Source organism: Vombatus ursinus, unplaced genomic scaffold, assembly GCF_900497805.2.
Source record: "Vombatus ursinus unplaced genomic scaffold, bare-nosed wombat genome assembly UNPS02001419.1, whole genome shotgun sequence".
Taxonomy (NCBI): Eukaryota; Metazoa; Chordata; class Mammalia; order Diprotodontia; family Vombatidae; genus Vombatus; species Vombatus ursinus.
In genome coordinates this window covers 24,255,496-24,393,978 of record NW_020941197.1, presented here as the reverse complement: position 1 = coordinate 24,393,978, position 138,483 = coordinate 24,255,496, and the positions used below count along the sequence as shown (strand labels likewise).

At 38.4% G+C, this 138,483-nt stretch overlaps 1 protein-coding gene across 1 annotated transcript; it reads left to right on the top strand.

Moving 5' to 3' along the window:
- Positions 1–48,658: 48,658 nt before the first annotated feature.
- On the top strand, positions 48,659–102,258 carry ZBTB20 (zinc finger and BTB domain containing 20). Its single transcript, XM_027865990.1, has 3 exons — positions 48,659–48,842; positions 86,209–87,828; positions 101,773–102,258. The coding sequence occupies exons 2-3, from the start codon at positions 86,229–86,231 to the stop codon at positions 102,192–102,194; spliced, it is 2,022 nt and encodes a 673-aa protein (XP_027721791.1). The 5' UTR covers positions 48,659–48,842; positions 86,209–86,228; the 3' UTR covers positions 102,195–102,258.
- Positions 102,259–138,483: the final 36,225 nt, after the last annotated feature.

Below are 138,483 nucleotides of genomic sequence, written 5' to 3'. Positions count from 1 at the left end.
CCCCCCCACCTCCCACACCCACACATAGTGCTGGAAGGTTTACAACATTATTGCTTTGCAACAACCTTATGAAACAGGTAGCACAAGTATTGCTGTCCCCATTTTACAGCTAAAGAATCTGAGGTTCATAGAGGTTAAATGACTTGGCAAGGTCTAACTAATAGTGTCAGAACTCGGATTTAAACCCAGATCTCCTGGTTCCAAGTCTTTATCCTACACCATATTGTCCCCCTAACAAGAAAACCTAATCCTCTAATATTAACTTCCAGGATTGGTTCTCTGGTTTTAGTGGAGGTAATACAAGAAACAAGGAAGCACACCCTCAACTGGTTTGGCAGTATAACTTCTTTCCTATACAGAATGGCCGCTGCTGATAAACCATTACTGGGATATGTGCTTTAGATTGTTTTCCCCACCCCGAACCCCAGTGGTATTCATAGTCTGAGACCTCCACTGTCTCTGACCCAGACTGTTTCATAACCTTGATTAGACAGAAAGTGGAGATAAAGCATCACAGTTCCTATGGCTAAGAAACCATTTTTCACTAGGCAATATGGGATCTCAACACTTGAAAACGTTATTCATTTAAGAGAATTATGTGTGCTGAGCATGGTAGCACATGCCTGTAGTCCTTGCTACCAGGGAAGCAGAGGTTGGTGGATTGCTTGAGTTTAGGAGTTCTGAGCTGCAGTAGGACTGAAGCTGATTGATGGTCCCCACTAAGTCTGACACCAATATAATGAGCCACCTAAAGCTCCAATCAGAGAAGGAGAGAGGAAAGAGGGGGGTGGGGGGGGAGTGGGGAAGGGAAGGAAAATGAAGGGAGAGGAGAGAAGAGAAAGATGTGTGCAGTGTGGCCAACATATCTAAAAACCAGCACAAAATGACACACCTTGACCATGTCAGAACTATTATTAAGCTGTCACCTTGCTCCCTTGCCCTCCATTTCCTTAATCCCTTATCTAATCTTGAGATTTTTCAGTTTGGTTCCTTCTTCTATGTGCTTAGCCACTTTGTTCTCTCCGTGCGCCAGCTCCTACTCCTTCCATTGGCACAAATGCTTCAGGTCCTGACCTTCTAATTTGTAAATGTTCTACGCCATACCCTGACCATGACCTTGCCTTTTTTGATTATTTCCTTCAGCTTCACTGTCATCATCCCCTACATACACACCTTCCTCCAAGCCCATACCTCAGGAACCTCTGTGCTGAATTTGGAGCTAGGAGAAACCTGGGTTTCCAGTGATAATACTTTTGTGGATACTTTTATCCAGGGTACTTTAATCATTCAACATATATTCCTTGAGCACCTACTATGTGTACACTGTGCTAGTGATACATTGATATGGTGATACTTTGGTCATCTGTGATTATGTAGACATGAGAACTCATTCTCCCAGCTTAGATCACAACCCCTTTTTATAAATTAATAAGACTTAGGGAGTTGCCTGAGATTCAGAGTTTAAGTGACTTACCCATACTCACACGTTTAGGTGAGATTTGAATCCATGTCAGTCATTCTATGCATTTTATCATTCTGCCTTTCCATAGTAGGCACACATACACACACACACACACACACACACACACACACACACACAACTAAACTAAATAATCATAGGACATAGAATAAAACAGGAAAGAAGCTTAGTGGTCATCTAATTTAATCCCTTCTTTTTACAGATGAAGCAACTCAGGCTACACTCAAGGAAATAATATTCTGTCATTGGTATAGATACAGATACAGATAGGAAAATATAAGATAAGTAATGATGGTGGCAAGAATAAGATCAGACAAAATGCTCTAGGAAAAAATGAGGAAGGAAAGAACTCTTTCAACTGGAAGGAATCAAGGAACACTTTCCTCATGTTTGAAACCGCAGTTGGCAAGTGTTACTGAGTCTACCTTCACAGTATCTCTCACCTATATCCCCTTCTCTCCATCTATCACCTTACCCCTAAGCTTCAACCCTGCATCACCAGTTGCCCATTGGGCATTTCAAACATCTCAGACTCACCATGTACAAAACTGAATTCATTATCTTTGTCCCACCAAAAAACCCTCCCCTTTTCCAAACTTTACGATTTTGTTGAAGGCATCACCATCCTTCTAGGCTTCCAGGTTTATAACTTCACCCCACAAATATAACCAATTGCCAAATCTTACCATCTCTACCTTCACAGTGTCTCTCACATCTAACACCTCTCTACTCACACAGCTGTCATAGTGGTTCAGGCCCTGATTGATCTCCTCTCACCTAGGCTTCTGTAACAGCCTCCTAATTGGTGTCCTTGTCTCAAGGCCTTTCCATCCCTCTCCAATGCCCCACCCATGTTACTAATGCCCTCTGTCCCAAATTTTATATTTATTCATCTGTGGACATGTTGCCACCTCCCCACACACATACACATACATATAGACACATACACACACATAATAGAATGTATGCTCCTTCAGGACAGAATTTTTCTCACTTTTGTTTCTTATTCCTAAAACATACCCTCAGTCCATCCCCAAAATAGTACGTAGCTTGTAATGGGTGCCTAATTAAATGTTTGTTCAATGAACAAATGAGGAATGAATGAAGTAATTAATTACAGGCTTGAGTTGTAATTTAAAGGGGGCAGCTAGGCCTGGACTCGGGAAGACCTGAAATCAAATTCAGCCTCAGTTACCTACTATTCAGCTACTTACTAGCTGCATAACTGTGGCTAAGTCATTCAACCTCTGTCTGCCTCAGTTTACTCAACTATAATAATAGCACTTACATCCAGAGGTTGTTGTAAGGCATCAAATGAGATAACATTTGTAAAGCACTTAGCACAGTGCCTAGCATATAGCAGGAGCTTATTCAGTGTTTGTTCCTTTCATTCCATTCCTAAAGGCAGAGATGAGGAAATAATACATTACAGACATGAGATATATCTTGTGTGAATTAATGGATAAGGGAGACAGAATGTCAAGTTTAGGGCAAATTTAACTGGAATTTAGAGTATGTAAAGGGTAGTAGCATGACAAAAGGCTAGAGAGGTACCTTACATGCTCAGCTAAGGAATTTGTATTTTATCCTACAAATGCTGAAGACTTTGTCAAAGGAGAATGGCAAGTGAGAGCTGTGCCCTTTTAGGTTATTTTGGCAGCAGTGTTAAGGATTAATTTTGAAGGAGAAGAAAGTGAAAGCAGGGAGGCCAATTACTATCCTGTATGGAAAAAGAGCCTACAATCCTGATCTCATTAACATTAACATATGTGATGCTACCCACCCCAATATGATTTTAAAATTAAGAAACTACCCAGCCCAACTCCTTTGTATTATAGCTATGGAAGCTGAGGTCCCCAAAGAGTCAGTGACTTACCCAGAGTCACGTACCTCGTGAGAGAAATAGCCATGACTAAAAGTTGGGTCTCCTCATTTACACTCTAGAACTCTTTCTCCCATAATGCATTGCTTTCTGCTATACTCTCCTACCCCTTGGACTCCAAAATGTCATGACATGAACAGAGATAACCCCAACATTATTGGCATTACTAGGGCAAAATTCTAACCAACTGAACTAACTGGAGTTCTTCAGCAGAAAAGTGCTATGACAAAACAAACTGATTTGAACATAAGTAGTCGCCACACATCTGTCCATAAGGTTTAGAATTTAGATAATGCCCAGGCACACTCCTTATGATATTGTTTTCCTAGGTGCATCATCTATACTTAGGAGGAGTTTTTCTGTGAATGTGGTGAGTCAAAGGAAATTTTTTCATTTTTTTTATTTTACCCTTTTGTTAGTTGTCAGATAAATAAGGAAATGCTTGTCACTGTTTTTAGAGGGCCAATATATACACATCTTTATGTCACGGTCTTCACTGAGACTGTTGTCTTATTGATGGGAGAGGTGCTACATTAGATAGAGGCAGGGAAAATAATAGATAGGTTAGATGTGGAGTCTGGAAAAACCTGGCTTCAAACAGAAACTGTGATCATCATTAACTGCAAAATCTTAGACAGGCTAGGCCTCATTTTCTTTATCTGTAAAATGGAGATAATAATACTTGTACTGCCTACCTCACAGAGTTGTTGTGAGGAGGAAAAAAGCCTTCTTAAAAATCACAAAACACTGTGTAAACATGAGCTAATATTTAGATATAACATGAGCAATTTGAATTTATGATTTTGGGGAGCCATTTCAAATTTTTTTTGAATACCACAAAGACCCCTCCTTCTTTTATGTGCCAATGATAGTCATTAGTAAGCTAGGAATCTCCAGAGGGATATTTAGGAAGCTGTTAACTATCAATCATAGCAGTAACCCATAAGGTTATACTCTGATTATAATCCCAGAGAAGGGAATGGAACCCTGGGGAAATGAACACAAATTTTCATCTCATTTATACCTAGGGTATTGTAGTTTGGACTCTAATAATAATCATAACCAGTTCCTAATCATTTTGTAAATGCAAACAGTAGCCTTCAAATTTAGTGAAACCAGACCCATTTTACAAGAGAAATAATTGAGGCACCAGAATTTAATGACCTATCCAAGCTTAAAAATAATTGATTACCTCCCTTTTGAAAGGAACCTAAGTCCAGTTCTAGAGAGCTGAATCTTGTTTAAGATTACTACCACAGCCTATGACACAGTGTTTTCATACCACAAAAACCTCACACATCTTAATTCAAATGCCTTTCAACGTATGGAGAAAAACTCATTAGGACTGGTAATTTGAGTTTTTCTCCAAGGCTGTATGGCTGTCCCTGCGATGTTTCTCCTTTTCTTTTTTTCCCCTTTTTTTCTTTACTTGGTTGTTGTTGAGTCTGGTTCCACTTTAGTGTGTGCATATATGTGTATGTGTATACACACACACACACATTATGCATGTACTGTATGTGTAAACATGTGTGTGTATATATATATACGTACATGCGTCTACATGTGTGTGTGTGTGTGTGTATGTGTGTACACACACATCATCAGCAAAGAAATGAGAATTTACTTCTGTAGATAAGATTCCTGTTGAAGCATCTAATGCTCAGGATCTGGACGCTGCCTAGGCAAGTCATTTGTCTAGCAAGAACAGAGGCAGACAGCAGCAGCTTAGAGTCGGTGATTGCTGGCATAATTCATAGCTTCATACAGTCAAAGTCACTTGACAGAAGTTGTCTAGTGTCTTTGAAGGATTAAAATGCCTTGTTTGAATCCTTATTGTTGTTTGGTTGTTTCAGTTGTGTCCAACTCTTCATGACCCCATTTGGGGTTTTCTTGGCAAAGATACAGGAATGATTTGTCGTTTTCTTCTCCAGCTCATTTTACAGAAGAGGAAACTGAGGCAAACAGGATTAAGTGACTTGCCCAGGTCACACAGCTGCTAAGTGTCTGAGGCCAGATTTGAACTTGGGTCTTCCTGACTGCAGGCCTGGTGCTCTATCCACTGAGCCACCTACCTGCCCTTTCATCCTTATTAATGAAAGATAAAAAGGTCTTTAAAATATAGCTAGACACATGCAAATGGTTGGTTAACTAGGAATTCTGAAATTCATAGCTAAGGGTGGAGTTGGACTGTCCAGGAAACATCAGAGAGTTCTAATGGTCCAGAACTTCAGAGTTCTGAAGACCTGAGTTCAAATTCATCCTCAGACACGTAACCGTGTGACCCCGGGCAAGTCGTTTAACCTTTCTTTGTCTCGGTTTCCTTATCTGTAAAATGGGAATAATAATAGCATCTACTTCATCGGATTATTGTAAGGATCAACTGAGATGATACTTGTAAAGTGCTTAGCACTGTATGTGGTACACAGTAAGTTTTACATAAATGTTAGTTGTTATTATTTTTTAAAATTATTTCTGGTAACAACAATTCGCTGTACTCTTTTGCTGATTTACCAGACAGGTCTAAGGCCCAGCCTTAATGATATATATCGATGACTGCTATGTCATGCCTCCCTCAGAAAATGTAGCAAAACAGTCTATGTCTTTGCTCTGTGCCTAAAGAAGAAGAGGTCACTATCTGCTGATCATCTGCCTGTTCCTGGGCAGTCCTACCCCCCTTCCCTATGTATGTTTCACAAAATGATCCATGGCTTGATTGCAGCAGGCCATATCCTGACCTGCAGGGGCAGCTGCAAAGCAGAATTAAGATGTGCTGCCTGAGCTTTTGATGGGACAAGAGGAGTACTGTTGTAGGAGGCGCAAAATCTAGGACCGTAAGTCTCTTGTGGCCACATCATGACAGACATCAGCTGCTGTGTCAGTCCTTGGCTTTTTTGAACATAAGACAGATCAGTGCCTCACTGAGTCAGACCACATTGTCCATTTAGCCTTCCATGGTTTTTGATGGTACTGAAAGACATATTGTAGAATGCTGTGGCTGTCTTTCTTAATGTCAGTCTAAAAGGTTAAAACTCATACTCTCAAATCCAATTCAAATCTATTCAGTAAGAAGTTATTTACTGCCTAAAATGTGCAACCTCTGGCCATATACAGACCAAAAAAAAGTCCTTGATATACCCAGACATGTACACAAACATGTAAATACAAGATAATTTGACAATTGAGGTATGAGGAAAAACTTCTTATAGGAAAAAGGTGGCACCTGAGCTGAGCCTTGAAGGAAACTAAAGATTCTATGAGATAGACATGAAGGAATGCTCCAGATCACTAATAATAAGAGAAATGCAAATCAAAATCACCTCACACCCTTCAGATTGGCAAAAATGACAAAAATTATCAGCAGTCAATGTTGGAGGGTTTGTGGGAAGATAAGCACACCAATATCTTGTTCATGGAGCTATGAAGTGGTACAACCATTTTGGAAAACAATTTGGAATTATGTAAATAAAGTGACTAAAATTCCCATAGCCTTTTAACCAGAGATTCCATTACTGGGTCTATACCAAAAGGAAGCTATCAATAGGAAAAAAAAAAGTCCCAATATTTAGAGTAGTACTTTTTGTTATAGCTAAGAATTGGAAACAAAGTAGATGCCCATCAACTGGGAAATGGCCTATCAAACTGTGGTATATGAATGTTATGGAATGTTGCTGTGCTGTAAGAAATGATGTGTATGTTGAATACAGAGAAATCTGGAAAGATCTATATAAATTGTTGCAGAGTGAAGTAAACAGAGCCAAGAATAGAATATACACAGTAACTACAACACTGTGAATAGAAAGAACAGTTGCACACCAAAAAATCAAAAGTTAGTGTAACAAAATTACCAAGACCAAGCAGGACTTGAATGAAGAGATAAGAGAAGATACACCTACCCTTTCGTGGAGGTGGGAGATCCACAGGTGTTACACACTGCATAGGTTTTCAAACTTTTTCAATGTATTGATTGATTTTTTATTTCCTCTCTTAAAAAATACTGTTATATGGGATGGATTTCTGGGAGGAGAAGGGAGAGGGTACATGAGGATGTTATAGTGATGTAAGAAATAAAAAATATCAGCAAAACTTATTTTAAAAAAGAAAAACATTTCTATGAGAAAGAGGTGAAGAGAAAGTACATAATGTATTTTGGGAATGGCCTGAGAAGGCATGGAAATGAGAGAAGAAATGCTTAATTCTGGGAAGGCCAGTTTGGGTGGAATATTTCTGGAAAGATAGGCAGGATCCAGACTGTGGAAAGCTTGGTATTCCAGACTGAGGAGTCTGCATTTTATTCTAGAGGGAATGGGCAGCTACTGAACATTTTTGGAACAAACAAGTGATATAGATGGACCTTTGTCTTTGGAACATGAGGTTGACAGCTATAAGTGAGACAGAATGCAGAGGAAAAACACAGGAAGCAGGGAGACCCTCAGCAAGCTCTTGGAAGAGGTGGTGAGGGCCTGCACTAGGCCCATTGCCGCATGGAGCGGAGACACATGTTAGAGTTGTAGAGATAGAATTAATAACAATTGGCAACCATTTTGATGTGAGGGTAAAGGAGAAGAAAGAGTCATAAATGACAGTGAAGGCAAGCCTGAGTGACTGGGAAAAATGGTGATGCCTTTAACAGTAATAGATTAGTTTGGAGAGGAGGATTTAAGGGAAAGCAAATGAGTGAGGGAAAAAAAACTTAAATGCCTACTCTGTTCTGCTTTAGACATGTTGAGTTTGAGAAACTGATGGCATATTTAGGTGGAGATGTCTGGCAGGCAGGTGGGGTATGGGACTGGAGAGAAGTGAGGGGTGATGCACAAGCTTGGTAATTCTGAGAGTAGAACAGATGAGATCACCAAGACAAACAGGATAGAGAGAGAAGAGTACTCAGGGCAGAACCCTGTGGGACTCAAACCATTGGGCACAGGAGGTGATACTTCAACTGAGGGCATGTAGAAGGAGAAGTCAGGCAAGTAAGATGAGAACCAATAAAAATTCGAGTAACGAAAGTCAGATGAAGAAGACAGTATTCAGGAGGTGGAGATTGGTGAGTGTCAAAAGCTAAAGAAAGATAATTTGGATGGGGAGTGAGAAAAGAATGCCAGATTTATCTGTTGAGATATTATCAGTAACTTTGGAAAGAGAAATTTCACTCAAGTGGTAAGGTAAAAATATGCTTCAAGTATTTATGCATCATTCACGTACAGACAGGATGTATTTGAGGGCTGGACTAAGTAGTTGCACGTGGACCCTGGGCAAATCACTTAGTTGCTGTTTACCTCAGTTTCTTCATCTGTAAAATGCAAATAATAATAGTATGTACTTCCCAGGGTTGTTGTGACTATCGAATGAGATAATATTTGTAAAGTGCTTTATGAAATGCCTGACACACAGTAGGCCTTATATCAATTTTGGTCATTATTAACAGAACAGGGCCCTGCTCCATGTGTTCCATGCAAGTGTTTGAGTGGGGTATGGCGTGTGTATCATAGGCCTCAACATGTTTCATTTCTCAGACTCAAGTCAGGGGCAGGGGGAAGAGTGTACCTTTTATCATCAAGTGTAAGGCAGGTACAGGGCTTTATGATTTGCAAGGGTCCGTTGGAGGAACTAAGTTTGAACATGCATCATAGATGAAAGGAGGACTTCCTTCTACTTCCCTTGGAAAGTCATTTGCAAAAGTTAGTACAAGTTCATGGACTTAAAGCCTGATGCCTTTAAGTGAAGCTGGAAAGATTTTTCTCTCACTCCTTCCACAATCAGTTCTTGATAAAAGATGGAGTAACAATCTAAAGATTACTTGTGATTGTGTTAGGTTGAAGAAGAGAGGGTAAAAGAAAGGAGGAAAAGTTAATAGTAGATCTAGAGAGGGGCAGAAAGGGTCAGGAAGTGTAAGCAAGGAGTACCATTTGGACACGCCAAGGGTTTTTAGTATTACTTCTTAGGGAAGTTTAATTTGTTGTGTAAAGTTGTACTCATCATTTGACCATAAAAATACTCTTTCAAGCCCCCAGACTTGAAAGTTTAGATTTACTGGGCTTTGGTGATTAAGTTTATCTGAACTTTGGTGAGCAAGATTCACCATGTCTGTGTAGACTTCAGCCTCGTGCTTCTCAGCCTTTGATTTTACCACCTAAAGTCTCATAATCTTATTAGTTTCTCTTCATGCAAAACTCCAGCCCTCATCTCATTCCCTGAGATAATTTGAATTATTATTGGGTCTTCTGCTGATCTCCTGTATCTTTTTTGGGACTTGATGACTGTACACAGTGTTACAAATGCAGTTATATTATTGCTTCGGACTGGGGAAGTTATACAAGTTATATAGTTGTTATATTAAGGGTATGTAAAGCCTAAAGTTCCATATAAACGTCAATTGTTATTGTTGTTGCCATAACACTGATTGATGAAATCAGACCAGTTGCTTTGTAATTGTAAATTTTTATTTGGATCAAGTGTCATCCTCATAAATGAGTGTGGGAACAACTAAACTATAGGGACCAGGAGGAGGGGACTTTAGGAGCTGTGTGATCTTGACAAAGAACCAGATGTGGAGAAAGAATTTAAAGGAAAGTCAAGATGTTGAGAAGCTGGAGAACTAATGGAGCTTGATCTAAGTAGTGGAACATAAATTTCAAAGTCCAAGAAAACGAATAACTAACAAGGGTGTTAAATGGCTGCCAAGGGATGGGATTTTGACTTAGAACTTGGGGGTTGTGCCTGGATCTCAATCGGAAAGAACCCAGTGCCCCCTAGGACTGGAAATGGGAGAGTAAGCAAGCCTGGGAGGAAAATAAGGCGAAGTGAAAAGTTAAGTTTAGGTGTCCGTGGCCAACTGTACTTCAGGTCTTGGCCAAATATCTGTAAATTTGACTTCTATATATACATAGTTGCCAAGACTATTCCTAGAATAGCAAAGTAAATTTTGAACTTTAAATGACTAGCAGAGTGTTGTGTTTGGGGCAAATTCATCTGGAAGGATGCAGTAGGGGACAAAGGGAACAGGTTACATTTTAAAAGAGAAGGAATTCCTTAATTCCTTATGTAGTGATGGCAGAAGTAATGAGCATCAAATACAGGGGAGCCTTCAGTTTGAGGGTGCTCTTTGAAGTTTTATCACAAGGTTTTCCATTTTGTTTCTAGTACCCTTTCTAGTATCCTTTCCAGCCTTTTTTGTCTGCCTCAGCATTTATTAGTCAATAACCTCAGGGAAGACACTATAGTAATGCCTATGTCCCTTTCCTGGGTCATAACTGATAATGCAGAGTCATATTGCTATAGATTGTATTATTTTTCCCAAGATGAATCACATTAGAGTGGCCCATTTTCAAACCAATCTGCTATTTTTTCCAAGTGCTCCCACCCTCAAGAGATCTTCCTGCCCTTTATCCCTATCAGCTTGGTATTTTATTACTACCTTGAAAAGCTGGATGTTATTGGCTTACTTAGAGATTTTACTGTGTTCTCTTTTTTCCATGTAATTTATAAAAATGTAAAAAAAAAAAAAATACCAGGTCAACCATTGCTCTTTGAGGAACTCTGTCCCAAGAAGTGTTTGTTTATCCCTACCTTCTGTTTCTTGTCTTTAGGCCAGCTCTCTATGTAGAATAAAATAATACCCCACTCCCTTCAAAAGGTGACTGTTAGGCCAGTCTTTTTTAATAAACCAAGTGCCATTTATACCTTACTTTTCCTTTTCTTACTGTTCCCTATTAGAAAAAAATAAACAAAGGACTAAACTGAACCCGGAAAACACCTTAACTGAGTAATAATCATTCATTTCCAGCTCCCTGATCCATTACACCCCTGTCTTTCAATGTCGTTTGCAGAGCCTTTTTTTTCTAACTGAATAAATTAAATATGAAAGAGAAGGACTAATGTAATTCAAATAAACATGTTAATGACCCCATTTTTCCATTTGGTAACTAGACCGGATATGGTGGAATGCCAGTTTTTTTGTTGGTGTTTTTTTCCCTGAGCCTGTAATTTAAAACTTTCAACAAGGACATGTTTTTTCCCTTTTATTTCTACCCTCTACCCCCACTCTTTTTTTTTTCTTTAATCTACTTCTTACAGTCCAATTAGCTTTTGGAGCATATAAACTGTCCTGATTGTAGACTAGCAGGGAAGGGGGGTGCAGGAGGGGCAGTTTGCTTTATCTGTGTAGGTTATGTCTTAGGTTTAGCTGGTCCTTATTCTTTCTGGGCTCTTTGAGAGCTTATGGATGGGAGTTGACAGTAGCATTTTATATTCTCATTTCTAGGCATCTGCTGTTCCTTCTTTGCTCCTCCACACCCCACTCCAATCCCTTGTTAGGCAGTACTTCAATGTTTCTGACTAGCCAAAGAAGAGCTGTGGGAGGGGGCTTTATTTTATTTTTAACCGTGAAAGTAGCCCTCATAACTACAGTAAAGGGAAAAACAGTGAAAGTATATCATCTTGTAGAAGTCACTCAACTCTCCCTTGCAATTTGAGTTAGTAATTTACTTTCCCCATTATTACCCTTCTATCTTAGCCCTCCCATTTAAACACACACACACACACACACACACACACACACAGAGGCATGCACACACAAATGCACACACATGCAGACATGCACATGCATTTGCACTGTGCAAAATGAGTGTTCCTCAGAGTGATCATTTACTATCTCCTCCACTAAATTAGTTATCTCTTTGCCATATTGCCTGCCTTTTCTCCAATGTACACTTGTTTATTCCTCTTTCCTCCATTCCCCACCCCCATCCCCTAAAAAATTAATGTCCATGTGACATGTTGCCTGATAGAAGATGTTTTCTTTTCTGTCTTCACTTCTGGATATATTCCCAGTGTTTAAAGAAGACCTTTTTGGTCTGAAAACACTTGGTTTCCTCCCATTTACCTCCAGGACAAGCCGGAGGGAAGAAGGGGCTCTTGCCCTTTTGACTTCCTTTTTGTTTTTATTCTGAAGAATATGGATCATCTCTGTGTCCAATTAATGATTCTTTAAGAGCCACTATGCTCAATCTGGTACTTAATTTTATAACTGCTCCCCTCATTCTATTGAGAATTTTTTAACCCTCTTTAATCAAGTTCACACCTATTTATTTATTTGAGAGTCAGTTGTGATTAAACTTCCTCCACCACACACAGCTAGTAAGTGTCTGAGATCAGATTTGAACTCAGGTCCTCCTGATTCCAGGGCCAGTGCTGTATCCACTGAACCACCTAGCTGCACCTAAGTCCACTCCTATTTGGTCTTTTTTTCTTGGAATTTCTAAATTTCAGTTCTATTTCTAAATACCAGTGGATACTTATTCATCTCTGTTGTGACAAGGATTCAAATAAAGGGGAAGATATATATATTTTTTTTAATTGATGGCACAATATCATTAAAGAAAGAGGAATTCTCTTTAAGAATGAATTCGACTTTTCCTGGATTGAGATCTCAAACTCCCTATGTCTGTAGCAGAATTACAGTCACAGTAACAATCCCACTGATATGCCTTGCCTTGTACAAAAGAATCTCATAGTTGGAAGAGAACTTGTTTAGGGCATTCCAACAGATCTGTAGTTTCATTGAAGTGTGTACTTATTGGAGAGCCCAGTGGTTGAAATCACAATTTATCCATGGCTATTCATCTTGTACTGTTCTTTTCCATAAGTCCTCCACAGGGATCCTCCCTACATGCTGAGAACCCTTCTTTACACCTTTTGACAGTGAATGGATAGCAGTGAAGCACATGGGCTCCATCACTTGAGTCTTTACTACATGAATGTTCCATGTCTTTTTTCAGTCATTCATCTCTGATGTTATGCTGCTTTTCCTTCTCAAATTTTGGGTAGTGATATAATGTTGCCTTTTCATGCCCATCTTACACTTCTTTAACAACCTTCTGATGTCACTCCAACTTAAATTCTTCAGAGATTGTGGTGCTCTGTAACTTAAAAGCTATACAGAATCCCTAGGAGAATATTGTTGTTATAAAGACGGGTCTTTTATTTTAGAGAGAATCTTTGAGTCATTAAAAGAACTTTGCAGTTTTCCAAAGTCAATCCAGACTGTTCTAGTTCTTTTCAACTGTTGGTCCAATTCATTGTCCCTTTGCAGAGTCTGTGCAAGGTAGATATGCTGATGGACAATTGTTTGTCCATCAGACAGAGGTTGCCAGGGGTGGGGTACCTGCAGCCTTGAGGTCACATGTGACCTTCTAGGTCCTTGGGTGCAGCCTTTTGACTGAGTACAAGTTTTATAGAACAAATTCTTTTATTAAGGGGATTTGTTCTGTGAAGTTTGGATTCAGTTAAAGGGACACACTTGAGGACCTAGAGGTCCACATATGGCCTCGAGGCTGCAGGTTCCGCTCTCCTGGTGGACAATACAGAATCTTCATCCACTTGGTTTTTTCTGAGTGAATAGTTAGACCAAACACTTTTGAGTGATTATGAATCTTATCTATAGACTACAGTTGTCCAGGGCTTATTATAATCAACACAACACATGTTTCTGCCTACAGAAACATCTGGTGGATCTTACTAAATATAGAGAAATCTGCTCTGATCTGTACTCTATACTAAACATGCTCCATGGGAGTGGCAAGAACCTTTGTTGAGCAAATGTCTCTTTATTTTTTACTGGCTTGAAAAGAATAATCAGAGGGCTATAATGTAATACAATCAGAGTATCTCTGTTGCTACATCTATTGAGCAATCTTATATGATTTTAATAAATGCATGAGGGGCACCATATTGGAGGAGACCTTTAAAGTGGCATTGATCTTGTCCATCTTCTTTTTCCATCCTTTCTTTTTTTCCTTCAGTCTCATTTACACTTACTCATGTAGCATTAGACATATTGATGTTAGAGTCAGAATGTCGTGGCTCCACTGAATTTGATGGAGGCATTTGTTAGAGAAAGCTATACACAGATCTATTTTTTAAGTTACATTTGTCCATTGTGCTCCTTTCTGGTTAATCCTCAGAAGCCTTCAGATGATTCTGATTTGGATGATTCTCTCACCAAACTTTCTATAAACTTGGTTTTTCCTTCTCTTTTTTATTAAATGATACTGCATATAATCTTCTACCATCTTCTACCCTAAAACTTTACAAATAAATTTATGTTCTAAACTGATGTTACCCTTGGCTACCATATCTCTCCATTTGGTAAGCAGATCTAGTCATGCAATCTCTAGGTTCATCATGGCTACTGATTTCCATCTGGCAACTTCCTTAGGAAATTGTGACAGTCTACATCTGTGACTGTTAGCCATCTTTCAGCATCATGAACTTGCTTAAAGAGGTTGCATTGGATTTGTCCCACTTATACACCATATCTTCTCCTTTTCATTCTTCTAATTTGAGATTGATTTTGACCTTTGATTTAGCAAATTGATGGTTCCAACTGTTCACAGATTGTATATTTTAAAATTACTCCCATGTTAGTAATTAAGTCACTTCTTGTCTGTTAGAATATAATCAGTTTCAATATTTGTTGTATTCAGTGCTCTCTGTGTCCAGTGTTTCCCACTTCTCTTCTTGAAGAAAATAGTCATGATATGTAAGTGTAATGCTTTTGTATAGTCTATAAGGCTTTAGATTCTGTCCCTTTTATTTTTGAACCATGTTTTCCATTCATTTTTTGCTGTCCCTTCTTTCTGTTGAAGTCACTGATTAAATTTTGATTTACTTTGATGTACTTCCTTATAGAATTTTTCTACCCTCTCATTTTTTTTTTTTACAATGGAAATTGGTACAAAACCTGCATTTACCTTCCTGGTGGTCTTTTTAAAAAGGCTAATCATAAGTAATGAAATGCTAACTATGCAGATGTCTCATGAAATGATCTTTCTTATTGTCCTTGCATTCTCCAGTAAACCAACTCTCTGAATATCTTTATTTTCTTTTATAGGGAAAATCTGCAAATCACCTTCTTAACTGAAACTTCCTTTTTTCCCTTCTGGTTTCATTTCTATTGAGAGTGTTGAGATTCATTTCCCCAGTAATATGTCCATTTTTTGTTTTCTGGACAAGGATCTCTCACATTTAGAATGCCAATTGCAAAGTTAATATTGATAGACTAATTGCCCCCTTTGTTACCCCTGTCATTGAGGAAGCAGATGGGGACCACATAGGAGTAAGAACTATTTTGTAATTTTGTTTCGTAGGTTGACATGGCCAATACCTCATCACCAGGTGGCCAGACTACTAGTGGCAAACCCATCCACGCTTAACTAGACTGACAGTTTTCAGAAAAGGGACATATTCTGTTGCCAGACAGAGGCCTTAGATTTCATCTACCAGAAACTCAGATTCTCTCTGCAGTATCCCTTGCATTGTAAGGGGTAATCTAGCTTCTGTTTGTTGACCTCCAGTGATGAGACACTCACTGTGTTAGGAGATAGCCTCTTCTATTTTGGGACCATTCTAAATGCTGGCAAGTATCATTTTATATTGAGCCAAAAACCTACCTCTATATTCCTTTTACTCACTGACCCTGGTTATATCCTCAAAGAGCTGAAAAACATGTGTCATCCCTCTTCCACAGGATAGCCCTTCAAATATTTGAAGATGGCAATTGTGTCCCTGCTCTGTCTTTTCTTCTTTGGATTAAACATCTCTCATTCCTTCACTTGATTCTTTTAAAGTATTCTTTCAAATCAACTTTGTATATCATAGACTATCAGTATCTCATGAACTTGCCTTTTCTAAGGAAACAGTTCCTGTATTGTATGATTGAGTCTACGTTATAGAAACCTGGAAAAGTTGCTACCAAGTTTGTTTTCCCTAGTCAAGCAAGATCCATTTGAGTTTTTTTGTTTTTTGTTTTTTTCTTTTTCCTCTCTTGCACATCAGTTTCTACAGGAAAGTCACTTGACTGAGAGTGAGGAAATGTGGTTTTAGTCCTTGCTGTGCCACCCTTTTGCTGTGGGACCTCAAGTCATTCAACCTCTCTAGAACTCAGTTTCCTACTTTGCAAAAATGAATTGATTACACTAATTCATCTACACAGATTCCTTTCCAACTCTGATATTTTTTGATTCTGTGAGAGACTTTTCTGTGCCCAGTTCAACTCCCTTAACTTCTTGGAGAGCTATTTGAAGAATCCCAGTACTATATCATCCTGTGTGTAATTACCCTAGATACAGGTTGTTGTTCAGTTGTCCGTTGGTGTCCAACTCTTTGTGACCCCATGATTTATAGCATATCAATACTGTCCATGGCATTTTCTGGGCAAGGATACTGAAGCAGTTTGCCATTTCCTTCTCCAGTGGATTAAGGCAAGCAGAGGTTAAATGACTTGCTCAGGGTTACACAGACAGTAAATGAAGCTAGATTTGAACTCAGGTCTTCCTGCCTCCAGGGCTAACATTCTCTCCATTGAGCCACCTAGCTCCCTCTAATTACCTTATATACATACCCTTCTCTAATTTATTTTCCAGTCCAGTGCAGCCTGATACAATATCTAGGTACTTACCCTTTTGTTCTCAAGCATACACAGTTTAGGAAACATTAGGGTCCTCATCAAATGCATAAATGGGACTCTCACTATCAAGGTAACTTCCCTTCTTTACTTTAGAAGTTGTAGAGAATTAGCAGCTCAGCATTTCTACCTTTTCTTATTTGTGTGATCTGTTAGAATCCTTTTTGTAACTAAGGGTCAAAAATAATTTCCAGGCTTTAGTCCTCCCAGGATTAGGTTTTTAGACAATTGTATGAGGGAAGTTTATAGTATGCAAGCCCCTAGGTTGTGCTGTGATGATTAGAAATTCTGGTGTGGCTGTGGCCATAATGTCCAGACAAAACTTAATGTTAATTTTCAAAATTAATGAGCTTTGTCATGCTATCTGTGACCTTTGGTGCTCCTCTCTTTCTTTCATGGTTAGTCTCCAGCTCTTCCTGCAGTGTTGCCTTCAGCCAGGAATATACCATTTAAATCAGTGGGGTATTAGAATGAGCCTAGTACAGTCAGCAACAGTTAAGCCAAAATTGATTGGCTATTTCTGAAAAAAGGGATGGAAAATTGCTCTTTTAATCTAGGTAAATCAAATCGTGCCTGCTTGCTTTCCACCTGTAGCTCAGTGCATGCAAACGCATTCTGATTGATGGTAGAATTTCTTTGTCCTTTTTTTCATGCTCAGTCTCTTGTGGTAAAAGCACTGGGATATCTTCAGAGCTAAGTTTTTTGCACTCAAGTTAGAAAGCTCTTGCTCCCTTTTTCTCTTTCTTTCTGTCTCCAAAAAAAAAAAAGCTAGTTCTTCTTTCTCTTTTCCCCTTCATCCTCCTGACTAGTAGGTTTGATTAAAAGTGGAATGTATTCAACTTTTTTTCATCTTTTTGTTTTTTCCTGCCGTGAAGTCATGTCTGACTGTGACATCACAGTGTGTTGCATTGGGCAGTCTTGTGATGTATAAAAGAGTGGATCATAATTGGGTTAACAAAGGAGTACCAGGCCCTGAATGGTAGAAGTGTACATCATTATCACATTAGGCATCTCTCTGTGATTAGCTGTATAAGAAAAGCCAGGTCAGGATTGGAAGGAGTTCTTGTTTTGAAAGGAGATTTATTGCTTTTTCCTTTCTTAAAATGTTGTTAACCAATGAAATTTTTAAAAATTTAGAGAAAACAATTAAATGGGGTCCTGACTTGATATATATTTTTTTTGTTTTTCTCTGTTTTTCTTTTGCAAAGCAAGAAAGGGGGGAAAAGTAGAGGCAGCTTTGGTCTATAACATTGATTTGTGGCCAACAAAGGAAATGTCTACTTATAAGACACAAATCAATGCATCCAGACTGTGAAAGTGCAAACAGAGATGTGAGAAAATTATTCAATCGTTAGTCTTCTTTGGAATTAAAAAAAAATGGAATTATTCTGGATTTTGTAATAACCAGAGGTAAATAACTAAAGATGAAGATGGAGGTAGTAGAAACTAGCTCTATGTTCATCAAGGTCCACATTTAAGGGGAGAGGAAAGGTCAAAGTGTATTCTAAAATTCTTGAAAGAAAAGAATTATTGTGAATGAATTTCAGAACTCACTGGACATACTCACACTGTTGATAGCTAAATTGTCAGACTCATATAAGACCTTGGTCCTTTATGCCTGAGCACCTAAGTCTGTAGTAGCCTCAGTGGCTTTGTAAGAGTAAGTTTCCTGGGGCAGCTCGGTGGCACAGTGGATAGAGCACCAGCCCTGGAGTCAGGAGGACCTGAGTTCAAATGCGGTCTCAGACACACAACTCTTTCTATCTGTGTGACTCTGGGCAGGTCACTTAACCCCAATTGCCTCATTAAAAAAAAAAGAAGACTGAGTTTCCTGTTAAATTCTCTAGATTTATCAAACATAACCTGATATCTGTTAATAAAAAGTAGGTTTAGCACATACATCTTTCCATTTTTAAAGCACTTTAAAGAACATTAATTAATCTAATAAACCATCTTATCTTGTAGGAAAACTTAAGTTTCTAATTTTAGGAACCCAGAAATATACAATAGAACTTCATTCATTCATGAGAATGGGGATAAGAGGAAAAAGAAGCCCATCTGAATTAGTAAAAAGTATGAATTATAGGATATTTTTAAAGAAAGGCAGTTTGGGTATTTTTCAGTAGATGCAGTCGCCTGAATTCAGATAACAAAAATAGTAAGCACTTAATAAATGCTTGTTGACTGACTATTGTTGACTAACTATCAAGCAGAAGCGTTTGAAGACAGCCCTGCTATAATGACCAAATGAGAATTATTTGTACTTAGCATGTAAATTGCATGCAAAAGGAGATTGCTAAAGCAAATTAAATACAGTCAACTGAAATCTTAACACTATTTTGTTTGCCAAAGATAGTTGTTTTTTTTTTAATGTAGTGAAGAAAGCAAACTAGCTCACCCCCATCTCACTTACCACAAATTCTGAAATAGTGCAGTCTGGATAAATGAGGGTTTTTCCTGTTGACATTTTTTCTTGATTGTGAGGAAGATAAGCAGGTTACTTGTTGCCACTTTCTGAACACAGATAGATGTAGAATCAGTCCCTTTTTCATGATCTCTAAAAGGTGTTTTCATAAGGCCCATATGGACAAAAATATTTGAAACGTCATTTTTTGCTTTCATGAAGAACTGCAAACAGTGGGTACCCATCAATTAGTGAGTGGCTGAATAAATTGTGGCATATGAATGTGATGGAATGTTATTGTACCCTAAGAAATGAGAAAAGGGATAGGTTTAGAAAAACTTGGGAAGACTTAGAAGAACTGTAGCAAAGTGAAATGAGCAGGATTAGGAGAACAATTTATGCAATGACTAAAACATCATGAAGGAAAGCAACTTCAGAAGACTTAACTGTGATCAATGCAATTAACAACTACAGAACACTGATGATAATGCATGCTTCTCCCCTACTTGGCAGAGAAGTGATGGAAGTGAAGAGGTGAAGAATGAAACATTTTCAGACAAGATTAATGTATGAATTTGTTTTGCTTTGCTATATTTATTTGTTACAACGGATGACTTCCATTTTTGTTTTTGTTTTTTTGGTAGGGAGAATTATGGGGAGGGGAGTAGGGGAGAGTGATAGTGATGCAAAAATAGAGAAGTAAAGAAAGAAAGGAGTGTCAATGAAGCATTATTTTTTAAATACACAGAGAAGGAAGTTCAGGAGAGGACACAGACAAGCAGGATAGTGATAGTACTACCATGTTTCATTCAACATATACTTTTAAAAATACAAGATGTATGTTTATTGAGATTCATATTTTTATACCTAATTCTTTTTTCTTGTTCTTTGGCCATGAAAATGTTGGTGTGTGTCAGGTTCATCATTAAAAAAAAAGGATAAAATTTAAAACTTTTTAAAAGAGTGCTTTCCTAAAAAACCCAGGTCCAATTCAGTGGATAGGGAAAGTAAGGCTAAGAGAATTTTACTACCGTGGCCAATGCATTTGCTTTTGTTTCTTTGGTGAAGAAATTCACTCAGGTTCATTCTATCTCACCTTAAAAATGTGTTAGATCCTTACTTCTCAATTTAACCTCATTAGTTATGTTGCTTAAGGAAATTAAGAGAATGGAAAATAAATGGATCACACTGACACATCATTCCGAAGCAAAGTGATAGAGAATTTTCTTTGAGCAACATCGCTTAAAATAATAGCATTTGCCAACTTATACCAAGAAAAAAATATCAAGTTTGATTTCAGTTATTCAGAGGTTAGTGTTCTAGCAAATTTAGCCCTCTGGAACAGTTTCCAACAAGAAAATAAGTTGGAAAAGACCTTTTAGTACACAGAATAGATGTTTCACTTCATTTGTACACAAGCCTGGCATTGTCTTTTTTGAGCCTTGATTGTCTAATTGAGTCACCTGTTTTGCTATCTGGTTACATGGTCCACAGTGAACCAGAGAGACAACATAACATAGTCAGTGGATATTAAGGTATAGTGAAAAACACATCGTACTGGAAATCAGAAGATAACAGGTTCTAGGCTGAGTTCTGACACTATCTGAATGTGTGATTCTGAGTAAATCCCTTTATATTTCTGGGCCTCAGTTTCCTCACCTATAAAATGAGAGAAGTGGATTAAATTATTTCTAAAGTCCCTTATTGTTCTAATGTATGATGAATCTAACTAGATGAAGCATGCTAGCTTAGAGTTTTAGAGCTGCAAGTTACCTTAGAGATTATCTAAACTGACCCCATTATTTTATAGGTAAGAAAACTGAGATTCAGAATAGATGAGACTGTTAGAGATAGGCACAGTGAATACAATGAGAAGTGATTGTTAATGTTCTGACAGCCAAGAAGAGACAGAAACTAAAGAAGACACCAACCTGTATTGCCACGTAGTCAAATAATGAATATTCATTACAATGACCCTAAGCTACTGAGAGACAGTTAAATTATTCTTTTACTACCCAATGTTCAAAAATGCAGAGAAGTGTGAAGTACATTTTACAAATTTTCCATCCAAAATGGTCAAAATAAAAAAAAAATTAGGGTGCTTAAAGAGATAAATTGCAGTTATCTAGAAAACTCACTTGTGTGGAACATCTCAATCTCTGGTGAAATGAGATAAATGTGATGTTACTATAATTTAGCTTTTAGTGTTGGCTGAGATAAGTTACATTTTTTCTTATAAGGAAAAAAAGCCTTTCATTTTGGAATTTGGGATTTCTTGATAGTTTAGAATAGAAACTAAAACTTTGGTGGGGAGAACCTTTGCCATGGAGCATTTTTTGTTTCAAGTCTTTAGAATAAAGATGTCCTGTCAACAGTCCTAGTTATATGATGTATGTTGTCATCTGGGGTAAGGAACAGTTGCATATACTTAGTTGTTTTACTTTGTAATGCATCATTATAAGTGACCAAAAACATCGTACAGGAAGTTGTTTGTATGCTTTTTCATTGCTTATGCAACTTCCAAGCAAAAGATGTTCTTGAGACCAGATGGTTAACAAAATAGTCAGTTGCAGGTTCCATTCTCCAGAAGCATAGATGTTTCTTGTCCCCTTGAAGTCAGTTTAAATACATTTGTATATCCAACCCTGGTTTTGGCTGACCCTTTCTTTTCAGCCAGACCCAGTTTTAGTAGCCAGAGGTTTAGGGGGAAATGTTTAATCACTGTACCCTCCCAGGTCTAGTAAAAGACAGCAACTGCCACATAATTCATCATTGGGGAGGTTAGTTCTATTTGCTTTTGTAGTGTAGACAAAGTGATATATGGCTAGTCACGAGGCTATGGTATGGACAGTGTGTTGGGGGCGACCAAGCTTTTTATTCAGGAATAGATTTATATCTTACAAGCCTTCCCTTTGCATAAGATGACATAGGGCAGCGTACTTTATACTTCTGCTCAGCAGTTTTAAAGTTTGGTTGTTTTTTTGTTTGCTTTTTTACATGGGAATCACATGAACTGAAGATAAGTACCTTCTTCAAAAATGACTTTATTAAGTAAAAATGAAGATACTATATCTACATGAAATGTGAAGAACATCTCCTTGTATGTTTTTAAAGCTTCCAAAGCCATCTCCAAGTCTTAGCCAATGTGGGCCTAGACAGAATTTTCTTGAAAAGTAATAATTCACAGGGGTTTAGAGTTGTTTTTAAAACCAACTGCTTTTTCCCTCTAATCCCTGCTAACCCTAGCACCTTTTAGGATATGATGAATTTTGCCAAAACACCACCATCTGTTTAATGGGGTAAATATATTGACCACATAACTAGAATATGATTCCCCAATCTTCTATAAATACATGTGCAAAACAACCGCAAAGTCTTAGTGCAATTAAAGCCTATATTTCAATGCATTGACCATCTTCTTACTCTTGGAGCAAATTGTCCTGTGTTTGAGCCTGTTGGCCAAAGGCGCATATAGTATCTCTGTGTTCCCAGAAGATGTGCTGTCTTCCATTATCTTGACTCCCAGAACTAAAATCTGGACAATCATGAAGATTAACTATTAAATTTCTTTATGGCATCATATATTACTATTCAGTCTAAGCATCCTTCTTTTGGAAGACTCATTTGCCCTTTGGCATTAACCAAAATTCTTCGGAAACCTTAGAATTCCTGCCATGCCAAAATGTTCTTATTTGTATATAACTGATCTTTTAGCCATGATGTGGCATACCATTTCATGCAATTATAACTCTCATGCAGAATTACTGAAATAAGAATGCCCTGGGTCAGTTGTAAAGGATCATTAGAATTTAGGAGTGTCAGATCTTAGGGAACATTTAGTCTAATCTAATTTTACAGATTAGGAAACTGAGGCCCAGAGAACCCATTTTAAAGGGTTTTTTTCTTATCCTGATCTAGCTACCAGTTTACTTCTACAGACATTGACTTTAATTTCTACCTTCCACATTTGTTTGGAGATAATAACCTTTCAGCCATTTTGTGAATGAACACTGGCTTCCAGTAAAGACAAGTCAACCTTACGGCAGCAAAATGTTACTATAGATGATTTCTTTATTTTGTCGTTTTGTCACTTTATTTTTTCCCTTTTCAACCTGACCTCTATACAATGTTCTATTCATCTAGACCTCATAATATTCTCCCCAACTCATTTTAAACACTTATCACTATGGAAGTTAACAATGGCCTCAAACCACATTAGTAGGCATCTGGTAATGGCAAAGAGCTCTAACTCCCATCTCCCACCACTGGATCTAATAATGCCCCAGAAACAGGCCAACCCCACTCTAAAACTTGATGCCTGAAAGAAATGAAGTCAAATATAAATGAAACCATGGTATATAAAAGTAAAAATGGTAATAAAAATGGAAATTGCTATTCACAGCATTATTCTGTGCATCCTTAACCTACTTGGGCTACTCATTTAAATCAGATTAATTTACAGGACATTGATAAGTAGGAAGGATGATGCCATTTATATGGGGTCACAAAAATGTAGCAAGGTCCAATGAAAAAAAAGAACTTTTTTACAAAGCTGCTCTACAAATTATCTTGCTTCCTCTGTGACCATCTTCATGGCAGTTAAGATTCCTCCTGAGAAGTCCCATGATTTAAATTTCAGAGTCTGGATATAATGGCACTTTAGACCTTCAGTGAATCTCAGAATCATGATGCCAGGAGAAGGTAGTGGCTTTCCCAGGATCCAGTTGTAGTTTAAGGAGTATATTAGTCAGAAGGAAATGCAAAGGCAGAAGATGGAGGGATATTATCATGGTGCTCTTCCTGTTATTGTAGAAGGGTACTGCTGCTTCAAAAGATGTAAAGCCAACTCACTTTCTGGTCACCCCAATTTTAACTGAAGCAAGAATTTGTAGTAGCCAACTATTTTCTTTCTCTCTGTCCTCCTTTCTTTTCCTCTTTCTTTCCTTTCCTTTCTTTTCTTATTTCTTCCTTCCTTTCTCTCTCTCCTTTCTCTCTGTCTCTTTTCCCCCTTCTCTCCCTTCTTCTCTTTCCTGGGTGAGCATGCTAATATAGCAATCACTCAGTCAACAAGTATTTAGTCAGCATTTGCTGAAAACCATGCTAGGATTGAAACTCATCTAAGACATGAATCTTAGAAGCCCACTATATATTGATGGTGATATAAAACTAATACATGAAAACAAGTGGACAATAAAAGACATTATATAAGAGTTGAATTACATGGTATGGTCTTTTTTTATTAATTTATTTTTAGTTTTCAACAATCACTTCCATACGCTTTTGAGTTGGTGTCGTCTTTTAAAAGGCATTCAAAAAAGATTAAGGGCCAGCATAGTCAGAGAAGGCTTCACAGAGCTGAGACTTGATCTGGGGGCCTAGGAGGGTAGGATTTGTATAGGTACAGAGAAAAGGGGAGGGCATTGCAGATGAAGAAAACAATGTGAGCAAAATCACAGGGCAGGGTGGTGATGATCAAGGCACAGGTGAAAGGAGTTGTCTGTGTGTATGTCCTTTATCTATATAATTCATTCTGTTATCCAGCCTGCCAGGCTCTGTGACTTCTGGGCTTTTAGGAAACAATGAACTGAGAAACAACTTTAGAACCATCTGCATTGTGAAATAGATTATAAATACCGAACTGTTAGCCTGGTTTTGAAAAGGACAACAGCAATACAAAATATTTCCCTGGTCATAAAAATTGTTTACAAAGGGTTAAAAAAAAACCCTCTATCTTTCCAGAGATGAAAATGTTTTCTCATGCTAATTGTATTCAAGTAAATGACTCAAACAGAGCCACATATTTGCAGTTTCATACTTACCAGGGCTTTATTTCTTTATGAAGACAAGAGCTTGGAGGAAAAATATACAGGGCCTAGGTGTAGAAGTAACCCAGTCTAATAACACTGACACACATGAGCCTGATTTGAGAAAGAGTTGGGGAGAAGGAGGAGAGGAAGGATTTTCTCTTTTCTACATCACCTCTGAAGTGAAAAATAGAAGTGAGTTGAATATTTATTATGGGGCTGTTTGAACAAAGTGTTCTATATGCTGTATAAAAGCTAATTAATATTAATTAATACTTGATACTAAAGGAGAGGCAGATGTAGTCGATGTGTTGGTTGGTTTTGCTGAACTGCCTTTTTTCTCCTTTTTAAATCTTTGTTACAAGGGAGGGCTCACTGGGTGGAGAAGAGGTAGAGATATGTTTTGAAAACAAATATCATATAAAAATGAAGCACACTGGTAAAAAGAACAAATCCTAAAAGACCAGGTACCCTACCCCCTAGAAGTTTAAATCTAAGGCAGACCATATAGACTAGGAATAAGGAAGATGTTTTAGGTAAACCTTAGAGAGAAGGAGAAAAAAAATTTAAACATCATTTGCTTTGCTCTTTGGTGATGTTATATTTGTATACAATTGAACTACAGAATTCTTAAAGGTAGTGAAAATGTATGTAGATAAAAATGAGGATGAGAAAGACAGGAGTAGAGAAGGCATATTCAAATAAGTTTTCACAATTAGTGAAAAATGAGTGCCCTACATGCTCAGGAAAGCCCATCAAATGAATATATCTAGTAGTTTTAATCACACACTACCTATAAAAATGGCCAATTATCTTGTTATTTTGTTATTCCATTTTCTTTTTTCCATTCATTTTTTGGAACTAAATAAAATATAGGACAGAAACCATTCTACTCATTCATCCTTATGTAGTAGTTTCAGAGATATTTCAGAACTACTATACTGTCATAAAGAAATCAACCCCATAGTCACCCCTATCATTAATTAATGTTTATTTTTTGCCAGTAGGGTGCATGCAATTGTACTCGGTGCCTCAGTAATGTTTAGTTCATTGCCAAAGGATGGAGATCATGATGAGAGCTGTGCATAGCAAGCATCATTCAGGGACATGAAAACATGAGTTCCAAGCTTGGAGGTGATGGGTGTAGTTTGCCAACCCATATGTGTTTATCATTATCAAGTTGTCAGCTACGATCTACAAGCAATGGTATTTCTATAATGCAGAACAAAACAATGATCCACTTCTGGGCTGTAAAAGTACCCCAGTGAATCCCAGTTGATCTGCCAAGGCTCACTGCTGTTCTTGAGTTGGTTGACAGGTGTGCCCTGAAATTTTAGGTAAATATAGCTGCTTCACAGAAGCACACGCCTTTCATTGCCTGGTGGTTGAGGCTGAAAGGGGAGAGAATAAACCTCACCTTCCACAAATAATTGCTTTCTTCAGAACAGTCACAGTAGTTCAAGCAGAAGGGCATATGAGAAAGGAATTGTGCAAACTGTAGTTAATTGCTCTCTTTGAGTCAACCAGTACCATTGGGTGAGAGAAATTAGTCACCATACTTTGCACACAAAATAAACCAAAAATGCTAGCAGAAGGTGTTACTTCCAAGGTGCTAATTTACTTACATCCTTATTTGGGCTCATTTAATGATTGGTACCTTCACTGGTAAACATTTGGTTACTTTTACAGGGAAAGATGATTGAGTTTAGACCCGTGATTTTGACCATTTATAGAACTGCAGGTATGTAAATCCCTCCACTGATACAGATTGGCAACTCCTCTGTCCTTTATATATCCTTGAATTTATAGTCTTAAAAATTTGCCTGACGGCAGCTAGGTGGCGCAGTGGATAGAGCACTGGCCTTGGATTCAGGAGGACCTGAGTTCAAATGCGGCCTCAGACACATGATACTCATTAGCTGTATGACCCTGGGCAAGTCACTTAACCCCATTGCCTAGTCAAAAAAAAAAATTTACCTGAGGTACTAATAGGTAAAGGGACTTGCCCATGATCACACAACTAGCAAGTATTCAATATAAAACGTGAACCCACCCACATCTTCCTGATTCCAAGGACAGCCTCTATCCATTATAGCACGCTGCCTCTTATTTACATGGCTACATATGAGAAAGATTTTTCTATATTTATTTCAATCTAAGACTATTCCATATTATGTGAATCAAAGATAGGCAAAATGGTGTTTTGAAAAATATTTTAGCCATGTCTTGCTACGTGCTTTCAATAGTGAGGTCTCCCTTATTTAGAATGGCCAACTATGTAATCATTAGTTATACACTGTGGACTATGCAAAGAGAAGATTTGTTGTCCTTTGAAAGAGAAGGAATGATTGTAATTTATTTCCAGTCCTCTTTTTCCTTTCTTTTCTCCCCCCCTTCTTTTATCATCTTTTTATAACCCTTTTGGTCATGGATTTGAGAAACCAATTACCTTTCCCACTTCAAAAGGAAGCATTAAGTTCTGAGGGGACTTAGTAACTCTCCTGACCAAGAGTTCTCTCCATTTACCATTATCTATCCCAAGACAACTGAATTTGACTAAAACTACCTCAGTTACTTAATGTCACCAAATCAGATATGGAAAAAGTGAGTGTGGACTAGTTATGTAGCCTTTCAACCAGCTTGGCTAGCAAAATAACTATGTAGTTTTGTGTTTGGATCTACAGTCCATCTCATGACATACCACGTAGATAAAACAGTAGGGTGTTAAATCTTAATCACATGTGACTACATGGTAGACTCACACTGTACTTTTTCATAAGCTACTCAATTCTATTCATTATTTTTCCCTTTGGTTTTCTGAGAGTGAACACTAAAATAGTACTGCCTACAGAAATTTTATTTAGGATGAAGGAGATGAGGTAATATAGAGATGTTTGTGTGAAAAACCTGCATGATTTCTTTCCTTCAATCTCTTTGATTTGTTGGTCAGCTCCCTTTCACCCAAATGGGTATTTCCAATGGAAATAGTACCTCTATAATTTTTTAAGGTACTTTTCTCTACTTGTTCTTTTGCTACATTTGGTTTTAGTCACCTTGATGGGTGGCTGAGTGGACATCATGTCTGGAAAGACTTTATAGTGTACTACATGCCAAAGAATATATTGCTCAAGGGAAAGAAAGAAATCTTAACAATAGAGAGTTTTCTCTCCAAAAACAAAGAGCTCAGGTGAATGAGCACAGTGTAGAATCATGTAAAATAGCGCTTAACAATACTGTTTTCGATTGCATCCTGGACACAGGAAATTTCTGTAATTACTATAGCCAAGGAGCTTTGAAACAGTATCTCTGGACAAGTTAAGGGGAGGAGGTTAGGGAGTACCTGCAGAAATTAGGTGACACTTGTGAAAACTGTGGTATATCCAATGAAACTCGGATGTCTTTCTGGTGTGGGGTTTTGCTAGAGTAATGGAGTATTACGGAAGCTGTCTGTTCGTGCGTATTGAGTCCTCTGTCATTTCACATTGCTGAAAAAGACACGTGCTTATTCTTCGTGTTGCCATTCAGTTAGCTAGCTCAGTTGGAAATATCAGTGATCATCCTACTGATGATTTATCTGATATATTCAAAAATATAAGCAAACTCAAGCTCTCTTGCCCTCTTTGCATTTTGAGTCTCCTCCTTGTCTGGCTGACTGTACACTAAGGCTTTGGGAGTAGTGTGAATCTGTGTGTGTGTGTGTGTGTGTGTGTGTGTGTGTGTGTGTGTGTGTGTGTCTGGGAGGTAGACAGATTCCCTACCTGGAAATGGCTTGCTATTATTAGACATTCAGTTACCAGGGGTTATGTAAGACAATTGAAGCTCTGTTTTTTAACAGAGACATGATTCATACTGCTTGTAGTAACAGTAACCACCTCCAAACGAGACAGAAACCAGACACAGACAAAGGCTGGAGAAATCGATGCCGGCTTAGTACAGCCATTCTCTTGATACCTTCTCCTTCTCAATCAGAGCACTTAGGTTATCAGAAGAAGAGGTTACTGCTAATTCTAAATCTCTTGTGTCTTTTGGAGTTGCCAGGTGGTTTCATGTGCATTTGTGGTTTTCGTAGGAGAAAACTAGGCCTTGAGAAACTGGGATGTCTTATCACAGACAGCTTTCCCTGCACTAATCCTCTGACTCTGACACATTGGCCACACACGGGCTAGCCTGTGACCATCACTAGCATTTTTCCTCTGAATTCTCAGTAGCTCCTTCTGGGAAAAATTGGAACTGAAATAAAATATTTAACTCAGCTACACAATTAACTTTCCTCCAGTGATGCTATATATCAGTATAGTAGGAAGAGGTGAAGTTGGAATGTGATTTGAGCTTGTGCCAATACTTTTTTTTTAACAGCATCTCTGGAAACCTGAATGAAACTAGCTTGGTTGTGAGTTCCCCCAAAGCCTAAGTTATTTCATAATTCCCTCCAATGACTCCTAGTGGAAGAAATAAATACTAAGAAGTTTTAGTCTGTCTCTAGCAATACTCATATAATAAATCTTCGGATCTAGATTTGATCATCTAGGACAGGGTTTGGCAAACTATGGCTTGCAGGCCAAAGTTGATCTACACAGTCAGTTTTTATATGACTTGCAAATGAAGAAAGGTTTTTATATTTTTAAATAAAAGTTTTATCATATTTAAAAATGTAAAAAAAAAAAAAACATTCTTAGCTCCCAGGTAGGATAAAAACAGACAACAGGCCAGATTTGGCCCTTGGGTTGTGCTTTGTTGACCCCTGATCTAGAATCATGATATTCTAGAGGTGATGGGTACCTTAGAAACTATCTAGTACAGACTGCACAAATGAAGAAACTAAGAGATTAATTAATTAATTGAATAAGACTACACAGGTGAGAAATGAGGACAGAAGGAGGAAAGGACCAACCTACTATCTGCTAGACACTATACTAACTGCTTTACAGATATCTCATTTGATCTTCACAACAGTCCTGGGAGGTAGGTACTATTATGATCTCTACAGTTGAGGAAACTGAGGCAGACAGAGGTTAAATGACTTTCCCAGCTAATAGGTCTTCCAGCCTCCAGATTTCGCACTATCTCCTGTGACACCTAGCTGCTGGTAAGCAGCAGAATTTAGACTCTCGTTTTCTGACTTTTGACGTCCAGTGAGCTTTATGCATGACTTGGTACGTGGTTTGCTTCATAACTGTTATGACTGGGTCTTGACAATGACTAAGGGTATCAGTGTTCCAGTGACATTCATTTACCTTTGCTGCTGAAGGAGGAAAAAAAAACAAACCAGACTCAGGAATACAAAAAGATTTTGAAGAAAGGTACTTAGAAATATGAGGTGGAGCATGTTGTAGGAGTTCTGAACTTGGAATAAAAAAGAACTGGGCGTAATTTCTGGTAAACTCTACCTGTGGAGTATATAACGACAAGCAAGTTAGTTGACCTTTCTGAGCCACAGTTTCCTTGTCTGTAAAATCAGAGGGCTGGATTATGTGGATCCAGAAGTCCATTTCATCTCTAAATCTATGATCTTGGAAGAAATCAGAAGATAGCTGATAATCTTGTCTCATTATCCTTTTACTCATCAAACAGGCAATCACCCTTCAGTTTCACTCCCCCAAGATGGAAAAAGTACCAAAAGTCATCTCTAAGGCATGCAGGTGGGCAACAAAAATTAACAATCTAATAATGCTCTAAAATCCCAAGTTGAAAAAGGAACGGTTCTTTCTTTCTAATAATAACTATCACCATAATAAGCTGTTATGAATAGTATTAAGCAGTCACAGAAAATTTTATATTTGTAGCATACTTTGCTGTTCTCTTGCTATTTTATGTCATAGTTATACAAGTTGTATAACTGTATTAACATAGTTATATAAAAACATTTTCATTTATGAAATAATGCTGTTTTATATTTCTATAGTACTTTGTATACAAGAAGGTATCAAAGTATTTTCTAGACCAGATTCAATGTGGCTATTTCCTATTCTCTTGAAACATGAAAGGCATTTATTGCTGTAGTTTTAGGGAGTGGAATATAGACTTGCTTCACTCATATATTGTTATTTCAGGAGAAAAATTCTCTTGACTGGGCTTAAAAGAGATTCAATTTTTGGTCCCAGCTCTACTACCACCTCTCACTATTACCAAGCTTAATGAGCCCAGGCTTATTAGTGAACATTTCACTCAGCAGACTTAGTTCCCTTTAATATCTGCTTGTAGCACACTAACATGACATATAACTTATTATATCTCCTCATGTGATGTTGTGATGGAGAAGGTTAGTGGAAAGAAGAGAAATGTAGTTTTAGGGTTGCATATCACATCCATTTATATCAATGGCAAGTCACAGTTAATTTTATCTCTATCAGCAGATAACCATTGAATACCTGCTATGTACCATACATTGTGCCAGACAGTGAGAAGAAAAGAAGCATCTGCCCTGAAGAAGCTGATAATTTGGTAGGGGAGATAATAACCACTTATGAAAGATAAATAACAATAAATAGTGTATGCTCAGTGAAGGAAGTTCAGACAATAAGTGAAATAAGAGTTCCATGGAGGGGGATGATCATTGAGAACTTGGGCTGGACTTGAAGGGAAGGACTTAGATAAGTAAGGGGTAAGGGACATTGTATGAGAGAGTGTAATAGGAAAGATACAGCACTTATTGCTTCCACTTAACCTCTTCTCACTCACTTCCCAGCCCTTTGCAACCTGTCTTCCAAGTTTAGCGCTCAAGTGGAATAGGTCTCTTCAGCGTTACTAACGATATCTTATTTGGCAAATCTGTTAACCTTTCCTCAGTCTTCATCCTTCTCTACTTCTCTGACACATTTGACACTTGTCCACTCTTTCCTCATGGACACTCATGGATATGGTCAAGGAGGGCTCCGGGTTTTTTGTGGGGTTTTTTGTCATTGCTTTCCTTTTTTGGGGGGTTCTTCTCCAATCTGTCATACCACTCCTCAGGCTCCTGCACTCTATTACCCATGTCACTACTTTTGAGTCTGTGTACCCCAAGGTACTGGCCCAGTCTCTGTCTCTGTCTCTTTCTGTTTCTCTCTTTCTGTCTCTGTCTGTCTCTCTCTCTCTCTGTCTCTCTCTCCTTCTTCTCCTTCTCTTCCTCCTCTTCTGCCAATATACCCATTTCCATCACAAGTAATACCACCCTTTTAGTCACCTGGGTTTCCTACAAGGAGTCATCCTCAGGTCTTTACTCTGTTTCAACTCACATATCAATTAAATTGTCAAACCTTTTCATTTTCTACCTCTACATCTCCCTTCTATTCAGTTATCACCTCTACATGGACTGTTGCCTTCATTAGGAGTAATTGGTTTTCCTGACTGGAATGGGAAGAGACTTGGGTTCATCTATGATTCTTGAACCTCATTCTCTTTCCACTCTAGTCCATTGTCCATTGAGCCATCAAGGTGACTTTCCTAAAGTATAGATCTGACCATGTCACTTTACCCTCTAGGATGAAATACAAACTTCTCTGACATTTAAAATCTTTCACATCCTGGCCCCAACCTTTCCTCTTCATACACATTAGTACTTCATCACCTCATGCTTGAGACAGTGACAGTAGCCTGCTAATTGGTCTCCCTATCTAGAGTCTCTCCCCATTTACATGAATCCTCCACTAAACTTTCAATTGATCTTCTTAAAGCATAACTCTGACTGTGTCACCCTCCTATTCAGTCAACTCCAGTGACTCCTGTTGCCTTAAGAATCAGATATAAAAGACCTTTGTTTGGCTTTTAAAGCCTTCCATAACTACTATGATACATCCTTGCTTTTCCTCTCACCAGACTCTCCATTTCCCAGCTCCAGGCACTTTCACTTTCTGTCCCATATGCCCAGAACTCTCTCCCTCCTCATTCCTGGCTCCTGGTTTTCCTGGCTTCCTGAAAGTCTCAACTAAAGTCCTATTTTCTGCCAGAAGCTTTTCTCACTCTCCCTTAACACTAGTGCCTTCCCCCCGATATTATCTCCAATTTATTCTGTCTGCAACTTGATTGTAAATAGTTATTCGCGTATTGTCTCCTTCATTGGACTATAAGCTTCTTGAGATCCAGAACTTTTGCCTTTCTTCATATCCCTAGTGCCTAGCAATTACCTGACACATATCAGGTTTTTAATAAATAATTTTTGAATGATTTTTTGAATGATTTATTAATGAGGAAAATGAACAGGTTAGGTAAGAGTGAAAGTATGTGGGAAATTAAGGGCATGACCTTAAAGATCTCGAAGCAATTAAGCCCAATAATAAGGTAGAGGTGTGACAATGGCAATTGGATATCTGAAGTATAGTGGATATAAAAGCCATTGGAAGAGAGGAAGACAATGAATTGTGAGGTGAGGTGGTTAAATAGATCATTGCTATAGATGCTGAATGCAGGGAGTGTGTCTTATACAATGTCATAGACTCCATAGCACCTAGCACAGTTCATTTTTTGTTTGATTTGTTGAAGTCTCTTAGGTAGTAAGTAACAGGCAAGATTCAAACCCAGATCTCCTGACCTCAGATTCCATGGTTTTTCACGATGCACCATAACGAGTCATTCTGTATACATTATTCAATTGTTAATTGTCATTAAGAGAAAAGCTCCATCCAACAGAAACTACACCTGTATTAGAACTGGCATGGCAGAGTTATGGAACAACAGTACTTAGGGAAAAATTCTTAGACAAAAACAACTGGTACAAATAAAATGTTGTGGGAGAGATGTTCAACTCCCTAAAGCACCACAGAATAAATGGAACCCAAAAGCTTGCTTGATATAAAAAAATGGCCTTGTTTCCAAAAGCCACAAATTAATTTTATTAATACCTGATACAATTAAGAATTCTAAGATATGTACTGATACCAACAGAGGTTTGTCCATTATCAAAGTGGAATGAAATTAACAGATTTAACTTAACAGACAGTGGGAATATCATTCAACCTTCTTTTCATAGGACCTTCCTGGTGGTGCGCTAGACACAAGATGCTTCTTCTAGATGTGAGTGTGAACTAGTTAACTAAGTAGCTAAAAACCTAAAACATAAAAAAAAAAATTCCTGGTAGAGATAGAGAGTTGAAGAAAGGACTCCTACATAGTGCGGCAGAAATGTGAGAGCCGTGATGGTGTTTGTGGATGTATCATTGATGGAATGAAGGTATTGATATAATGGACCAGAAAGTTGGAATTCTTCAAATAGATGTATGAATTAACTGAAGGTAGCCAGTTAACATGTTAAAAGTTAAAAAGTCAAAAGATTCTTTCCATCTTTAGGGAAAGTTAACTAGGTAACTTAAGATTGATTCCCAGGTATGGACTTTGTTTACCTTCATTCACTAAGGAATGGTTATCTTCAAACAATATTCCCTTTTTCTTTTTTTCCCTGTCACCAAACTACTTTAGGTTCTATTGCACATAGAGAATTTCAGAGCTAGAAGGGATGTTAAAAATTATCTAATTCCCCCCTTTCATTTTAAAAATGGAGAAACTGAGGCCCAGAGAGTGAGGTATCTTCTTTTACTTTGAGTTTTCTTTACAAAGTCTTCCCTTTTACTCCCCCCACACACACATCTCCCTAAACATACCACCACCATACCATCTTTTCTATTAGATCTTTGAACCTCCCTCTTTATCCTAAAATTTCTAGCTGCCAAAAGAAGAATCAGTGAGCTTTATGATGTAGTATACCTTCACCACTGACTCCCTAGGTGCAGTTAGGTGGCACAGAGGATAGAATGCTGGACCTGTCATCAGGAAGACCTGAGTTCAAATCCAGCCTCAGATACTTACTAGCTGTGTGATTCTGGGCAAGTCATTTAACTTCTGTTTGTCTGAGTTTTCCTCACTGTAAAATGGGGATTATGATAATAATAGCAGCTGCCTTCCAAGGCAGTTGTGAGGATCAACTATAATAATTATAAAATATGTAACATAATGCCTGGCACATAATAGGTACTTAATTACTTCCTACCTTCCTATCTAACCACTACCACCAAAATTACCACATTTTGGATAAGGGAAGTAGAGAACTGGGGCAAATTTAAATTTGTTGGGAGTACTGCCTACTAGTTGTTACTGTTCTGAGGCAATTAAGGTTAGTAAAGCTCATTTGGACTCCACAGGGAAAGAGGCTGTTTGAATTTTTACCAGATAATTATTGTTAAAAATAACAATAATATAAAAAAAATTGGAACTTTACATGTTAGAGCCGTTGTCATTCTAAATTTCCAGAGGGGGGAAAACCTCTAAGGATCTGGATTTTTCTATTTTCCTACAATGTGATGTGTGCCAGAAACCCCTTTAATTTTCTTCTGTGACTGGGAGGGACCTTGATAAAGTTGCCCTGTTTGGACTTCTGAACAAGTTATTATGTTTAAATCATCCTCCCTGAAAACATCAATCCATAGAGCATCATGATTCAAGACTTTGTCATTTATAGGAATATGTGTTATTTCTGTTTAGAAAGGAGAAAGAATGTTTCCCCTAAGAATCTGCCTCCCTTAATAATTTCCACATTTCTGAACATGGCAAAAACCATTATCCTAGCTTCCTGGGGTCAAAACAAGTCAAAAAGCAAAACTCAGGTTCAAGAATTTGGAATCAACTAGTTTTGATTTTTTTTTCTCTCTCCATCATTCAATCATTTACCAAGTACTGTTGTTTCTACTGCTACTGTATTGCCCCTCCTTTGCACTCCCACAGCTATTATCCTAGTTCACACCCTCATTACTTATTCTCCAGATTCTTATGAAAAACCTCCTAAGTAGTCTCACTTCAGTCTCTCCAATTTAACCTTTTCTTACTGCTATCAAAATAAACTCTTTAAGGACCAGAAAGGTATTGTTTTTTATCTCTGTATCTTCAGAATTTTCCATAGTCTTTTGTGCATTTGCAGATATTCCAGTGGACCTTTAACTTCATTGTGGTGGTTGCTTCCTCTGATGATGTAAATCATAACCCATTCATTCCTCTTCATCCTGTGTAACTTTATCCTTGCCTTCACATGCTAGCCAAGAGCATCCATCCAACATTTGGAGGTCCTTCCTCCATTTCTCTAGTAACTATACAGATACCAGCGGAAAGTACGGCTTATCCACGAGTTATCCATTGCTGTCATCATGTGATCAGCCCATTCCTTTTTTCCCCCCTCATACATTTGATAATCTCCTTTATAGCACTTCCAAAATTCTTGTTTGTGATATGTTTTAGACTGCTCATATCCACTTTTCCATTGCCCTTTGGGTGATCCTCAATTTCAGTTTTTTTGAGACCATAGTGCTCCATGACTGATAACCATACAGCACTACCAGAAAAATATTAGCATTAAAAAAGAGGATTCTTTTTTTCAATGAGAAGCTTGACATGTTAACAAAAAACTTTATACTTTCCCAAAGGCGATCAAGCACATTTGTGCTGTCTATACAAGGGGTGTGTGTGTGTGTGTGTGTCTATACGTACACTTTTGGACAAACTTTATAAGTTGTCCATTCAATTGCATAGCATAGTCTGAACAAGGGATATTCCTTATCTACTTTTTTTTTCTCCTGGCCAGATAGTTAGACAAGATCAAATACCCTACAATATTTCAGGGTTTGGTGTAGTCAGCACAATGTCATTTGCAAACAGGAGCATCTGGCAGACCTCACCATCTATAGGGCATCCCTCCTTGGCATAACTCTGCACTGGATCACCCCCATCACAGTGGTGAACACTTTTGGCAAACATACATCTCCCTGTTTTATGCCTCATTGATATTAATCATCAGAGGGTTATTATACAAGATGAACTCTGCATTACAAAGAACCTTGTGTAATTTTGACTATGCACGGGAGACATCTTGTTGGAAGATGGCCTTTAAGGTATCATTTTACTCTACCAAACCAAATTTCCTTTTTTTATATAGTCAATAAACAGTGAGCCCAGTAGGATTTTCTGTCTTCTACATCCTTCAGTGAATTGTTTGATAGGAAAAGTATGATCTGCTGTGGAACATTGTCTATGAAAGCCTCCCAACTCCTTTCTGATACCCTCATCAAGGATACCCTTGATGTGTGGGCAGGTCATAAACATTTTATATAGATAGGAAAGTAGGCATTTGGGTCAGTAGATATTGATGGTCTCTCAATCGCTTTCTTTAGCTGATAAGAAAGTCTGAGAATCTTCCGATGCCTTTGGTATCTCTCTTTCCTTCAGATACTTTGTGAATTGATCACTAAAGGAATTTGAAATTGTGTTGCCTACAGTATAGTTATCCTCTGCATATATGTAGTCTAATCTACTTTTCCCATCATTATTTTATTCAGTGCCATTTCTACTTCCTCTATAAGCCTATCTAAGGCTGTAAGGTCAGAGTCTAATTGTAGTAGTTTCACTGTCCTTGATGGGGGAAAAAAGAGCTTAATGAAAAATGTATATCTTTTATTTGGTTTTGTCTTCCTTTCAGTTTAATTCTTAAATGCCCTCAGAATGACTTAGCTTAGTTAGTCTTTAAGCTTTCTTTAAACTGGTTTTTCCCTCTACTGTTTGTTCCTGTCTTATAAGGAGATATTGTTTATAATTAATTGTCCTCCCTCCTTTTCCATAAGATTTTACAAATGTTTATATTCTATATCTGTGCAACTTTTGATTCCCCAGTCTCTCCTTTTGGCAAGTAAGTCAAATGTTTATTGACTAAGAAGTTGATAGGCTTAATTTTTGTTATCCTCATGGCATTTGATCCACAGTGGTTAAACTTCTATATGAAGTTATTGTAATTGGCAGGAGCATCCTTTCTTCCATCCAGTTCCCATTTTTCTGCAGCAATAATTTGCTTAAATAGATCCAGTTAGAGTGTTTTTATTTGTATATCATATCTTTTTTTCTCATTTTTATTCTTCTAGATTTGCATTAATTTTAATCTTTGTTCTAACAAGTCATAAAGTATCAGTAGTGAGTCATTTCCTGTTTATTAAAATATAATGTTTGTTTTTATTTTTTTTTGGTGATGTCAGTCAACTTATTAGGCACTTATTATATGCAAGGTACTACTCTAATCGCTGAAAAGACAAAGAAAAGTTAAAACAGTTCCTGCCTTCCTCTCTGTGTCTAGTGCCTTCCAATTCTTTCCTCAAAGTATCCATAATGTATAGGAGTGAGGCACTTTGTTGTCTAGAAGTATTTTGACCTCTATTTTTCACTCCTAAATCACATTTTCCAACATCTTTTTCATTGGCCTTGCCTCTTCCCACTTTTGCATTGAAGTCAGTGAGTATCAAAGCATATGTTGACTTAATTTGGGAGGTTTTATGGGGTTCTTCTTGAAATTTCCCTACCTTTTCATCCTCTGCAAGAGAAGCATTTTTTTCATGGTGGTCTTTTTGTAATCACTTATCATGACCAATGCAATGAAAAACAAAAGTCACGTGAAATTCTGTTCCCGATTGCCTTTGGATACAAAATAAAACTCTAATAACTACTTTATTTGCCTCTCCAAAGAGAACCTGTGAGCCATCCTTCCATTTACCTACAACTTCCTTCTGTCCATAACCCAGGAGGTTTTTTTATGATGAGAATGTCAAGATTGATAAAATTCAGCTCTTCCAGTAATGTGCCCTTTCATTGGTAACTAGACAAAAGCTATCATTAGAATACTAGTAACTACATCATATGTTGGTGCTTAGTGCACTCTGCCCCCCTTTTCTGCCAGTCTGCCCCTTTCACTGCAGGTGTGGAAGGGGACTACTCAGCACTTGAGATCTAGTCTCAGGCTCTCCTAGGCAACCATGTGTTTACAGCTAGTATAGCTAGTTAGATTGATTAAAGCAGGCAGGAAGAAAAACTCCTTCCATCTCTTGCTAGAATTACAAGGGAGAGATGCATCCCAAACCATGCGGAACCCCAAAAAGTAGTAGTCTTTCTGCAGCTGTTATAGTCTTTTGAAGAGGCATCTCTTCCTGTCTCATTTGCCAATTATACTTTTCATCCCACTCTCACAAGGACCCAAGGGAGTAATCAGGAGCCACTTTGTTGCACATGGGGCCAGAGCTTGTGGCCCACAAGAAGGGAACGTGGTGCACACTCAGCCCCTTGGGAAGTGCAACAGACCAGGAGATTGTAACAGGGCTCCCCCTGATTACCCCAGTTATACATGGTTGACGGGTTACTTAACTTTCCTGCTTTTTGTAGGCCTCACAGACAGATTTTCATAGATTTGCACAGTGAAACAAGCTTTAGGAGAAATGACCTACAATCTGTTCTGCCTCCGACATCATCAAGAGTCTTGCCAGCTGTGTTCCAATAGCAGATACCTTATTTGCTGATGATGTAAGAGACAGAGGAAAAAACAGCTGGATTTCCAGATTCCAGGGAGAATTTGTGATGCTGGCAGCCAGAAAAAATTATCTTTTTGACTTACAAACTGAGCACATTGGATATGGAAGTCATTGAAAGAGAATAAATAAGAAACCCCATGAAGTCATTACAACAGAGTCACTTTTCAGAGTGTAACTGTACTTTAAGCAATAAAACATGACAGACCATGCAGTAGTTCTGATTAATATACACCTCAGGTGTGTACTAAGGCTGAGGCAGGAAGGGAAATATGGGACTGAGAAGAGGTAGGTCACCATTTGCACAAGGGGAAAAGAAGATCATAACAGCAGGAAGCAGGGTTGAGAGAGAGAATGACTTGATTAAAAGATGGGAAGGTCATCATTCAGTGTAATTATAAAATGTACGATTTAAATTGAATTTTAGATATTTTAAAATCTACATTTATTTAATTATGCAGTGGATTTATATGCTTCCTTTTGGTTTTCATCTGAATATATTGGACATATCAATCGATAATTTTCTTTATTAATGTAGTTGCCAGGAGAAAAAAGAAAGAAGTTCTGACTTTATGATGTACCGTTGATAGCCTGTCAAAGCCATGTGACAGGATTATCAAGAACAATGAAGGACTTTTGAATCTAGTTTGCTTGTTTATGTGGTTGCAGGAATATAACTATTTTTTAAAAATTCTTCATGTGAGTAGCAAAGTTCTACCCATAAAGCCTTGAGTCTTCTATTAATAGTTCTAGGTCTTCTTTTCTGGTGACTCACAGTGTTCACCTGGGAATGGTAAATGAACTCTTTTAGTACAGAACTCTTGTTCCTCTGGAAAGATTGATTTTTCTTGTTGGTGAATGCTTTATTTTAAGTGAGTGTTTTACTGTCTTTAATGGAAGGTAAGGAGGGGGCACAATTTCACTGGACATCCCTTCTTTAGTGTGGTTAGGGGAAGATTGGTCTGGGGGGAAAGAGAAAGCTGGAATTCATTGTGAGTAGTTACCTGAAGTTTTTTCAAGGCAATTGGTAACATGTAAATCTATGAGAATTCAGAGAAGGAAGAAGAGTTGAGTGGTGAGAGAAGTAATGATGGTGTGAGTTAACCAGATTGCAAACAACCTTCATAAGTATAAGATGGAGAATCTGTATATGGAATAATTTTCATTTTTAAAGAGTCTTGCTACAGGTCTATGTAATAGAAGTTTCTCAGGGCCTCTGTTCTTCTTTAAGAGAGAAAGAATTTTATTGAGAACTTCAGGCCTAGGCCAGCAGCTTCTCAGAGGCTTGAGAAATTCCTTGATTCTTATTAGAATCATTATCTTCCCAAATGTATTGAGGTCCTGATACAATCTTTATTTTTATTTTAAAATCACCATTTGTTGGTGCTAGAAACTTGTAGAGTTTACTTTTCCATGCCCAAAACTTTCCTTTTCATTTATTTTTCATTATCAATCAATCAATCAACATTTATTAAGTGCCTACTTTGATTAATTCATTTTGCTTAAGATTATGGCTGAGTTATATTTGTTGTTGGGGAGAGAGGCATGAAAAAAGGCCCTGTTTTTTCTTGGATAACCTGTCTTCCTTTTTTGGTTACTGAACCACACCCTCTCTGGTCTGATTTGGTCACTATAGAGAGGTACCTGCAAGAGAATGTGTTTATGACTATTTGGAGATCACTGATGTCTCTCAGATAAGTAGTAGATTTTCTACTATTTTCACTCTTCACTTATCTAAGATGTTGGTCTGGAGGCCAGTTGTTATAGTGCCAAGATATTGTTAATGACCTCTCATGCCATATGGATGGTTTGAAAAGAAAATTTGAAAATGAAATCTGGAAGACGTGATTCTCCATTTTACCTTCTTTTTTCACTCCTGACTACTTGATGATACAGAATTGAACAACAAGCCTCCTAACCATATCCTCTTTATCTTTTTCCTAGTACAGATGCAGCCGCTTTCTATTCCCTGCCCCAATGAACATCTGCACTAGGCCCCAGCCTTGGAGTGATTTACCTGAAGAGTAACGCCATTTATCTGAAAACTACTGTGAGTACCTTCTACCTTATATGAAAGGCTTTTTGATGTATATGTATGTATGTATGTATGTGTGTATGTGTGTGTATGTATATGCATGTGTGCATATATTTGTATATGTATATATTTTTAAAAGGAAAGAAACAGCCACTGCAATTGTAAATGCAGGTAAAATCTCAGATTGCTATTTACCTGGGGTATAATTTTTGTTTAAAGGCAACTGAAATTGGGCCCCCAGCCTCTCAGTTTTGTTGTTACTGTTGTTGCTAGGCCCTGTGAGGTGTGTCTCGTGTGGTTGCACACCCTTCTATTCTGATATCTGGGCCTTATGGGGCAATGGAGTACTGCTAAGGTTGAAGCTCTGAACACCTCCAAGGCTTGGGGGCTCTTCTGCTTCGTAACGTGTGCTCACCCTGTGACTGTGACTATTCTTGTCAGATGTTTGCCTCTTGACCCAGCTCTGTGACACTTTGCTCAGATCTCAAAGCATCTTGTCATTTCACACCATCCTAGTCAAATACGTGTGCCCTGCTTTGTGTTTTAACATGATTATCTGAGTGGGATCTTCATGCCCTATGCTCAGCCTATAAAACTCTTCTATTTGGAGACTCTTTGGGGTTCTGTGCTACTGAAGCCAGATCTCTGTGCATTCAAAGCCAGGGATCAATCAAACAATGAGCATTTATTGAGCACCTGTTGTGTGCTAGGCACAATGCTAAGTGCTGGAGATATAAAGAAAAAAATCAAATAATCCCTACCCTCAGGGAGCTTACATTCTATTAGAGAAGACAATATGCAAGTATATGAATATAATATATTTATATGTGCGTGTAATAAATACAAGGTGGTTAACTACATGGTATTTGGGAGGGAAGGCACTAGTAGTTGAGGGAATCAGGAAAGGCTTTATTTAGAAGCTGGTCCTTGAGTAGCACCTTGAAGGAAATTAGAGATTCCACAAGGTAGAGGTAAGGAGGGAGTGCTTTTCAGGCATGGAATGGGGAATGGCCAGTGGAAAGACAGGGAGATGGGAGAAGTATCATCTGTAAGAAAGAGAGAAGGCCAGTTTGATTGGACTGCAGATCGTGGAAAGGGGAATTTGTATGATGAGTCTGTAAAGATAGGTTGGTACCAGGATGTGAGGAGCTTTAAAAGCCAAAGGATTTTATATTTATTTGATCATAGACACAATAGGGAGCCACTGGAGTTTATTGAGTAGGAGAGTAACATGGTCATCTCTGTGCTTGAGGAAAATCACTTGGGCAGCTGAGTAGAGAATGGATTGGAAAGAGATAAGCTACCTTTGCCAGATAAATAGATACACTCATACATATATACATATATGTTTTGAAATACCTCAGTTTGATTATTTTAGATCTCTCCCCTCTCTGTTGCTTACATAGGAGGGATGATGAAATTAGAGTGGATATGAATGCTATACCCACAGGAAAAAAAATGCCTCTGAAAGATTGATATAAAGTATTCATTAAATATTGCTAAAAATAGCAGATGAATCTCTGATTTTTTTTTAACTAGAAAAGTCAGAAGCTTAAATTATTTAAAAGCTATGCATGCAGGCTAACATAATGAGCAATTTCAGAAAAAACCCAGTTGTTGTCATTTTTTAAAATTTACTATATGGTATGAGGCAGGTAGCATTCTGCATAATTTTCTCTTCCCACAACTGAAGACTCTTTGGAATACAAATGCGAAGGGGATAAGCAAGCCATTTTATATCATTAACATTTCACATCACCTGAGAAATAATCTTTGCTAACTGAGGAACGTATGGATTTCTGATATTCAATTTAGGCAAATCATAAGCTCCTGAAGGAGAATAGAAATTCCCCAACTCTTCTCTGGCTCGAACTCCTCAAAGAGCTGATGAGTTTAGAGGATTGAGAAATAAAAAGATATCAGAAGATCAGAGACGGGGTTTCTGCATGCCATTCCCAGGTAGCTTTTTAGTAAAATACTTTATTTAATTCTTAAGGGTATAAAGGGCTAAGAGTACTTGATTAGTTACCAGAAAAGGGATGCTTTTTTTTCTGGGTTTCCTTCATGGCATGACTAAGTCTCCACAAGCAGCAGTTGCATTAGGACACAGGCTGATTTGGGGGCCACATGGGAGGTATAGGGAGAAACAGGGGCACTTTGTGAATTCCAACTCCATCTGCTGATTAGAAACCCTGCCTATACTATCAATCAGTCATTCAATCCACATTTGTTAAGAGCCTACTATGTGTCAGGCACTATGCTAAGCCCTGGGGATACAAAAAGAGGCAAAAGACAGTCCCTGTACCCAAAGAGCTTTCAATCTAATGGGGAAGACAACACATAAACAAATATACACAAAGCAAGCTACATACAAGATAAATAGGAAATAATTAACAGGGAGAAGACAATAGAGTCACTTCAGAAGATAGGATTGTAGCATAGTGTCTCTGTTCCTTCTGCCCAGAGAGCATTCTCAGCCACCAGAGGGATATGCAGGTAAAACCCTACTATATTTAAGTAAATAGCTCTTGCATGTTGTAATACATACCTTGAGTTGAGTGTTCTGTGGTTTTACCACCCCTGGACAGCAAAGTAGGTAGATGGAGATAAAGAGCTCTGATTCTATTCTGTTTTATTGTGACCTTCCAGAAAGATAGGATAAAATTAATTCATCTTTCAAAACTAATTTTTAATTTTTTAAAGGACTGAGAGCATAAAATGCATATATAGTCCAATACAATAAACATTTATTAAACACCAACTGTATGTAGAATGCTGTGTGGGGTTTCAGGGAAGATGATGAATAAGATATGGTTCCTACCCTCAGTGAGCTTACAGTGAAATAAGAAACCAATCCATGTAACTCTAATACATAGTGTTAACACATACTGTGAAAGTTAACAGTACAAAGTGCTATGTGAGATCTAGGGGTTAGGTCTTTTCCAATGGGCAAAAAAATGTCATAAATGGATATAAAAACACTGGATTTCATCTTTAAAGACAGATACTAAGAAAACAAAACCAAGACTTGATTTTGATGGTCGGTCCTTTGCATTTGGGCTTGATAGGGTTTCTATATTGCAAGCTATTTATAAAGTTCCTGACCCTCGTATTCAGGAGGTACCTTTGCTGTGTCAGTAGGCATGGCAAATACAGAAAGCAGAAATATTGAGAGTTATAAAGAAAGATGGTAAAGAACAGAAGACAAAAATGCTTATTGCATAGCAGTTTCTATTACAATACTACATAATAGTTTCTATTATAATAATAACCCTTTCATATCTTCTTCAGGTTATAATGCTGAGTACAGTTTACCAATTATATTTTGGAATGATGCAAGACAGTAAATACCACAAAGGGAGGAGACCATGTCTTTTGTAACCTATATATCTCCCCTAGCACCTGGCAGAGTGTTTTGCTTATTGGAAACAGTTAATAAATGTTTATTGAATTAAAAATTAACTTGAAATCTTAAGTGTTGAGGATAGGGATTCTCAAGTTTGGTTTTATATATCTCCCTTACCACCAACCCCAGGATGTCTCCAGTTATCTTAAGGGTGGTCCAGAAATTCTCAAAAACAAATGAGCTTAAAAAAGATAAATAGATAGGACAATCTAGGGGTTGGGAGGAGAAGGGGAGGTTGTCATCCCCTTGGATATGAATTTGTCTAATTGGATCTAATTTGTTGGTGACCCAATAATTACTCTTTGGTGGCTGATCAGAAGAATTAGACTGAGTAGTTGGGTTAATGTGTATGAGAGAGAGTTGGAACCCACAGGACAAGGGAAAAAGAACACTTCTCTTCACAGACCCTAGAGAGCGAGAAGAGCTCACAGAGATAAAATATTTATTTCCCATATGTTGGCAAAAATGCATTGCCATTATTGTATATGCACAGTATGTGCAAAAGCTTGTGAAATGTATGTGTAAAATGTCACAAATGTGGCTGATTTCCATGTATTTTATGTTCTAAATAGCCAGTATGTCTTCAGAAGTCTTAGGGCATATTTTCTAATGTGCATACAATAGGGAGTGATTTAGAAAAAGTCACTAGCATGCACTACCTTAAACCACTACCAAGTTTGAGCAAGAAACTTAACAGCTCCTGTTAGGAGAGAGTTAAAATCCATTTGGGGCCTGCAAGCTAACTCAGCTGCCGGTCACCTAAAAACAAATCCTAGAAGTAGCCTCTTTTTCAGAACAGAAATGTATGCAGTGGGAAGACGAAAAATGTTTTGTTCTGTTTGGGCACTTGGGGGACATTTGGTCCAGGCTGACCGTTGAAAGGCAGGTGCCTGAAGCCACATTTTTTTTTTTAACTTTAAAATGTGATGCTTAGCCAGTGTGGTTGGAGGAAACGCACAATGATTGGCCTGTAGTCTGTGGATGTGTGCAGGGTACACCCAGTTTTGCTTTGCATATATTTACGAAACATCTGCCCTCTTCTTGTTCTTAAACCACTCCCTCCGCCTTTTCCCCTTTTTCCCCTGGTTGGTTTTTGTTGTTGTTGGCTTGTTTAACTTTTTCATTTGGGTTTTCCTTTTCCAGTTGAACAGCGACTTCGTCAGGGTGTGTAATTTTTACACACTTAGAAGGAGAAAGGAAAAGAGCAGAGAGAGAGAGAGACAGAGAGAGAGAGAGACAGAGAGAGAGAGACAGAGAAACAAAGAAAACCAAGGAAAGGAGAGAGAAAGGAAACCAAGGAAAGAGGAGAAAGGATAAAGAGGTGAGAAGAAGAAAGGAAAAAGAAAGAAAATGATGAGATAGAGGAAGGAAACGAGGAAGGAAGGGAGGGAGGAAGGGAGAAAGACGACGAGGGGAGGGGGAAGAGAGAGGAAGGAGATCAGAGAGCTTGGCAAACTAACTAACCTTTGGCATGGTGACCAGGAGGAAGATTCTAGTGGGGATTTTGTCTCCCTGAAATGCTTCTTGGAGTCAGCTTGTATGCTGCTGCCCTCTAAAGGCTCCAAAGAAGAATTAACAGCTGCAAGAGTTTGATGAGACTTTGGCTGACGTGCCCTCCAATTTGCCAGATTTTTGCAATTTTAAAAATATATATTAGTAAGGTTGACATTTTTGCTTGATAAGTTAGTTGGGCATCATGTCATTTGGCAGACTTCATAGGGTCTAATTGACCCACCTGTGCCCTTCTGCCCTTTGAATTGTACTATTTCAAATATGTCTTTGATACTCCCATGTGTCTCAAATATAGAATATTGAGGTCAAAAGAAAAAATTGGAAGAGGTCAGATGGAAGCTGTTCTTGGGGAAAGCCTTTTTTGCAGTAGAGTGAAGAAAATAGAAGGGTAGGTATAGAGCAATGTGAAAAAAAATGGTAACTAAAAGAAACAGATACTAAGTGTTTATATTTTATCTTCCAGACATAACCCCAATATTCCTGTGATATGAATGCTCCCCCACAGTAGACCACATCTCTTAAGAGACAACGAAAGGAAGTCAGTGGTGCAAGATATCTGACAGGAAGCATTATCAATGTGGGGGTGGGGGAGGAAAGTAAGGGCATTTATTCAGAGGGGAAAATAATTTTTACTTTAAAAAATGGGTAACGTTTTATCTTGCTTATCATGGCTTTGTTTCAGGAAAGGTTTTATTCTCTCTCCACAAATCACATAAACTTAGAGTTTCAAAGCCTGAGTTTGAATCCCAGCTCCGCCATTCACTACTTTCATGACATTGGACAGTCACTTTGCCCTTTTGGCCTCTGTTTCCCCAATTGTAAAATGAAAGGTTTGGATTAGGTGGACTCTGAGGTCCCTTTCAGATCTTGAACTAGGATCTGAAATCGGAATGGCTTTGGTCTGTGTACGTATTTCTAATAAAATAGTTTCCTTAGTCTTCAGATACTAAATGTAAGTGAAAAATATAACGTGTACATTGCTTATCTTGTTGTAGTTAGCTCTTTGGTACCTCTCTGACAAAATGCCCTTCCCAGCTTCGGCCAGAGCAGCCCGTCAGAGGAGGGGCACTGCTTTTGAATAGGAATGAGACTTAATTAGAATTCAGTCTGTGACTTCTTTTACAATTGATTCTCGTTACAGCCTCTCTCTTAAAGTCTGTGTACTCAAATCATATAACAATACAACTTGTTTCACCTGTACTGGTTTCCTCTATGTTGAAAAACCTATCTGCCCACCTCCCTTTTATTCTGGTATGTACCCTTCTGTTTCTGCCTGCTTCTCTCTGAAGATGCTCAATTTTGCCACCTGTTGAACTAGAAACATATCATGCCAGGTCTTGATATCGCTACACTGTAAATGCTTTAGAATATGAATTTTAAATTCTCATTACAATAAATCATTCCAGAACATTCCATATAACAAGTCTATTCCCATACCCATAGAAACAATATGCTTAGTTGATCTGGTTACAAATTTGAAACCATAAATAATCCTTCTAGTCACCATCCATGGAAGACTGTAACAAAGGACTTTTGTTGGTGTTGTTTTGATTATAAGTTGGGCAGGAGAGCCGAGCTGACCTATAACTGAGCTCTTTAGGTTTCTTTCTCCTAACATCAAATAACAATTATCCTATAACTTCCCTTACCCTCCAAATATATTCCAGTCATCTAAATAAACAAAGCCCACCTAAACTCCCCAACTACCCATGAAAATAGAACATCACCCAAAGAAATCCTTAAGGGGATGGGAGTTAAGCTGTTCCTTCACCTACTTCATTTACCTACTTTTTCACCAATTCATCTCCTAATTCACCACAGAGTGGCTGCTACTTCATTTGAGGCCTGAGAACTGGGGATTTGCTTTCAAGTTATGTATTTAGTTTTAAAAATCAATACCACAAATAATTTGAGTATCCATAGGCTATGTTTCACAAGGGGAGTTTGCATGTTTTTAATCACACTGACTATTGCTGTGTAGATGGCTATAACTGTAAAAAACCTTCACTGGTATTTTTCCAGACCATGTTAGAACTATTATGAAAAAGGATGTGTTCTTGGATAATGTCAGCCATACGTAGCTCAAGTTGTCTAAAGTACTGGGACAGGGTCTTTTTTATGCAGTCAGCAGAGACCAAATGTGGAGCTGCTTGCTTGGCCCATATGCTTTAATGTGTTCCCAGTTAGGCCATTACTGGAGGGGAAAAAACAAGGATCAGCTTGTTTCAAAACAAGGGACATACAGGACCTCCTGTCTCTCTCCCCCACCCCCCACCCCCTTCAGAAAAAAAAAATCAAGTTATCTTTAACAGATTCTAAAAATGCCTTTTCCCAAATATGCAGTCAGTTCCTTCAAAGAGCCCTTTGTTTATTTTCAGGAAGAAACCCAAGACAGCTGAAAACCAGAAGGCATCTGAGGAGAATGAGATTACTCAGCCGAGTGGACGCAGCGCCAAGCCAGGCCTTCCCTGCCTGAACTTTGAAGCTGTTCCGTCTCCAGACTCAGCCCTCATCCACTCAACACATTCACTGACAAACTCACACGCTCACACCGGGTCATCTGATTGTGAGTACACCAATTCAGTGACAGTATCTTATGTGGTACTTAGAACAGTCTATTTCTTCTGACTTACTGGATTGCAGCAAACTATTTCCATTTGTGACCAAGGTTTTCCCTGCCACCATTTTTACTTGAAGTCTCCACTGATATTTAAAATATCATCATATATGTAGGATGATCACACCATTATATCACAGAGGGTTGTTTAAGTGAAAAAAAACTACATTTTCTTTCAGTCTGTTGACTTAGAAAGTAAGTTGTAGTATTACTTTTTAGTTATTCCTTTCTAGTGTCCCAGTACACTAAAACCCTACTTCCCCATTGACAAATTGAACGATACATTGTGAACCTCAGAAGTCTAGTAAGACCCCAGGATACATCCATTTTGAAAGTGTATGAAACATCTCAGATGCCCATTAGTTATTGGAATCCCATATTGCTTGTCTAAATTTTTCCCTTTAAAGTTTTTAATTGATTTTGAAGTGGTTAAAGGATAGCATAAATTTAACAGAAGAAAAGGAAATGGTTTCCAAGAATTCAGAAGCCACCCAGACTTCACTTAAGCCAATAAGATTTCAGGTTAAAAATATTTTTTAATTAAAAAAAATGCCTGAGGGCTAAATTTGGAAGTGGGCAGCCTAATGAGCTCTTCCCTATTGAAATCACTTCATTGCTGTTTATTTTTGCTGTCTTCCCACTGATCTGGGAGCCACTTCTCCAAATTCTATTTTAAGAAAGTTGATAAATCACGTTTAGGAGATTTTTTTTATTTTATTTTCTGGAACCTTACCCAGTGCCTGAAAGCAGAAACAAGTATGTAAGACAATGGAAAGGAGGCAGTGTAGAATGTCTTTGGGGTTTGGTTCCAAAGAAAATTCTTTTCAGTTTCAAGATATAGCTCTTGGATCTGTGTGTTTAAAGAATATTAATAACAGGCAAAGAACTGGCAGATATGCCTCCCAGTGAATGAAATAAAAAAAGCCTTATTTTCAAACAAGGGTGGCATTAATCCCATTCACAAAGATCAAAGTATTAGTGAGAAGATGAGATTCCAAATCTCTCATCGATATTTTCCCAACAGTACAGATGTAAAACTATGCAGGAGACCTCCAAAAAGAAGCCAAAAGTTAGATGAGCTTAACATCTTCCTTACCTATTCATCCGTTCTCCGTGGATAGAGGGTAAAACTTAACAGGCAAAGATTTGGTGAAAAAAACTTGTAATCTTGCCTCAGCTGAACTGAGGACGCTTACCAACTTTTTTTTAACTTTATTTTTTTTCAACTAATGAAAATCCACCTTATTTCTCTCCCTCCCATTAAAAAAGAAAGAAAAACAAAACTCTTGTAACAAATATGCATAATCAAGAAAAACAGATTATTCCACTGGCCAGGTCCGAAAGTATATGTCTCAATATGCGCCCTGAGTTCATCACCTCTCTATCAGGAGTATACTTACCAACTGATACGGGAAACTAGTGGGAAAGGGAGAAGTAACCTGATATTCAAATTTGTACTTCTTTAAACTCTGAGGTCAGCTGACTTTTCTGTACAGATGCCTATGGGAAGAGAGGAAGAGAAAGGGATAAGCATTTATTAAGCGCCTGCTATGTGCGAGGCTCTGTTAAGTGCTTTACAAATATCTCATTTGATCCTCATCAGTAACTCTAGGTTATTGTTGTTCAGTTATTTCAGTCGTGTCTGACCCTTTGTGACCCCATGTTGGTTTTTCTTAGCAGGTATTGGAGTGGTTTGCTATTTCCTTCTCTAGTTCATTTTACAAATGAGGAAACTGAGGCAAACAGGGTTAAGTTGCTTGCCCAGGGTTACATAGCTAATAAGTGTCTGAGTCCATGATTGAATTCAGGAAGATGAGTCTTCTTGATTTCAGGCCTGGCACTCTATCCACTGCACTACCTGGCTGCCTCAGTAACCCCTAGGAAGTAGATGCTATTATGATCCTCCATTTTACAGTAAAGTGAGGCAGTTCAGTGATGTGCTCAGGATCACATAGCTAGTAAGTGTCTGAGGCCACATTTGAACTCAAGTCTTCCTGACTCCATGTTCAGATGCTGTATCTACTGTGCCACCTAGCTGCCTTTAGGAGACTAGAGGCAGGGATATTTTTCTGTGGTCCACCATGCTTGAAAGGATAACCCTTTTGCCTGACAGTTTCCATTCTTGTAGTAATCACAGTAAAGATTGGAAAACAACACGGCATTGTGCCCACATATATGTGTACATTCTCTTCTTATCTCCCAGGAAGGTGGCACGCTGCTGAGTGTGGAGCCCATGTCTTTCCCATATTGAGCTTCATGATGTGGCTCTGTTCCATAGGAACAATAACATATAGTAGCTTTGATCCAGACCTGCCACAGGAAAAATTAATTGTTCTGATAAATAGAAATACACTTACCTTATTCAACATTGTACTTTACCACATATCTCTTTATTAACCCCAAAGCTTGCCATTATCCTAAAATATGCACAGAGGCTTCTCTTTATCAGCTGGAATGATGTGACCATGGTATTCCCAATACAGTAATACCCCACTAATTCAAAAGAAGCTAATAGATTTCTGCCCAATAGGATGACTGACAAAAGTAGAGGGTGAAGAAGAGGGAGGAAAGAAGAATCACCATCTCTTTGTAGGGTTCTTTTTTTGTTGTTTGTTTATTTTCAAGATAGAGTCTGTCCCTCTGTTCCAACCTGCTATTTTGTTTGGTTTTAGTTTTCTCTAGGAAAAAAATATATTTAGGTTCTAGTTTGTCCTGCTTTGAGACTCAAAATCAAATTGTAAAATAGTTTTGGGAAAGATTCACAGAAATCTGTCTATTTGAAGATTTTCTGAGGCAGGAGGCAAGAGAGGCTTATTTTAAAATAGTTAAAGTTTTTGGATGATCTACTTACATTCAAGAGTTTTATCTTTCTTCCCAAGTCTTATTCTTGCCATAGATCAATTTAAAATCTTAATTTCTGTAAGGTAAAGGCTTCAGTTCCCATTTATAACTAACAAATTTGGGGCATTTAAAAATAGTGCCCTTGACATGTTAGTCTCCTTAACTTCAGAAACATTCACTAGGGTGTGGTGTTCTGAGCATTCACAGGTTACTGAATTTTTATAGCACCTTTCTGTTTGCCATGTGCTTGACAATATTATTCTTAGTCGTTCCTTATAATATCCTTTTTCTGTCAGTCACTATCATTCTTCCCAATTTACCGATGAAAAAACTGAGAAAATTGACACCCAGCTTGATGAAATGACTTAGGGTCAGGTTAATGAAGCAAATTTATTGGTTGTAGCTGGGAGCATATGGTTTCTTCTCTCTCTGCTGTGCTGCAGATTGCACCCCTCTCCTGTATGTCTTGCACCCCTCTCCTGTAGTTCTTTGCTATTGATCACCAAGAGAGTCAGGCATGAAAATGTGAGTAGATTTCTCCAAACCCTTCACCCCAAATGGAAAATAACTCCAGGCACAAGACCTATTGATTAAAAGCATAATTTTTCTATATAGTGGTCAAAACATTATTATTACAGCAAAAAGATGACAAATCTGAGCTCCCAAGTTCTCAGCCAGTCATTTAGCCCACTAAACCATTCTAAATTCTGCAGTAATCCCAATAATATACAGAAGGAAAAAACAAAAATCAAAAGAAATGTCGTTGAGGAGTCCTTTTCCTAAATGATAAAGTTAATATATCTTCTGAAATTTTTACCAATTTTAAATGTACTTACTAACATATTTGTCCTGCAGTGAGCAGTTTAGACTGCATCTAAACTTGCCTCCTGCTCACACATTTCAAAAACTTAACTGTATAAACAAATTCAAATAATAATAACGCACAGCGCAATGGTGTGCTTTTGGAACACCCGGAATAGGAAAGCCACAGATGTTTAGGACTGAGCAGTTTTAAACTCTAAATGGAGAACCTGAGCTGGGTTGGTGCTGTCATTAAATGTTTCAACAGAGCTATTAAACGCAGAACATTATTAAGCAGATGACACCCAGTGTTTGAGAAGGCTTCCTCGTTTCTTTGTCAAGTTCAGACAAACTATAGAAATATGCATCTGTGACAGAAATAGCCCCAGATTTTTCTCACAACTTTCAAATAGGAATACGGACAAGAAGAGCAGATTCTTCTTTACTTTGCTTCTCTGAGATACCCTGCTTGGTAGAGTCCCTGCTCTCAGACAAATTATATCCTCTGTTCACTGCTGTATCTGCACAGTTAGTTAACTTTCTGGTATTTTACTCTGTCCACATCAGACTTTCTCGTTTCTGTGTCCTTGCCAAAATATACTTACACATTAGCAGTTTTTTGTTTTTTATTTTTAATTTAACCTTTACACGTTAACAAACTGTTGTGTAGGTGGGTTTAACTTTAGCTCTGGAGATAGTATGATTTCACTGTAGCTTTATACTGTAGAGAAGATTATGGTAAGCTTTTGATTTTCTCTCTCTTCATTGGTGTCCACCCGCCTTCCCCCCCCCCCCCCCACCCCAGCCTGTCCTTCTGCCTCGCTAATCCATTCCCTGTGTTTAAAATTTTTAGTACTTTGTTCGTTTTGAACTTTTTAAGGCATTTTTTTTTTTGAGAAGAAAACAAAGATTTTTTTTTAATGTCAAACTCCATTAATGCCACATTAAGGCTGACATTTTAATTACACAAAAGTCAGGAAATGCAAAGTTTGGGTTCCCACAGCAACAGTAACTGTCCCCTCGAGTGTCCGCATCACAGCAGAGTCTTTCATGCTTGGATTACACAACACTGGGCATAGGGACATTGTTTCTTACAATGTATATGGAGAATAACTTTTTTTTTCTCTCTCTCTCTGTCTCTCTCTTTCTCTCTCTCCTTCTCTCTCTATCGCTATCTGTCTGCTCTCTGTCTCCCTTTCTCTTTCTGTCTTTGTCGCTCTCTGTCCCTAGCTTTCTCTTTGTCTCTTTCTCTCTCTGTGTCTGTGTTTTTCACTCTCTCTCCCCCTCTCTGTGTTTCCTTTCTGTTTCTGTGTCTCCATCTTTCTTTGTCTCTGTGTGTGTCTCTCTCCCTCCTCCTTTCTGTCTTTCTCTCTGTTTCTGTCTCTGTCTCTCAACTAATTGAGGGTCTGAGCCTTTTGCTTACCCCCCAGAACAACACAGATATATATACTATCACAAAGTGAAAGACTACTGCACTGTGTGTGCCCACGGACAGAATTAAAGTTGCTGCGGGAACATTAACTCTGATTTCTGGACTTCCGTGCCAGTCACATTTAAACCATAATGCTTTAATTTTTGGCATGCACTAAATGTGCATTTCATGTACACAGACAGAAAGAAGCATAAAATGTATTTTAAAGAGCAATTAATTACTAACTTTGTGATTAAAAAACATTTGGTGCATGTTCCTTACCATTTAGCATCAGCTGCTGGTCTTAGCCAGGCCTAATAGATGACATACTGTGTCTCATCCTGTATCTCAGATGTACTTACTGTATGTTCCTGTTCCTCTAGATAATTAATTCCCTTGGTAAAGCAGTAGGGGAAAAACGAAATGGAAGGAATATGCAAGCATGTAAATAGGGTAAAGGATATTTTGAAGGAAATTATTCACTTCTGTAAATAAGCCCCCTTATTTTCTGAATTAAAGAGCCAGGCAGTCTGATGAGTGGGTGTATACACAGGTTTCTGGACCTTCCCTCCATAACATATGGTCTAGAGTCAGAAGACCTACCCTAAAGCAGATTTCCACATGAGTGTTGGGTATGTCCACTGCAGAAGTGATTTGGTTGTTGTTGTATAGTGCATCCTCAGGTTCAAGGAATACTATGGCTATATTCCAGTATAACTTAAAAAAAAAGTTGTTGAGACTCAGGTGAGTGGAAGACTCCTCCAATAAACTTTAGAAAAGGAATAGACTTTAGAAAACCAGTCTTTTCTCCTGTAGTTTTGCCTCTTGGTGGGATGACTGTAAATAAATCTCATTCATGTTAGAAAAGAATATGATTTGGAATAACTACATGAAAAAGTGTTTACGACTAAAAGGAATTGGTAAAAGTACACAATAGAATTGCATCGTGACTGAGAATATATATGCCAGAGCATATAGAATGATTTCACTAAAAGGAATAAGCCTTCACTGAAAGGCTTAAGTAAGAGCCTTGGGGGGAAAGGGAGAGGGTTAGAAACAAATCAAGAATTTGAAACTGTATTGTACCTATATCTTTAAAATATCCGTTGGCACATAGCACTTTTTGTTAGGTTTTATTACATATGGTATTTAATATTTAAGAAAGAGACTTCACTCTCACAGGGCATACAGATTCTGATTTGCTTTTACTTGGCTGTCTGCATGTGCAAATATATTTCTTTATGAGTGAAAACTGCTCAAGCAAGTTTGAAGGCCTTTTTGGCAAGTTTGACTGTATGTGTTGAGAAAGTCAAACTAAAAGGCTGATTCAGTAGAAAATCTTCCATAACCTTTCCTAAGTACCTGCTCACATGAATAGGTTGAATTTTGTGCTGGAGGTGTTCAAAGACAGTATTTACAACTATAGATCTATGTTTGGAAGATGCCAAAAAAATAAGAAGGTTTTTGGCAAAAAAAAAAAAACAACTTATAAATGTTCAAATGTATAATCAAACAAAAGCTTCATTTGGATTCAAATGCATGTATCTCAGCAGATGTGTCTAAACTAACTGGAATCCCAAAGGAACAGCTGAACTGGATTTTGGTATGTCTTGATAGCTGAAAGAGTTATTCTTAGACTTTGGAAGGACAAAAATGGTCCATCTGTGAAGTACTGTAATAGAGACATGGCAAAAAACAGCGTCTTCTAAAAGAGTTTATTTATGGAATTCAGGACAAGTTGGACAATTCTGAAAAACACTTGGGGTTCACACTAATTTATTGTAACCAAACTAGAATGGCGTAAGCTACTTGATGGCAGGTATTTCCTTTTCCTCTCCATATTATAGCCATTGCAAAGAAATCAATTATAGAAGCTTCCATAGCATAGCTATGTGATCAAATTGTTCCCCACCCTCAAGAATCTCATATATCTATTATTCTGCTATACATAAAGAACCAGGTATTTGTCTTTTTGCTTCTAGTAGTTAACTAAAGTTTTCTTTACCTTATAATTAAACATTTTGGCTTTATGCCCCCTTCTTGTGGTTTCATTTCTTTAAAATAGATTTTCTCCCTATTTGTAATTTTTTTGTTATGGTTCCTTATTTACTAGTTTTTACACATTGCCTAGTACTTTGCATATAGTAGGTGTTTAATAAATAATTATGATGTCATTTCAGAAGCACCAACAAAGTATCTTTCTTTTGAGCATTCTCCATTTTTTTAATATCATTCATTCTCATCCATTTGTGGGGAAGGAGATAGGTGGTGAAGAAGAAGGAAGAGGGAGATAAGCATTTATATAGTACCTACTGTGTGCCAGGCACTGTGCTAAGCCCTTTACAAATATTATCTCCTTTGATCCTCACAACAAACTGAGAAGTCATTGTTGTTATTATTCCTGTTTAACAGTTGAGGAAACTGAGGCAGATAGAAAGTAAGTGATTGTCCCAGGGTCACATAGCTAGTAAGTGTCTGAGGTTGGATTTGAACTCGGGCCTCCCTGACTCCAAGCCCAGCACTCTATCCACTGTGTCACATAGCCACCCCTGAGAGCATAATTATTTTAAAACTACATTTCTTTTAAGTTTGTCACAATCTCCCTCTTGACATGAAACTTGACCTCTTCTTATGGTACTCTGTTTAAACTGATTGCTGTTAATGTCTTCTTCCCAGTTACTTCCTTCACTAATACCTGGTTGTCTGTCACATATCAAGCTACAGTGACCTTCTTCTTAGTACTTTCAAGCCTTGGCTCAACTAAGCATTGAAACAGTTTATATTTGATTATACTTACTCATTGTGATTATTCTACCAGCTATGGCCAATACAAATCTTCTTAAGAGACACTTTGCTTATCCCACTTTAAAAAAAATTACCAAATAAACAGTAATGGGAATTTTAACATTTTTAACATTTTATAGGTGCTCTCTCCCATCACATATTTAGTAAAAACTAGAAAAGACAGGGGCAGCTCTGATGATGACAGACTACAAATCTCACCAACAGAAATGTCAAAATGAAAACAATCTGGGCCTGGAAAAAAACAGTTACCTGTAGATATCCCAATAGAATCTCAGGTTTGGAAGAGACTTCTAACCCAAACCAAAACTGAACTCTTCCATCAACATGCTCCTGGCATTTAGCTAGTCCATTTTTTTTCTTATTAAACCCCCCCCCCCCCAAAAAAAAACCACCTCTTATTTTCAAGTTGATTTATTATTGCCTGGTACTCTATCTGCAGCCACCCTAAGTTATTCCCCTTAACATTTATAATCATGTAGTGATGATTATTTCCTCCATATATTGGTTGATAACTCTATTTTTAGGGTTCTATTCCTCATCTTGCCATTTTATCTCTTACTATAGTGTATCTTTAATTCTTATCTGCAGCTGCTAGTGACAATTTCATATGTGCTTCCTCTGCCCATGGCAAATTTCATTATACAAAATTAGCGCTCTTCCATATCTGTCAGCGATTTCCACAACCAAATTTAAATAATCCTCCACACATACACATACATCTACTAGTGCCCTCAGGGCTATATTTTCTAGGTAGAATAAAGAACATGCTTGTAGATTTTTTAATGTGGCCCTTCTTTCTACCAGTTTTCAAGAAGGCACCATCCACGTCTTTCGTTGCCATTATTAATATACTGCAACTTCACCAACAAGTTGTTTCTTTTTTGCTTTTCTACTGATTCCTTAATCATCATTTTCCCTAATGGTCGCATACTGTTTTCTTACTGTTTCTCAGCTTGTGATGGAAATGACATTTCTAAGGTAAAGGTGCAGACCTGAAACCATCCACTCAGGAAACATGTATTAAACGTTCCCTAACAGTATGAAAGAGACTGAAGAAGTAGGAAAGACTGTCCCAACAACAAGGAGCTTGCTGACCAGATGAGAAGACAACCTAGAGAATAAAAGCAAGTGTAAGATTACAAAGTCCAATCAATGGGTCAGAGAACAGCAAAGTAAGCAAGTGATCCCTATGGGAAGGAGTTAGCAAAGAAAAGCTTCCTGGAGAAGCCTTGGATCTAGGATTGAAGAACATATGTGATCTGCATTGATGGAGAGTAGGAGAGAGAAGGTGAAGAGAGGAGCAAGAGGAAAAACAATCATAAGTGAGATGGTTTGGGGTGGAAGCCAAGTAGTCTGACGTGGCTCGAATAAAAGAATCACAATGGGGAATAACAAACAATGATCAGTAGGCATTAGGATTTAATAAGACAAGTGATTTCATCAGTCTAGACCTGGGCACTCAGACCCTATTATTACTCAAAAAAAAGCAATCCAGAGAATGTCAATAACCACCAGCCCTTATATCTACTTTCTCCACTCTAAAATTTTATGAGAATAATCTACATATGGTTGAGGATATCCTTGATGTAGGTTTGAGAATAGAACAGGGAGTATTTTACAAATGGTGTCCCTCAGCAGAACAGTCCTTGTATAGCTGACCAAAAGGTGTAGCAAGATCTTACTTTGCTGGTTGTTTGTTGACTTTAAAAAAAGCGTTTGTTTTGAGAGAGGAAAACTGCTTTCAAAGCTCTGCTCCAACTGGATATCTCCCACATATATCAAAATCATATGAGATTCCTTGAGAAAAACAACAACAAATATAGCTTTGTTCAACAATCTGCTAATACCAATCACAGCATAAAATAGGAAGATGTATATTAACCAAAGATTTTTGCCACTTTCAGGGGGATGCCTATCACATAATCCAAATAGAAGAGGGATTCCCTATAGATACAGTAGGATGCCATTTTGCTAGATCATATTCATGGATAATAGTGTGCCTGTGGCATCAAGACAGCATGACAGAGTCTGCTTTTTAGCATTTAAAAACCTTCACAATATGACCCATGCCTATTTTTTCAGATATTAACTCACTTTCAAGGTCTCTATGGTGCTCACATTCTTGCTGTTCTTCACGTGACATTTCATCTCCAGGCCGTCAACCTGTACATAGATTGCCCTCTTTCCTCTTCTCCATCTCTTAGAATCTCCCTAGCTTCCAACGAAAAACTCAGCTCAAAAGGCCTTTCCTGATCCCCCTAGATTCTAATGCCTTCTCTCAAAATTACAGTATGTTTATTTTGTATATATTTTAATTTACTTCAATCAGCACATGTACATCTGTCCCTGATAGAATATAAGCACCTTGAGGGCAAAGACTGTTTTGTTTCTATCTTTGTATTCCCAATTCCTAGTACTGTGCTAGCACACAGTAGATGCTTAATAAATGTTTGTTAATTGATTAAAATGGATTAAAGCTCCCACCATCTCTGAAGAATTAAAAGTTGATGGTCATCTAAAGGGCAGTGGTGGGTGTGAGTAAACACATTACCAAAAAATATTTATTCATAAAGAATGTTTCAGAGAACTATGTAACCAGGAAAAAAAAAAGATGAGCTAGTCACGTATCAAGAATAAAGTATAACTTGTGCAGTTTGTGTGCTCCATTCTTATACACACAATGTCAAGAAAACTGGAATGCATATTGTGTGTCCTTTCTGTGGAGGATTTATAACAAAGAAGAACAGACATGGATGGTGTTCAGTATGTGTCCTTGTAGGAAGTACACATCAGTGAGATCAGAGGACCTTCCAAGTTTCATAGTATCAAAGTAAAGACCAAGGCAGATGGGAAGTCTCCATAATAAAGCTAAATCTATCCCACCTCCAGAAGCTAGAAACCTTTTTGGTTGAACCCATAAATGTCTGAGATACATTGGCTGATTGGATACAAATGGTCTGAGATACCATTTAAGTAATTATATTTGTGTAATGATTCAGGGGTGTTGAACTTGTGGCCTCAAGGCCATATGTAGCCTTCTAGGTCCTAGGGCCTTTTGACTGAGTCCAAGTGTTACCCAACAAATCCTTTTATTAAGGGAATTTGTTCTGTGAAGTGTGGATTCAGTCAAAGAATCTAAATTTTTTATTGTTTTTCAGAGGGTACCGAAAACCCTCTGACAGATGGCAGCTGAAATCACAATTATTGGGAGTGGGGGGATGGAGAGAACCACTGACTTCTGGGCACTATTACTAATGGGAGTTGTATCTAACAGTAAACTTCAGTGCTATTCAACTTAACAACATGGTTGTCTCTTCCAAACCAAAGGGATATAAATTTTTTCTCCAGGGAAGTCTGTTATTCTCTGTTTTTAAAACATCACAAATTTTAATCATATATAACATACCTGTGCAATTTGTCTTACTACTTCAGTGGACCTGTCATCTTGTTTGATACTCCCTCCAATAGGACAGATTTTAACTCATCCATGCCTTCTCAACCTGTTCAGGTCTTATCCATATCTTTGCATACATCCTCCACAGAGCTTTTACCTAGTTTGCTAGGGACCTTTCTTCTAGGTTTCTTCATATCATATGTGTACTATAGTAGCATGTGGCCTGACCAACTGTTATTCCTCATTCTCACTATATGACCAGCCTACCTTCTTTCTCAGTTATATATCTCTTTGATAATAATTTGTATGCAATTTCCTTTGGCAAACACATCTACCATATGTCTCTCTGCCTTTTGGAAGCCGTGTAATTTTTATTATTTACAGATAATGATGTTCCATGATTCATGGCCATATAGCATTACTGGACAAATACTAGTGTTAGAAAAATGGAATTTTGTTTCAGGGAGAAGCATGAGATGAAACTGTTGAGCAGTTTTCCAATGACAGTATGGTCATCTCTTTTCCCTCAGTTCAGTTCGGACCTCAGCTTATTTTCTCTGCAATGTTTGTCCAAGATATGTATCTTGATGGACCAGTTCAATAGTCTGTCCACCCAGTTGCTTATCATACCCTTGAAAATAGGAATTCTTCATCCACTTGGTTTTTACTGTTTGGATTATTAAACCAAAAGCTTTTGATTGTTTGTGAATCTCATTTACAGGGCTCTGTAATTTTCCATGATTTGATGCAATCGATGCAATCAGCATCTGCAAACATAATTTCCTATCTTTGTTTTCTCTAGTGCCATTTCTGCTTCCTCATGTAGCACATGCTAGAATCCAAATGCAGAGCCTTTGCTGTTGCTGATGTAGAAATTAGTTTGTTATAGAAATGTTGACAGACCTCTTCCATGTCTCATCTGTTTGTTGTCCTTCCAGTTTCATCTTTAAATGCTTTTGGGGTGGTCTGGCATAATTAGGTCTCATGCCAAGGTTTCTATATTGTTGTTTTCTTCCCTTTTGCTTCTTTCTGTTTCATGAGGTGACATTGTTCTTAATCTTCTATCATCTTCCTACGTGATATTTTGAAAATACTTTTATATTCTAAGCAGCTATTGCCTTGGGTTGTCATATCTCTCTGTTTCGCAAAGAGATCAAGTGTTTTTTGTTTTGTTTTTTTTTTAAACTTGCTGAGGTGGTTTTTCAAGGCTCTTTTGACCTTCTTTGCAACAGTTAAGTTGCTTTTTACATCAGTTTAACTTCCATAGGAAAAATGATTCCTATCTCAAGTCAACAAAAGTTTCTTTATTCATTTGAACACATATTTCCATTTTTTTATATCAATAGCTTTTTAAAAACAGATCAGGTTCAGGAACTGGAGCTGTTTTAATTGTATGTTATGTCTTATTTTTCATCTTTACCTTTTCTAATAATTTTGTACTGATTTTTACCTTTGCTTTAACAAATCAATAGTTTGACTATATACAGACCTGCCTATATAATGGTATATTTATGTGTGTATGTATGTATGTGTATGTATATGTATACACATAATATACACATATATAAAGATACATATGTGTTTATGTATTTGTATGTAGTATGTATCTTTTCTAAACTTTGTATCTTTCTGTGCACTTGAGGGCCAGAATACACCTTATAAATGATTGGTGTGGTGTAGTTTAGGTGTTCATATGTATATCATGATCAGAACCAGTAACTGTGGTTTATGGTCCCTTTATGCCAAATTGTCAAGGTAACACTGAGGAAACTTTCATGTGGCTGACTATCATAGCACTCAGCATTTTGTAGGTGCCCAATATATTGGAAACAGCAACTTATTCGTGTTTAATAGTAGATATCATAGCATTGATTCATTCATTCTACATTTATTGAATGCCTGCTACATGCAAGACAGGATGCTAGATGCTTTCCTAAATACAAAGTTGTACAAAACATTGCCCCTAACCTGAAGGGAGCTTATACTCTAATAGGGCAGGAGAGGTCTCTATATCAATCAGTCAGTAAACATTTATTAAACAGGTACTATATGCCAGGCACTATGTTAAATACTGGGGAAACAAAAGGAGTCAAAAGATAGTCCCTGCCCTCAAGGAACTTGCAGTCTAATAGAGGAGATAACCTGTAAACAAATAAATACAAAGCAAGCTATATAAAGGATAAACAGGAAATAATTAACCAAGGCAAGGCACAGAAATTAAGAGGAGTCCAGGAAGGCTTCCTGTACAAGGTGGGATTATGTGTAGGTGACAGTTACATATATGTCACAGGACAGCTTATCCAGTCAGAGATATGCAGTCCTCTCTTCATAGACAAATTGAATCTGTGAATGATCAAACTGCATTGAAATCTGATTTGGCCTGAATGCAGAGGCATGGTTTACTTGTTATTTGTAAGATGATTAGGCACTTTGGCAACAATGTCAATATTTTCTAGTACCACTCTTACCAGGGGCATCAAATATTTCAAATTTTTTCACCTAATTTCAGAATTCCAATGGGGCTGCAATAATCATGGCCCCTTGAAGTAACTGGAATTGGTTAAGCATTGAGAAAGATTCTTTAGTAAACTGTCAATTCCACATTAATGACACCTGCATGAAGACATTGAAGAGAGGGCAGAATATGGGATGAGTTGTTTATAGGGAAGGGTATTTCCTGATAGCCGGATATTTGTGTCCTAAAGTGTGGAATAAGATGTGACTTTAGTTTTCATAAGAATTCATAGCTAGTTTGATTTTCAGTGTTTACTTGCCAGTTTCCCTAAGGAATGCTAAAAGTTTATTTCATCTTAAGTAAATCCAGTATATTAAAGTGTATATTTACAAAACATTTTAGAAGATAATTCATTTACCAAAGATTCTTCATTCAATAGCAACAAAAACAAAATTCAAATGACAAGCTCCTCTAGTATATTTAAATTGTGATTCAATTTACAATAATTTAATTTACGAAGGAATATAGAATAATAAATTTAGAGCTGGAAGCAACCTTAGTCCAAATCTTCATTTTACAGTTAGGGAAACTGAGGCCTAGAGTTGTCTTTTTTCTGGAATGCTTATTTCAGAAAGGGAGGTGTGTGTATATTACTTTATCTCATGGATTTTACTCTTGAAATGTTTAGTGTTATAGAAAAGGAGTTGGGATTTTTTCCTGTATTCATAGTTTTACTAAAAGGGTTATGAAGAAATTCCTAAGGCCTGATATAAATTGAGCTTACAGAGATCCAAGAAGCTGATGAATTGTGAAGCACAAAATTTAAGACTTTATAAATGCATTAAGGCAGCTATCTGTACTTTTTAGAGTCTAGCCCATTTTTCTGATCTCATTGCCATTACAACCAATTACAATGCCAAGTAATATAGTGTTGTTTTTATTTGTAGATGGGTTATGTAGGGCATGTCAGCTCTTAGGAGAAAAAATTTAAGAATCACTAGTTAATTGAAAGAATATTGGGCTGGGAATCAAGTTCTAGGATACAGTGTTGTAATGTACCAGTGACTATATGACATTAAAAAAGTCATTTAAATGCATTATACCTTGTTTTCTTTATCTGTAAAAAGGGCATAATAATGCCTGACCCTAGTTTGACTGTTATTCTGAAATTAAAATGAAATAATAATGTGAAAGTACTTTGAAGAAAAGTGAATGATTAGTATATATTTCTTATTTCCCTGTTTCTCTATTTGTAGCATAAATTTAGCTTCCTTTTAGCTAGTTAGAACTATTGATAATAGTGCCATACTTTGATGTGACACTCATTATTTGAAGGATCTTCTTGTCTTCTTAAGAGAATTTCACATTCACTCACTTATTCTCACAGTCTATCCTATGTAACAGGTAGATAATAAGTTTTAATATAGTCTTCAAGGAATTGGATTAAATGCTTTGCATTCTTGCTTTCCAAAGTAATCATGCTGTCCTATGTTCTGCTTATAGAAACTTTGGCCTTTTTTTCACATTCATGGCTTTTGTAATCTCACTCCAATTTAACATACCCATTAGACTTTTTTAACCTCCCCAAATGTTCCTTTTCAGAGACTAATCTTTTTTTTAAGTACCGTGGTCTTTCAACCCCTTTCTGAAATGCCTAATTCAAGTAGATTGGTAGCCATTCACTGCTGAGCCCATGGGTTGTTCTGCCATCTTCTTTCAGTTCCTTTTTGTCAGTAGGTATCTGCAAGTTCAACATATTTTTCCTCAAATTTGTAGTTAATGTGTTTCTTGGGGATTTATTACTCTCCTTAATGGCTAAAAGCATTCCTAAGCATGCTACAGACCCATAGACTGTGGTGTGTAGACACAAACTGTCTGTGGCTTAGTATTGCCTCAGTATTGTGGAGCCAACTAAATTAAATGCTATTTTGATATCCCATTAAATTATTTGTAAAGCCACATAGAAGAAAAAAAAAAGACCTCACTGCTACTGGAAGGTGTATAAAGCTCCATATAGAAAGAACTTTTGAATATGAATGTTTGTAATCTTTTAAATTCACAGTATTTCACAGTAGATGTCAAAATGTACTTTGAAGAGTTTCTCCATTTTCTCATCTTCCAAAATAATTTCTTTCTTTGTTCCCATTCACTTGTCCTGTGTATTTTAGCCAGGTTTATGCTAATCGGTTTTATGCTAGGAACTAACACAATGTTAAATCAATGTATACAGAATTGGCAAAAAACAAAATTAGGCATAGGCTTGGTCCCACATGAAGAGTCAAAAAGATCTGAGTAATCAGCCTAATTGTTCAACTCATTCCTTGCAGTATACCCTTGGGTGATTACCACCTCTTTCTATCTATGCCTTAGTTTACTCATGTAAGATGAGGAAGTTGTTTAGTCCACACTTGAAGGATCTGTAATTGAGTCAAGCATTGGGAACCCTTGGTGTGGGAACTCTTTCTATCCACCGCAGACTGCAGCCAGTCTTTGACTTGGTAGAAGACATAAAGAGTTGCTTGAGTCACCCGGCAGAGGCATGATTTGAATCCAGGTCTTCTTGGCCCAGCCCAGTCTGTGTCCCCCATACAATGCTGCTAAATCTTTGCTCTAAATCTCAATGTTTGCCCTAAATCTCAAAATAGTTTTTGCTGCCTGCACATTAAATGGGCTGCCTTATGAATTCAGAAGTTATAAGGTCTCTTCTAATTCTGATACGCTGTTATTCTTTGATTCTGTGATTTGAAAGAATGTTATGAGTCTTAGCCACCAGATGGCAGTGATGAGCAAGAAAGGCCAAGTTGGCAATCATCCTCTGACCCAGAAGACCTATCTCTGCTTTCCCAGACAACCTACTCTGTCCTCATTCCATGGATGGAGATTCCCAAGCATCTCTCTCTCCCCTTCAGGGCTGTGGCTTTCACCCTCCAAGCAGTTTACTCTCTCTTCCCTTCATAAGGGTATGGCTTTCTTTCACTTCCTACATGCCAGCCATGTAGCCTTTCAGATATTGAAAGGTAGAAAGGAAGGAAGGAAGAAAAGAAATTGGTTTTGCCCACTTGCAGTTTTAACAACCGTAAGTATCTGGGTTTTTTTCTGATATTTTTATAGGTTTGCTGGTCTAGTACCAACCCTTCCTAAATAGCTCTGAACCCTGGCCTAATTAGGTCAGAATATCTCTTGAATACTCCCCTTTGTGGTTTTTTTCCTATCATCTGCTTACTTCAGTACCGAGTAAAGTTGAGTAGCAGCTTGGATTTTGTTAGCCAACATTTAATGTCAGATTAGAAATATTATAAATCAAAGAGAACATTTAAGGGAAAGATGAGGACCATACATGAAGAAATTAATTAGTACTAGGGAGACTTACTTCTTCTAGAGTAGAGAAACAGGAAGGGGAAGGAGAAAGAAGAAAAAATTAGCACTCTTCTCCCCCACTCACTCTGTGTCATTATGTTGTTGTTCATTCATTCATGTGTCCAATTCTTTATGTCCCATGGACCACAGCACACCAGGTCCTTCCATCTGTGTCATTAATGCACAGAAATTTTCATAATGCAGTTTCTGTTTGTAATCTTCTGTGGTCTCTCCTCCAGTCTGGCACAGAATTTCCTTCAACTCCCATCATAACATCTTCATGTTGTTTCCATTTTATTGGCTTCCTGATTCCTCCTGCTTTCTCTGCTTCCGTGTTCTTTTTTACCCATAAGTCCTTATACCAAAGGTTGAAAGGAGAGGGAAGCTAAACTTGGGATTCTAGATCAGTTCATTCAGACCAGCACCAAGGGTCTCTTGAATCATGGTCCCCTGTGGGCATGACCAAAGACCAGCTATATATGTGTTGGTAAGAAAATAGGGGGAAATATGGAAAATGAAAAAAAAAAAAGACAATCTCTCATCATCCTTGTAGACAAGATAGAGATGGGATACTTGATAATACTGTCAAGTGGATTTAGATATGGTTGAATAACCAGACCCAAAGAGTAGTAATTAATGGACCAATGTTATCTTAGAAGATAGGGTTTAGTAGAGTCCCAGGGAACGTGTCTTAGATCCTATACTGTTCACTCTTTTTACTAGTCAATTGGATAAAATTGCGTATGACATGCTTATAACATTTTTAGATGATACAGAGCCAGGCAGTATAACTAAACACATTGGATGAAAGGATCAAGATCCAAAAAGACTTAAAGAGAATAGAACACCAGGCTGATTCTAATATGGTAGGACTTAACAGTGATCAATGAATAGTCCTACACACACACACACACACACACACACACACACACACACACACACACAAGAAACTTTATAGGTTCAAGATTGGTGAGGTATGGCTAGATAGCAGTTTATCTGAAAAAGAACTGGGGTTTTTACTGGAATTTGAACACTCTATATAGAGTCAGGAGTATGACTTGGTAGTCAAAAAGTTAATGGAATCTTAAGTCACATTAATAGAATGTCCAGAATCATCTAGATGATAGTCTGTATCCTCCCTGGTCAGGAGTTGTATGTTCCATTTTCGAGTGCCACATTCTAGTAAAGACATTGATAAGCCAGACAATTTTAAAAAGAGTGGCCAAGATAGTAAAGGGTCTCATGATCATGACATTGAAAGAACTGAGACCTAAACAAAAAAAAAAAAAAAAAGATTTAGGAGAGAAATTATAACTATCTTCTAGAATTAGAAGAGAATTTATTGTGGGAAAGGAATAAATTTGTTCTGCTTAACCCCAGGAAAAATGAGTGGAAGCCATACAAAAGCAGTTAACAATTAGAGCTCTTCATAAGTGCAGTGAGCTACCTAGGGTAACAATAGACTCCCCTTAACTTGTCATCTACAGAGAAAGAATGGATGGCCACTTGTTAAGGATGCTGAGGATGGGATGCACAATAACTTATGAGTTGGACCTGAAATCAGGGACCTCTGAGGTCCCCGAACACTGAGATTCAATAACACCATCTTTCTTTAAAAAAACAAAATTGCTAATTTAATTGGAATTGGAAAGTGCTATAAAAATAGAAAGTGAGGATCTGTGATTATGAAAGACTCAGCATATTTAAAGTTCCAAGGGGCTTTCCCCTAGAAGTTTATATACTGGGGGCTAGGGTAGATATACATCTCCCTAAGAAAATGCAGTGGATCTCTGTGTGCCCATTCAGCTAGAAAAACAGAAACCATTTGTTGTACTAAACATTCATTCTATTTTCTAGAGAGGAGTTACAAGTAAATTACAAATAGCTTTCAGGAAAGCATCATATAAATATACTATTTTGTACTGGCATCTGTTAGTTACCAGCTTTGTTCCATTATAAATTACATTTCAGTAGTTGTGTATCTCAGTGAGGCAGCTAGGTGATGCAATGGATAGAGCATTGGACCTGGAGTCAGAAAGACCTGAATTCAAATCCAACCTCGGACATTTACTAGCTGTGTGACCCTAGACAAGACACTTTAATGTCTTTTGGCTTCAGTTTCATCAGCTATGAAATGGGGAGTAATAATAGCATCTACCTCCCACAGTTGTCATGAGGCTCAATTGAGGTAATATTTATGATGTACATAGTAGGCACTTAATAAATGCTTGTTTCCTCTCTTTAATAACATAATATAAACAACTCAAATAATAACAAAACTAGGAAACTGGAAACTATTGACCTTTTATAGAGGCCTTTTATGGACCTTTTATAGAGGCCTCCCTCAGTCCTTTTGAGTCTTATTCCCATTGAGGTCATCTGACACTTTCAGGATATTCTAAATATTTGAAATCAAAACTGGAGTTGGCTTCCCCTGATTCTGCAGCAACTGATTGTCAGTTTTCATTGGTTTTGCTTCTGAGTATAAGGTGCAGGAAAGGAGTACTAAACCTGGTGTCGTCAGATACAAGTAAATGTTGGCTCTGCCATTTACAAACTGTGTGACTGTGCACAGGTCACTTAGCCTTTCTTGGTGGCAGTTTTCTCATGTGTAAAATGATCAGATGACCTATAAAAGTTCTTTCCTGCCATGATCTGCTGGATATAGAAATTAAGCTTGATATTTAGGACTTTAATGATGATTGGAGATGGAGAAATAAACTAGAAAATGTGTAGCCAAAAAAGTCCAAACCACACATCTTGAGCGTAACTCCCAAGTCAGAGCTTTAAATAAGGAATTAATGAGTCAGATTTTCTACATTTCATATACAGTGTTCTTTGAATTACATATTGATAGTTATTCAATGGAATCCAAAGAAACAGATTAGTTGTACATCGTTTATGGAGAAAATATATGTAGGGATAAAAAAACTGAAATACTGTCCTACCATGAGTGGGTATAAGCAACAGAATTCTGAACTCCAGACATTTTAGCTGAAACATTCCACAACTAAGAGACCTTTAAAATGAAAAAGGAATCCTTTAGTGCAGTTCACCTCAGAACTATACCTTGACTAAAGCAGGAACACTTCAAGAAATCTTTTGAACAAAGATTCCAAAGAAGCAGCATTGAAGGAAATATAGGGTAAGGACAAATTCTTTACTGTTCCTCATATGCTATGCTAAATTTCGATATGCATTTTGCCCCAGAAGGATGGGCAGGAGAGGAGGGAACAGGGTAAGAAGGTGGTGTATTCATGAGCATTTCCCTTTTGCAATTGTACATACAGAGCTAGGAGATCCAAAGTTGTTTGGCAGATTTCTTCCTTCAGCAATCCTTCATTCAACAATCCTATAAAGCGGAGTATATTACAGATACCCCCTGGTTGTTATGCTTACAAAACAAAATAGCTTTCTGTTGGATGTAGACTGCTACATATTTTGATTCTAGTAGCAATATGGCAGGGTGAAGGTCAACTTGTGTAGTGTAATCTGGTGCCTGTTTTCAATAGCTATCACAGAAATAGATACTTATTTCAAGATGCTTAAACAGATGATTAGGTGAAAACTCTGACAAACCTTGAAGCATCTGAAAGTAAAGGTTTTCCCACTCCTGCCCCCTAACTCTGTAACATCCCACACCATTCTCAGGATCCCCATAAGCTTATCCATGTTTCAACCCTTCCATGGGGGCAATTTATGGCTGGGAAATAAATAATAAATGTGATAATTCATCTAACCAAGACACAGTGCTTGCGAAATTTGCCACCTCTGCTATACTATTCCAGAAAATTGACAAAAAATAGTGTAAGTGCTCATTACTACACCTGGGCCAAGGAATCAAAAGTTTGACAAAGAGTTTTTGAATTTTTATGCTAAAAGGAGATTGAGTCTCTCATCTATTGTGTTTCTAAAAGCACGAGGAAGAAAGATACATAGAAAAACTGTTTTCTGCTTGAAAGAATAAACAACTAAACATGAAGGGATGAGCTTACTGCTCCAGGATACTTAGCACATTGAATAAGAAAGCTAATTTTTTAAACTGGTTTGCCTTCCATTGCATGATTTCATATTCACTCAGCACCAGTTGCCATGTGCTACTAGCTGGTTTATATGCTTGGGCAAAGTACTGGAGCAGGGTGAGCAGTCAGGAAGAAGTCAGTGAAGGAAGAGTCAGGAAGGGAAGAAAGGAGACACTTGCACAGCTAATGATCTCTTTTGTGTTGGAGACTAGGTTTCAGGACATCAGTACTTTAAGAACACTATACCAGTGTCTCTTAAACTAGACTAGGCGCCCAGCATATCAGATAAGAATAGCACAATGGTATTTGGCCTACTCTACTTAAAGAAGGCATAGAGGAGAAAAACTGAGTAAAATTGAAAGGCATGTATATATGTAGCAGTAGGGTGGGGGGGTTGATTGCAAACTGCATTCAGTAGGGTTCTACAGATTAGGACTATACAATGTTACAGTCCTCCCAAGAAGAACCCACTAATTAAAATATTGTATAATGCTAGAGATGGACCTATAAATCCCAGAGATATGAGGATATATAACAAAATGTATCTCTCGCTGTATTGTTTCTGAAAATTAGCATAGAATTGCAGTATATAACAATAAGTACACTCATGAGGTTAGGTAAGAAAAACTATAAATAACTAGTGGAGGATGTGGAAGAAATGGGCTTATAATTGTGATTTTTTTTAAAGAAACAAACAGCTATTGGGCTATAATGATGACTTCATGTAACAAAGGTTTTCTGAGAAACTAGTGGGTCTGTGGAGCCTCTTTGAAATCTAATTATATTGCTCAGAGTTTTTTGTTCGTTTGTTGTTTTTTTTTACCATTGTTGTCTGAACATGTGTGGGGCTAAACTATTGCCTTTCATGCACTATATGTATACTGAAGTTACCTACCAAACAGTAATAGTTGTACTATATGTGTCCTCCATCACTGAGTCGATGAAACCTTTGAAAAAAAAAATCAGCAGGTTGGTTCTCTGTGACATTTGGAAATGAGTACTGTCACACATTGAGCAGCATCACACCTCAGATATGAGAAATTAGTATCGAAATGGGGAAATATCCTTGCTATACAAGGCAATAATCTTATGAAAGGTATATTCAGATACAAAATTAGCAAGGTGTGCAGAAGTGGGCTGTGACCTGGAACCAAGAGTCGGGGGCTGAGACTGCCAGATTTGAAGCCCAAGGGTAGTTGTATGACTTTATATCCTGAAGAGAGCCAGCCACAGTGCTCAGTGTATTTCTATTAAATGGATCGAAAGCCTTCGTCTTAATTCAGGTGTTTCACCCTGCTTGCCTACCATCTGGGACTAGTCTCATAATTGTGACTCAACAATAATTATACAATTAGTAATGCCTTGAGACTCTCTCCTTTGTCTTCCTAGGATCTTAGAGTGCTTCCACATCCTGTCTTATTCATTGCCATAACATCTCTCTGAAGCAAGAGATCTCCATTTTTACAGATGGGTTACAGAGCAGTGACTCAAATCTCTGTTTCTAAAGCTTGGGTGATTAATAGTTATTATACTGACCCAACTCAAAACAGAGTTTTTCAAGCTGTATAGGGTTTCTGAGGCATGAGAATATCTTATCCTCATTGTGAACATCATTATTTTAATTTGGTCTCCAGGATTAGGATCGAAATCTTTTTTCTTTTTTTGATCCAGATCTGTGATTTTATAGGTGTGGGGAACTCCCAGGCTGGAAATTCCCCTCACTGATACAGATCAGCCAGTCTGTAACTTATACTTGTAGAAAGTTTTCTGAAGCACTGAGAGTTTATTTGATCATGTTCACTCAGCTAGCTTGTGTCTAAGACAGGACTTGAACTCACTTTTTCCAGACTGTACAGTTGACCTTCAAGCCACTACAACTGTCTGCCTCTCATAGAAAGACTGATAAATAACTTTTGGAAATACTTAGCATTCTCTTTTCCTTCAAGAATAAATTAAAATCCTCTCTCTTATTCTGTGTTCATCTCTGCTGACTGTATGAGCAGAGTCTCAAAATTACATGCCATTTTTTTAAAAATGAGATCTTATTCTAATATCTTAGTCACCAGTACTTCTCTTGGGGAAAGGGAATTTAAAATTCATGTCTGACTCTTGCAGATGTTGCTTTTCAACAAAAAAAGTGTTAAATGTGGTGTGTGCAAGTTCTCTATAGGGCTAGTATCTAACACATTGCCTGATTATGGATTTAGCAATACATTTATGAAAGGCAAAAAGTCAACCCATTTCTTCTCTCTCCCTCAGTGGACATTAGGGAAAACATTGCTTATTTACTTTGTAAATGAGGACACCCAGTGGCCATAGAGTGAAAACAGAATGAGAATTCCTGCTTGTGATAATACAAATCTGTGACAATTTCTATAGCACCTGTAAACATAGCTTGTTTCATATTTATATGGAGATAAGTAAAGAAATAGTAAGAAAGCACCTACTTGTCCTTGATGAATATTCATTTTATTTGCTCCAAATGAACATCGTCACTAGATACTGAAACAACTAGCAAATGTAATTGCTGAGCTATGGTCACTGATGTTTGAAAGGCTACAGAAAGCAGAAGTGGTACCACAGGACTGCGGAAGGGCAAGTGTCCCAATGATCAAAACAGGAAAAGAGAATCGATTCTACAGACTTTAAGCCAGGAAGTCCAACTTTGATATCTGTGAAAACTATAGAATTAAAGAGATGGCTAGTGAACATCTAGAAAAGGAGGGGATTCAGAGAGCCAGATTGGCTTCATTAACAACAGATTTTCTTTGTTCATTAGTAAATCAAGAGATTACTGTAGATGAAAGAATTAGATTTTAGTAAAACATTTGATTTTTTTAAAAATTATACTAATTCTTATGGAAAAGAGTGGAAAGTTATGGTCTCTAGATGACAATACAATTAGAGAGACTTTAATACAGCTGGATGGTCAGACTCAGATATAGCCAGTAAGGGTTCGAGGTCATCTTGGCAAAAGATCTCCTCTGGAGCGCCCCCACGGTCTAGGCTTGACCCTGTACCATTTAACATGTTTATCAGTGAGTTGGGTAAAGGCATAAATGTCATGGTTATCCAGATGTACATACAACACAAAGCTGGATGGCATAGTTAACATACTTCGTGACAAAGTCAGGATCAAAAAGATCTTGACATAGTAGAACTTTGGGCTAAATCCAATTGATTGAAATGCACCAGGAATAAATGTAAAATCTTACATGGGTTCAAAAGCTCCCATTCACAAGTACATGATGGAGTAGGTGGCTATGGTTAGACAACACTTATCTGAAAAGGATCTGCAAGATTTTATGTACTACTTATTCAATATAAGTTACCAATATGTTACAGCAGCCAAAAAAGCTGATGCAATGAGGTAATGAGCTGCATTAAAAATTACAACCCGTTAATAATAATATGAATATAAATAAACATTTACAGAGAGCCTACTGTGTGCCAGGCATTATGCTAAATAAGGTGATGGTACCTTTTTACCCTGCCCTTGTCAGAACTGAGTTCAGTTCTAGATGCCACATTTTAGGAAAGATTTTGATAAGCTGAAAAGCATATACAAGAGGACAATGAAGACAGTAAAGAGTTTTGAGTCCATGTCATGAAAATCACTTGAAGGAAATGGGAATATTTAGCCTGGAGAAGACAAGACTCAGAGAGAACGTAGTATCTGTCTTCAAATGTTTGAAGGGCTGTCATGTGGAAGAGGAAATCAGGATTATCCTGTTTGCCCTTAGAAGACAGAACTAGGAGCAATGGATGGAAATTACGAAGAGGCTGATTCAGGCTGGATTTCAGGAAAAACTTTGTTGACAGTTTTAAAATTTTTCAAAGGGGAAACAGACTGCCTTGGAAAGCAGTGAGTTCTCCATCACTAGAAATACTCAAACAAAGGCTGGATGTTCACTTATTAGCTGTATTATAGTGGGAGTGTTTTAGCAAGTATGTGGATTAAAGTAGATGACTGCTGAAGTCCCTTCCCACTCTCAAATCCTGTGGTTCTATGTGATGAGGGGTCTACATCAACCACTTTCACATCACTTTATAGGTTGGTCACCTCTCCCCTCACTTTGTGTAACAAGGGCCAGCTCAGCTTCAAGCTCCAGTGAATTACCAGCTGGCAACACATTAAACTTTCTATCAAAAGGTATGGATTTGGGAAAATGAGGATAATGATGATATATGAACCTTTTACTCCAATACCTATGCATTGATGCAAGCAGTTTATAAGGATACAACATTGAACAGATTGAAGAAAAATAGCTTTAAAACTAAAATTCGTACTGAATACATAATTGAAAGATGCTCTTGGGTAGTGGGAGAGTAAGGGAGGGTGGGGGGAGAGAGAAGAGGGGGAGAGGATTAAAAAAATCATATTGTCCACCAAACAGCCTAGGGCTGTTGCATGGACCTAGTCTCTCTGAAGACATAGAGAAGGGACTATGACTCAGAGAAAACATAGTCTGAATCTCAATCAACTTTGAGTATGATGGAAAATTCATTTCATATTTGCTGAGCATCTTCTACATAGAATCATATTAAATTCTATGGTAGATATGTTTGTGTAAATACATACATAGCATAATTCCTACATTAAAGAAGTTGATGCTTTCACTTTACATAACAGAATTTACACAGATGAAACAATTAAAGGCCACAACATGGAATATAGACAGTAAGTGCATTGGGAAATCACTATAGGGTGGAGTCATCAGAGGAAGCTTCATAGAGAAGATTTGACTTGATTTGGGCCTTGAAGAATGCATTTGGTTTGGATAAGTGGAGGGAAATGGGGAGAACAACCAAGGAAAGGAAAATAAAGTGAAAAGAAGGGAGTAAAGAAAGATGATTAAGAAGATATGTAGAAGACAGTAAACTGACTTATTGGAGTACATCAAAAAGTTTATCTAATTCAATCCAACAAATATTTATTAAATGCCTACTGAGCACCAAGCACCGTACTAGGTGTTAGAGATTTAAATACAGAGCAAACATTCCCTGTCCCTTACATTCTACTGGGGGACGTGTGTGCAGATAGCTAAATCAAAAGTAAGATTGTATTGTATGGCCAGATTATTAGACTACTAACAACAACAGTACTTATAAAAAACATGTTATGTCTGACCTCTATATGCCATTTCATTTTATGTGTGTCTACAGAAAGATAGTAAACAATATTTTCCTCCATATTAGTGGGATTTTTGATGGAAGCCACTACATGTGATTTTACCCATTTGCCGTGCTTACCAATTATTATTCACAATACTTTTCTAGGATTTTTCCTCATCGCTAATGAAAGAAGCCCTTCCCAAAAGAAGCCTTGTCTCCGTTTATATAACAGCTAACTGCCTTTCAAGCATCTCAAACTGGATGTCCAGTAGACATCTTATATTCAAAACATCCAAAACTAAACTCATTGTCTTTCCTCCAAACTGTCCTGCATCTTCTGCCTTCTCTATTACTGTGGAGGGTAACACCATCCTGCTAGGCCCTCAGACCCCAAACCTAGGTGTTGTCCTTGACTTCTCACTATCTCTCATCCCCCATGTCCAGTCTGTTGGCAAGGCGTCACAGTTTCATCTTTGCAATATCTCTCACAAATGCCCCCTTCTCTTCTCTGACACTGCCATCACTCTGGTATAGGCACTCATCACCTCACACTTGGACTATTGCAATAACCTGCTGGTGGGTCTGCCTGTCTCAGGTCTCTCCACTCCCCTCACTGATCTATCCTCCATTCAGCCACCAAAGTGATTTTCCTAAAGCTCAGGTCCAACCATGTCGCCCTGCTCTCCCTTCTCCTCCTCCTACCCCCCCCCCAGAATGAACTCCAGGGGCTGCCTATCACCTCCAGCATCAAATACAAAATCTTCTGTTTGGCATTCAAAGCCTTTATAAACCACCCCCACCTTTCCAATCTTATACCTTACTTTAGAACACATGCTTTTTGACATAGTGACACTGGCCTCCTGGCTGCTCCATGAACAAAACACTTCACCTCTCAGCTCTAGGCATTTTTCTGACAGTCCCCTATGCCTGGAACTCTCTCCCTCCTGATCTCTGCCTCCTGGCTTGCTAACTAAACTCCTATCTTCTTCAGGAAGCCTTCCCCAATCTTTTTAAGTCCATTGTCTGCCCTCCATTAATTATTCCTATTTATCGTGTACCTAATTTGTTTGTACATGCTTGTCTGTTGTTGCCCTCCCATTAGACTGTGAGCCCCTTGAGGGCAGAGACTGCACTTAGCACGCTGTCTAATACATAATGAATGTTTCTTGACAAACTTCCGAGATTGACTAATATGGTTTAAAAAAATACTTAATTTGGATCCCAGGGTGTCTTACCTCTGTGCTACAGAGCCTGGCCAGTTTAGAAAATCAGGCCTCCAAGCTTTTTTGGAGAAATTCATTATCCGGTGACTCTGTAAGCCCTCAGCTGTTCTTTTTCTTGATATGTGGAACTTCTTCACACTTGAAGCCAGTTATCTATTATGTACCAACACTATGTCTCCCTTAGAACAATGGAATGCCCTCTTGTTGATAAATAGAAATCTTCTTCCAGAACCTGGACAATTATACGTTGGAGGGATTTTTAAAAGCCATAAATAGGATGGAACAAGGAAGAAAAAGAATGTATTCATTATGAATCTGAAAACACTCTTCAGAACCTATTTATGACAACAATAAAAAGAAATGTAAAGGAAATTCTGCCTATCAGGATATTCCATAATTAATTTAACTGGAAGGCTTATTTTATTAAAAAAAAAACCACGGGGTTCTGTTTTATCATTATTTCAAGGCCAGCTAAAAATTTTTTTCCATTTGTAAGTCAAATAATAAATTTTATGCATGCCTATAGACTCCATCATTAGCTTTTAAGATTTAACCCAAAGAACCTTCATTCCCAATACCTTTATTGCCTCTTTGGGCTAATATAAGATTTTTGTTAAAAGTTCATTTTCCATTCAAATAAGACTGTGATGATTTAAAGCTATTTAGAGAGAACAGATGTACCCAGGATTCTTGAAGTGATTGTGTAAAAGACATCATTCTCTTAATTTCCTTTAAAGCAAAATAAAAGGGCCACCACTGACTTTGTACTTGATGACACAAATCATTCTTGAAAGCCTTATTTGAGCCTAAGTTCAAATTGCATAACTTGTAGTGTGAATTTGAGTTGATCTTTTTTGTTCATTTCTGTAGTCCCACCCACGGATGCAGCATCTCGGGTTTTTTTGTTCCCCAGATTTAGTGAACAAAGGAAAAGGTTACAATAGGGCATCAGCTAAATTTGTAAGGAAAGAGCTTTAGAAAAATCAAAATCCCCCAAAAAAGTGTCTCAAAAGGTTTACAAGATAAGAGGGTTTAAAGACATCAACCTCACATTTCATTGACTTCTCTCCTTCATCCCAGCATGTCCTGCTTCCTCAAGAAGAAGCCATTTCATTTAAACACTAGGAGGAGGGCATCTGTAGCCGTCCTTCAGTATGTTGTCTGGTGCCATAGCTATCAGATACTTTTGTGCACAGTTAAAACAGAGCTCTCAAATTCTAGTGGAAGAGGGCAAAGAAAGCTTTTGAACTCACAGTGTTTTATTCCTCTGCATAAAGGCATTCCATGAGAATCTGTGCTTCTAAGGATAAAATTCACATCTCTATGCAGTGTATACAACAACAAATCCCAACTTATAGAATCATAGAATCTCAGGGCTAGGAGATACTTTAGAGCTCCTCTTTGTGGCCAACCCCCTCATTACGCACAGCATTGAACACATAATAGTCAAATACTTGTCGACAGATTAATGTACGTTTCAAACAAGAAAGGTTGTAAGGGTGTCATTTGTATTTGTTAATAGCAGGCTCAAATTGGAATCAGACAAGGCTACTTCACATACATAAGGAAAAGTGTGGCTGTTTAAAGAGACAGGGCCAGCCTTTACAGCTAAAAAGTTTTCCTTCAGTATAAAATGTTCCCCCACTATGTTAGTACCTTGAAATCTGAACACTAGGGTTTGTGAAATATGTCCATTATGACCCATTGTCCTAGCACGAGCAGAGCCCTGAAGGAAAGAAGTCTCACACTTCTGATTTTTCAAGGGATGAGTAGAAGAGGGAAGGAGATGAAGAGCACAGGCTCAGATCAAAGCTGCACAGTGTGGGGCCCTGGGCATGCAAGGAACAGACAAAGGTTAGAGTCTGCCAAAATAGGATAAGGAAATTCAGAAAAGAGGGAGACCAGTTTGTTCATTTGACATTTTTGCCCAAGTCCAATCCTGTTTGCTTTATCCCTCAAATATAATGAAGTTTATGGTATAAGAAATGCCAGAAATGGAGGAAAGGTAGTCTTGGGCTCCCTGCTGGAAATATTTCAGGGTGTTCAAGTAATTCCTGGTAACTTAAAATGTTTTGTCACCTAGATTACAGAGATCATATTTATATGTTTTCTAAATTTTCATAGAAGTATCTAATGTTTTGATGGTGGAAGGGAAGGGGAGGAAGGAAGAAAATAAGCATCTATATGGCACCTGCAATGTGCCAAGCACTGGGTTAAGCACTTTACAGATATTATTCTCATTTGGTCTTCACAACAGCCCTATGAGGTAGATGCTGTTACTATCCTCATTTACAGTTGGGAAACTAAGGTAGAGAGAAGTTAAGTGACTTTTCCAGAGCTACATACAACTAGTAAGTGTCTGAGCTACGATTTCAATGAAAGTCTTCTGATTCCAGGCGCAATGGTCTATCCACTGTGCCAACTAGCTGCCTCAACAGTAAGCAAAAAGATATCCGCCCTCTTTCCTGTGCATCTTATAGAGACAGGTAGGTAACAATGGATAGATCACTAGACTTGGAGCCAGGAACACATAAGTTCAAATCCTAACTCTGACACTAACTATGTGCGACCCTGGGGCAAGTTGACCTGCTGTCAACCTCAGTTTCCTTCTGTAACATGAAGATGTTAATAGTACCTATTTCCCAAGGTTATTGTGAGAATACGATGAGATAATGTGTGAAGAGCTTTGCAAACTTTAAAGTACTATATAAATTTATCTAAACTTATTAGTTTTTATTATCTACATTAACTGACAAAATTGCATCTGCTTAGAGTGCATCTGATACAAAGAAAACCTTGACAAGTGGTGGTATGTTTCATCTGTATAAAACTGGATCATATTTTATGCCAGGAATACAAGTGGAAACCTTTCCAGGTTTCAGCTAATGATATTATTTTGGGGGGTTGTAAGTTTTTCTTCCTCTCATTAAACCTTCTGTCTCCTGCTTTCTCTCTCTGCCTTTCTTCTCTTCTACCCTCCACCTGTCTGTTTACTCCCTCTTCTCCATAGTTCTCATGAAAAGTGTTTTACCTCTTCAGCTAAGGTAATGACCTCTCATATTAAAAAGTGCCATGTTGTACAAAAAGACCATATCTAGGATGTACCCCAAAATGAGAATGGAAAAAATATCATGCATATATATATATGTATATGTATATGTACATACACTGAAAGATAGAGACAGAATAAAGAACTAATACAAACAACAGATTTGGAATAAATAAAGCCTAGCCTAGATTCAAACAGATACAGTATTATCAGCTTAATTTAAATAAGTGTGAAGTAAGTTTACTTGCTTTTTCAACAACAGTAATCTTAGTCATGAGGCAAAAAAAACCCACTATCTGCTATGTTTACAAAGGATAGCAAAATGTAGTTTACAAGGCAAATTTGCTTATTTCTCAGCACATGTAATCAACTTACTCCACATGAAAAGTGAAGACAAGTATCATGTTACAGTGTGGCTCTACCACTGACAGCACATCTAGTTAGAACCAATTGTTTCACATATTGTTAAACAGAGTAGCCAGTAGTCAGAGTAGTAACAAGTTTTACCCAGCTAAACCAGTCACTGTAGTTACAGTGTGTGTACTTGATTTGGTACCTGAATGACAGGCTGGGTATATCTTCCACCAATGCTTTAGTGAAATGGTCTTGCTGTACCTAAATATCCATTGCCTCTTGGCCTACTTTGGTTATGTGCCCTCCGCACGTAGCTCTTCTGGTTTTCATAAAATTAATACACAGTGCTTCACTGGAATCACACTTGAAGGCTTGATCCATCAATCAACAAGCATTAATACCATGTTCCAGGCATGATGCTCAGCGCTAGAAATCAAAAGAAAAAAACAAAAAGGTCCTGTCCTCAAAGAGCTACTATTCTAATGGGGGAGAGAACAGGTACATAAATAGTTATTTTTGTTGTTATTCAGTTGTGTCTGACTCTTTGTGACTCCATTTGGGATTTTCTTTGCAAACATACTGGAGTGGTTTGCCATTTCCTCCTCTAGCTCATTTTACAGATGAAGAAATGGAGGCAAGCAGGGTTAAGTGATTTGCCCAAGGTCACACAGCTAGTATACCAGATTTGAACTCAGGAAGATGAGTCTCTGAGCCTGACACTCTATCCACTGTGCCTCCTAGCACCTGACGAAATTGATGGTGCACTGACATGGCCACCTTCACACCATTGGCATTGGGTTAGGATTTTCTGGAAGATGATCATAATCGTTCAACAAAAGCAGGTGCTGATTCTGTTTCCCACACTTACAGGTTTACAAGCAGTGGGCCAAGCATGCCATGTTGAATTTTACTTGCTATTCATGTAGGTCATTTGACCTAGCCCTGTTCATTTGACCATATTCATCTTGGTTATTATTTTGGTAATTTCTGTTTCCTGCCAAATCACCAGGTCTCCAAATTCCCATCTTCCTTCCCACTACATCAGGCTTGTACTAGTCTCATTTTATACAGCCATTTGGTCTCCTGGCTGGGAATAGACCGGATTTCACACCTAATTAAAAGAGATTGTTATTGCCTGCTGTTTCCTTTCTTCATCCTTTTTCCTTACACCCATCAGCATTTTATTCTCATGCTAAGTCCTGTCCTTGTTGGACACCCACAGCTTAAGGACCAGCAGGGAGCAAGGTTCCTATAAAACAGTAAACCAAGACCTCCATCACCTATTTCACAACAACAAAACTTTCTCTTCAATTTCTACCCCCTGCTTCAATTCCCTTCTATATTCTGTCTGCTCTTCCTAGATGAATTCCATTCGTGTTTCTGGTGAGTGACATTACAGTCTGATCTATATTTTTACTCTGTTGAAAAGACATGGATTTTTTTCCCCCCCAAAAAAACTCCAGAACTTTTATCTTAGTATTTTTCTTACTTTGCCACCAATTCCACGTTCATACCACTCCCTTTGCTCCCTTCATAGAAAACTGTGCTTTTTTTTTTCAAATGCACATAATCCATGTAAAGTTGTGAGGTTTTGTAGGGTTGAGGCTTTTTTCCCCCCTGAATGGTCCAAATGCCTATTCACTGCCAATCTAAGAAAGAATAGGGTTTGAATTTTCACACCATTCCTTCCTATACAGTTCCTGAATACCCATCCAATCAAGATTTGTTTTCAATGGGGAGAAAACCTCCTACAGTAGACTATTTCAAATTGATTCCATTGGAATCTATACATTAATGTTCATTGGGTGAAAACGAAGCATTTCACAAAAGCCCTGTGCCCAGCATTACTGTCACAGAAACTTTTTTCCCACTGTATTCCAGTTAAATAGGGAAGAAAGCCTGGGAACAGATCAAGACAGCACTGTTCCCTTGCCTCGGGCATTGTATGCTGTAGGCATGAGATGGTGCTGAATGATGGGGCATATTTCACCAGTCTTACTTCTACTAAAAATCAGCAAAAGGTGATCCATCCCTTTGTCCGCTATTTTCTTTCCTGTAAGAGCAACAGGTATTGAACGTTTCTCCCTAAGAAAAATGCAAGTTGGTTAGTTTTCTGACTTAAGTCTTTCTGTGGTTTAAAATAAAGGTAGTAACAGTGAGCTAATAACTACCAAAAGTTACCTGGTCTCCAAATTCTCAACTCTAGTTTGGCATGACACTTAATTTAACCATAGATTCTAGAATTGGTTTGTGTCTGGCTACATCAAGGTACCAAGTTATCTGAGAGTTCCTGGTCTGGGAGTCAGAATTCAAGTCACAATGTCAGAATTTACTAGTAGTGTAACCTTAGAAAAATCACTTCTCCTCCTGTTCCCCAATCTCTCTTTGTAAAATGGGGAAAATTTAAGGCAGCTAAGGTGGAACAGTGGACAGACCACTGGACCTTGAGTTCAAATCCAGTCTCAGACACTTACTGTGTGACTCTGGGCAAGTCACTTAACTTTTGTCCGCCTTAGTTTTCCTCATCTGTAAAATGGGGATCAAAATAGCACCTACCTTGCAAGGCTGTTGTGAAGATTGAATGAGATAATATTTGTAGAAGTACTTAAAACAGTGCCTGGAACATAATAAATGTTTGTTCCCTTCCTCCCTGACCCCCAATAATACTCACACTACCTTTTTCCTGGGATGACTGTGAGGAAAGCACTTTATAAAGTACTCAGAAATGAGTTATTAATAATAACTACTGTTCAGTCAAAAAAGAAATTGAAAGAGTCCTGGTGCTAGTCATTGGACCTCAGTTCAAATCCTACCTCTGATGAATATACTACTTGTCAGACCTTAGGCACGTCACCCTTAATGTCCTCATCTGAGGAGATTGGACTGGGTGGTCTTTGAAGTGTCTTCAAGCTTTAGATCTCTGATTCTGTGTGGTTTTCACAAAATTGACTGATTGTTTGGTTAAATGGACCCAACTTGTGAGGGCTCACACATCCAGTAACTGTCAGAGGCAGAATTTGAGCTTGGGTCTTCTGACATTGGGCATGGAATCAGGAAAACTTGTCTTCATGAGTTCAAATCTAGCCTCAGATACTCATTAGCTGTTTGACCCTCGTAAGTCATTTAACCATGTTTGCCTCAGTTTCACATCTGTAAAAATAAGCTGGAGAAGGAAGTGGCAAAACACTCCAGTATCTTTGCAAGAGAACCCCAAATGGGGTTATGGCAAATCAGACGCAACTGAAACGACTGAATAACAGCTTCTGATTCAAAATCCAGTAATCTATCTACTGCTCTGTGACATGGAAGTCAAGTCTACTCCTATATCTTCTCAGTCAGGAACAACTCTCATAACTTTACTCTCTGTTCTCTCTCCTAGGAGCCTTGGAAGTAAATAGCTGTAAGGTTTCATAGGGTGGGCAGTACCTGGTTTTATTCCCTTTTTTTAATTACAAGTACAGCTTGTCCTCAGAATTGTCCCTAACTGGTAGGAAACAGTGGGAACTGATTCCTTTATACACCAGCCATCTCCGGTTGTAAATTGAATAAATAATGTGATAGAGGAGCATTTCTACATAGAGCTAAGGATCAGCAGCATTACAGACCCATGTCAGTCAGTCAGCAAGCATTCATTAAGCACTTCTTATGTACCAAGCACTGTGCTAAGTGCTGTTCTTATGTCTTTGTGTCTATCATTCAGTGACCTTTCTTTGCTGGAAATCAGTGCATTACCTTTATGCCACCCTCTCCTCATCTTTGTTACTCTCATCTCCTGACATCCAGGTCACTCTCATTGACTAAGCATCTGGTTCAAGGTCTTCCTCTATCTCATAGGGTTATTGTAAGATAAAATAAGATATTAATAAAGTGCTTAGCAGAGTGTCTGGCATATAGTAGGTGCTTAATAAACACTTATTTCTTTTACACACATCCCTTCCTCTCCACTCCATCCTCTACAACCATCTTTGAGGACTTAAGTAGTCATGGTGATGATCCTCTAACATCTTAAACATTCAATTCCTCAACCTCTTCAGTTCTAACTAACTCCTCAAACCACATTAACCTCATATTAACATAGCACTGAATGACAATACCTTCAAGATTCTGAACTTTGAAATTCCGCTCTTCCATCTTTCTACCTTTCCTACACAATCTCTTGTTTCTAGCCTGTTCTGTATTTTCCTGTCCCCTCTCCTCTTCTCTGGTCCACTTGCCTCTATACTAAACTTTCATTCCATGGTTCTCCACAATAGTCTTGTACTAGCTACTACTTCAGAAACACACACATACACATATACACACACTGACCTACTATTCCCAAATCATTAATCCTTATCTCTGAGTTACCCCAGCTATATTATTTCTGGGCAAGTTTTTTTTGTTGTTGTTAGGGGGTTGGCACACTAGTAGCTGGGGGATTCTGGAAAGGCTTCATGGAGAAGGAGGTACTGGAGCTGAGCTTTGAAGGAAAGTAGGAGTCTTAAGAGGTCACGATGAGGAAAGATTACATTCCAAGTGGGGAATAATGTTTAATAAGGAGCTGGGTTGTGAAGGCCTTTAAATTCCAAACTGAGGAATTTGTATTTGATCCTAGAAGTAAGAGAGAGCCAATAGAATATAGTGATCAGGGAGTGATGTGGTTATACCTGTGCACTAGGTTTTGATAGTTGCATGTCATATAGATGACTTCCATTTGTGTTTCTGATCAGACACAGTAATACTATCAGAGGTCACCACCAGTTTGCCTTCTGAAAACACCGACTGAGTCAGGTAAAAGGGACCAGAGAGGTAATAATCTTGTGTATAAATTAACCATGTTTTCCTATTTAAAAAAAAAATCAGCAGGGGCAGCTAGGTAGTGCAGTAGATAGAGCCTTAGAGTCAGGAGGACCTGAGTTCAAATCCAGCCTCAGACACTTGACACTTACTAGCTGTATGACCCCGGGCAAGTCACTTAACCCTGATTGCCTCATCAAAAAAATAAAAATGAAAAAAAAAATCAACAGCTTCCCCAAGATCACTAGTCTTGTTTCCAGTCCCCTCTCTCCACTGCCATCATCCAGGGATGAACAACATGTGGAACAATATGGCTCAGGCCTTCGTCATCGCTCACCTGGATTCTTACAAGAGCCTCCTATTTTGTCTCCCTGCCTCATGTCTCTCCCCATTCCAATCCATTGTCTATACAGCTGCCAAAGTAGTTTTCCTAAAGCCAGTTGTGACCATATCACTCAGTAAAACATCAGTGGCTCTCCATTATTTCTTAGATAAATAGCTTTTAAAGCCCATTCCTACATCTCCACCCATCTTCCACATGATTCCACTCCACACACTCTATAGGACAGCAAGCCACACCAGCCTACGTGTGAGGAGTGCTGCTCCTCACACTTGATGTTCATCTCTCATCTTCTTCTGCTTCTGGCTGCCCTTGGAAGTGTTACGGAACACATGCAGCCCACAGGACACTTGTTTGACACCTCTGTGGTAAACAATAAGTGGTTTTTCATTCAGTGATCATTAGCATAATTGTGGTAACAAAACCACTTCCCAGGGTCAGGATTGCTGTTTTGTGACCTTTTAGGCACCCATTTCCCATTAGGCTTCAGAGAATTTAAACTATTCCCTGTACACTCACTGTGAAAAACCTCGCATGAGGCATTAGAGATGGCAGGCATATATAGATAATGGAGTGGAAGCAGAGGAATGTCACTTTCTTGAGTTGATTAAAGCTGGCTTGCATTCTATAACCCATTCTTCAGCTGAGAAACGTTTAGTTAACTTAATGGTGAATTTGATTTTCTCAGGGATTTTGCATAGATGGTAGGGAGGGGTTTGCTGGTTTAATTAAATGAATAGATGAAATGTTTGAAAGTTTTAGCTGTTGGATTCATTTTTGTCTGTGAGTAAAACAGAGGGATGGGGAACCTTTTGTCAGCTCAGGGGAGCATAGGGATTTAACCAAGTTCGGGGACTGACCAATTCTATAGAGGCTTTAGGAATGGGCTGAAAATTTCCTTAGTTAATAGTTTGCTTTCAGAATCTCTTGAGTAGAGGTTGAATAAGTTTAGTAAATATGCTAACTAAATAACATATCTAGTTGTACTTCAGTCGGTATCTTTCTCTCAAAAGCTTTAGGCTTTTGAGTGGCTCCTGCCTGGAACCAGACCCTCGTGGGGAATGTAAACGTGAAGAGGGTGTGGATGAGGACTGCAGCTATTATGCCAGAATATAGGCTCTGCATCCAAAATCACTAGGATTCTGGTTAGCCCAGAAGTCTCAGCAGCCTTCAAGCTCTTGACATAACGGGTTACCTTTCCTGTATAGTCCACAAACGCATGTTCAGGGCATTGCTTCTATATCCCGCATTATTCCGCTTGGCATGGCCGAGGGTCGAGCAGGCATCACCCCAAATCTGGAGACTGAACAGGAAAGAGATCCAAGCCAGCTCTAATGGATGCCTTTATCTTGTTTGTTTTGCTTCGCTCCAGGTGACATCAGTTGCAAGGGGATGACCGAGCGCATTCACAGCATCAACCTTCACAACTTCAGCAATTCCGTGCTCGAGACCCTCAACGAGCAGCGCAACCGTGGCCACTTCTGTGACGTGACGGTCCGCATCCACGGGAGCATGCTGCGTGCCCACCGCTGTGTGCTGGCCGCCGGCAGCCCCTTCTTCCAGGATAAGCTGTTGCTGGGCTACAGCGACATCGAGATCCCTTCGGTGGTGTCGGTCCAGTCCGTACAAAAGCTCATTGATTTCATGTACAGCGGGGTGCTCCGGGTCTCCCAGTCAGAAGCCCTGCAGATCCTCACAGCGGCCAGCATCCTCCAGATCAAGACCGTGATTGATGAGTGCACGAGGATTGTTTCTCAGAACGTTGGCGATGTCTACCCGGTGATTCAGGACTCTGGCCAGGAGACCCCCAGGGGGACGCCGGAGTCCGGCACCTCGGGGCAGAGCAGCGACACGGAATCTGGCTACCTGCAGAGTCATTCCCAGCACAGTGTGGACAGGATCTACTCGGCCCTCTACGCCTGCTCCATGCAGAATGGCAGCGGGGAGCGCTCCTTCTACAGCGGGGCCGTGGTTAGCCACCACGAGACGGCCCTCGGGCTGCCGAGAGATCACCACATGGAAGACCCCAGTTGGATCACCCGGATCCATGAGCGCTCACAACAGATGGAGCGGTATCTTTCCACCACTCCAGAGACCACCCACTGCCGAAAGCAGCCGCGCCCTGTCCGGATCCAGACCCTGGTGGGGAACATCCACATTAAGCAAGAGATGGAGGACGACTACGACTACTATGGCCAGCAGAGGGTGCAGATCCTGGAACGCAACGAGTCCGAGGAGTGCACGGAAGACACGGACCAGGCCGAAGGCACTGAGAGTGAGCCCAAGGGGGAGAGCTTCGACTCGGGGGTCAGCTCCTCCATTGGCACAGAGCCCGACTCTGTCGAGCAGCAGTTCATGGCTGGGATCGGCCGAGAGGGTCAGCCGGAGCCTTCTCAGCCTGAGCCTGCTGATCTGCCCACGGAAGGCGGCCAACAGCAGCAGCAGCAGCAGCAGCAACAGCAGCACCTAGATGCCAACTCCTCTTCCCCAGAGAGGAGCAATGATGTGGAGATAGACAGTGCCGTGCTCACAGTGAGCAACAGCGCTGAGAAAGGAGTCTTGCAGCCTTCGGTCAACACATCGATTGCCCAGCCATTGCCAAGCACCCAGCTCTATCTACGCCAGACAGAAACCCTCACCAGCAACCTGAGGATGCCCCTGACCTTGACCAGCAACACACAGGTCATTGGCACAGCCGGCAACACTTATCTGCCGGCCCTCTTCACTACACAGACCGCAGGCAGTGGCCCCAAGCCTTTCCTCTTCAGCCTGCCCCAGCCCTTAGCAGGCCAGCAGACCCAGTTTGTGACAGTGTCCCAGCCTGGCCTGTCAACTTTTACTGCCCAGCTGCCAGCCCCACAGCCCCTGGCCCCATCTGCAGGCCACAGCACGGCCAGTGGGCAGGGGGAAAAAAAGCCTTACGAGTGCACTCTCTGCAACAAGACTTTCACCGCCAAACAGAACTACGTTAAGCACATGTTCGTACACACAGGTGAGTGGCGGCCCTGCAGGGAATCACCCAGCTGAGGTGGGAGACAGGCAAGGGAGGGGGAAGGCGGAGGTCCTAGAGGTTAAAGAACAGTCATTGTTCTGACCAGACCCAAGGTGGCCTCCCAAGCCTTGTCATTCTGGATCGCTCGTGCAGAGGACCTGATTATCTGGGTTCCTTGCTGGTCACTCTGCCCTGGAAAGGCAGAAATACAATTCATTTTTGAAGGAGCCTTTTTAGAAAAGGTAGGAATGATCAGGCATAGTTGCCCCTTAAATATATTGTGTTTCCTAGAGTACAGAAGAGTGATTCCTTAATGTGCTTCTTCCTCAGGAAATTGTGACTCCAAAGTTAACTCTGCACATGTAGGCATGGAGGTTAGCCACCAGTGTAGTACAGCTTTAGGGAGCTATCAGTTTTTACATGTTTAGAAATACTTATCCCTAATGGTGACAATCGGTCATGAATTTCCTTTTATCAGAGTCAAGCTTTGGGGTTAAGTCATTAACTCCAAAAGATTCCTGTTAAAATGCAAATGTGGGAGGGATGACACATCTGTGTCGATACAAATGAACACAAATTAGTTTAAATTAACTAGCTATGACCTAGCAGGACTCTAGGGGACCAGCTCCAAAACAGGTAAGTTTTAAATGGTGATGGTGGTTGATAGGGATGAGTTATGGAGGGAGACGTGAGGAAAAGTCAGGATGCAGGAGGCACTGTGAGGAGAACACTAGGTGCCTTGGAAGAGAGTCCTGAATGTCAAAGTGAAAACTGAAATGAATGGAAGGTTCATAACTGAGGAAGAACTTCACAACTTTGTCAGTAGTTAATCTTGTGTGGCTTGTTAATGCCTCCAAGTGTAATCACATAAAAAACATTCGAGTAGACCATGCAAGCACCAGCATGAAAGTATTCTTGAAGCATTCAGTGAGGCTCACCTTTCCCTTTCAGTCACCCCCCACCCCCGACATCCCCTAGCAGGCCAGTAGACTCAAAGTCCCTGGTACTTATGGGGCTACGTGAACTCTGGTTGTAACTTGAACCTGGCCCAGAAAAATATGCTTGTTCATTACCAGCTGTTACCACATAAGGCATGCATGATGTAGCTGTTTTGTATATCATGACATTACTTGGGAAAGAAAGTGTCTCTCAACGCATTTTAGTTTCAAATGAAGCAATTTCACAGATAGCCCCCTTTCTTACATTCTATATTAACTCTAAAGTATTTTTTCTACTGGCCTAGGAAAATCAAATTCATAATCTCTTGGGACCATATTTCCAAAATAACCACTAACCTGTTACCCACAAAGTTCTAGTGTCCTACTGAAAACCCGCCTCTTGGTCTCTTCTCATATTTCTCCAATGCAGATTCTTTGGTTAACCCCAAATGACCATATATTTGCTCATACAAAATTTAGGATTACTTTGCAAATTTGCATGTTGGATATAAAGGCTAGCAGTCAGTTTACAACATCAAGCTTCAGTTATTATGAGTGAAAGAAATTGTATTGTTCGTCTGAGACTCTCTTTGTTGTTCCTGTAAGACTAGAACAGTGACTCTCAAAATGTTTTCCACAAGTATCTGTTGAACTGTGAAAGATCCTCCAGGTGATCTTCAGTGTGGGTTCTTGGGTCCTCATGTTTCCAGTAAGGCCACAGTTATTGAATAATAATTACCTCCCTCAAAAGAATAGAAAGAAATAGGAAGAAGCAGCAGCATCCCATTCATTCTGGAATTACTTATAGGGAGAGATTGAAATGGGATGGTGTAAATGGCCTGTCAGCTGTTTTGCCTTACTATAAGAGTTCATTATCTTAATTTAAAAAAAAAGAAGGAAACTCTTCATCTAAATCTTCAAAAGCCAAAATGGAAAGGATACATCTAGGTTCCCTTGTCATGCCTCAACTGTAACACACATCAGAGTTCTCTCTACTCCCCTGAAAAAGTCAATCAGTAAACATTTATTAAATGCTTACTGTGTGCCAGGCACTATTATGTTAAGTGCTGGGAGTACAGAGAAAGGTAAAAAACAGTGGCTGCTTTCAAAGAGTTCAGAATATAATAGGGAGGAGTAAAGGGGATAGGATCCCATCACTCTAAAGAAACCCAGAAGGAGTGACCAAAAAACCTAAGACATCCAATATCTGCTATGAAAAGGTTACAAAAAAGCAATGAAGCTAATTCTGTATGTGGCTTATAGAGATGATAATAACATATTGTATATCTTTTCTTCTGTTCCGAAGCCTTTTGGAGTTTCTTGGTTCCTCAAGCTTATGTGACACGATTAAAATAACTGGAAGGCATCTACTCAGTGGTGAAAAATCTCTGCAATTTTTGACTGATTATATTAGTTCTTCAGGAACTAATAAATAATTATTATTATATAATTATTATGTATATGTATAAAATTATATAATATATAATATATATAATATATATAATATAATTAGTTCTTCAGGAACTAAGCCTGGGCTTCCTTTATAACCCAGAATTTTTTTCCTCCTTCTTCTTTTGATATATTTTTATGTTTATTGAGTATCTTCCTAGAAAAGAAAAGAAAATCCTTTACCTAGCCACACTCCATCCATTAGCAGACCATAGTAAGAATCTACTTACTCCCTATAGGCATTTTTCAAGCTCACTTGCACTTGGCCAGAAAAACCAAGAGTGTAAATAAATCAGAATCACAAGAAGTTGTTTGGAGATGAGAGATTCAGAGAAGAATCAAAAATAACACAAATTATCCTATCATCCCAACACATTAGGATGACCCAATTTTTTCCACTTTTTCCAGAAAACTGGTGTCACCACTAAAAGAAGAACAGTGTAAACAATCGAGAAAGAAAATTAAGGGTCTTTTTCTTCTCAAAGACAATGTGCCTTCATGAGGGTATTTTTTTCCTTTCTTGTCTTCTCCCATACTTCCTCTCCTCCTATCATTCCCAGACATTTCTGGAGATTTTATATTAGAATTGAAGACTCAGTACTTGCTGTACTTCAGCTTGCAATCTGTACTATACTATACTGGCAGTCTATACCAGATATGGGCCAAAGGAGGAATAACAACTAATCTAAGAAAAAAAGGCATCTTTTTTTTCTGCCACTGTTATCAACATATCGCTTTAAGTCATACATCCCTAGCTGGATCCAAAAAGATAGGAGGGATAAGGATTGATAGGAACAAATTGTCCAGGTCTCCCACAGAAATGTCAGAGATACAAATTAGCAAAGCATAGAGTCTCACTTGAGTATATGTTACTGTAATCCCAACTTTAAGAATACCAAATCTCAGGCATTATGCCTATCAAGCCAACAGAAGAGGAAATGAGCATCAAAAAGACATATAAAAACTTAATCACACAAGCCAAAGTAAAGAATCACAGAATTTAAGAGTTGGAAAGGTCCCCAGTTACCATTTAGTCCAACCTGTACCCAAACAAGAATCCTTATATAAGATGTCTGATAAGTGATCATTCACCCTTTCCTTAAAAGCCTCCATTGAAGAAAGACCACTATTTCTGAGACAGCACATTCATTCCTTTTGGGGATCGTTCTAATTGTAAGGCTTAATGTAAAGGAAAAACTTAATTTAATATAACATATAGGGTAAATCCTGAATCTTATCTCAATTTGAAAAGGGCTCTAAAATCAATATTTTCTTTTGACTGCAGCCCTGAATCTGATAAAGTTTATAATTTGGATGACACATGTGTCCCATTCATACACTTCTGAGATTATGGGTTTACCCTCTCCATGAAAGTTCATGACATGATAACTATCACCTTAGGACACATAATTCTCCTTTGGATACACAGCCTTTCAGACTACCCTGGTATATGTGTCACAAGGGCAAGCCAGAAGGAAGGACTGGTCCCCATCTAATCTCAGTTTTTCAAAGTGGTAGCCATACAGATTCATACACCTCTCCAATAAAGAGTCTCCAAAAATTGGCATCCAATGTTGTCATTTAACTGAAGTGTGTATATCACCGTTCCTTGTGTGGTACTAAGCTCAGTTGTCCTCTTAACTTGATTTTAGCCTCAAAAATTCCGAGAGAGGATTAGGTTGGAACTAGAGAAGTCAGCTAGGTGGTGCTAGGCTAGACCTGGAGTCAGGAACACTCATCTTTGTGAGTTCAAATCCAGCCTGAGACAATTACTAGCTCTGTGACCCTGGGTAAGTCACTTAAACCTGTTTGCTTCAGTTTGCTCACAAATGAGTTGGAGAAGGAAATGGCAAATACTCCAGTATCTTTACCAAGAAAACCCCAAAAAGGGGTCATGAAGAGTCGGACTTGACTGAAAATGACTGAACAATAACAAGAAGAGAAATCAGAGTGGGTCCATAGTCAAAATTCACCTCAAACTTTTGGCCAAGACCATAAATGGTGATGAAACTCCTTATAGAATTCAGATTATCTTTTTTCTGTCACAAAGGCTTATATTTTTACTAAAATGCAGAGTTCACAGAGAGACACCATCATGAGACTTAAGCCTTGCACACTGGCCCAGACCACTTACACAGTAGTGTCGAGTGGGATCTCTAATGATAATTTTCTTTTCCCTGCCCCATTTAAACCAAACCCAAATAGCGTTGCCACATTTTTAAAAAAGAAGAAGAAAAGTGAGCCATTTAGGTATTTGTTTTTAATGCTCAGAGAAGAACTGAAAAAGACCAGAAAGAATCACAGACAAGCAGGACAACTTTGAAAGTTATGTGTATAATTTATTATATGCTTTTTTAAAAAAACACGCACTATATAATAGAGATTTACAGTTTCATGCTGAGGTTTCTTATTCAGTTCAATTAAAAATTAAATATCTTGAGATTAAAATTTTTTTTTCAAAGATTCAGTGGTCAGCTTACATGTTCTCATTTTATTGCGAGGCTTGCCTTCCCAAAATCTCCATGTAGAAAACTAGAAAACAGAGAAAAATAAAGAAAACAAAATTATTTATATCCATTTAATATTCGTGTTGTCCATTGAAAAGAGAATTAGATGTAGACCCAGAAGGCCTGAATTCAAGTCTTTGCTCTGCTTCTTGATAACCTGTGTGAACTTGACAAGCCTTGTCACCTCCCTAATCCTGTTTTCTCATCCGACAACGTGAGGATCAAATTAGTCTCTGAGCTCTAAGTCTATCCTCTTGTAAATACAAAATTATTTGGACTAGTCACTTAACTGACCAAGCATCCGTTTCCTTCTATGCAAGGTGAAGCATTGAACTTCATGGCCAAGGTCCCTTTCTAGTTCTGAGATCCCTGCAGCATTCACATGTACCTCCTGGTATTGTAGTTACTTGTATATATATCTTATCTCTTCAACTGGAATTTAAGTTCCCTGAGGGAAAGAATTGGAATTAATACCTCTTTGTATCCCTCAGAGCACTTGTTTCTTGAACAGAGAAAGGACCCAATAAATATTTGTTAATAGGAAAGAAAGGAGGAAGGAGGGAAAGGGGACCACATGCTCCATTGATGCGGTTCATTCACTTCCAAAGAAGTGAGACATTTCCTCCTTCAGAGTCATATGTATGTTCAGTGTAGGCTAGAACCAGTTAAGAGTAACATATGCCTTGCATATTTGTATATACAAAGATGCATATTTGTATATTCCAAGGAGCTAAACATATTTTAGATACTTCATCTCATTAGCTCCTTACCTAGCTGTGTAATTGGGAAATAACAAGTAATGGTAAGTGATACGTTGCAATTCAAGACGGATGTAACTCTGCCACCAAATCTTTTCAGGTGAATCCTCATAGTGTCAGTTTGGGGAAAAATTTAAATTTTAGTGACAACCTAAGCCTCAAAATGCACGAATGCTATGAAGATGTTGATATACTTAACAGTGGGGATTTAGCTAAAGACATCATATGTAAATCCATTACATTCACCATTCCTTTTATAGCTTGTGCTTTTTTCAACTAGAGAACATATTACACAGGTATCCGTATTGCCACTGTTTTCTTGATGAACGAAAGAATGTATTTGTAAGGAATAGAATTTTTACTTTCCTTGCCATCTATAACATCACTAACCAGATGGTAAGACACTCACCTGTGGAAAGCCCCAATTCCATGTAACAGAGAAGGACAGTCTATCGTGAGAGCTTAAGATCATAGACTTAGCATTGGAGGGGACCCTAGAGGCCATCTGGTCCAGCTTTCTTGTTTTACAGATGAGGAAACTAAGGCTCAGAGAGGTTAAATGACTTGCTCGAGGACACAGAGGTAGCACCTGAGGCAGGATTTGAACCTGGGTCCCCTGACCAAATGTTAGAGTAGCATTTTCCTAATGTTCTTTCATGTCTAGCTGGAGCTCTCCTCCTCCAATTAGCTTAAACTTCCTTATCCATGTTCCAAAACCGAAAATGCAGAGAGGTAAAAATACAGACGAGGGCAAAGCTAGTTTGGCTTTTGATGTTGATAGAACTTGTTATTCTTGAATCATTTCAGTCATGTACAACTCTTCATGACCCCATTTTTGGCAGAGATACTAGAGTTGTTTACCATTATTTTTCCAGCTCATTTTAAATATGAAGAAACTGAGGCAAATAGGGTTAAGTGACTTACTTAGGGTCACACAGCTAGTAAGTGTCTGAGGCCAAATTTGAACTCATGAAAATGAGTCTTCCTGACTCCAGGGCCTGGCCCTCTATCCGTCGCACCACCAAGCCTGCACATTTCCCAGGCTTCCATAAGGCGAAGTACCTGCCATAGGGCAATACTGATCTGATATTTTTTAAAATATAAATATTAAATATTTAATAATTATCATTTAATGAATTATTTAATAATTTAATAATTAAAATATAAGTATATAAATAAAATATAAATATTAAAAGAGCTAGAACTGGAGGCAAAGGTTTGAGTCTATTTGTTTGTTTTTCCTGAATTGCTGTCTCTTCCTAATGAGATCACGAAACACTAATGAATCAATGTTTTTAAAAAGATATTCCTAAAAAATAAAATAAAATAAAAAGACATTCCTACTATTGATAACCATCATATTGGTCTGAATATAGGTTGTACCCCTAAAATAAGATCTTTTTGACAAGAAAAGAATATGGCAGATATACACTGAAAAATAACAGCAATTATAGGCTGCACTCAAGTTTTATAAAATATAAATGGGGGAGTGGAATAAAGCCTATATTCAGACCAAAAGAATATTTATAATAGAAACAAGCCTTTTTTTTTCATCTGCTTAAGTGATCATTTTGCCTGTTGGTCCAAGAAGCTTTGATGGCTCAGCAATAAGGTCTATTAATAACTTCTTAACTATTTCAGTGGATCTATGGCCTTATTAATGTGCATACTTCCTCCACCAGTGCAAAAGATAACCCTGCCACACTTTGTGATTTCATGCCATTCTTTCCATCTCCCTCTGAAAATTTTCCATGGAGCCTCCACCAAACTTCCAGGAGGTACTTGCTCTCTTCTTTTCTTATCTCCAGGGTGGTATTGTAGGATTCAGACTTTCCATATGTGATTCTCACTGTCAGAACTTCATTATAATAGTGGTGTAATAAGACAGTGCTTCAAAGACTTATGATTTCATCAGCATGGGTCCTGCTTCTATCATAGCTGTGGCTAAAAAATTCACTCTTCTGCAGCCAAACTGACGATGAGCCTCTCTTCCCTTTGCTGGGCTGGTCCTCAGGTGAAATACATTCATTTTATTGCTGGATCTATATTCAAAAGTTCTCTGTCTTGGTAAAAACCTGATAGGTTTTACATTTCAATGACCTTTGAGAACTCAGGGATACCTCCATACCACATTATGGAATCAGAGATGGGCTTTGGTTGTGGAATAATATAATTATATAAATAATGGTGTCATTATATTATAATAATCATTATAATATGGTAGTAATATAATAAAAATGCTATAATTCCCTTCATGAACATGCCATCTTTGTGGCAGGTGGGTGGCACCACTGATAGAGCCAGAAAGACCTGAGTTCAGATGTGACCTCATGTACTTACTAGATGAGTGAATACCCTGGGCAAGTCACCTAACCTTTGTTTGCTTTGGCTTTCTCAACTATAAACTGGGAATAATAATAGCATCTACTTGACAAGGTTGTTTTGAGATCAAATTTGTAAAGCACTTAGCACAGTGCCTGGCACACAGTAAGTGCTTAATATGTGCTTCTTTCCTTCCATACATTACACTGTCAACTGTTTGACTATTAAGTTGTAGAACCAGCATAGAAAATAGCATATTAAAGGTGAATGGACTTTAAATTGATCTAATTCATTCTCCTCTTTCCCTTCCCCTCTCCCCTCATCTTACAGTTAAGGACGCTGAGATCCAGAGGAAGAATGTAGGAATTTTGTGCAACAAAAGTAGTTAGTTATAAAAATGTAAATAGGAGGAGAGAGATTAACCTTCCGTTTAGGACTCTTGTGTCCCCAAATCCCAAGTCTTGTTTTAGCCCTGGCCTAAAGCCGTTGAGGAGGCATGCGTGGTGTTATACAAATCACAAAGTAATGCCTTGCATTTGTGAAGTACATTTGGCAGACTAGTAGAAAGGGCAAGAAAAGAGTGGCATGAAGTTCAGAAATTGGGAAAGAGACCTGGATTTTTACCTTGGTGCTAATATTAACTTACTTGGTGACCTTGTAAGACTTCTCTTCCCATCATTTAAATAGAGATAGTAGTGTCTGGAGCAGAGGTATCAAAGGGTCCACAATACTTGCAGGGCAGCCTGAACCAGATTAAAATGTAATTGGCAAATGTTTAACAAAATAAATAAAACTAAAATAAAACATAGATAGCATTCATTACAGTTTAAAACTAAGTCAATATGCAGCCCAGCAGAGATCCTCATATATGGATTAGTGGTCCCCATTTCTATGAGTTTGATACTACCAGTTTAAACAACTGGCCTTCCAGAATCAGAAAGGCCTGGATTCAAGGCTTATCTCTGACACTTATGGGCCATGTGACCCTTGGCAAGCCACTTAACTTTTCAGTGCTCCCAGGCTGTTGCATAAAAGGTGTTAATATAAATTAACAGAGTAAGTTCCTCGCCAGGAACCACTACACAGATAAAATTTCACCCCCTCCAAAAACAACCACCTCAACAAATATGGCTTATTAGAGCAGCGCTTCATAAACTGTTGGGTCCCACAGTTTCAGAAGCACTGAAGGGATCTTGAGTGGAAAAGTTTAAGAAGCCCTGCTTTAGAGAACTGTGAGAAAAAGATGAGATAAAATAGGTTAAGCTTACTGAGGTTCTTGGAAGAAAATTCTTAAATTCAAGGTATTTTAGTGTGAGTACTTGAAGTTAATGATGTTGATGATTTTCTTTCCTTTGTTTGGGGTTGGGGACACAAAAATGAAGCCTTTCCCACAAGAACAAACTAAGAGTCAGAAGTAGGTTCAGGATAGAGTACCAATACCTTGGTAGTTAGACATTGGGGACTATCCTTATAATTACTTGCCTCTCAAATTTTTAAGCACTTCATTAATGTAGACCATGATTGAAAGGCCATTAGCCTACCTGTACCCCCTACCCTGCTGAGTGTCTCTAAGATAATAGGCCCCTTTGGAGCTCAGAAGAGCTATATACAGTTCAGAGGCACCCGGCAATAGGTCCACAGTTGGTGCTAGACTTTTTCAGAGCTGAACTCGAGTCGTCATTATCTACATTTGGATTGTGGGCACATACCAGGGCCCACCTCCTGTGCTACTGCCCAGACAGCCCTGTGGCCACCTTTCCTGACTCATGGCATTCCGTGACTGGCTTTCTCCTCCTTTTCCCACCTGTCACCTTATAAAGCCTTAGTCTATTTCCATTCTCATTTAAGTTTCCATTACCTTAGTATGTAATAGATTCCAGCTTCCTCTACAGTACTCTTTACTAACCTCTTAATTGTCCCAGATTAACACAACAACCGGCCCTGGAGTAGAGGCCAGGAGACTGAAGGAGACTGTGATTATCCCAGGCATTCTCTTGGACAATCATGTGATGTACCTTAAGGGGCTTGTAGGAAACTCACCTAAAAGAAGTGTTGTTTGTTGAGTCCTGAACACTGAGCCCAGATATTCAGCATCTGGGTGTCATGATCATAAGTGGCTTTGAATTGGAGATTTTAGCCTATGGGAAGCAACAGCAGAAGCAGCTGAGCTAGGCAGTCTCCTCTTCTGTCTTTTAATGCAAAAACGTCTTTTATATGTCAATCAAACAGCATAATACTTTATAGCATCCTTTCTAGCTGTCTCACCATTGCTCATTGTTCCAAGATAAGGAATTGAAAAGTGGCTATTTGGAGGGTAAGGAATCAAAGAGAGTGGGGGATAGTGTCTAAATTCATCCCTCCCACCCTTCCAACTGCCTTCAAGCTCCTACTTTTTTTTTTCCTATTTGGGCTTTCCCACCTATAAGATTTAGATGCCTCTCTGGCTTTAAAGAAATGCACTAAGCATATGATTTGCTGTGCTGTATTATTCATGCAAATGTCCTTCTCCATTAGTATGCATAATTGAGAGTAAACTATATCATGAACTCTCAATTATTGTATCTGCATGTAGATTATCTACTTTGTGAATTATTTGAAGCAACTTTTTAATCCTAGGTTGGCTTTCTCCTAACCCAGATCACTTATTGACAGTTTTCTTCCACCAAGAAATATTAAAAAATCATATAAAAACATATAAAAAATCATATAACACCTTTTAAGGTCAAACCTGAATGTCTTTTACTTTTTGAATTATCCATACCTCTGCCTCCCTCCATCATGCCAAATATTTGATAGACGACTATTTTCAAAGTTTAGGTACTCAATTCTTTGAGCTTCATGAGTGTTTCAAATGTATTTTGTGGTTCTTTATAACAAAGCCAACTTATCATTTCTCCCATTTAGTCATACACCTAGAAAATCATTCTAGCTCCATTTTCACATTTCTCCATTATTTTGGACTACTGTTAGAAAAGTTCCACCCCCTCCATCCAAGTCTCTTATAGCTTTTTCAGGTAAATTTTTGTGAGGAGCCTGGACTTGTGATTTTCCTTGGCGTAGAAAACTCCTTCTGTCAGTGCAGATGGATACCTGAGGCCAGATTTGAACTTAGGTCTTCCTAACTCCAGGCCCAACCCTTTATCCACTGCACCACCGAGATGATCTTTGGTAGTTTTAGATAAAACATCTTGAGGAAAAGTAAAGCTGTCTCTTCCAAAAATACCTGCCTAGGTGGACATGGCTCAACCCTGCACTATCCCTAACTGTTTAAGCAAGAGATGGTGCTTAGTCACCAAGCTGAAAAAGCACTAAAGTTACTAGACTTTTTAAAGTTCTCAAGCCCACTGAATCTTTTTTAAGGATTTCTCTTAACTCTATTTCATTTTAGCTGGTAGAGTTCAGACTCATAAACAGGGGACAGGAGGAAAATAAATTTGTGGAGATAAAAAGATGAGAGGCCAAAACATTTAGCAATAGCTGAAGTAAAAAAATTAAAGGGTGGCTAAAATTGTTTAAAAATTGTTTGAATGAGTTCCACCTAGAAACCACCAAATATCTCCAAAAAACAATTACCTTTTTCTTAAAGAAATCTTTTATCTTTAAAAATTGTCATTTTTACAAAAATCCTCAAAATAATATAAGAAAGAATAGAGTTCAGCCAGGGAACTTATTCATTAAGAGTGCCTTAGAATATAGGCTGAATTTAAAAGTAAATGTCTTGCCTTTGATGTTTAGAATAGGTGGTGGAATTGTATTCCCAGAGGAGTTAATGAAAGATTCAAACATTTAGAAGAAATGCTGAAAGTTGTAAACTGGGTTATCTACTGTGAATATGCTCCCTGGATAACTATAGTTGGGAAGGATTGTGGACTAAATCATTCCACCCCCATCCAATAAACATTTCAGTGACCACTATATGCCAGGCACTGTGCTAAGCAATGGGGATACAGTTAATAAAAGCTGCCCACAGAAAGCTTACAAATCAAAAAAGGGAGACCACCTACAAAAAGGAGATATGGAGATGGATGGAGGGATGGAGAGGGAAACACCAAGGGCATCTTGTTGTATGGAGCTGAAACCAGGCAGAGCAGAAGAGGCAAAGTGAACTGAGTTGAGAGTCCAGTTTCTGCCCTTTATAAAGGAAGGAACTGAGAAGAATTTGATCCTCCCCATTTCAACCCTCTAAACAGAGAAGAGAAAAGACTGAGGGAGGTGGTGTCAGTAAGGCTTGAGTAGGAGTGAACTTAGAAGTGAGGAGCTTATCCTGGAGGGGCTGCTTGTTCCATGGAGTTAAAACCAGGCAGGGCAGTAGAGGCAAAGTAGAAGTCATTTAATATACCTTCTAGATAGAACATAACTGAAAACCAAGAAGTAAACCCCGACCCCTCTCCCCCCGCCCCAGAAGGGAGCCTATAAGCATCCAAAGTTCATGTAAAGCTCATATGCTTTACTCATTGAAAAGTGCACCAGACCCTTATTCTTAGGTGTAATTCTAACTTGCTTGGTTATTTGATTTCTAAGACCGAAAAAGATTAGAACGTCAGAATGGGAAGGGAAGAGGGGCCTCCTGATTGTAATAATGCTGACAGCTTTGAAAAGTGACATCCCCATGGCTTATTGGATAAGAGAGCTGGCCTCAGTCAGGAAGACCTGGGTTAGGATCTCGACTCTGTCATATACTGGCTGTGTGAGTCTTGGCAAATCAACCAATTAATCAACAAGTATTTATTAAGTGTCTGCTATGATAGATGCTGAAGATACAAGTGCAAAGAGTAAAAACAACCCCTGCCCACAAGGAGCTCACATTCTGATGATGGAAGACAGCAAGTACAGTTAAAAATATAGGTAGCATAAATATATGCAAATATACACATGGTTTATTTGACTACAAGGTGGTGTGGGAGGCAGGGTACTCAGCAGTTGAGGAGGGGATCTGGCAAGCTTTCAGGCAGATAAGAGTATTGAGCCTTGGCTTAAAGGGATAGAGGAACTCAGTGTGGGAGGGGAGGAGGGAGTGGAGTGCATTGTCTATTTGGCATTCAAGTTTCAGAGAAGGTTCTGATCTGCCAGGGCAGAGAAAGTTCCTCACCATTGAAATTGAAAGCCCAGTTTCAAACCCAACAAGACTAGAAGGCTAGCAGGGAGGGAAGAAAGAAGACACAAATTGCAGAAAACTGCAGCTGTTACATATCCAGGCAAACAGCCTACCTGAGAGCTAGGTACTCTGAGTCTCACTTGTATCACTCCCTGAAGCCTAAAAAAAAAAGTCATAAAAAAAAACCACCTGCCAATTTATGTTAAATTATTATCATTGTCTTTGTTAATAAGGCAGAGATGTGTATAATTCATTTTAGAAAGATTTCTGTCAGCACAGTCAAAATAATGTTTTGGTACTTAAGAAGGTGCCCATATCTATCTGGAAAATGTCAGGTATCCAAAGTGACTCTTTCTTTGAACACTTCAGATAGCCACACTTTTCCTCTGGACTTTTTCCCCTCTCCCTTATATTTAGTTTTTGAGTAAGTGTTTATGGAAATAACCCAGCTAAGTCTACTATATTGAAAATAAGTCCTCTTAAGAAATCTTCTCTTTAGTTTTTGTGTTGTTGTTGTTTCTTTTGTTTGTTTTTTTTTTTTTTTTAGCTATAGGTCAACCTTTGAAATCTATCTGCAAGAGGTTACCTTGTAGCTTTCAATTAAAGGAGATATTTGGGACAAGGAATTGTAAAATGCTAAACCTACCAGAAAATGAGTGCGTTTTAGCAAAAGCTTTCTCTGGACAGGAGGGGATCCGACCTTGCCAACTAAAGAATATCCTTAAACAAGCTAGATGGTTGTGTTTTTCTTTGGGGGGGGGGGGAAGAGGGGGGTAGAGTAAACTTTTTTTTATGGTTCTTTTCTCTCATTTTCTTCCTCTCCTGCTCTGTCTCGCTCTCTCTTGCTCGCTTGCTGTCTCTTCTCGAATGGACAGGTGAGAAGCCCCACCAATGCAGCATCTGTTGGCGTTCCTTCTCCTTAAAGGATTACCTTATCAAGCACATGGTGACACACACAGGCGTGAGGGCCTACCAGTGCAGTATCTGCAACAAGCGCTTCACCCAGAAGAGCTCCCTCAATGTCCACATGCGGCTCCACCGAGGGGAGAAGTCCTACGAGTGCTATATCTGCAAGAAGAAATTCTCCCACAAGACCCTGCTAGAGCGCCACGTGGCCCTGCACAGTGCCAGTAACGGCACCCCGCCCACTGGCACGGGTTCTGGTGCCAGAGCCGGCCCCACCGGGGTGGTGGCCTGCACGGAGGGGACCACTTATGTCTGCTCCGTCTGCCCAGCTAAGTTTGACCAAATCGAGCACTTCAACGACCACATGAGGATGCATGTGTCTGATGGATAAGTAGTATCTTTCTCTCTTTCTTACGAACAAAACAAAACAAAACAAAACAAACAAAAAAAAAAGCTATGGCACTAGAATTTAAGAAATGTTTTGGTTTCATTTTTACTTTTTTTGTTTTTGTTTTTGTTTTTGTTTCGTTTCATTTTCTACTACATGAAGAACTGTTTTTTGCCTGCTGGTACATTACATTTCCGGAGGCTGGGTGAATAATAGTTTTCCCAATCTCCCTTGGATGGTGGCCTTAAGGCCCGGTAGTGCTTCAGGAGGTCCACTGGTTGGATCTCTAGCTACTGGCCTCTAAATACAACCCTTCTTTACAAAAAATTTTTTAAAAAATTAAAAAAAATTTTTTTTCACTTGTGAAGAGCACTACAAAAAATATATATAACAAAATCTAAAAGGCCTACTGTCTTTAAGTACACCGCTTGCAGTGTTTCAGAGGACATTTTCATAATTCTGGCCGTTTGGACTTCACAGTATCCAGTTAAAACTGTGGAATATCACTTCTGGTTTTGAAACCCCAGAGAAAAGGCCCTGCTGGTTTCCACCCACCACATTGTCTGCTTTCACAAAAGGGCTGTGGGGGTGGGAAGGGAGTGTGGGTTGGGTGGTGTGGGAATCTCTACAGGGTGGGAAAGGCCGATTACAGGCTCTCCTCCTGGATTCTACTCCAGTCCACGATCCTTGGCCCTCCTCTCCATCCCCTCCTTTCAGCAGAAGCCAGGAAGACTTGGACAGCCAACAAGCACCAGTGGCTATCGTATTTATTCTGTGTGTCTTCTTCGCTGAGCCAGGGCCTCAGCACAATCAAAAGGGACTTTCATGAAAGGCAGGAATACAAATAAAACAAAGATATCAGAGGTTTGCACCTATGGTTCTAGGTACAAGAGAAGGATTATTTCCCACAATCTTTGCAAAAAAAAAAAAAAGTGTCAGGATATATTCTTGTGGAGGAGGAAAAGAAAGAAATGGAGGGAGGGGGAATAATAACAGAGTTCTTGAGACTTTTTTAATTCAAAGTTTTATAGAGGGGCAAAAGTGACGTTTACCAGATAGAATGCTGATTTTTTTAATATATTTACAACAGTATTTGTGTAAAAAAGAAAACAAAAAAAAGTGAGATTGTTAAAAGTAATTTGGGTTGTTTTTTTTTTTCATTTTGGTTTTGCATACACTGCCACTAATCCCTTCTCTTTTATTTCTCATATTATAAATATATATATATATAATTTTTTTTCTTTTTTTTTGTAAATCAAGACTGTTAGGGTTAGCTAAACTGCTTCTGGATAGAAAGGAAAAAAGGCAACTAAAGATATTTGAAAGACAGTGAGGAAGGATTTTTTTTTCATCTTTTTAAAAAAAATTTTTCTTCATTTATATTATTTTAAGTATTGCCTGGGTTGATGAGGGCCCTTTGTGGCCAGCTGCCCCTGCTGTTATTTGAACTGCTGCTTTGTATGTTGATGTGTAATTCTCCTTTGACTTACAGCAAACTAAAGATGCTCCACTGTTTTGTTTTGTTTTGTTTTGTTTTCAATTGTTCCATCTAGAATTCTTTTCTTTTCTGGAAAGGGAGTTCATTTGTTCAGAAAGACTTCTTCAAAAGTTCACTGAGATTTTGTCATTCTAGAGATTCTGGTCATTTTTCCTCTTTTCCTTTATTAGACTGGGATGGTTTGGAGGACTTAAACATTAGAAATTTCTTCTGTTTCTTTCTTTTTTTTTTTTTCTTGGTGGTCATCTGGGAGAAGTTCACAGTCTTCTCCTATCTCATCCCTTTTCCAGAGATCTCATCCCTATTGAGAGGTAGCTTATGAAAGCATTACTGGAAGAACCCTGTCCCACACTGAGAAGCATCAATGCCAAAATGACCTTTCTCCCCTCTAAATGTCACTATTTCATTATTCCCACTAATCTAGGCTGTCAAACAAAAAAAAAATCACAATCTAAATGCTGTTGTCTTTCCTAAGACCCAGCTCTTTGGGAGTAATCCAGGAAGACTGTGGAAACTTTCTCCCATCCACGATGCTGAATGATTTCCATTCAGTTGCATAGCACCATATACCACTTTTTACTTCTAGCTAGGATTTCTTTCCTCTCTGCTTAGAGAAATTTTGTGGTAGAGGTTTCCCATTTGTGAATCATTATAATGAAGGAATTTCAATTCAAACATAGTAATCTTTAAACTAAACTGAAACTTTCAAGTGGTTCCATTGCTGGGCATGATAGAGCATCCTTATGGAAAAGTAGGCCTTTAGGCAAAGTAGAAGCACTAAACCAAATTATGCAGAGGCAGAGCAAGAGAGTCTTCATAGGGCCTTAGAGTTTCAAAACCTCTTTGTATTTTCATTCAGCTTTCCTTCAAGTTTTCATGCCCAAATACTTTATTTACAAAAATTCTGTAACCTACCTAAGAAAAATCTTACGAAAAGCAATTCTATAATGGCTAAATTAATTTTATTTATACATTTTTAGCATTTGGTACCCTGGATGTTTCCCCCAAAGGTGTTTCTTGGAGCACCTGCAGCATGAATGACATCCATTCCAACTCTGCAGTCTTTATAAATTCAGTGGGCAGTTTGCTTAAGGCATGACTGTAGACTTGGGTCCCCATTGGTCCTTATAAGGTGGACCACTGTCAAGAACATGTAAAATTCCACTCTATTTAAATAATAATGGAAACTGCCTCAGACTTTGTCAGGAAGGAAATGTCTCTATTTAATCAATAATTAAAAATGTCATTTTAACATATGACCCTTTATATTTTTTGCCTACTGCCAGTAGAGGGAATGTAAGCTAAATAATAAATTATGTTGATATTTTGAAGAATCATTTAGACCATGAGATTAAAAGAAAGACTGATAGATTAAGAAAGTATAATACCTAGAAGAGAAGGGGCCATGAAGTTACTCAGCACAGGTTATAAACAAAAGTATGCAAAAAGGTCTCTTTAAACATTTGCATGGCATTTGATAATGGCCTGTTTAAAACAGGGCCTCTACTCTAATCACAATGATGAATATAGAAACAACATTCTCTCCTGTAGAGAACTACCTGGTTTATGAGGTAGTTTCAGGCCGTGATTCAACACTCAGCTTCCCAAATTGAAAGAAAACCCCATTGACGACTAATTTGCCATATTATAAAGTTAATAATGAAGGAATTATGAAGTTAAGCAGATAGTTCAAAATGTACCTAGAGTTTCTGCTCAGGCTTGAAGTCCCAAATGTTCAAGCCTTCCCCATCTCTTATTTAAAAAAGGAATAAACCAGAAGATGCCCTCAGAGTTCTCAGTGGGGTGATACCCCATAGGCCATGGCTGTTCAGGGGATCAGTTGGTAGGTAGGAGGCAGTGCACCATCTTTATACTTTTGCAGATGTAGGTTCCTAGCGAACATCTTCTCCTCCAAAACTTCTCCTATTCTACACTAACCAGTGCCCTCCCCGTGAAAGAGGGGGCGTATACTTGAACAGCAGATTTTTGTTTATCGGGAAGATAAAGGATACTTCGGGTACAGTACCTTATTGAACTAACCTCTTAAATAAGCTGCCTTCCAAATGGATTCAGATTATAAAAAACCAAACATTCTGCACCCAGTGTAAAAAGGATGAAACTGCTTGTGGTTAGAGGCAATCCTGAACTTTTAAAACAACGTCAGAGTTGGGGAGAGAGGAAGACTCTGCAGCACGAGCAAAAAACCTGATGAGGAAAGGCCTTTTTAGTTCTTTAATTTCATTCCAAACAACTAACCTTCTTGTCTTAGTGTTTCACATCCATCTATGGACTATGAAGTACCAGGGACCTTTTGGTTTTTTCCTTAGCCAGTAAAATCAAGAACTTACTTGGGACTGAATCCCACAGATTAAGGTTCCTTTTGATCGGGTCCAGAAAGCCGGAGCCTATGTGGGAAGAAAAACCATACTTTCTTTTTTCTCTTCTTTTCTTTTCCTTTTTTTTAATGATTGAATCTGGCAATAGCTAAATTCTCCCAGCAAGAAAAAGAGGGTGATAAATGTGTTTAGTAAAGATTGACACTTCCAATCACTGCAAACAAAGCTGGCTCATCAAAATAACACTGCATCATTTCCTTTACAAATAATTGCTAATATTTAGATAAACACACCCCAAATAGTCCAAAATGTATAGTCCAAACATGTATAGGAGTATCTTTACTAGGAAAGAGAACTTGAAAAGGGATTTAATACAAATCTACATATGAGGAAGAATTTATGGAATGAACCTGAAGGCACCTTAAGTAGAATCAAATGCCTATTGAAATGACTACTAACTTTTTTTCCTATTTATTTTAACTAAATTTGAAACTTTGGGCCCTATAACTTCTTTCCTTCTTCAGCATGGCCTCTTAAGTATATATATTTGTATATATGCAACTAAAAGACCATCTTTTCTCTTTCTCCCCATGTTAGCACCACAGCAGCTCCCTCCCTGTTCTATAAGATTTGGGGCTTGAATGATTTACACAATTTAAAAGTTACCAGTATTTTATTTCTAATCGTTCCTTGAGGGCAAAGAATAAATCCTTTCCTAGGTACTGGAAATGTGGTGATGCCATAAGAAATCTTTGACAGGCCTGTACATGAGTTTTACATACTAATGCCTCTATCTATTTGCACTGCAATCTGACCAGCCTCTCCTACCAAATGCCCTCAGCCCCCCTCCCTTATCCCACAATCTATGGTCTCCCTTCTCTGGGAAGAAATGAAGCCTGCCCTACCTACCCTTAACAAACTCCTTCATGTTCCTGAGCAACCATCGTAATGGTCAATGTGGCTACTCATTAAAGGCTTCTTCATAATGTTTCCAGCCCCTGATTTAAGAAAGAAAGATTCTCTGCCCAGGATTTCAATCTAGATGATCACTGCCTGCCCAAGTCTTTCCCTTTACTATTTTAAAGATTATAAAAGAGATGGAATTCTGTATAGAAGGTACCAAATCACTTCCTCTATATATACCCAAAGCAGATAGCAACAAAATAATGTTGCTCTAGCTTATTGTACAGGAATCCATTTGGAATGTAGTGAGAATAGGGAGACCAAGGAGGCCTATTTTCTGGTGGAGATCTGGCTCATAAGCGAAATTTTGTAATAGATTTTTTTAGAGTTAGCAACAAGTTGAGAAATGGGGTGATGGAAGAGGGATTAAAGAGGTCTCAAAATGTAGGCAACATCCAGAAATAATTCAACCTTTTATTCTGTAGAGGCCAAAAAGAAAGACACAGAAAGTACTGGGAAGTTTGGCACAAAGTCCTTACAAAGATCTCTTGGCATTTCCAGATGTTGTAGATTTTTATTAGGTGTCTTCTGGCTCTGAAAAGCCACGTTACTCACCTGAAAAGAATTGTACTTAAAGGAGGAGGTAAGGGAATAAGACAGAGGAACAGACCCAGGACATACATTCAGATGGAACTTTAAAGAGGGTAGTAAAGAAATTGAAAGTAAACCTAATCTCCAAAGCTCTGAACTGGTCCCCTGAGTTTACCAGTTGTTGCAGCAGCAAATCCTATATGGCTAGACATCTCTCTGGAAATATAGCCACCTCCTCTTCTTCTTTCTTCAGTTTCTTTAAAGAAAATGGCTGTTTTTTCCTGGTTCCCAGGAAAACAGTTTTATTTGGTGCATGCTTTCAAAAGCCAATCTCCACCCTGGTGCTTAGGCAAGAAAGAGGATATAATCCTGACTGGTAATAGCACTGTTCAAGAGTTCAGGGCATGTTGAGATTCCCAAGTATAGATGTGCCAGTTCTGACGTTGCCTGTATCTCCACAAGTAAGTGAAAGCTTTAGCAACTCAGCACTCATACAAACGCTGTCCATAAAAAATATGACTTACCCAAAGCATGGTTTCTAATCACTGGATGGTAAAATGAGTTTGTTTGTTTTTAAGATCTCAGAAGAAATGTTTTAGTTTGAAAATGAACATCATATCCATTTCTAGAAGTCGGATTGTATCTCTATCTGCCCATGTGCAACAACAGCAGGTACTAGAGCTTGGGTTTTTGTAGTGGATTACTCTGTTTTTGTTCATTTGTTACAGTAGCAGGGCCATTGCCAATGATTTCATTATGAGGGCTTTCCTTTCCTGAGTGAGATCACTTTGTACTCAGATGGAGGAATAGCATAGCACTGGATTCAACTAAATAGAACCTATACCCTTACCCAATGAAATGTTCTTCCATGCCAGAGGTTTCTTTAGCATCCCTGAGTTGTTATAAAAGATAGCTGTTTTGATTCTGAAGCCCAGGTTGAAGTGACTTTGATTAGAATGTCTTCTCAAAAAACTGACGCACCATAGGATTGTTGCCTTAAGCCAGCAAGTCCTGTGATAGGGAACTGAAGATAGAAGTTGGGAACTGTTTGGGGTGAGGTCAAAGGAGGGAGTTAGCATTTGTTTCTTTTTAACCTTTCGTTATTATAAAATATCATTATTTTGGAACATAAGACTAATGGGGCAGCCTAGAGGGTGAAGAAATGCACAAAAGGCAAAAAACTGCTAAGGTTATCAAGCCTGCAGGAAGTAATTGTAATCGCTCTGCAAATGCTGGTTTGGGGAAGAATTCATCTCACCTATGTCAGTGATGATAGTGCAGGTTCAATATAGAAAAAAAGTTTGGTTGGTGGTCTGAATATTAGTTCTTTATAAGGATTGGAGGAGGGTCCATCTGTTCTGTGTCAATGATAATGCAGGTTCAAGGTAGAAAAAGTCTGGGAGTTGATCTGAATATTATCTCTATGAAGCAAAAATCAAAACATGCCTCTCAAAAGCCAACTTTGTTCAGCGCTTCTTTCAAAAAGAAATAAATCCTAATAAAAAGCTGCAGTGTCCCATGCAGCATGTAATTTTAAACATTGCCCATCTCATTTTTGGTGCTCCTCAAACTTTAAGCAGTGACTGTTTTAGAAGCAAAAACCCATTACTCTTAAATCAGTAATGGAGTGGCATGAGCTGCAGGCCCTATATAAAAGATAAGGAATCCCTACTCTGGAGTAGACCAAGCCTGGTGTTAATAAGCCAGTTGATAAGTTAATAAGTATAATAATAATTCATTTCAATGAGGCTGTAAAAGTCCACAACAAACTTATTTCTGATTTGTTCAAAAATGCCTCACAAAGGTCCTAAATCTATTGAACACACAGAGTAAATGAACTAAGTATAAGACCTCTAAAATTTCAAAGCTCTAAAGGACTTTAGAAAGCACCTAACCCAACCCCATTATTTAATAGATAAGAAAACTGGGGCCTAACAGGTAGATGACTTGTCCAAGGTCACACGGCTAGTTAATATCAGAGCCAGGGCCTATACCTGGGCCCCCTGACTCCTGGTTCATATGGCTGTCTTTCTACTGGAGTAAGAATTCTTTATTGGCCGGGAAAGTAATTGTACTTCATATACAGATTCTAGTAAAAAGTAAGATTTCACTCACTCCAATGTGTCACAACTGCTGTCAAGGAATGTTTATAATTGAGTGTACCTGGTACATATTCCCTACCATTTTATGGTGCTTTTAGTAATGAACTGTATTCCACTTTCCTGTTCCTTAGTGACAACCAAACATACTCTGAAATCTCTAGTTATGAGGCAGAGGTCTCACAGACCTAAGAATGCGTTTGCTCATTTGCCTCAGCAAGCGGCAGCAGTGCCGTCCAATGACCCTGACGATGCTTTGTGGTACTTGGAAGAAGCCCAAACCATGGAAAGTATGTAGTAAAGTCATATGTGTTTTGGTCATAAGAAACATGAATGTTTTCATGTGAAGTAGTTCAATGGCACTTCACTGAAATCACACATTTCCCCCAGGGTCTTTCTCTCTCCCCATGTGTATGTGTGTGTACACTTGTCATCTGTGTATTTGTGAGGCACAAGGCTAGAGGCTACGGAATGGTTGCAATGCACCTTCAGGGGGCGGGGAGCCCCCTCCAGGCTTTCTGAACCGTTCTGCTTCCCCCAACGCATGCGCATGCACACACGTACACACGCTGTTCACCAGCTTGTGAATATTTGTGCTCTGGTCCTTTCCAAGGAAACAACAATCACCTGCTTCTTCTGTTGGCTTTTGTAAAGCTGTGGGAGATGGGAGAAACAAAGGCAGCTTGTTGGAGCCACAGAAAACCCACAGTAACAGGCTGTTTCCTTCGGGGGAAAGTGGAACAGAAGTATTAAGTTGGCAGACCAACAAGGAATGAGCAGTCCTAAGGAGCATGGGAGTGAAAGAGAGAACCAGGCAGGGAAGGCTTGTGACATGTGGGCCCAAGCCACCCCATGTCTAAAATATGCCCTGTCCCTTTCCTCTGTCGTGCAGTGTGCACGTGCGCACACATGCACATGCATGCCCCCCCACACACATATTATGTTCCCAAACTAAAACCTACTGATGCCTCTGGCATCTGCAGTGAATTGTAGTAATCCACAATCTGTGTCTCCTGAAACCGGTGTGGCCTTTGCCAAAGTCTTTCCAGGAGTGAGTCGTTTACTGTGTCTAATAGACCAATGGACTGTCAGGGAGAACGGTTCTGTAATCTCTGAGAGTAGTATGTATGGATAGCCCATGCCTATTTCAGTCTTTAAAATAGGATGCCATCCTGGTTTGTTACACTATCCTGTCGTGGGTAGTTGATTTCCAAAGCATGTGGCCTGGAAGCAGTAGGTACCAATTTTCTCACTCCTGTGTTCTTCACTTACTAGATAGTTTATTTTTATGACATGTAGATTATTTTTGTTTTACAGAATCCAGAGAGTGTTCTTCTTTTTTTTCTTTTTTTGGTGACTTTTCCCCTTTCTTATTAAATAAGGCTACATAAGGTTGCAGCTTTTTGTTGTTGTTGTTAAAATGTATATTGTCTTTCTATATCCAGAAGTCTGTGACTGTAACCATAGGTATTTCTTTTTACTGGAAAAAATATAACAGATTTTTTTTAATTATTATTAACAGTACTAGTGACTTTGTGGAAGAAGATGAGTTACTATTTAGCTATGCTTACTTAAGTACACTACACTACGTTGCAGTATTTCTGAAACCTAGAACATACACATTATATATAACAACTCTATATCAAAATATATATATTACAGTATATTCATTTTAACTTTTGAATATGCCTATGATCATGAGTTGATAGACAAACACTTCTTTGCATTTATCATTCATCACCAACCTGCTGCAGTTAATTTGGTGCATTTAATAATTGTTACTGGCTCTAGTTTGGTTTTTTATATTATTATCAGCTTCAGTATTGTCTATACAGGTTTTTAGAATTTTTTTAAGATCAGAATTTTAGCAAAACATAGGAAAGTGAAAACTTTTTTTTGGAAACATAGTATTAGGCTAGTACCGAAGGGGATCATGTTCACGAAAAATCCTGTTGAGCTGACCCTCTCAGTTTCTGAAGAACAAAAGAAGTGTGTGTGTGTGTGTGTGGGTGTGTGGGTGTGTGTGTGTGTGTGTGTGTGTGTGTGTGTGTGTGTGTAAAATATCTGTGATCTCCCCTCTCTTTCATGTCCATTTATTTTCCTTAAAAATCCCAATCAAGAAACTAGTTCCTCATTACATAATCTGACCAACAAGAGCTATTCTATTAAATGCTGTTTTCAAAAGGCCTCTGTTTTATTAAGTATAAAGTCAGTGATGTGCCTAGTTGTCCCATTTATATTTGCAAACATTGACTGTGATCATGCTTCTTTAAGGAGCTACATTTTCAGATGCTTATAGTAATTTTAAGTAACTCTTTCTTCAAAATCTCCCCGTGAGTTAGGTCAGCAATCTGAAGTCCAGTTTGCTGAAGAAAAGCGGAAGCAAGGGATTTAAATGACTTTTCCAAATTACAGGTGAGATAGAATTTGAGCCTGCTGCTCCAGTTAGTCCAGTACGTTTCTTTAGCCAATAGAATCCATAAAATATTGGCTGGAAACCTGGCCCACAATTTCCCCTTTGCATTTGACAGTGAAGAACTGCCTCCTTTCATCATACATTATAGAATACTAAAACTGGATGGGACCTTCAAAAGGTATGTAGTCCTTGTTCATGTCCAAACAGAGAGGGTTTGTTTAAAGATTTCTACACCAAAAGGCCCCATGATTCACTCCCTCAGAAACCAAGTGGAGTGTCTTAACAATTTTCATTTTCAGAAAAATCTTGTGCCTGTATGAGGCCCCATGTGATGTCATTTAATATCATCTTCTTGTGCTTCAGTGGCAGTTGAAATTAGCTGGTTATCATACCTGTAAAATTCCCTCAGCCTCCTCTCCTTTCTGAAAGAATAATCCCAGTTCTTTCCTCTTTTCAGACAGTTTTTAATTTTCTAATTTCACATTGTGGTTCTCTTGAAAGCCATCTTCATCTTTCTTCATCCCACCTGAGTTTTAAAACTTTCATTCTTAGGGTGCTAAGTACTGAGGACAATGAAAGAATTCCAAATCTGTTTCACTTTTTTTTTCTTATTGTTACTTCCTTAACTTATATCTGCTGTCTCTAGGAATAATTTACTTTCCTAGGACATCCTTTAGGGAAAAAAAAATCTTAATACTGTTGAAGTATTAATCAATCAGTAACCCTAAATGCTTATTTTCTTTACTCCTGTTCATTTTTGTGCCACCTTGAGCTTCCATTAAACTAAAAGCACTTTGAGGTGAGTGGGCTGCAGGTAAGCTTCAAATTGGAGACATGGCGAATATTATCTAAACGCTGTCTTCAGATTTGAATTTATCAATATTCTTTTGAGAGTGGGAAGATCTTGATCACATTTGAAAATGTCAGATGAGCTAGCTTAGATCATTCATTCCTTTTCATCCTCATAGTCAAAAGGGAAAGAAGTTATTTTTTTCCTTTAAATAAAATACAAATTTGCTAGGTGACAAGAGACCGTTTCTAAGAGAGAAAAATGACTATGTTTATTATGGTTGTAATCATTATTGGAGATTTCAGCTCCTGCTCTTTTTTCCTAACTAAATGAAACCGTCCGCAGCTAATGGGTTTCCACAAGTTAAACTTCATGAAGGTAATAGAAGGATTTGTATTCCAAAATGATCTTGATCAATCTTAAGCCTCCATAAACCCTTTCTAAACAAGCCATCAGTAATCAAATACATTTTAGGAGGATACAACTCTTCCATGCTACAAAAGGCTTGTTTTGAACTGGAGCAGTAAATAACTGGCAAACAAAAATGTTCTTGCAGCCTCCCAAAGTGCCTAATTTGCACCCAGACATGAGCCTCAACCCCAGCTCAAAAGCTGATAGTTGTAGAATTGTAAGAAAACTTGAGGAGTCACGTGGTCTGCCCCACCCTCATAATTGAACACTATCTGGGCCATTATTACAGAGTTTGATCATCCAAGTCAAGCTTTTACCAGTGATCCCCACCTCTCCGGTCCATATAACCGTGATCCATCTACATAGCATTTTACAGATTTCAAAGTGCTTTTAATAGATAATTGCTGATGTTTTTAGAGTACTTCGAGATTTGCAAAGCACTCTGCAAAAATTGTCTTCTTTTCCCTGCAAACAGCATGTGGAACAAGTATGATGATCCCCTTTTGCAGATGAGAAAACTGAAGCTCAGAAGGATTGAATGATCTTCCTAAAGTATCAAGATATTTTGAGCCAGAGTTGGAATTAGAATGCAGGGCTTCTGACTAGTCTAGGATTCTCTCCTTGACTATGCCATTCTGACTCTCAAATTTCATAAGGATTTTCCCTGTGTGTATGTTTGTATATGTATGTGAATGTGTATGACTGCACTGCATGATTTTGAACAGGCTAAGAGGCTCTATTTTTTTTTTCAAATAAAAACCAGAAAGTCCAAAAAGAAAGAATAGTGGGATGGAGGAAGTGCTGGAGGTGTTTGCAGGCAATCAGACTTTCTTTGAATTTCATAAACGTTTCTACTTTTGGTCTGAAGCTTGAGGCAGATTTTTTTTCATCAAACCAGTTTATACACTTAACCTGCAAAGAGGTATAGAAGGGAATTAATAGAAGAATTTTGCTGCCACGATCCAAAGAACCACACAGCAACAGATAATTCACCATTTTCCTTATTTTTGTGGCCTTATAATCTACCACTCTTAGCATGATGATGAAACCAAGACTTTGTCCCTTCTTCCTCCCTCCACACACAATGTTAAACCGTGAACCCAAACACCTGTCTTTCTCACAGGGCATTTCTTCTGAATAAAAAAAAAAGCTTTCCTGTCAGTCATCCAAATAACAGAAGCATCTGTCTTGGAAAGTAATACATATAAGAGAAGATTTTGTTTTTATAGGGCCTCTACTGAGCCAGCTGATGAGAAGAATTACTTCAGAGTAAGTTAATGGAATAAGTCTATCTCTGAACTAAGGATCAGGATTTCTTATCACAGTCTCTGTCTTGTTCTCAAATTAGTGTCTAGATTACATTGTTAGGAAGAGGCATAATTCCAAGCTGTAACTTTATGATTGCCTAGGTGCTGTCTGTACCTATAGTAGCAGGAGCATTTGGCCTTAACAGTAAAATATTCATCAACAAGATAGTTTGTATTTAGTAGATTTCTTTTTCCTTATCCCTCCATAGTGTACTTACTTTTTTGACAGTTCATTTCAAAAAAGTCTGCAGTTCATTTCACTAATAAGTAGTTTTAGAGTTTGCAAATATAGGCTTAAAAATAATCTAAAAAAGAGGCTGATATAACACCAGTTTATTTTTCATACTGGTCTTTTAGAATATGTGTGCATAGAAAGCAATTCCTTCAAAGAAAGTGAAACTAAGACCAGCAAACACCACTTTTACATAGAAAAACAATTATTCTCTCTCTATAAATATTAATTGGGGTAAAATTTTATTTCCTTAGTTTTTCTTTTTGTTTTCCTCCTAGAGGATCTAAAATTGATGGACTACATGCTTTTTCAAATATTTGGGCAGTTCTTTTTTCTTTTTCTCTATCCCTTCTCAAGTGACTGAAAGTTTTAAAATCTAGGGATTCAGTACTGACTGCAATGGACACTGAACTCATATTGCAGTGTCCTGTCATTTGCCATTTATTGCTCTAATGGTTCATTTTACAGTTGAGCCATCAACAAAAATCCTATGTTTCTTTCCATAACAGCACTTGCTGCTGGGCAAAAAAAAGGATTTTCTCAGAAATCGTTTGAGACTGAGCTAAGAAAAATAAAAAAGCTTTCCTTGCAAAATTCAGGCAACCAAAATTGACAAGTCCTGGGCTGTAGAACTATAGATAGTTATTGAGGAGGGAGACTGGGGTTTGCACTACACACACAGGACATAGATTTCAAATATTTCCTTCCCATGCTAATTAAATCCTAATGCAAGAAATTCAGGAAATAAAAAATAGTAAAAAGTTACTTTATAAAACTTCAAATAATCATTGAGGCTATAATTTGACCTTAAATGAGTAAACTTCTGTGTTTTGAGAGATTTCAGTTGCTTCAGATTTATCTTTCCTTCTATGAATTCATAATCTGGCTTTCAACATTACTTTAATTCAACAAATATTTATTAATCATGAACTTTATGTGAAGCACTGTACTAGACTATAGGCATACAAAGATGAAAACAAGTTTGGTTTTTAATATAGTTGAAGTTTCAGTGTTCCTAGCAACATGAAAACAAAGAGAATCAGAGAAATATAAAATGACTTGAGTGGATTCCCCAATGCCAATTTTCAGATGTATCCAAATACTTTATCCATGAGAGAGAACCTAACTGTATATTCAGTCAGTGTTGTAAGTATTACATGGGTGAGATAACCTTGCGTGTCTGTGATTAAAGATACCCCTCAGTCCTATCAAAGCCTACCAGATAAATCTTTGGAAATAAGTAGCACTACCTGAAGTTAGCTTTTTACATAACTCCAAAAAAAAAAAAGACGACTGTGCATGATGTTTTGATTTCCTTGTACTTTATAAGGAGTCTGTACATCAGGAGCAACCTACAGAGAAGACTGAAGTAAGTTGGTATGATATTTAGCTGTGTACTGTAAAGGGTTTTGAAGAGTTACCAAAAACTGGGAAGATGTTAGAAAACAAAGCCAGTCTCTGTAGTTGCAATTTTCCTGGGGTAAAACCTCTTGAGGGAGTCAGGTCTGCCAAATTCACTCACCAGATTCCTAAGGATTTGAGCAAAATAGTTCCAGCTTCTCTAATCCTATTCATTTCAGTCCCAACCATCCCTGAATGACCCAGTGGGACAGAAATTAAGAGGCAGTTGGTATACATGTAACCTGTATTATTCTTTGCATTATTGTTGGAGGAGTTAGAGTTTTAAAAGTGGTTAAAAGCCCTGTCCTTTAGTAATCTGTATTTTGCCAAGCAAAGGCAGAAAACAGGGCAGTATGGAAGAATCATGGGTAACATTGTGGTTTTCAATTGTCCTGGTACTTTGGTCATATTCTGTTGTGGCATATAACTACTCTGCTTGCAAACAACCTCCTGATTCCTTTTAGATCACCACATATACTTGTATAGTTCACATATATACACATGCTAGCAGATTCACATTCAGACCTTGATGAAATATTTAGTCTTTCAGCCAACAAGCTTATTGACCACCTACTTGTGATAGGCACAGTGTTAGGCACTGGGCACATAAACACCAAAATGCTCAGAAAGCTTATATTTTTACTGCAGGGTTTCAGAAATGGACTATTGAAGGCTGTTCGTTATAAAACTATTCTCCAAAATCACTGAATATTCCAGATCTCTTCTCTCTCCCCCCACCCCCCACCCTATTCAAGCTAATTCTTGCTTGGGTAAGCCCTGGAAGATGTCCCTAATATGAATGTTTTCCACAAAAGAAGTAGTGCACTGCAGATTAATTTTAACTTAATAATCTAATCTGATATTTAATTGTAGTTTTTTTTTTCTTGTGATTTTATTTTGGTAACATTGAACTGCTTGTAACAATTTTCAAATCGTTACCAGAAAAGAGGCCTTGAGAATGTGTGTGTGTGTGTGTGTGTGTGTGTGTACGTCTCTGTTTGTGTAGAAAGACAAAGAAAAAGTGAGTAGGGAAGAAACTAAGGGGGGAGTGGAATGAGAGAATGGTCAAGAGAGATAAGATGACTTTTCATGTATTTATCTGTGTTGTGTGGGAGGGCTGCTGTCTGTTGCCATTGAGGAAGAATTGATTGCACTATTCAGAAATCAGATCAGAACTGTCACTGTTAAGTTTAGAGCTGTGTTTTTGGGAACAGGAGAGCTTTATCTTTTTTCTGTGCTCATACCCCTTTGTAAGGGAGCCATCTGACATGATGAAAACCATTACATAAAACCACTACTGACCTTTGTATTTCATGTCTGTTTCCCTCTAGCACCCCTGGTTTCAACTTGACTGCTTCTCTTTATTTTCTGCCCATGGGCTTAATATATTATAGGATAGGACTGGTGATATACATTAGCTATTACTATTCTCCTTTGAGTAGAAACAGACAGGGCCATGAAAGAGACAACCCAAAACATGTTGGGTGAAGACTGAATCTCCATCCTTTGTTGGCACTGTTATCCTTGAATAAGAGCTGTTTGGGACTGTGCTTTTGGTCTGGGATAGAGTGTTTTATTTTTGCACTAAGCATGACTGCACTGCATTGCACTACTGAAATGTAATTGTGCCAGGAAAGGAAGGGAGGACAAGGACATGAGAAAGAAAGGGGGAAGAGAAAATGGGAGCAAGTTAAGAAAATGGAATTGTGTCACAAAGACAATGGACTGTCTCCATTGTGCCTGGTTCTGAGCAGGTTGAAAGATTAATCTGTAGCGTCTTTACTGACAGTTGATCAGACTCCAGGAGAATCTTGGTGACATGATCCCATGTTTTTCAAGCAAGCTCTGTCATGGTGATGGAAGACATTCAAACTGAAAGTGATTTCAAGGTTTTCTAAATCCTTTTTGTTTTGTTTTGTTTTGTTTTCTCCAATTAAGCTTTTGCTAAAGGCTGAGATGGGCTAAAGGGAGCTAAACAATGTGAAATTGAAAATCCCAATCTTAGGCTGTACCACAAAGCCAGTTCCCCAATGCACATTCCAGTGGGGCAGAGAAGAGCAGTCTGTTATCCCTAAAGGCAAGCTTGCCTGTTTTCTTGATGCCCCATGAGCCTGAGCATGCTCCCTCTGCCCCATGATAGAACCATAGAATAGGCTTACCAAAGAGGAAGGCCACGCATGTAGTGAAGAAGTATTTCTTTAAAAGGACAGTGAAGGGAACGGTGCAATAAACACTGCAAATAAGTGTTATGAACAGTTTATTTTGAGAAGAACTAAGCAAACTTTGTCGTATCGGGGGATGGGGAGGGTAGAAAGGAGGAAGGGAAAGGTTGGAAATTTTACCAGCTGACTAAAAGAGAATGTTATTAAATAAATCGATCTAAAGAGAATTAGCAGTACCTATTGGTACCAGATTGGAGTTTCTTTACTTCAAAGCAAAACACAGAAGTCATCAGTTTGGCAGATGTTCAGTGGCTGTGGACCCCAGGCATAGAGATGAGTTATTTCAAAGGTAGTAGAAAAAGAATGAAGGGGCTGAAAGAATCCAGCAGAATCTAAAGATTGATGTTTGCAGTACAAGCAAGAGGATGTTTAAAAGGCTATGTTGAACTATTCAGAAAAATGTTATTTGTTGAAGGAGTCTAACTGGAAACCTTTCTCTAGTATGGCCTCTCCTCAAATTGCAGAAATTGGTTCTAGCTCCTCCCTCCTTCCTCTGATATATCCGTGTCTATTACCCTCTGCAGAAAAAAAAAAAAGATTGTGAATTTTTCTAGTCTTTTAGGTATTTCACACACACACACACACACACACACACACACACAGAAAACAGAGAAGGGACTATCCCTTCCGAAGATAACGCAAAAGCTAAGCTAAATACTATAAATTTTAGGCTTGTCTCTATTTCATGTTAGGAACCCTAAAAATCTGGACCCTTAACAGACACACAGAAAAACGTCTGCTGGGTGAACTTTAAGGGTGGTGAGAAAAAAGTTGTAGAAAGAAATAAACTGACCTTTTTTTGTCTACACATTAGTTGTCTTAGCCTACTTTTGAGGCTTTTGGAAAACAGCTTCTTCCGTAGCTGGTGTCTATCTGCTCCAGTTCCACAATGCACAGCTTTCTGTCACCAAATATCTGAATTTCCATAGGCCAAGCCAAAAATAATTTTTCAAAGAATCTTAATGTGATAGGTTCAAAAGATGTGTTTCGGTAGTCAAGAAATCACATTTCACTTTTCATCCTGTACCCGCTGTCATTAAGAAAAAATTTTTAATCCAAGGAGCCACTGAACTGCCTTCTTGACTCTTTAGGCAGGTCAGAAGAAAAACAACAGTAACAGAGGAACATCCTCATAAATCTCCTCTTCCAACAGAAGCATTAGCTAGAGACTTAATGGTTATTTCCATGAAAAAGGACAAGTTTAGTTTTGTTGGAAGTCACGAAAATGATAATGAGCAAGTACAGTCAAGGTTATTGGTCTGTATTGTTAGCAGCAGTCGCCAATGGGAGAGGGGGTGATAGTAGTCAAATATTTTATTGGCCACTGAGTTCATTTATTCATGGAACCAATCATGTTAAGTCTATTGTTTTTTTTTTAATTTCCATTATTTGGGGGGAGGGGTTAAAAATGTCCTTTCCTGTGGCATCAAAAGTTTTTGGAGGATGATATGGACCTGCTGTGATAGTGCCTTTCCTGTTGTGGTGAATGCTAGAATTGTAACTTTGTTTGCTTATACTAATGTGGACTGTTAGCTCCTGTTCTTTATGGAGGTTCGAGAGGATGGCCTCACGCTGGATGAGGATGTAGTCTACTGCTCCTGGAAAGCTGTGATTAGATGACATTTGCACTAGATTCTAATATGTGTTACCCCCTAGAGTAAGTGAACGAGAGAAAAACCAAGGATAATTTGATGTGAGAATAAGAAGCCAAAAGAAGTATTGATAACTGATGCCACTGATTTTTTTTTCCCTTCTTTTCTGGAAAGAGAAACACACTATGGTCCTCTTTCACTGTTGCTTCTTGCTCACAACAAAAGGCCGTGGTGAACCCATCATCAGCCAGGGATAGTAAGCGTTAATAGGGACTTCACCTATCCTTATTGACTAAGCTATGTGACTCTGTTTTTATTCTCAGTTGTTGGCAGCATCATGGACCTGCCATGAAGTGACATCCCCTTCCCTGAGCTGTCCAGCAGTGAGCCGCTGCCAGTGTGTTTTATTTTAACTCCGTGAATACTTTTGATGTCTTTGCTCAGAAAAGAGGTAGATGGTCCTCTAGGTGACACTGTGAAAGATGTGTACAGGCAGTAGGAAACCAGCATATTGAAGCAAACGAGTGGTGGGGTGCCAAAAGTGTGTCTGCTTCTTTCTCTCTCTTCACTCCCCTCCCCAATCCCACCTCCACTCCAAATTAGGGTAACTAGTCTTGCATGCTTTCCCAAATAATTTCTTTGGTTTCTCTTGAGGAGTGGGCTGGAAAATCCTCCAAAAACTGAGACCGGTGCCATCTGCATCTCCCTCTGACCAGCCAGTTTTCTTGCATACTTGCCCAGGTGGCCTTGACCAGTCATTTAAGATAACCTGGAAGCTTTCACTCGACCAAACTGCCTGTCCATTTTGTATGACCTTGCCTCATGCTCCCCAGTTAAATTGGAATGATACGATTAGGAGGTGGATCCATTTGAACCCCAAGCAATTATGCATTATTATTGGATGCTGCAGTCCTAGGGCTTAGTTTGTATTATCCAAAAGCATCTTTTTCTGCATCTCTTTCTTTCAGTTCACTCTGTTGCCCTGATTATGATTTTTATTATATTCGTTTATTTTTTTAGTAGATTACATTTTATGTCTATTTTAGTAATATCTCTCTTTTTTTCCATGGATACTGTACTAACCTATTACTTAAATATAATTTTGTTTTATTAATATGTAATTCTACTGTAGACCAAAAAATATGAAGACAAAATTTGTTTCAGATTAAAGATAGTAAAAAAAAATCTAGTGAGTAAAAGATAGAGTTGAAGGAAAAGGCAAGAAAAGCAGTGGTTAATCATGTTAAGTTAGAAATCTAAGAGTAGCCTTACCTATTTCTTAACCAATGCTTATCAGTTAACATTTTATTGTGTTCAGCACATTCACGCTTGTATCCTATTATCCTGGTTTGTTTGTTTTGTTTTTCTTTGATGTTCATGAGGTTGCACGTTGTGTTGTTGTTGACAATGCCCGATTTTTATTGTATTGTACTTTTATCAGTCATTTCCTTTGGAAGGATGGGGGAAATATGTTTTTTATTAATTTTTTTAAATGCACTGGAAATAAAATTGGACACACTTCACTGTTTGAAAAGCAAAACAAAATAACAACAAAAATGAGGTTTGAAAAAACAGCAACCAAATAAGCAACAGGAGAACAAGCTAAGAGAAACCCCATTTTTGTATTGAATACACATCCAAAGTACTCTCTCCCATGAAAATAAAAACCAACAAATAAAAGAAAGAAGAAACAAAATTGTCAGCCACAACGAAGAAAAGAAAACCAGCAGAGCCTGTGTTCAGTTGACTTCAGAACTAGTTGGGATGGAGGAGTGGGGAAAGGATAGAGTCATTGGGTCTTTTCACTTACTTAACCTTTATACTTTGATATCTTCAAGAAAGTAGTACACATACAACCTCCCTTCCTTGTGGTCCTGTCTGACTTTTTAGCTTCCTACTTCTCCCTTACAAGTGATCCCCAATTGATAGTGATTTCAAACCTTAACACAGGAAGGAAGCCATCATCAAAAAATAATCACTGGGTCAATATCTGCCAGTGCTGAAGAATGTGTTAGAACCCTCTTGGTCTCCTTTCTTTATGGTCACCAGGTGCCAGTTGAGCCAGTTAACTCCATTTAAACAAATAGCAAAAACAAGGTAATTATAATTGCTACCAGAAAGGTGAAATTTCAGTACCACACTAAGATTTTTCTTAGCCTGTTGGCTTTTGTTTGCTTAATGTTTGCTGATTTTTCTTTTTAAGGGTAGGGGTGTGAGTGGATGTAATTTCACAATCCTGATACAGTAATTGTTTTGCATCTTCCATGTTTTATGCAAAAACAGACATTTAAATCAATAAATAATTGTGCCCTAGACTGAAAGGTAATGTTTAGAAAAGGAAAACAATTGTTGGGATTTTTTCTACATTTTTTTGTGAAGAATCTTTTTTGGAAAGGAAGGATACATATTTTTGTTGTGTGATATTTTCTATTTTTGAATGCATTTTATTGGTACAAGACTGTTTTTTTGGTGAAGACATTATTTAAAAAAAAAAAAGAAAAAAAACTTAATCGAAAAGTTTGCCCTTAAGGATATGCTGCAGTTTTGAGGTTTAAAAAAAAACTGATTCAAGATGCGTGTTAAAGTTGGGATTATATTGTTGTTTTTTTGTAATTGTTACAAGAAGAAGTTTGTACCCACTGCTGTTTATTTTGTTTCAGATGAGTAAGTAAAGGGATTGTTCTTGTTTTATTCTTTTTTTTTAAAAAAAAAAAAAGCTATTTATGAAATGTCAAAAACACTGGACTGTGAGTTTAAGTGTGGAAGCATTTTACCACCCTGTGTCTTCAACTAATTGTTGCAACCCCTTTTTCTCTTCCCCCCACCTCAGCCTTGCCAAATGAGAGAAATACAACAGTTGTCAGGATAGAAGCCACCAGATTGGGTGGGAGGGATTGAGGGTGGGGAGGCACGATCTTGGCTTTAACATTTAATGGTTTGAAAAAAGTTGAAAAAAACCAAAGGCAAAGTTGTTTTTGAAATTTTCTTATCCATAGCTCTATTTTTTTTTTTGGTACAATACACCCTCACCTCTCCACCTTACCATGCAACATTCCACACAGAGAATACCAGATAATGGGGAAAGACATCCTATAGCTTTTGAGATGTAATCATATATCCAAGCAACACAAAACATGGTGGGCCTGAGAGTTGAGGTCTCATGAAGTTGTCTGTAAATGGAATCTCAGTTACTCAGTGCCCAAACCATACTTTCCTATCTCAAAAAAAGTTCACCAGTGAAGCCATGCATTAGCCTCACACCTCTGTAGCCATTTCCAAGACCCTTCAGTTATCATTGCTGTCCAGGAAGGTTTTGCTTCCACTCTCTTCCTGGTCTTTCTCACATTCCTTGGATGGGAAGAGACTGAGATGGGAGAACTAGACCAGTATGATGAAAGATGACAGCGGCCATCGGGGGAATGAGGGGAAGGGATGATCAGTACAAGGGTATTGCCCTCTGGAGGATGGTTGCCTGCTCTGATGGGTGATGGACATGGCAAGGCCAAGAGATTATAAGATCTTTGGCTGACTCTGTGGATTGTCAGTTAACTTATTCACTGTGAAGGTGGAGAGCTTTGAGGTTGTTTTTTGATAGCTTTTCCATATTTTTTCAACTTTGAAAAAGTAATTTCAAAAAAAAAAGTAAAACTGTGATATTTTTAGAAGTCATTTGGATGGAGGGAAGAGAAAAAGGGAATATCACGAACTGTAACACAACAAACTGGAGATATTTAACTGGGACACTTTCTAGACTAAGATAAACCAATTCCATTCTGGACCCAAAAGCAGCCAAATCTTGAAACTGTCAAACTGAGAGAAAGCTGAACAGTGGCCTTCGTTTTCTCCTCTCTCCTTCTTTTTCTCTTTCTGAATGTTCACTTCTGTTCTCTTCTCCCTATTCCAGTAGGGTAACTGCTCCAATACTCTGAACCCTGTGAGTGCATACACATACACAAAGACACACACACACACACACACACACACACACACACACACACACACACCCCACTTATGCTTTTCAAATCTTAATAGTCTTGAGCCTCTCTTAGGACTGAATAAAATCATGTGCCTTCTTTTTTTTTCCTTGTATAGCTAGACTAACTTCTTCCTCCCTGAAATATATAAAACAGAGAATGAAGTTCAGATGTTAGTCCTCGGCTCTGGGATTATTTGAGAAGGATTTTTATTTAGTCCTTTCCCCTACACATCACACACAGACGCCCCCTCTGCTACATTTCTTCTACACACAAGTTGTTACCCTTTTTCTGGTTGTTTTTTGTTTTGTTTTTTTGGTTCTCTTCCTTCCCTTAGTCACTTAACAGCACCCTGTGGTACAACTTTGGTCATTGTGAGATCACACTGTGGACAGTTTCCATGAAAATCTATGGCCTTATCCAAACAATTACACCCCTCTAAACTGGCAACCCAGCATCTAAAAATTTATTCCATGCTGAGTTTTTTTTCTATTCCTTTCACATTTCTATTCACCTAGCATCAACTATTTTAAGGCCTGCCTATGGTAGTAGTCCAATGAAAAAAGGTTGCAATAATTTTTTCTAGGCTCTTAGTCTGGGAATCAAATTCATCTTAATGAGTTGCCCCCCCTGATATAAATCAGTCCATTTTTACCTTCTGCACCTGTCAGATTTTCTTATCTACTTGACATAACTTTAGCCAAGTGTCATTGTACTTTCTGTCCTTGAATTATGGGGTTAGAGTCTATGTGATGAAGGCAAGGTGTCCAGTTAATAACTGATGTTAATATCAAGGAAAATGGATGGTTTTCTTCTTTGTGAAAATTGGCCTGACATTGACTGTCCTAGAACTGAAAAGGTGTAGAGATGTCCTAGACAATAAGTTGAAGTGTTGATCTTAGCATTATTTACAAGGAGAACCACCTGATTCCCTCTAATTTCCAAGTTTCCCCTGCTCTAGTGGAAAGGGGAGTGATGAAACACTCACTCCTGTGTAAAGCAGACCTATTCTCTCTCTGTTTCCACGGCACATACATGCAGTTACGTACCTTTAGAGTCATAACTTCAGCTTTTCTAATCCATCCCAGCAATCTCTAGACCCAGAAATACTGTCTCTTGATAGTTAATATGTTGGTGCAAAACAAAATCCTATCTCTGTCCATCTTTAGCTTCAAAGGTGGAAGAAAAGATTTTGAGCCACATTCTTTTGACCATACACAGCAGATAATTCAGTCCCTTTGCACATTTTTGGTCAGCAGTGAACAAATAACATGCCAGCATTAGAGGTAGTTTTGAAATTTCAGTTTCAGAGAATCATAGAATTTTCAAGAAAAAAAAACAATAAAAGGTGAGCAGTGACATGCAGCCACATATTCCCTGAGTGGTGCGTTGTGGGGTGTGTGTCTGTGTCTGTGCCTGTATCTGCATATAGGGTGCACTTCTAACGGTCTTTGGTGCTGAAGGACCTCAGTTTCCTTGTGGAGACTGCATTTGACACATTTTAAAATACACACACACACACACACACACACACACACACACAATGGTATCAATGCAATATGAGAATGGCTCCATAAAATGGGGTTTTGCATCTTTTTGTAACATTTTGATTTCTCTGGTGCCTTATTCCTCACAGATGCTGGCACTCACATAGACACGGGGAAGGAAGGAACATGCAGAAAGCCTCGAGCAAAAGCATGTGAGGGACGGAGCATGTGCAGGGCCATAGGGAGGACAGCATCAGCCAGGGAAGGTGGAGGAGCTGAAAGGAGAATGTACACACACTTTCAAAATAAAAGCTAAGCTTCCTGAATGAAAACCTACAAGAAAAATCACCCTTTCTTCACCTGTACTCTCTTCCCTCCTTTCTCAGTCCTTCTGCAAAGGTGCTGCTAGGTTCAAGGAGTCCAGATTGCCCAAGGACAGCCCGCCCCCGGGGCACAAGCCTGCCACTGCCACCTCTGCCATTGGCATTGGAAAACACAAGCCTCTCGTGCTTGGGGCTTATGCCTGGCAGAACTTCACACCCAAAATGTTTTCTAAGGGATTGGTAGATTCCAGTTATTTTGCGTTCAATGCACTTTAAACAAACAAACAAAAAAGCAAAACTCCAGACTGTTTAAAATACACAGGGGGAGAGGGAGGGGTAGGGAAAGAGGAGAAGAGAAATGTGTGCTCATGTCTGAACCCAGTTCAGTTTATCTCCAGTTCAAACAATATATACACTATATTATGTATAAATATGTACACACTTCCTCCATAGACCCACATATATAGTGTGTATATGTTGCACATACCTACGTGTTTATTTGTGCATATATGTCCATATGCACATTTCAGACCCAGATACTACACAAACAGCAGTAGAGGAAACGAGGTTGGACTCTTGAAACAGATCACAAAAAAAAAAAAAACAGCCACTTGCAGTGACTGGTCATTTCTGTATGTTCACAAGGAATGGATTGTAAAGGAAAAAAGGAAAAAAAAAAAGGAACAGCATTATGGAAAGAATGGGCGAAACCATCTTGGTCCAATGGGAATGCAGTAAAGTTCTACACCATTTCATCAGTTCTCATTCTGTCAATTTTGCTTTCATTTTTTAAAAATGGTTATTTAAAGTGAAAAAAATAAAAGGTTAACCTAGATGAACCACAACAAACAAAAAAACCAACTACAGTGAAAGCCCTTATCTATGGAAGATGTCAGAAATCTCAAAACTCTTGGCCTGGCTCAGAACTACCACGTGCAAACCAATACTCTTTTAATGTTTGAAATGAAAAGTGAAAAAAAAAATACTTTTTGAAGCACCTTAACGTGGCCATCCATTCCAGGAGTGGGTGCCACATTTTTCTTTGAGCACCTTACTGACGTGTTATGCTATCTGCTGTCTTTCTGTTACCTGTTGGCTGAGTGGCTGGCTCTTCACATATACATGCTCGGCCAAAGGGCCGGGCACGTGTGTCCATCATGAAGTTTACTGTGGTAACTGCTGAAAGGTGAACCTGTTTCCTGATTTTTCCCCACCACTGCATTGTGATAGGATTCGGAGAAACCCCATTCCCTGCACAGAAATGTTTCTTATCACACTGTATCTTATTATGGAAAGGAATATGGTCCCTTTTTTAGCAATTGCTACTGTACACACACATACACACACACACACCATTATGTACACTGAGACCCATTTGTATGTCTTGTGCAAAACAGAAAATTGTTTTGCACCCATCCACCTTCACATACACATCCCAGTGGTATATTCAGTGTCTGTGTGGCCGTCAGTGTTTCTGCAGTTTCCATTCCCAGAGCATATTTCGAACTGAGGGCAATTATTCTGACCAGCCTCTGTCTTTTCAGGCAGGAGATGGAATTGACCTTTGGAGAAGAATCAAGAGAGAACTTTAGCCCCAAGAGCTTTCAAGATGAACTTCAGTGGCCTTCTCAGGTCATTGTATCCATTCAAGGGAAAGGAAGGAAGGGAAGGAAGACTGCTTTTTCCAGTCTGTGTACTGGTGTAGTCACATACACATGTACACAAATAACACACACATCCATCCATAAATATGTACGTGGTTTGGGATGAGAAGGTCAATAGTTTTGAAGGGGAGTTTGTTCCTTTTTTTTCTCTCATTATACTCTTAAATGGTTGTCAGTTATCAAAACAAACAAACAGCAAATTTTTTTTTAAAAAAAAACCTTGCATACGCCTTTTCTATCAAGTGCTTTAAAATATAGAATAAATACACACATCCTGCCAGTTTTTCTTACAGTGACAGTATCCTTACCTGCCATTTAATATTAGCCTCGTATTTTTCTCACATATATTTACCTGTGACTTGTATTTGTTATTTAAACAGGAAAAAAGTAAAAAAAAAAAAAAGAAAAATTAACTGTAGCGCTTCATTATACTATTATATTATTATTATTATTGTGACATTTTGGAATACTGTGAAGTTTTATCTCTTGCATATACTTTATACGGAAGTATTACGCCTTAAAAATACGGAAATAAATTTTACAAGGTTTCTGTTTTGTGTGGAAGAGTAATTGATGTTGCTAAGAATGATGTTTGTTTTTTTGGGTTTTTTTGTTGTTTTTTTTTTAAATGTTACCAGCACTTTTTTTGTAAGTTTCACTTTCCGAGGTATTGTACAAGTTCACACTGTTTGTGAAGTTTGAATATGAAGGAATAATTAAAAAAAAAAACCTCTTTCCCTGGTTTTTGAATGTGTCTTCTTTATGTGATGGGGATTTTTTGTCTTTTAGCCAGTTGTCCAACATTTACATACACATACACGGCACTGTACTCATACTGTGGGGAAGACAGAGGGAGTATAAAACATATCTTGTGCCTTCAAGGGGCTTACAGTTTAATTGGAAAGACAAGATAAATATGCAGTAAATTACAGTGAAACACTCAAGCAGGTTGAAGATAATGTGTAAACTGGAAGTGGGGAGGGCTTAAAAGTAAGGAAATTATCTGTGTGGGGTCAGGTCAGGGAAAGTTTCTTGGAAGAAGTGAGTTTAAATAGAGCAATGAGCATAAATTGGCAGGGATGAATCAGGAAGGCATTCTAGCCAAGGAGAACAACACAAGGAAAAGCATGGAGACAGACAAGCAAGGACTAGGCAGGAGAAGTTAAGAAGATCTAACTAGGGCAGCTAAGTGACACAGTGGTTAGAGCACTGGCCCTGAAGTCAGGAGGACCTGAGTTCAAATCCAGCCTCAGACCAAACACTTGACACGTACTAGCAGTGTGACCTTGGGCAAGTCACTTAACCCCAACTGCCTCACTAAAAAAAAAAAAAAAAGATCTAACTAATTGAGAAGGAGGGGATCTGATAAGAACTACTGAGAGATGAAGCTGCGGAAGTAATGGGGGCCTTGAATATCAGACTTTGGAGTTAATATTCCATCTAGTAGAAAATATTGAACCAGTATATGATCTTGGTCAAGATTGAAGTAGCACAGCAAAACAACAGCATTTGAGAAAAATTATCTTAACAGTTCTAAGTTGGCTGTGCTGAAATGGGAGAAGTATGAGTTTAGGAAGGAAGAAAAGAAACAAGTATTTCTTATGCTCTTACTATGTGCTAAGCACTTTATGTGGTCTCATTGGATCTTCACAACAGCCTTAGGATATAGGTACTATTTTTATCCCCATTTTCCAGATGAGGAAACGGAGGTAGACAGCGGTGAAATGACTTGCCCAAGGTCACGCAGCTAGTGACTGTCTGAGGCCAGATTTTAATTCAGGTCTTCCTGACTCTTGGCCCCGTGCTGTATTCACTGCACTTCCTCATTGGCCTCCAAGAAGCCAACACTCAATGCCTGACTGCCTCCTTGGGCCTCCATATTCAGGAATAACTCTGTTCCCACCCAAAAGTCACAGTCATTATCACTTTATCCCATTTGAAACTTTCTCCATGAAGGTAATAGAATGAATAGGCAAGTACTTGGATGCCTGAGGTCAAACTACTTTTTTTAAAAAATCCATTCAAAATGCTTATTCAATAAAGAATTAATGCCAGCTGTGTCCAGAGCACTATATCAAATGCTGAAAGTGATACAAGAATTAAATACAGCATGGTCCACTCTCTTCCAGAGGGGAATGCAACACAAACCCAACTAAAATACAAAATGTTATAGAAGATTAATGGTAATTACCACCTAAGTGCCAGGAGATATATTCAGGGATGTACTTTCCCTCTATTTCTGGGGTGAGAGTATGCTGCAGACCTATGGCCAACAAGCCTGCTGAGCTGGACAACTTTCCCTGATGCCTGATTTCAAACATTTACTTCTGAAACCCTTTGGAAATCTTTGGGGCTGAAGAAAGTAGGCGAGAAAGAGAACAGTGTCTTAAGCGTCACCTAGAGGGGAAAATTACTCCCTTTGAATTCTTGGATATCAGGAGCCATAAAACTTTCTGCAGTGTTAGAGCGGGAAAGGGCTTTACAGATCATCTAGTCTAATTTCTGCATTTTTGCAAATGAGGAAACAGAGACCCCAAAAGGTGAAATTACTATTTAGCCACACATTTGTATTACCTGATGTTTCCAGACTTACACTGATAATATTTTAAGGCTCAGTTGACTATCTAAACTTGGCCTGAGACTATTTAAATAGACAACTTCTACCCCATAGACCAGGAAAATAAGATTCTACCATGCATGAAGTAAAGTTATAGGTGAATGCCTATGATGGCCACAAAGGAACAAGATTGTGGTGGGGGCCAAAAAAGATAAGCTATCCAGCAGAGCTACAAGGAAAATGCCTAGGGATTCCTGGATTGGTCCAGTTTCCCGTATAGCTATAATTAGGTTAGTTTCCATTTCTGCCATATATTTATTCAACTTCCTTATGCATATTATGCAAACTATAGCCATCTGCCCTAATCCCTTTTTTTGCCACGCTCCCACAAACCTCTTGCTTAAAATTCTCTTTTGCCACCCTTGTTTTGTATATATACATATATATATATAATATATAGTATAATGCATGCCACCTACAGTTCAGGGCCTCATACTTCCCATATTGGGCACAATACCTTAGTCTCTTGACTGGGTCACTCATTCCGTTCTGCCCTCACACAGGCAGGTCTAGGTTCTCGGAGAAATATCACCACCACAAGGTTACAGTCAAACTCTCTCAGGTCCTAGAAGTAATTCTGTTTTGAAGAAAGAAGGTGAGAAATATACTCATTCTACTCACTACTTTAGGTCTTGAGCCCCAACCAATGTACATTTACACAAAACCAGCCACTCATGTTAATTGTACATTTAGATCTTAAACTTAATTATTTATTTAGCAATAAGCAAAAGAAATAGGAACAATATCACAGGAACACCTACATTAAATCAAACATAGTAATAATATATACATTACAATCCACACATACAGCTGCTACTCACTCTCCCATCAATGTACTCAGTATCTGTTGGGAAGAGTGGGCACATATTTCTAGAAACCTGTCAGAGAATCTCTCTCTCTCTCTCTCATTTTTAATGATTTTATTTTTAATTTTTTATTGTTCCAAATTCTCTCCCCCCAGCCATTGAGAAGGAAAGAAATACAATACCCATTATACATATGTGTTGAATAAAAAAGATAAGAAAAATTCTTCAGATCTCTATCTAGAGGTGAATAGTATTTTTATCATGAGTTCTTTGAAACTGTTACGGATCTGACTCTCTTCAGCATAATTCTGAAACCTGTCCTTTAATCTCTGTTTCTCTTTGTCTCCTTATCTCTGGCTGTCTCTCTCATCTTGCTACATTCAGACTGTGTGGGTTCTCTGCAACTGACTCTGTCTTAGCTTATGATATGTAATCAAAAAATTTATGGCAGAAAATAGACTTGTGACCCTTCAAAGGCCATCTAATAATCCTGTATGCAATTGGTGACTTGTATGTGATCTTAGGGAAACATGCGTGTCACCCATAAAATCCCCTCAAATTCCATCAATCATCATTCCGAAGTATCTACTCTATGCTCAGAAGTAGTAAGTACTATGTGGAGAGAGAAAAGGGAGAATAATTGAGAGGTTCCCAGGATCCATAGGTCTTGATCTTGTCCTTGAATTGACTTCCACAAAGAATGCAGGGAATAGCTATGGGAGAATCAGAGGCCCTAAGAGACCAACAGAGTAAGGCAGTGTGTCCTCCAGGACTGTCTGAGCCGAGAGGAATGGCTGACCAGAGACAATCTAAAGAGTTGATCGTCAGATCGTGGCAACCTAAAGCAGATGGCAAAGCAGCTCGGGTCCCATCTGATTCCCTTTCTCTGCCTCCCATATTTTGGAACAGGAAGCTAGTCATGTACTTACCCACCGCTCATTTTTTGCTTCCACTCACCCCCAACATGGAAGAAACACCCTCACCCCTTGCAAAAAAGTAGAACACAGTTCTCATCTCCACCTTCATCTTGTTGGGAATACAAGGAACAACAACAGGAAATAAATGCAAGTTGATGCCTAATCAATCATTTGATTTGTGGTACAATTTATGTGTTTTAAGAGTTCAGAGTAAGGGAAACAGCTTTGTTGGGTAGGATTAATCCAGGAAGACATCATTCAAGAATTGGGCATTGAGAAGACACGTAGGATTTTGATTGGTGGAGATTATTCAGTAGGGTGTTTTACAACTGCAGAATGAAAGAGCAAGAAAGACACGAAAAGCAATAGTTTGAGCAAACATGCAAAGGTGGGAATGAGTATATTTTGAGAGGGCAGTATGAAAACCAACTTGACTGAAGCAGCCAAGAAGTTCCAATGACCTCTTGCTGACCTCTGAGTGAATTTATTAACTTCTTCATGACATCATCCTTGATCTCCCACAGACCCAACTGACTCTTGAAAGTAAATGGTAGAATGGAGGACTTTTTTTTAATTCCTAGATTTGTCCCTATATGGCCCCTAGGATTCATTAATTTATTATTACTATATACTATTTATTATTATATTATTATTATCTTATATATTATTATATACTTATGTATTGTATTACTATATACTTATATATTGTATTACTATATACTCTGTATTATTATATACTAAATAATCAAATTATTCATTTATTAATAATACCAATAAACTTTTTACTTCTTTGTCTTTCTTCAGTAAATAGCAACAAAATTGTCCTTAAGAATATATAAGAGGAGCAGCTAAGTGGTGCAGTGGATAGAGCACTGGCCCTGGATTCAGGAGGACCTGAGTTCAAATGCAGCCTCAGACACATAACACTTACTAGCTGTGTGACCCTGGGCAAGTCACTTGAACCCATTGCCCAACAAAAAACAAAAAAACAAAAAACCAAGAATATATAAGAAATTGTCCTTAAGAATATAAAAGAAATAGCAACAAAATTGTCCTTTAGAAATTTCTGCTGTGGGATAATTCATTCATTTATTGAACAAGAATGTATTAAACACTTACTACCCCATTTGTCAGGTACTACAATCAGCTCTGTAAATCTGAAGATCAAAAAACAGTCCCTGCCCTCAAGGATCATACACTCCACTGGGTACTGAAATGGTATGTGTTCTTATATGCCCCACAAAGAACTCTGGCAAGCTAAACTCTAAATTAACAGAGTAACAGAAGATCCCTTCCCCCCATATAATGGAGGGAAATCTCATAATGTTGGATTTGTCTCAGTTGGATCCTTATGAAATTACTAATTTCTCCTTCCCTTTCAAAAATAAATTCTTTATGAGCTGGATGAACTCTCAGAAATTACTGAGGAACAAAGAAAACCTTACTTATGATGTAACATTTGCTCCTGTGCAAAACCTATAAATTTTAGTTATATCTATGTGTCTCAAGAAAATTTCTAAGAATTAATTTTAACTCTAAACATTGATGTTCATCTTCCATTCTCAAAGAGGACCTGTGACATCAGGAGGGTGATGTATTGACTTGGAAATGAATTGGATTTAAGTGAGGCAGAACTGTGCAAAGTCATCAGCCTCACTCTCTCCTCCAGAGTCATGGGAGTCCAGGGGCAAGACAAAGGTCTGGACCACTGGTGACAGCTCCAGATGCTGTGGGAGACCTTGGTTTCTTTAAGTGAAGGCCTTTCTCAGGTCTCAGTTTGTCTGAGGCAATACCCATTCATTGGCTCTTGTTTTAAGGGAGGACTAAAGGCAAATTAGATTCAGAGGGACAGGATTATTACTTACCTCCATCATTCTTGCTCATCTGCCATTACCCCTATAACATGTTTATAACACCCCAGGTTCCTAAAATTAAATTTTTCCACCAATTACCCTATATGGAAACAGTTTGCAGATGCTCTCTTCTCACCTCCCAGGAGGCAGCATAGCATGGGAACAGACTTGGAATCAGGAAGCCCTAGCTTAAAATTCCGTCTCCAATGTTTGCCAGCTATGTGACTAGAGGCTGGTCACTTAATCTCTCTCATCTTCTGTTTCCTCATCTATGAAATTGAAATAATCATAACTCTAGTAGCTACCTCAAAGGTTCTCCAAGTATCAAATGAAATAGAGGCAGTAGAGTTCTGGGTTTGGTTAGCCAAACAGGGTTTGAAACCTAGTTTTGCCACTTACAACTTAAGTGACATTGGACAAATAACTAAATTTCTCAGGGCCTCAGTTTACCCACCCATAAAATTAAAGGATTCACCCCTTCACATCTTTCTGTTCTTTTCATACCTCACACCTTCAGACTCTGTAGTCCAGTGACACTGGTCTCTGTGATGTTCCTTGCAAACAACACTCGATCTCCTAGCTTTGTCTTGAGTGTTTTGCCAGCTTTCCCCCATACCTAGAACTCTCTCCTGCCTCATCTCAGCCTCCAAGTTTCTCTGGATTCCTTCAAGGCTCAGCTTCTACAAGAAGCCTTTCCTAGTTCCCCTTAATCCTAGGTCCCTCGTGGTGTTGATTGTTTCCAATTTATGCTGCGCGTGTCTTGTTTGCATATTATTGTTTGCTTGTCATCTTCCCCACGAGTCTGTGAGCTCTGAGAACAAGGACTGTCTTTTGGATTTCATTGTATCCCCATCACTTAGCACAGTACCTGACATACGGTAGGCATTTAATAAATGCCAACTCACTAGATTACCTCTGAGAACCTTTCTAACTCTAAATCTATGGTCCTAAGTGTAAAGCACCTTGAAAACTTCAAAGTGCTATATGCATGTAATCTTATGTCATAGATCATATCATAATCTTTGTTCCCAGAAAGCCGTTCCAGCATTTTTCCAGTGGGTTCTTGGCTTCACTTCCAAGTATTCCTGAGGACAACATTGTTCCAACAGGAAAATAGATCTGTATGACTGAGCCTTCTTCCCTAAATTATCCATCTCAGGTATGCTGTCTTTTCTTACCTTAATTTTTAATCTCTCTGTAGAGTAGAAAGGAGTATGGGAGATTGGTATGGCCACCAAAACTATTCCAGCATTTATCAATTCCTTGGTTCTGTGACATTTTCCTCTACCCCTTTCAGAGAAATGAAAGAAAGAATTCAGCAGCACATAACCTTCCAAATAAAATTTTTCTTTCCCTTTGTCAAGAAGAGATACAATTTTAGTCAGAATTTTAGGCAGCCAGAGAGAGGCCCCATCCACCTTCAAGGAGCAGAATGTGTATCTTTCTGGTAGATGTGTACACCTATTGCTGAGGGTTTTTTTTCCATCCAAATAGCAACATGACTATATTTCCAACTTCTAGAGGTCCATTTTTATTATTTTCTAATTCCTAAAAGCATTTTTAAATATTTCTCAATTTAGCTGTCTCCATTATTTCTCATGGTACTTTTTCCTCTTTATCCCTTCCAGACTTTGAAGAAAAAGTACAGGAAATGAAAGGGGGCAACCAATCTAACGTCAGTTAAACCTAAGCATGTTTCCCCTCAACACTTAACACTACTACTTATCAGTACCTTTTTGTTAATGTCTTTTTTTTATCAGTTTCCAATTTCTGTAACTTCTCAGCTATACCAATTTGAACAAACTCTGCAAATAAAATGTCATGAGCAGCTCCAGAAAAAAAGTAGAGCTTCACATTTAGCCAAACTTTCTTCCAGGTTCTTAACAGACATTAGGCCATTCACCCAATCACTCTTGACTATCAGTAGGTAATAATGGCTAACATTTCTGTTGTATGTTAGGGTTTACAAATGTGTTCTACAAATATTATCTCATTTTATTTTCAAAACAACCCTAGAAGGTAGGTGCTATTATTATCCCCATTTTATGGATGAGGAAGCTGAGGCTTAGAGAGGCTAAATAATTTGTTTAGGGTCACACACTCATGTCTGAGATTAGATTTAAACTCGGGTCTTCACTGTGCTACCAAGCTGCCCAAAAAAGTAGTGAGGTCTTTGTTGTACAGATAAGGAAACTGAGGCACAGGTGAGGGTTGCTCATGACCTGATAAGAAAGTATAAAAGAAAGCAAGAGTTAAGTTGAATCCTTGCTTAATCCTGCTGAAATACTAGTGACACATCAATACCATATTATAATCACTTGCAACATGAAGCCTCACATCACATTTTTTTCTTCAATTCCTCTGTTCATAAGAAAAATATCACTCACACATAAACCAAATCTCACTGGCAATCTCCTCTGAGAGATGGAAAGAGAAAGGATAATAGCCCTTTTCAGGTTCAGGTTGAATGGCAATCAAACAGATCTGAGCTGCTCAGATGACATCCAAATGCCAGCACAAATGGAGATGTGAATTGAGGAAGAGAAATAAAATACTTCTTTTCTGGACCAAGAGAAAGTTCATATTTTTAAATGCATATTTGTCTTTTAATTAGAGAACATGGATTTTGTTTAGAGGCTCTTGGAAAAAGGGAGTCATGCATGTTCATCATTGTCAAAGAGGGAGCTGTCTAAATTATACAAATAACCTTTCTGGAGCACACACCAAAGGAAAGAGTTTAGAAAATTCCATTTTGATGGTCACTTACAGTTTTCAGAACAGTTTAGAATAACAGGGAAAGATACGTGAAATCTATGAAATAATGAACAGTGGACGTGGGTATATACACACAATAAACAATGCTAATTTGATTGGCCGTGCCTTCTTATCTTGTGTAATTCTTGTCCATGTTGTTTTTAAGTCATTTTTCAGTCATTTCCACTCTCCTCATTTGGGGTTTCTTGGCAGAGATACTAAAGTGGTTTGCCATTCCTTTCTCCACATTATTTTATAGATGACAAAACTGAGGCAAACAAGGTTAAATGACTTGCCCAGGATCATACAGCTAGTAAGTGTCTGAGGCTGGATTTGAGCTCATAAAGATGAGACTTCCTGACTCCAGGCCCGGCATTTTATGCACTGTTCCACCCAGCTGCCGCAATTCTTGTCCATGTTCCCCCATAAATACTCTACGGATCTACCCAACATGGTGGGACCTTTGTCTGGGTCTTTATAGACTTTGTGAGTCCAGTACAGCACTTGGGCTGTCCATGTGATATGCCTAACTCTCACTACATGAGCAGCCTGCTCCTTTTTCTTTACATTCCCTTGGTAACATGTTTCACTCTGCTTCTGTGTGAATATGAGCTGCAGAACACAATGACCTTGGAACATCTGAAATGACACATGACCCAAAGAGATCAGAGCGTCATAGATTTTGAAGTGAATGAGAGCTTGGAGATGAACCAGGACAGCCCCTCATTTCACAAATAAGGAGCCAGAGTCCAAGTGAAGTAAAACTTGTTCAGCGACAAGTGGCACCAATCCAAGTCTGCTGACTCAGCTCTGGGTGCCAAAGTCCAAGGGCATTGTTTAATTGGAGAGAATTCGGAGAAGGGCAATCAGGATAGTTAAGGGCCTTGAGCCCATGCCATATAAGGATCAATTGAAGGAACAAGGGATATTTAACCTAGAGAAGAGAAATCGGAGGTGAGAGGAGCAGAAGGAAGAGGGAGACATTATGCTGTCTTCAAGTATTTGAAGGGCTCTCATGTGGAAGGGGGTTTTGATTTGTGCTATTTGGTCCCAGAAGACAGGACCACGAACAATGAGTGACAGTGGCTAAGAGGTTGATTTAGGCTTGATGTCAAGACAAATTTTCCTACCAATTAAAGCTGTCCATAAGTGGAATGGACTCAAGACATAATGGTGATTATTTAACAACTGATTCTAGAAGGGGGAAAATAAAAGCTGAAACCTTCCCTATGTGTTGTCTCCCCTATTAGAAGGGGGTCTCCTTGAGAACAAGGACTGTCTTACTTTCTCTTTGTATCCCCAGCACTGAGCATGGTGCTTTGTACATAGTGAGCACTTAATAAGTACTTTGTTCAATCATTGATTCCTTTTCTTGCCGTTCATCTTGTCACTTCTTCCTTTCTCCCTTTTGCTATGGAGACATTCATTAAATCAGGGCTATCCTTGCTTATGGAAAGAGCACATCAGTCACTCATCCTATGTCTCCATTCACTATCCCTGGGACTTCCCAAACCTAAACACCCCTCCTTGATCACCATCCCCCATGTTAAAATATATGCTCCTTGAAGTCTAGGGTCATCTCACCTTTGTATTTGTGTCTTCAGCACTCAGCACAAAAGCTGACACATGGTAAATCTCAATAAATGTTTTTCATTCATGTATCCACTCAATAAAATGTTTGCTGGTGATGATGGCCCCTATTTGATGATTTCTTAATAACAACCCCTATTTCTGAAATAATGGCCCAGTGACAACAGAGAGAATTCAATTTCTTGGCCTTTTGACCCCAAAGTCTACTGAGGCTAATAAAGGAGCTTCACAACAGACTAGAAGATCAACAATCGTCAAATTTGTCCGTGGTCAAACCCAAAGTCATTTGTCGTAATGAAATTGACTTCTCAGTTTTCTCCAGTCAATCAACTGACCGCTTTGCCACCCAGAAACTTTCCCCAAAAAACTGCACAGAACAAACATTGATTCAAGTGGAAGTATTTATATATACATATATACATACAAAATACAAGGGCTGTTTTGCAAGCACTTTTAAGAGATCACCTTGTCTCCACTGGTAAGTTAAAGCTACTCAAACTTCTATAACT

Excerpts from the sequence above, each read along its gene's own strand:
- ZBTB20 (XM_027865990.1), top strand. The coding sequence starts at position 86,229 with ATGACCGAGCGCATTCACAGCATCAACCTTCACAACTTCAGCAATTCC. Across the intron at positions 87,829-101,772 it reads GCACATGTTCGTACACACAG|GTGAGAAGCCCCACCAATGC; the intron begins GTGAGTGGCGGC and ends TCGAATGGACAG.